Source organism: Mirounga angustirostris, unplaced genomic scaffold (genome assembly GCF_029215605.1).
Source record: "Mirounga angustirostris isolate CCGP_5_RB_7025 unplaced genomic scaffold, mMirAng1.0.hap1 SCAF_14, whole genome shotgun sequence".
Taxonomy (NCBI): Eukaryota; Metazoa; Chordata; class Mammalia; order Carnivora; family Phocidae; genus Mirounga; species Mirounga angustirostris.
The window spans coordinates 12,509,441-12,627,742 of NW_026991722.1; the positions used below are offsets into that span (position 1 = coordinate 12,509,441).

General features: G+C 41.4%; 3 protein-coding genes across 8 annotated transcripts; all 3 read right to left on the reverse strand.

The window, feature by feature from the left end:
* Positions 1-14,049: 14,049 nt before the first annotated feature.
* On the reverse strand, positions 14,050-36,669 carry LOC123852527 (serpin B8-like). Of its 6 annotated transcripts, none has more exons than XM_064578763.1 (7): positions 35,600-35,811; positions 31,040-31,217; positions 29,924-30,061; positions 27,821-27,938; positions 25,940-26,082; positions 24,008-24,160; positions 14,050-17,832 (listed from the first exon to the last, which is right to left on the reverse strand). In XM_064578763.1, exons 1-7 carry the CDS (start codon positions 35,806-35,808, stop codon positions 17,809-17,811), a joined length of 963 nt encoding a protein of 320 aa, XP_064434833.1. In that variant the 5' UTR covers positions 35,809-35,811; the 3' UTR covers positions 14,050-17,808. The 6 variants fall into 6 exon arrangements, with proteins under 6 accessions (XP_064434833.1, XP_045742540.1, XP_064434829.1 ...); XM_045886584.3 differs by lacking the exons at positions 14,050-17,832; positions 35,600-35,811 and adding exons at positions 21,976-22,498; positions 36,536-36,669; XM_064578759.1 differs by lacking the exons at positions 14,050-17,832; positions 35,600-35,811 and adding exons at positions 21,976-22,498; positions 35,821-35,906.
* A 6,665-nt stretch (positions 36,670-43,334) lies between these two features.
* Positions 43,335-64,730, reverse strand: SERPINB10 (serpin family B member 10). Its single transcript, XM_045886585.3, has 8 exons — positions 64,644-64,730; positions 60,847-61,023; positions 58,680-58,745; positions 58,081-58,218; positions 56,074-56,191; positions 48,595-48,737; positions 45,406-45,561; positions 43,335-43,785 (listed from the first exon to the last, which is right to left on the reverse strand). The coding sequence occupies exons 2-8, from the start codon at positions 61,012-61,014 to the stop codon at positions 43,381-43,383; spliced, it is 1,194 nt and encodes a 397-aa protein (XP_045742541.1). The 5' UTR covers positions 61,015-61,023; positions 64,644-64,730; the 3' UTR covers positions 43,335-43,380.
* Positions 64,731-68,990: 4,260 nt separating this feature from the next.
* SERPINB2 (serpin family B member 2) lies at positions 68,991-83,981 on the reverse strand. Its single transcript, XM_045886586.3, has 8 exons — positions 83,850-83,981; positions 79,842-80,018; positions 76,782-76,898; positions 75,319-75,447; positions 74,679-74,796; positions 71,076-71,218; positions 70,304-70,468; positions 68,991-69,965 (listed from the first exon to the last, which is right to left on the reverse strand). Exons 2-8 carry the CDS (start codon positions 80,007-80,009, stop codon positions 69,555-69,557), a joined length of 1,251 nt encoding a protein of 416 aa, XP_045742542.1. The 5' UTR covers positions 80,010-80,018; positions 83,850-83,981; the 3' UTR covers positions 68,991-69,554.
* Between the last annotated feature and the right edge of the window lie 34,321 nt (positions 83,982-118,302).

Below are 118,302 nucleotides of genomic sequence, written 5' to 3' on the forward strand. Positions count from 1 at the left end.
TTGAAATTTATTCAGTGCAACAATAGCAAAGTGATGGCTTCTTCCTTAGGATCTTACCCTTGTTTAATAAAGAAGGGAGAAAAGAACTTAGAAGACTTTTAGTACCAACAATGCTCAGCTAGTTTCCACACGCTTCTCCCTTCAACTAATTTAACTTGCCTCATCAATTATGGTACAAATAGAATCACTATTCTCCTCTTACAGATATGCTAATAGGTATTGTTACAAGAGCCAATTGTCTCAGGTTCAAAAATATAATGATCTGTGTTTGATTTTAGATAGACTTGACTGAAAAATTATCGTAAATTAATCCAAGAATTTAAAAAAATGAATCCATCATTGGCAGAGAAATTGCCTTCCTCTGGGTAGGGACCATGGACTTCAGAAGCAAAGGGGATCTTGGCTCTATTTCCTGGCTCTGCCTCTTCATAGCTAAGTAATCTAGGGCACGTCGTGTCACTTCTCTGGGATACAGTCGCCTCATCTGTGAAATGATGCTAATAATATACACCTGGTAAGGTTGAAGTGAGGGTACAGTGGGATCACGTATAGAAAGGTTGAATACAATGCCCAGGACATAACAATGGTGATAATGATGAGACAACATCAAGATCCAGCTGAAGAACTCATAAGACTTCAGAGCTAGGTAGCACTTTAGCAATCACTTAGTCAAAGTGTATATATACTGAAACTCTGAGGGGACTCGGGTTTCGTGCAGCGTCATCAAGCAAGTCAGCATGCGCTGCCTGTTCCTCAGACCTCTGGTCCTCCCAGCAGTCCACAGAGTCCCCCAGGCTTAACATCTCCTCACATAAGCTAGGACCCAAACCAGCCGGCAAGGCAGCCCCTGGCCCTCAGCTTGTCCTCTTGCCCCTGTAGGGGTGCAAGAGAAAGAGAAAGTATAGCCTCCTTCCTTCCTCAAGCTCTCTCTCTCTGGCGTTCCCTTCATATTTAATCACTAAAGACAGTCACATGAAAAATAAATCTTCATTTCTATGGGGCCCATCTGCTCCCACCACTCACCTGCACATGAAAGACCCCTGCTCATGAATGCATCTCAATTTTAAATGAACGGTCAAATAAAATCCTACCATCCAGGCTGCCCCACAGCGGGGAATAGGAGTCCCGATGACAGGGCTCCTCCTGAGGCAACAGGCTGCTGGCTCCCTCACATTGCAGCCCTGCTCCTGTCAGTCAGGAGGGTAAGAAGAGCCTGTCAAAGCTGCTTCCCCAGGACAGGGGGCCCTCAGGCAGACAGATGTGCTGAGTCTGAAAACTTTGCAAAACAATTCCTCACTCCCAGCCTGGGGCAGAGCAAACAGGGCTGGGACCAACATTGCCAAAGCTACTGGCCTCCAGGGCTGATGCCCCAGTTCCTGGATTTTAACTTCACCTTCTGACTCTCCCCTGCTGCAGTCAGTTTTGTTTTATGTTTTTTTGTTTTTCATTTTAATACATTTGTATACATGTGCTGTGCCACAGAATGAAGAAGGTCCTGCCCTTCACAGAGTGAAGAACACAGAAGATGGGCAGGGAAGGGCTGGAAAGGGCTGAATCCTGTTTCTTCATAGCTCCCACTTTTCATTACATCATCATTCAATTTACCCCATCTAAACAGCAGAGTGATGGGTGAAAATCATCCCTCGAATATTCTGAATTTTCTGTGGGAAACCACATCGCCCCCCTTTCAACCTGTCTTTAATGCTACTGTGGGCATGTGACTCACTGTGGCCCATGGGAGCAGACAATGTCGGCACAGCGATGGATCCAGTCATGGTCGGTTGGCCCCATAAGGCTTGGTCTGAGACTTTTGGAAAAGATTTCTGCTCTCACATCTATGAACTTTAAACTGGACATACATGAGCCAAGAAATGTTGGGAGCCACCACATGAAATGAGAGAATGAAGGCTACTCAAGAGAAGTCAAATCCCAGAAATGGAGAAAAAAAACTGAACTCTGATGAAGTCAATCGAGAGCCTAAATCAAGCTATAGATTTTCTTTTTTGCCAGATTCCTGTATTCTGTCATTAGTGAGTAAAAGAGAACTAACTGATACAACTTCATTTGGTAATCCAGTCATAAAGATTTTGGTAAGGCAAGCTCAGTGTGAAGATACACGAACTTGCTAGCACCAGATGTTGAAACCAAAACTTTATGGCTTCTTTCATAACATAATCTGGTTTCTTTGGCGAGCACAACACAAGAAGAAAAATATCAGGGAAAAAAAAAATTGTTTTAGCGATTTAGGCACTGATACGTCTCGAGCAGTACAATGAATTGCTCACCCATTCACTACTCTGATTAAATGTTTCTGAACTCCGACTCCCACTTTGTAACAATGTCTTTCTTTCTTTCTTAGACAGTTAGCACCTTCCTTGGGTTCTCTCAAATCCAGTGAGCCAATGTGACTGATGGCCCTCCAAGAGAGAAAATGAAAAGCATGCCCAGTGTCAGAGGACCCCATGCTCCCCAATTATAGCTGCTTCTCCGACCCGTGTGACTAGCAGTTTCAGGCACCATAGTGGCTGAAAGACTCCTTGCCACTTCTGGCCTGGAACCAGTTTCTCTAGATGCCAGAAGAAGAGAATGGTCGTTCTGCCTCATGATGATAGGCATGAGCTTCCAGGCCAAAACATTCTAGAATCTTGATCCCCTTGGCTTACACACACAATCATTCCTTGAGACACACTCAAGGGGCCAGGATGACTGGATTAGATAGAATTTGGCCATGAGCCTCATATTCTATTTAGAGATAACCCTTACCCAAGATACACAGAGAAAGCAACAGAGAGACTGAGGGGGGGAGGGGAGAAAAGGACTTTATTGGGTTCAAGAGATCCGTTCTGGTTTCTCTCACTGATCACTGAGAAGACTGGATGGGGTTCTCTAGGTACATGGCAGGTGACTCTGGATGGAGGAAGGCTCAGAGGTGCTGGGAAGTCAAAACACCCCCCTTTCCAATAGTCCCCCAGAGACGACCACCACACACCCTCATACCAGCCTGGCATTTCTATTTTTCCAAGGCAACTGTCTGAAAACTAATTCAAGTTTTTCTTATAAGATCCAGAGCAGGCTATTATTTTCTGTGAAGAGCCCGCTCTCTACCACATTATACCCTGGTCTCCACTAACATTAGCCTCTGCATCTGGTAGTACTTTATGCTTCATCACCAATAGTGCTTCCCTATTTTAGAACAGCATTGACATCCGGTGTGTGCATGACAGTACCTAACCCACTTGCCACCCTGTGGTATCTATGGAAATAACACATCGGCCAACCGCTCTAAGATATTGCTAGCAATCAGAAAAATACCCCTGCATGGCACCCTAGGCATGCTCTTTACCATCACGTAGGTGTTCAGACTTTCACAGACCACACAGCCCTTCCCCACTGGCAGGGAAGGATTGGCCTCCCCATGACTGACTGTGATTTTGTATGAGAAACAAAGACCCAAAGGGCCAAGCCCCACGAATAGTCAACTCGGATCAGAATAGCCAAACCTACATGCCCTAGACTGGGGGCAATGATAGTCACCTCGGCCACACCAAGGTTCACTGAGCTCCCAGATGAAATGCTTCTGATAGGACATGAATGACTGTAAGGTTTCATCCAGGATTCCTCATTCCACATTTGGGAAGCCAGTTGAGAACGTGGGCCTGAGAGCCAGGCAAAAACCAGCCCTCAGCAGCAGTCAGCCCATCGTCACCAAGTGGCCGGCCCTGAGGAATGGCAGCGTGCTCAAAAGCATGAGGAGAAGGGAGAGAAAACACCATAGGGCTCCCAGTGAAATCTGTGAGGAGAACTGGCCATCACTCCCGACTGGGTAGCGTTGGCTTTTCTGCAGAAGTGACAGAAAGGCAAGAGCAGATAGACAGGGGCCACCCAGGGGCACAGAAACACACCCTCAATTCCAACGGCCTCCCTCTGGACACCCCGTGTGCCCTCTGGACTCTGGGACTAAAGGTGTCCTTGGGATTGTGCCGACCTAAAGAATTGGGATTGGAGCAGCGAGTCAGAGGTGATTGTGGGAACGTGGGAACGGGGGAAGGGGGTGTGTTTAAATCCCAGCACAGAGTTGAGTCTTGAGCGACTGTTGAGTGAACGACTGAGATGACAATTGAGGGCCCCACGTTTCATCAGCCCTGGCTGCACTGATCACATGATGTGCGCAGCCTTCGAGAAACACAACAGGTCCAACACGCAGGACGGAGGCTTGGATGTGTCCTGCATAGTGCCCTGTGAGGAAATAACTATTAAGTGTTTTATTTATTTGTTTTGTTTTTAGTTTGGGGCTTTTTTGTTTGTTTTTAGTGAAACTGTCAATTCCGAGAGAAGCTGTGAGGGAAGCAGAATCTGCTCCTCCAGATGGAAAAGGCTGGACCAGGCACCAGGAGCTCTGTGGGCGTGAGGAGGAGGAGAACAAGGTGGGAATTGCAGGGCGGGGGAGGAAGAGGACAGGTGCGTGCTGGAAATCGCCGGTACAAATAGAAATCATGCGGCCCTGGGTGTTCCGGCAAAAGCACTGGGTAAGACCTACATTTGACTTGTAGCCAAAAGGGGCGTGAATGTGGGACCCCAAGAGGGAAGGAATCTTGCGCAGGAAGGCAGAACCATCAGCCTAGGCTTGAAATTGCAGGATGGAGCCTGGCCCCAGCCTCCTCATTCATAGTTGATGAGATGTAAAATTAACATAGGAAAAAAGGTCTCTTGCTTTATCATCCTCCGTTTGTATTCTGTTCTCAAACTTGTGATGTTTCACGTCGTTTTCAGCACTGTTAAAAACCTTATTGATGACACACCAGAGCTTTCCGGAGACACTCATTTGACATGGAAAGTCGGACTTCGGGATTTGGACCCTGCCCCCTGCAACGTACAATCTATAAGAGGAACGTAAAAACGCAATTTGCAGGTATCTATTAAATTCAAAATATTCAATATTTAATTTTTCCATATCAGAACGCATTTTGGATACCAATATTAAAATGGAGACAAAAGTTACAGATGAAAAAACTTGAAATACTAAAAACTTTCCATCGAGATAAAGAAAATTACTTCAGTACTTTTGTTGTTGTCGTTGTTGTGCTTTCTGTTTGCCCAAGTACTTTTTAAAAATTAAAATGTCATGACTTAGGACCACATTTTCTTAGGTGCATGGTAAGAAAATCCTCTAGCAGGGATGCTATAGTAAACCGTCTCGGCTTGATGGGTAGTAAGATATGTTTAAAACAAAAGCTAGGTGAGTTACAAGCTTCAGTAGCTAAAACTGTTTAATGCTTTATTTAACAAGAAGTAGAAGAAATGTTACCTGCATAACTCTTTTAATGAAGGAAAAAACCTTTATTTTCAAAATGCCTTATTTTAGTTATTACGAATTATGCTGAATACACACAAAGGATTTTTTTAGCTGTTCCCAAAACCAAAGGCAAAATATACTGGAATAATTTAAATCCTGCAATAAACAAAGGATATAACATATAAAAACAACTCTAAAATAGCAGGGAAAATGAACTCATTTTAAAATTGGTCTTTAGCAGGTGTAATGAAGAAGATAAATTTGAACAATTAGGAACTAATGAAGACTTTGTAAAAATTGCTGTTTTCAAAGAATAAGTGAAAAAATGCTTGGAAAACATGGACATGTATTAAGCAATAGGTCTGAATGACAAATGCCCTAGGCTATTAAGGAAATTAGTCAAGAAACTTAATTAACTTACAATGATTTTTCAAAACTCTTATAATAGATTGAATACTGGCAACATGGTACCCATCTTCAGAAAAAGATTAGAAAGAATGAGCTCAGAAATTAACAGGTGGTAATTTTTCCACTAATCATATTAATTACTAGTAAAATCATCAGGTTAAAATTCAGCCCATGATAGAAAGATTGTGGCACCAGAATCATAATAATCATAAGCATATTAAAAAAGAAAAGTACACAAAACAAAACCAACTTTATTCCTTTTCCCTCAATATCACAGAAATACAGAGGGGGAAAAATAAAATTGACATTGAGTATTGAATATGTATTTTGTTAATAATTTTGGAATGTGAGAAATCAAGCATTCACTTGCCAAATTACTTTTAATTGACTTATTCAGAAGTTCAGCTATGTAAAATGAAACTTGTCATCAGCAAGGGAAATTGGTCATTAATCTTCACATAAAACAAGTCTCTAGTGAGGGGTCACAATAGTTGACCAGTCTATATCCAATACTAATGATGTCAAGACCGAACATTGTGAAATTTGGTTATGTCTCAACAGTGAGGGCAATTTTAGGATTTAAAAGTTCATTGCATTGGGAATTTGTGGTTAGCATAGGTATGAGAAAAGTGTGAATCTAAAACCTCAAAGCCAGGGGGGAAAAATAGCTTTAAATGGGAAAATTGGAGACAAGTATTTGAGAGGAAACAAAGTCTTTAATGAAGATAAATGGGTGGATAAAAGCAAGTAATCAGTGGAAGAAGGATGTTCCCCAGCCGGTGGCAATCCTAATGAATTATTCACTAGAACCAGGCAAGGGCCTGCTGGGAGCTGTCCTCTTCAGGCTCTGGGTTACTAGCAAGGCAATGACTGTGCCCAGACCTGACTTCCTGCACCCTGGGCCCAGGCTTCAGGGGTATCAGACTGTGGCAGGTTTGGGGGAATTACCTTCATATTGTCAAAATAGACAGAATCCTATGTCCACATATGTAAGCAGAAAATTGGACCCAGATGGCATGGACTGATGAACACAGTGCCACCTTGCATAATAGTAAATCACATTCTTGTGATTTTCAAGACTCATGGTAACTTTCTTCCCACCTCCAAACCATGAAAAGTAGAAGGCTTTCTCTACAAAAAACAAAACAAAACAAAACAAACATGCGTATGTTGTTCACTTATCCTCTAATCTTGGACAAATCTTTTCATTTCAGTGAGTCCTTTCTGTTTTTCAATTGTAAAATAAAGATGATTCTTTGAAAGACCTTCTTAACCAAGGTGAGTGAGAAGATTAATTACATAAGTAATTTACGTAGTAAAGTCATTCATAAATTGTTACATGCAATATGCATTAGTTACTATCCTCACATTCTGGCTAGATCATATTTATACCCCTCCCCAAAGTATTAACATATACATGCACCCATGTAGCAAACATTTTTGTGCCTCCCAATCCGGTGCTCCTGTAATAAACACTTCTTTGCCCTCTAATTGATGTTCCAAGGGAGAGAGTGATATTACAGCACAATATGACAATGCATCTAATTTTTGTCTTCAATGGGTGTACATGGAAGACACACTTATTTCAGTCTTGGGTCAAGGAAGACTTCCTGAAGGGAGTGACATCCGAGATGAGAACTAGAGGATGTATGAAGTTCAGAGAGGTGAGAGAAGGTTTTGATGAAGGAGCACAACCTAGACAGAATAAACAACACATCAAAGATCCAGATCCAAACCTTCACTGAATATTTCTGGAGCTGTGCACAGTCCAGTTGAGATCAATGGAATAGTGTATCCCTATAGGTAAGGCGGGATGACACGGGAAAGGCTTATGGAAACCAAATCTTGAACAGTCTTATACAACATACAACAGATTATACAACATACAACAGAATCTGGACTTTTCCCCACGGCTGACAGCAGCTGTTAAGGGTTTTAAGCTGGTGCTATGGCATGATCAGATTAGCATTACTAAGGACTGGATTAAGGACTTAGATTAGAATGATTCCAGTAATGCAGATGAAATATCGTAGCAAAGTGTTCACAAGGTTTTACTGGAACACAGCCACATCCCTTTACGTATTGTTTATGTCTCCCTCAGCATGGGAGTGGCAGAGCTGAGTGGTCAAGACAGAGACTGTTTATCCCCCAAAGCCAAAAATATTTACCATCAGTCACTGACCAAAAATGTTTGCCAGCCCTTGATCTAAGGCAAAGAATGTTAGGAATGGAAAGAAGAAGAAGGCATTGCAGAAATATCGAGGAGCTAAAATTGAGAGGTTGTGACAGATTAAACATGGAGTAGGCAGACAAGTCAGAGATGTCTCTAAGGTGGGTTGAATGAACAGGTGATAAATAAATAGGTGATATCTGATACCTTATCTTTGTAATGTTCAACTACAATGAAGAACTCACGCTCTCTGATAATTGCACCTCAGGGTAGAATATACATATCACACTACAGTGTCTTCAACCTACAAAAACATTCATTCATATGGTTCAACACATAAGTGAAATAGGCCAGTATTTTATGTTGAACTGAAGCTGGAATGAATACTATTTCCAAATGTTGAATTTGCGCCTTCCAATTTGATTTCATTTTTCTTGAATGACTCTCATAGCAGTTTGTGGTGCTAACCATGCATCCTGGGCAAACCCTTCCAAGTCTCAGTTTTCTCATTTGCAAAATCACTATTTGTATTTATCCCAACATTAAAGGTTCACACATAAATGATTCTGTATCCTGAGGGTTTTCAGTCAATTTGTAACAGAGAAAAAGAGCAAAAATATGCTTGAGGTGGCTGTTTATCTGATTGAGAAATAAAACGTCAAGGGAGGGACCCATATTATAAGGGAGATATTAGTGAGCTGAAAAGGAAAATTCCAGACTAGATGCTTGTGAGGCATGTGTCCAGTCTAGTCTACATCTGGACTAGATACACGCTATGGTTAGTTGGTTTATACTTTTAAAAGGAGGAATGTGGGAGCCTCTTTAATGGCCTATTTCTGGACTTTCTAATATTTCTAATGCCATGATGATTCATCTCTATTGAGAAGCTCAATACAATTACTGATTTGTTTCAGTGTTGTTGTCCTGTCAACTGACCAATAAGTCTATTGGAAAGACTGAGTCAGTCAACTGAGATATAAACCTTGGTAAGCTGCTTTGATTTTTGATGTTCTAGAGACTCTTCCTTCTGAAAGTTTCCTTTGCCTTATTTTTTTTCTTTGCATGTCCGGATAGAAGGAGAAAGAAGGGAAGGATATTTTGTGGAATGATACACTTGGTTGATTCTAAAGGCAATTTTCCTCTTTCAGAAGAGGAGATGGAATAAAAGTTACATATACATAGGATAAGGGTTGTCTGTTGCTTGTCTATTACTTTAGCACTTAGGCATTTGCGTTTAAAACCCAGAGCACAAATATTCTGAGTCAGGATCAATTTTGCTGTAAATCAGTTGGGTAGATCCAGAGCCAAGGCACACTGGCAGCCAAGGTACCTGTTAAGGGAGATGATAAATTGAGTCCTTAAGCCCTTGGCAGAGGAGCTGACTTAGAGATAAGAGATAAGAAAATGAGTTTGCAACAGAATCTCTAATGATTCGTTGGGATAGAAATCAGAAGCTCTTCGGCAGTCTTGATTACATTTTTTTCATTCTCTTGGCAACTTATTTGGTACATCAGCATATTTTGTAACTTCCCCCCCGCCCTCAGTCCCTTCAGTAACGCCTTTTGCTTGAGTGAGCAGTAAATAACAAGGAGAACTAGGGACGATTAACTATTATTGTAGCCCTATGACGAATGAAAATTCATACATTGCACTTTGGGGGAAAATGTACTTATTAACATGCCTGTGGGGGGTAGGTTAATGTTGCTATTTTAACGTTGCTTAGGAGGAACTGAAGTAGAATAACTTACCCAAGGTTAGCCAGCAGTCAGAATTACAGGAGCAGAGTTCCTCCCAGCAACGGCCCCAAGCCGCCTTGGGAAGAAAGTCAAGGGTACCTGCAGCATCCTCTGGCCACACCCCAGACTCTAAACACAGGACTCATCTGCGCAGTGAAGCTACTTAACTGGCTGACCAGAAATTCATGGATAAACTAAAAAATTACATCTTGATACTCCCACATCTTTTCACATGCATTCACGTATTCATTTGATCATTCGTTTGGAGGATTTTTGAACCCAATAAAAACTTCACGACCCCAGAAAGAAAGTTTTAATGGTGATGTGACAATTGGCAGGTTAAGGTGCAAGTCCATTAGCCATCCAATCATGCTGTCAGTTATCTTTTTATTCATTCAACCGAAATTGATTGAACACTTGCTGGGGAGTTCAGTGTTGCTGCGGCTCAAGCCTTAACAAGTGCTGTGTTAGTAGACAGGGAGCAGATCTTACATGACATGAAAAAGAGGATTTCATCCTGTAGTGAAGGGTTAGCTATTCGAAAATTTGGAGCCTGGGGTCGGGGGGTGACTTGATTCGCTTTTCTTGACTGGTTCTGGCAGCAGTGTGGAGGAGAGGGGAGAAGAGAAGCTGGGGAAGTAGCCCTTTTCTGAGAGAGATGATGAGAACTTGAACTAGACCTTCGGCCATGGGTATGGAGAGATGAAGAGATTATGAGACATCATAATTCACGGGACAAATAGACAAGAAGGCGTGAGTGACTGGATGTGGGAGGCAAGAGAAAGAGGGGGTCTAGGGTGACTTCCGGGTTTCTGGCATGGAGAACGGGGTTGGAAGGCGGTGCCACCTGGTGAGACTGGAATCACACGAGGGAAATCAGGAGGCGCTGGGTGGGGTGCAGCAGATGCAGGGATGGAAAATGGCTTTACTTTCAAATCAGGGCAGTTTGGATGTCTGCAGACATGTGAGAAACCATTTCCAATAAGCAGCTTACCATATGGGTCTAGACCTCAAGGTACAATCTGTGTAACAAAGATTTGATGGTCATCAGAATGCAGTGGACACACACAACTTGGCTGGCCTTGATTCTTCTCCCAGCCAGGGGATGACCCTGAATGACGATTAATCCTATGGTCATTCATTTGTTCTTTGACTTTATTTGTTTTTAATGTTCTTTTAAGCCATGAAGAAAGCTAATGACCTCCGCAAGTACTATGGAAAACATGTGGTCCAATATCAAGATGTGTCTAATAAACGCTGATATACTTTTATAGGTAACTCACAGATGCTTCCCCCATCTTTCCTTTATTTCTAATGGTTTCCCTGAGTAATTTTTGACATTTGCCCTCTGCCTCATGGGAGTCGTTAAGATAAAGTGTCTTGCACGCTGCAAAGCGTTACATAAAAGTAAAACATTTAAATGGTCGCAGTGATGAAGATGATTAGACTTTATACACTTTATAGATTTTATAAATCATTTAACACAATGTCTTCACGCCACAAATATTCGATCAATATTATTTGTCTTACCCATTTCAATGGCCCCAAGTGCCTCCAGCATCCCCAGCACAATAAAACCAGAGTGGCACTAATAATCAGATTACTAACTGTAAGAAATCAATTCTAAAAATTCCATTCACTTTGCATTGATTTGCCCTTGACAATATTTTAAGGGCTTCCTTCTGGTTCTGTTATTTCTGTTCAGTGCACCAAGAGGAGGCTTTTTATTTTTAATACGAGATTTGTTTGTTGGAGTATGTCCACTGAAATAAACCCAAAGTTGCATAACATTAAGTTTTGAAAAATAAAATTGAAAATCCAGAATTTTAGTTGAATTCTGATAGGTCTATTCCAGTTTAGCCCGGAAGTTCTTCTTCAAAATAAACAAGTTGTCATTTGTCTACAGTTCATGAAAAGGAAATAGCTTGTCAGTCAACTACATACAGACTCATAGCGACACCAAGTGGTACCATGTTGGAAATGTTTTTAGACTTTTTTAAACATCTGAGAGAAATTACCTGGCAATACGGTTGTCGTGACCAGCATAATCTGTAATCTGGCTCTAAATGGATGGAGTTTTTTCAATTATAATTACCACCAGTGCTTCTATATTGAAAATTTTGTCTCCAGCCCAGACTCAAAGTCAAAAAGAAAATTCCATAGGGGCCACCATGATCAGTATAGAAATGAGCGTAATTAATGTAGCTTGTCTTCTTGGAAATCAGGAGGAGGCGGGTGTTATGCATTCTGCAGGGTTAGCTGCTGCCCCTCATGATGAGTGCTACGATGGGAAGGTTAATTGAGTAACAGCAGATCCTTCTTTACTGCTTATTAGGTATAGGATTTGCAGCCCATTATTTAACATCTCTCATTAGTAAGTTCTCCCATCTCTAAAATGGGGAGACCTAAACTCATTGGTATGAGGGGAGCCTGGTTATAGAAGGACTCGTTATCACGTTCAGAGAGCCGGGCTCCTCTGGTCTCACCTTTACCTGGGGACCCCCTGCCAGGCCCTCCAGGTTGCAAAGTGCTCCAGTGGGCGAGTATATGATGGCCAGAAGCAGAGAGGAAACACCCTGTTTGGCCAACATCCACAGATGCAAGGATATGATGAAGCACAGAATATAAATCAGATCACGGGGTTCACGTACACGTGAGAGAGAATGGGAAGCAATGCGAATAACGAAGTCGTGAGAGGACAGATCATAAAAGGCCATGTCACTTGAACAAGATTGGATTTTATCATGAAGGCCCTGAAAAGTGGGGAATGGTATGGAAGTGTTTACTTTTTTTAAAATTATGACCCTAATAACAGTTTAAGGATTCCATTGGGGAAGGAGGGGATGAGCCTGGAGCAGAGGAACTAAGGAAGGGCTGGGAGGACGGCAGGTGCAGTGCAGGGTATTGGATTGATTGAATGTGGGGGCACCAGAGAGGTGGAAATCAGGGATGCTGGTCAGGTTTCTCCTGTTGTGTCTGTTCTATAAACAGACAAAGAGGTGCAAAAACAGCTCTCTGTTACTATTTCTAAAGGTGAAAGTCTCACGATCTAGAGCAAGGCTCAGAACGAGCCATGGGAAAGGAGGAGTGGTAAACATCAGAGACTCTTCCAGGGCTCTCACACTTCCTGTGCTTCCTCCACACCCCATAATTGAGGGCTGTCATGACCTGGATTTGTATTACCGGACACTTAATCCAAAACTGTTTAATAAACTGCTATAATGTGTAAGGCAGTGTGATGGGCAAGGCATACAAACTTTCTGGGTCTTAGATGCCATAGAACAGAGGTAGCATTTAGATTAGTCCTAAAATCCCTCCCTATTCAAATGCTGAATCTCTGTGACTTGCTTGCTTTCTTTTTTTTAATAAAAATTTTATTTATTTATTTGAGAGAGACAGACTGAGGAAGAGCACATGCAGGGGAAGGAGCAGAGGGAGAGGGAGAAGCAGACTCCTCGCCAAGCAGGGAGCCCGATGCAGGACTCGATCCCAGGACCCTGGGATCATGACCTGAGCCGAAGGCAGATGCTTAACAGACTGAGCCACCCAGGCGACCTCTCTGTGACTTTCTAATAAATCACTTCTTAACCACTTGTCACCCTTACCAATAACAAAATTTGTTTACCCCTTTCTCTCTGCTCTCTACCGAAAGGTAAGAAAATTATCCTTACTTCAATCTCCCCTTGAAAGCAGAAGTATCGGAGGTTCTGGGTGTTCTAGAACAAACTTGATTTCAAACCGAACAAACCTGATTTCAACCAGAACACTCCTGAGTTCAAACCAGGAAAAAAACCTGATTTCAAACCTGTTACTCAGAAAATACAGTTGCCCCAGTTCAGCATCTGGGGAGAGATGACCTAAGTGGAAGCAGCTAGAAAGCTTTCTCTGTGCACCTTCTGGAACACTTTGTGACCCATTGGATCAGCAAGGCGTCCTGATGCTGAAGGACTCTAATGGCCTGCTTCGCTCACCAGCTGTGCTTGTCAGGAAGTGATAACCAGGTCGGCTGTCCCTTCTGCCTCCAGGCCCAGGACCCCCAAGCCTCTCCTGGGGAAGATGCATTTAGGGTCTGTCGAATATAAATAAGCTTACTTCCAAACAGCAACACTAAAGCAACAGGAGACTAAGCCCCAGGCAGTTTTTCTCCTCCAAGCCCTGGTCCTCTAATTGAATGCGTCTCTATTTATCAGAAAGAGTGGGAGACTGCCCAGAGACCTTGATTAGCACATGAGCAGGCTTGCCGGAACCCCTTTCTCTGTTAGGAGCAGCCTTGGAGAACTGTCAGCAAAGGCCTTCATCCTGTTGAGAGAAACTTCAAAGGCCCCAGATGAGGAAAGAAGTGTCACTGGAAAATGTTGAAATGACAAATAGCAATATTTCCGCTGACAAAAGATGAAGATGAAACAAATGTTAGAACAGAAAACATGGTTTTATTTTGCCATGCTCTCTCTAGAAAACTGTCATCAAGGTCTTTAAGTGAAATGAAAAATGTGTCGATATAACAAGCACACTAGAGCCAACTTAGATTTCTAACAAGGAGAGTCATCTTTGAAATAACAAAAGCTTACAAAGTAATGAAAAATCTCAATGAAGAAAGTAAAGCACATGGCCCCGAGTAGTCTTGGGCTGCGCGCTTATTAGACAACATTAGAGGTGGAAGGTACTTAGGGATCGTCTGGGCAAACCCTTTCCCGTTACAAAGGAGGAGACTGAACACAGAGGACTCTAAATAACTTGCTCAAGGTCATATAATTCGTTAGTAACTTCTGAACTGTTGGCAATGTTTCCTCTCCATCCATGGAGCCAATCTCTGGAGTCTTCGCTCTGCAAAGCCATCTTTGCCCAGTTATTGAGGTGGCCCCGATCCGGGCTGAAGGTCAAGGTCACCAGATGCTGGGACCTCGAATGGGCCTCGCTGTCTTTGATCCACTCTGCACTGTGCTCATGAGCCACATACAGACTGGCCCAGACAGGCTCGGTATGTGAGTCAGCGGATAATGAGGGAGAGGCGGCCGAGGGAGACGGAGCTCCAGGGGTTGCAGCTGTCCCCCACTTTCCTGCTACGAAGTGATGGGCATTCTAGAACTGCTCTCTGGGGCATACAGAATAGTGTGAACTTCTTTGTAAAGAAATGTTGAAAATCTGGCCTGAGAGAGATTTTAATATGGACCCTAGAGTCCAAGAGAACTCATCTGATTCTGAACTTTGAGAGTTAAGGTAGGAGGCAGGAGAGTGGAGTTGGTGGGAAACGGGGCAGCCAGGCCAGGCTTCTCTGCCTGTATGTTCTCTGGGACAGATGCAAGTTGGGACACTTTTCCACAAACATGAGGCCTCTCAACTAAGCACACTTTTTAAAGGGAGGGCTACTGAGGAAATAGATTTACCTAGACACATATAACAGTAGAGATGACTGAAATGAGTTGCCAATAATCAAAATTATACATTGCTGGATAGGAATGGACAAACTTTACAACGAGCTTTGAAGAATATCCTTGGTTTAATATAGAAAGAACAGGAGGAAACAATTTAGACAAGAATATTACAAATTCCAATTAGTATTGTTCGCTAATTCAAGAATTCATCACGCAGACTCGCATGCGCGCACACACACACAGACCCATATGAAAAAGAAGTTATCAAAAGGCTAGAACGTTTGTGAAATTTAAAACATAATTACCCAAAAAAAATCAATAGAGGGACTAGGATAAAATATTCAGGAAATCTCTCTGGTTTTAAGAATGGAAAACAGAAAAGTTGAGCTGTCCATGATCAATTCAGAGAGTTCAACACTAGATGTTGATGTCCTCTAGACAGGAAGATAGGAAAGGAAGAAATAATCACATCAATTGTACCACAATTCATCAATTCCAAAATGATCTCAGCTCTAAAATGCATTATTATTTCATGTATTGCTAAGGAAATAAAGGCTGTGCCAATCACATTAGGATACAATAACTTATTTCACTTGAATTTTTATTTTACAACAATGTTGAGAGTTCTTTTAGGTGTATTTAGATGTGTATTTTATTACTTCTTGTTCAAACATAAAATCAGATATTTGCAAAATAAATTACAAAATAACCTTGAAGCCTGTTCAGAATTTGACTCTTTAAATAGTTATGGGGCTTAAAAGCATAGATGTTCGTGGTTTTTTGTCACGGTGTTGTTTATTGCGCCATCAGAAACTTTGGTATGTGGCCATCACCAAACCCCACCAACCATGAGCAGACAGAGCACTAGCTAGTGTCTTTAGGATTCTCTTCTGGGCTGCTGACACCCTTTCTGCAAGCTTCGATGTCAGCAGCTGATGGGTAATCCTATAGCACAGCTTCTTCTACTTGCCCTTCCTTAGGTTTTATAAATCATGGTCACTGCTTTGCAACAGAATAGGGGATTTTTACTCATTCCACCAAACATAAGGAATCACTTCTCTAAAATCAGATTTCACATCACAGTTCCACTTTAATAATTTTTGGCATTCACAGTAATTTTTTCGTGCCAAGTAGTAACATAATCTTCAAAAATTAATGGCAACTATATGCAACACATATAGCACCAATAACTTGACGTGAAAAAAATAAAAACTACGACTAAAAACAGGTACAGAATGACAATGACATCCAGACACATCTTACTTTCGGAAATGTAAAGATGTACAAAACTGGCTCTTCGTGTGAAGTACAGTGTAATATTGAGCTTTTTTGTCTAGTTTTTATTATTTGTTTTTCTGTGTTCATTTGTCCAGTATTGAAAGAGGCACGTTGAAGTTTAAATTTATCTTCACTGTGAATTGTTTCCTTTTCTGTATCAAATGACAGCATTTCTTCCTTTCAATTCATTTCCTTAAAGTCTAGTTTTTCTGAGATAGCTCGACACCTACTGTCCTTTTGTTTAAATTTGCCTGATATATCTTTGCTCATTTTACGTCACTTTATTTGAGATATGATTATTGAAAACCACATTTTGCAAAATACTGTTCTTTATGTTCAATCTGAAAGATTTTTGTCTTTTAATAGGGAAGTTACATTTAGTTTGATTATTAAACTTAACAGTCCTATTTTCTTAGCTAACTGCATTTTTATCACACTATATTATACCATGATTTCTCCATTCTTTGGTTAAATTTCTTTTTACTGTGAAATGTATCATGCATACAACCCAACAGAGATACCAATGGATATATTTAAAGGTTAATAGTAAATTTAACAAACATCTAATATCCACTATTTGGCTTAAGAAACTGAGTATCATGAATAACTTTGAAGCTTCCTGTTGACCTAACTGATCACATTCTTTCCCTGCCCTGAATTTAATAGTATCCTGTATTTTGCATTAAAAATTCCTGTATTTTTTATAGCTTTATATATACATGTAGATGTATATATATCTTAACAGCATCATGATCAGTTTGCTTACTGTTTAACTTTGTGCAAATGCAACTGACACCTTTTATTTTTGCTCTGCATTATATTTTATGCTGATAGCTGTGATTAATTCATTTTTCCCAATATATGGTATTCCATACAAATTTGTACAACCTCCGGAAGACACCAGTACATTACAATCTATATGAAAGGTGCTAACAATGTGAAAAGTGCCCCAGAGCTAAGCAAGGTGATGACCCTGATTCCATTGTATGAATACAACATAATTTATTCATTTTAATAATTCAGCATTTTTCCTAGGGGGTTTTTTCAACGTTTTTTCTTGCCATGAGAAACAATATTGCTATGAGCATTATTTCACATGTCTTTTGAACATTTCGTTTCTCTAGTAGGGAAGCAGGAGTGGGATATCTGGTCATAGTATATACAAATGCATGCATTAGTGAGCTGCTTTTCTCTTGCTAATCTGTCTTTTTGTTAAAGAGTCTCAGTGAAAACCTAAGATGGGTGGAGGTCAAGTTTTCCTACCCTACAAAAGCATAAGATGGACTGGACTTCTATCCCTGGCTTGGAAAATGGAAGAAGGAGAAAGACCCCAGTGACCGCTAAGAAGGAAACAGGAACTTTGTACCTACAACCATGTAGAGCTCAATGCTGCCAGTAACTTGAATGTCCCTGAAATGGAGTCTACCTCAGAGCCGCCTCAAAGGAGGGAGGCAGCCCTGCTGGCGCTCTGACTTTGACCTTGTAAGACTGGGCAGAGTCAAGTCTACTGACCTACTGAACCGTGAATTGGGAGACAACAAATCACGTTGCTCAAGCCTCTGAGTCACGGGTAACCTGTCAAGGCAACAAGAGAAAACCAACAGAGTAGGTGAGCTTTGCTTGTGATAATTTTGTTGGTCCAAATGCTTTTAAATAACCAGATCAATGTTATTTTAAATTAATTTTTTCTAGTTGTGTTTATCTTTGATGGAAGGAAGCCAAGAACTAAGACTTATCACTGCTCAATTAAGGCCAAAGCAGGTTGATAGAAAACAGACACCTGACGCTCTTCCAAGCCTCATATTATAAGTTCCTTTCGTTCATCCATACAGTTTTGCAAGGAGCTAGGATGTCAGTACGTCCTAGCTCCTTTGTCCTTGTTGTTTGTTCTATGATAACTAAATGACAAAAGGGTCAATCCAAGACAATGGTTGATGGGTAGAGGGGTGGAGATCCACCTCAAGTTCTGTGGGGAAAGAGAAGGAAGCTAACACTCAGAGAAACAACAAAGCTGGAAATGGAGAGTGAGCCTAAGACACTTGAGTCTACGGTCCTAGTTATTCCTCAGGTACTTTTTTAAGCTTGAGACGAGATAATAAATTGCTTTTTTCTTAAGTTAGACAGAAATGTGCTTCTATCATTTGCAGAAGAAAAGCATCTGTGCTGAATTACTTTATTAGTTTCTTGTCGATGCTGTAACAAATTATTATAAGCTCTAAGCATGAGTTCATGATGTCAGAGCTCTGCTGGTCAGAAGTCCAAGGCAGGTCTCAGTGGACTAGAATCAGGGTGCCCACGGGGCCATGCTCCTCTCTGGAGACTCTAGGGCAGAATCCATTTCCCTGCCTTCTTCAGCTTCTCCATTCACATTCCTTGGCTCAGGCCCTTTTCCTCCATCTTCCAAAACCAACAACATTGTTCCGCCCTTCATCCATGGTTGCACTTCCCTCTGAGCTCTTATTTCTACTTTAATTTGCTTTCTTTCATTAATGATATTGAACATCTTTTCATATATTTATTGACCTTTTCTGTTTTCTTCTTTGTGAAGTAGCTCTTCAAGTCTTTACCCATTTTTCCATTGGCTTGCCATTTTCTTACAGACTCTTTGATGAAAATACTTTGTTTTAGATATTTATCTTTTAATGGTTAAATGTGTTAAATCCTCATCTCCTGGCTTGAGCTTATATTTTTATAATTTTTATGGTATATTTTAAATGTATTTTAAAGTGCATGTATTTTAATGTAGTTGATTTTGTCAATTGTTTGCCTTATTTTGCTTTTTATATATTAAGATATCTTTCCCTTCCCTAAAGTCACAAAATATTCTGCTATATTTTCTTGTAAAACTTATAAAATTTGGTTTTCATATTTTGGTATTTAATCTCTCAGTAATTAACTCTGTTTCCTTTTCTATAAGGAAGTTGTCTCAGCATACTGTATTAGGTTATCATTTCCCTAATGACCTCTAATGCCAGTTCTGTCCCATTTCCCATTTTAATATATGAATGAGTACGCTTCTGGGCTCTCTTTGGTACCATTAATCTGTTGGTCTATCCCTGTGAAAACACCACACTATATTATTAAAACTTTATAATAAGCTTCAATATCTGGTAGAGCAGAACTCTGCAACATGATCTTTTTCTCTAGAAGTGTGCTGGGTATTTCTGGCCCTTTGCTTATTCCTATAAATTTTTAAATGAATATACTTGTCAAGTTCCACAGAAAACATTGCTGGAATTTGGATTGGAATTACATCTATAGGACAGGTAAGGGAAAACTGATGACTTTTCAACTCCAGGTCTCTCTATTCATGATATGAAATATCTCCCTTTCCTTTGGCCATGTTTAATGACTTTCAATAGCATTTCTTAATTTTCAACACAACAGGCTTGCTTATCTCAAGTTATTGTTACTGAGAACATTATATTTTTTAATTCAAAACTAACTACGTTTTCTAGCTATTGCTTTTTAAATGCATGAAAATGCAATTGAGTCTTGTCTAATAATGATAGTTAACCAATTACATGCTGGGTACTGCTACACCAGGCATTGTTCCAACCTCTTTATGTACCCATTAAGTCCTCTCAACAACTCTATGAAGTGAGTCCTGTTATCATAATCACTTTCGTATTAGTTCCTCGGGTGTTATGGCCTGGGATGCAGAGGGGCCCTCCTAGGACCTTTGCAGTTTTGAGACCCCCATCTGGGCCAGGTTTTAGCTGTATAGAACATTTCTACTTCACTAGAGAACTCCTGAGCTACCCCTGGCCCAGAGATTTTGAGATCACTGAACCCTGACCTTGACATACTGCTTCTGGTCCCCTCCGGGGACAGAGAGATCTCAGCCTGAACCCCAGTCTCCTTTATTTGGAAAGCCAAGAGGTCTGAGTAAAGGTTGACAGGTGTCCTTAGCTCATGGTCAGTGTTCAGACTGCAGAGGGCTGTCTGACCGACCTCCCATGGCCTGGTACCTGCCCACTGGTTCCTTGGTTTGGTTTCATGGGTTTACCATTTAGTACATTTGGTACCATTTACCAAACTGTACATGTTAAATATGTAAAGTTTATTCTGTATAAATTATACCTCAATAAAAGTGTAGACTTTTTTTAAGTAAGAGGTGGATATGAGATTAAAACTAAAAGATACAGGCTTTCTAGCCCTGTGGATTCACTTTTGGCCAAGTCTTCTTCAGAAAGTAGGGTCCCTGAAATGAATATGGCCTAACAGAAAACATATTCTAGCTTGATGAACTTTAAGTAAGAACTTGAATATGAATGGTTCAAGTAACTGTGAACTGTGAATCCAAAACAGAGTCAGGAATAACCACTCATTAAAAAAAAAAAAATGGCCAGCAGCAGTTAGCGGTAATGTAAATAGTCATGTATTTTGGTGGGGGGAGGTTAAAAACCAGGACAACTTTCTAGAGACCAATTTGGAAGAAGTCTCAAAATGTGCCCAACTTTTATCTTGACAGTACAATTATTAGGAGTATTTCTTTTAAAATATGCAGGATGTGAGCAAATATTTAGTACATTCATAAGAGTATAGTATGTAATTTTAATTACCTAAATTGTCTAAAAGTAGATCTAATAGTAGAAAATATAGAGAGCCATACAATTTGACACATCAAATTGATGACATAGATAACTACCTTGAGGAGAGTTTATGGCAAGTAAGGGTAGAAATAGCTACAGAAGTCTATGATTAACTTGTGCTAAAATATGTTTGTATTTGCATACATAGAATTGGGAAGGATATACATCATTGATAGGGATTTCAGGGGCGCCTGGGTGGCTCAGTTGTTAAGCATCTGCCTTAGGCTCAGGTCATGATCTCGGGGTCCTGGGATCGAGTCCTGCATCGGGCTCCCTGCTCAGTGGGGAGCCTGCTTCTCCCCCTGCTTGTGCTCTGTCATATAAATAAAATCTTTAAAAAAAAAAATAGTGATTTCATAGTGGTAAAATTGTGGGTGACTTCAGTGTTCTCTAGTACTTTTCAATAGTTTCCAAGTTGCCACCACAATACAAATCCTTTTGTAAGTCAAAAAAATACTGCAGGGAGGGCCGTGCGTAAGCACAACGTGGGCGTATGTGGTTAAGTAGAGGGACACTGTCCTGACAGCTGCTTCACATGAAGGTCCCAGGGTGGGGGGTGGGGGCAGCTTCCGATGAAAAGGGAATGGAGGGGACTACGTGGCACGTTCAGAGCTCGGCCTCCTAGCGCAGGCCTGAAGGTTTATGGCAAGAGGATGTGAAGGAGTCGTCTTCCTGGGGGCCTGTGTGAGACGTGGGACCCGCAGGGCGGTCTGTGTGATCCTGCCGGGGCAGAGACACTTCATCTCGGCTATGAGCCTGGGTGGCTGCAGGCTTTACCCCGTGGTGTTCGCCTCTGGCTGTGTGTGCAGTGGGGTTGGGCTCTAGCCTCTCCCCGGGAACCCGGGAGGGGAAGTGGGCAGAGCTCTGAGGTCACTGCAGGATGGGAACGCGTAGGGAGGGCTGGTCTGTGAATCCCAGACATGCTCTGCAAGACGCCCGCAAACAGTGAGAACAGACAGTGAGGAGCAGGCCGTCCTCTGATAGGCAGGTGAGAGCAGAGTCGATGAGAAAGAGGAGCTGACCGAAGCCCCCGAACAAGCACAGCCTTCTCGGCCCCAAACTGTGCACGTGTGATGCGTCTCTCAGTGGCCGTGGAATATTCGGTCAGGACATTCACACAGACTTCCCAGGAGCACACGCTTTATTTGGGCATTCAAAGCATCCCACCAGTTTGGTCACAGGAATCTGCATTAAGGCAGGTGGGCAGAAGCGAAAGGAGTGTTTACAGCAAGTGCACCTCCTTATGGGGAGCAGAACCTGCCACAGAACAAAATGCTCTTGGTGCTGTGGTGTGTGATGAAGAAAAGGAAGGGGTGGTCTGCGCAAAACCTTGGTTCGGGTCTGCTGCTTCGAGCGTTCCTGACCACGGCTGTGGCCCCCGCCGCCTCCGTGCCCTCTTCGTTCACTTCTACAAAGCACTTGTGCGCCACCTTGGACATGGGCACGTTCTTCTTCGCCGACATTCCAGAAAAGTCTGCCTTGGCTTCCTCAAACGCATCAGTCATACCTAAACTTCGGAGAAAAGACTCCAAGTCGTAACTCTCCTCCAGCTTCAATCGGGGAAGGAAAACGTGAACTTTATCCTTAGTCATCTTTTCTGGATTTGTCCAGGCTCTGAACTTCTCGTATGTTAGGGCTTTTTCCACCTGAAATAAGGAGGAGTCGAACCTTAAAATGGACAACAGCCTGGTGCTCTCCTGCCCACTCAGCCCCTCTCCCCTCCATGACACTGTCCAAGAAAATCTACAGAGATTTCCTGTACCACACCAACATTTTCCCTCAAATTCTCATCTTTTCCACTGTTTTATGGATATAAGAGGAAAAATAGCTAAAAAACACTTAGAGAGGGGAGATGCTTTTTTTTTTTTTAAACTATCTGTACCAAACTCATTTCAAATGTTTTTTAGTTTGGAAAGTTCTCATAACCAAGTGATTGTATCCATGTGATGCACATTAGTATGAATCACAGACTGTTTGACCAAAAAGAGAGCATGGCTCAGAACTCTGATGGGCGAGAGCAGGAAAATCAGGGATCCTCCAAACAGGAAGGAAGACGTGGCTTCCGGGGAGGGGAGCACAGAAATGGAGAATTCGACAACACTGTGGCTTCTGGCATTCTTGTTCATCTTCCGCCTGCCCTGGCGTTCGCCTCAAAGCCTCCAAGACCCATCACTCGGTCTGTGTGTCCACAGTGAAAAAAGGGAAGAAGCTTCCACTGCTTCTCCCTCTTTTCTTCGCCACCTGGAGCCCAGGCGAATGTTCCTCTCCAGCGACGGCTGTGTGGACATTAGCTCGAATTCCCAGACTCTCCTCATCTTCTTCTTGAGTAGCCATGACAGAGCTCACCTTTGACTTAGGCCAATAGCTTTCCAGCTCCACGGAGAAACCAGGGACACCGGGCAGCCCCACCCTCAGCGTCCTGCACACAGGTGTACTGGAGCTGGACTCTATCTCTGGCAAGAGTCCACTGTTAAACCCTCAGTCGCCTGAACTCAGCCAGACGCCAGAAATGAGTTGTTCCCCACCCCCAGACAGCTGGGTAACAAGCCCACTACTCGTCCTGACCTCCTTACAAATTTACTTTCTCCCACCCTGAACTTTGTTCCTTTTCTGTCATGGGAAGAAGGCCCTCTCCTCCCGTCCAAGAAAAATTCTTCACCTGTCCTTGAGACACCTGCTACCCAAAGTGTGGTCCCTGACCAGCAGCATCTACATCACCTGGAATCTCATCAGAAATGCAAACTCTCAGGCCATCGCCCCCTGAATCAAAAACTGCCTTTTAACAAGCCACCCAGCGGATTCCTACGCATGTTACTGTTTCTCAATATGGCAAGTACTCTCCTTGCCTAGTACTTTTTTGTTCAATAATTCCTGGGACTCGACTAGCCCCTCTTTCAGAGTAAAGCAGAGTGTTCTGATAATTTTGGAAGCCTCACCTCGCTTCCTGAGAATGGGTCCTCACCACCAAATCCACTCCTGGATACATGCTCAGCAGAAAAGCAAACACAAGGTCACTCCAGACAGGAGATGCTGTTCGCCCAGGACTCCTAACAACCCTCAACTGGAAATTCCTCATGTGCTACCTGACAGACGGACACAGAGAAATGCGCTCAGGCCGTCTCCACAGACGCTCAGACGCACTGGCCAAGGCTTACCAAGGCAAGATCGGCGTTGTCATCCGGAAGGACAATGACCATGCTCAGCTCCTGCCCCACGTACGGCAGCTCCAGTACCTGAGCGTGCACCTCATCCACATACCCCAGGTTAAATTTAGCGAGCTTAAACATCATCTGCACGGTCTTTTTCTCCTAATGAAAAATACGGAATTAAAAGCAGATCACTGAAAAATGAGCAGGGCTTAGGAAAAAGGAGATAAATCTCATCTGCAGAACCTCTAGGTCCATGGAAGAGAATTGCTATTTCTGCGCATTATGCTGATAGATGCCAAACCTCATTATTACATATTAGTATTTTTTTTTTAAGATTTTATTATATGACACAAAGGGAGAGAGAGAGAGAGAGAGACAGCGAGCGAGGGAACACAAGCAGGGGGAGTGGGAGAGGGAGAAGCAGGCTTCCCGCGGAGCAGGGAGCCCGATGCAGGGCTCGATCCCAGGACCCTGGGATCATGACCTGAGCCGAAGGCAGACGCTTAACAACTGAGCCACCCAGGCGCCCCTACATATTACTATTGAATACCACATGCTCTTGTCCCAGCAGATCAACTATTACCAGGTGGGAGAGAATAAAACTGACGAACGTAGACATAAAACCCTACATTATTTTTGGAAGAAGTTGTGTTTTTCACTTCTGAGAAGATGCATTAGAGAAGAGCACTCCCAGGGACCTTATAATTAAAGATTATTTATCCAAGTTAAGGGGAGAATTAACTAATATTCAGGTTTGGAGGCTGAAGGATGCGGTTAGAAAAGATGGATAGACCATAGAGACTTATATTTTTATTCTGAAAAGTTGCTCAATTATATAACTGGCTTCATGGCTTTGGTTTTCTTGGAGAGAGGACCTTGACAGGATTTGTAATGTCCACCATTTCTAAAGCTTGCATCAAATGTATTCTAGACTTTTAAATCTGTGTGCGAGGGGCGTCTGGGTGGCTCAGTGGTTAAGCGTCTGCCTTTGGCTCAGGTCATGATCCCAGGATCCTGGGATCGAGCCCCGCATCGGGCTCCCTGCTCTGCGGGAGGCCTGCTTCTCCCTCTCCCACTCCCCCTGCTTGTGTTCCCTCTCTCGCTGTCGCTCTCTCTGTGTCAAATAAATAAAATCTTTTAAATAAATAAATAAATAAATCTGTGTGCGATATGCTATCATCAAGTTGATGGAAGCCAAATTTCAAGCTAATTGCTACTGATGCCAACCATCATCATCCCCAAAAGTGAAGGGACAAAAGTGTTGTTAAAGTTAGGCTTTAAGTCTAGAGGTCTGACACCCAGCATGATGACCACAGTCACGAATACTGTAGTGAATACTGGAAATTTGCTAAGAGAGTAGATTTCAGGTGCTCTCATCACAAAAGTAACATGATAACCACGTGAGGAAAGTGTATGCTAACTGGCTCGACCAAAGGAATTATTTCTCTATGTGAATTATATCCAATCATCATCTCACACACCTTATATACAATTATTTAAAAAGATCCAAAAATAAAGACAAAGTTAGCCTGAACATCTGCTAACCCTTTTTTTTTCTTGTGTTCAGAACTATATAGCTAGGAGTTATAAGGCAATCTACAGGCATAGTTGGCACTGACATTGTAAGAACGTGTCTGGGTAAACACAGAGTGTCAACACAAACATAATACCAAGGGTTAGAAGAAATTTTCTTTCAATCCAAATAATATGGCCAAAGAGAGAAGAATCAGTTTGACATAGGATGCAAACACAAAACTATCAATATAAAAATGATTTTAGCTTCTCTCTTCCCCTCTCCAATAAAAGATATAGAAGGGGTGTGAAATTCATTGAGAAATATAGTATGAAATACATTATTTTTTCCATTCATTCACAATCTTTCCCAGCACATTACTTTCTTAAGAAAGTTAGCAGTACCCCCGAAAAATATTTTCCTACCTGGTTGATTTTGAAGGGCATACCCCTTGTGTGCTTTCTGTCAAACTGCTCATTCCACTTTCCGTTGAAATAGATGGCATTCACGAGAACCAGCTTAGTCAGCGGATCAACTGTCCCAGCACCCAGGATCTCTGAAATCTTACCTGCCAAGCATATCAGAGAAGTTTATAGCCATCTGGGGAAGAGGGGAGAGGAATAAACATTCTTTTACAACAACAACGCTCCTGACATCTGAAGCTCGGCATGGCTGAACCAGGCTGGAATCCTGTCTTCCCGGAGGCCTGAGGAACAGGGTGATGGGATGTAATGCCGAGCACTCACACCCTGTGGCATATCCACCCTGCTCGTCCCTACACAGCAATCTTGAAGCGGGCAGGTCAACTCTCATTTTGCCCTCAATTTATAGATGTAGAAATTTAGGTCAGAGCATTTGGCTGACATTTCGCCAAGGTCACACAGGTTCCAAGTGGCTGAACTGAGACAAGAGTCTTGCTTCTCATTGTAAACTGCCCAACCTTGGTGCCATGATTTTTCAACCACGCTGCTGCTGGCATTTCCCGCCAGATCATTCTTTGCTGTGGGGAACGTCCTGTGCATTGTAGGATGTCCCACCAGTAGCATCTCCCCAGCTGGGACAACCAAAACGTCTTCAGCCATTGGCAAATGTCACCTAGGGGCTGATTCTGGCGGAGAATCATTGCTCCACGCCAACCTTCAGATCTCATTTAGGTGAGGAGAAGCTTCTGAAGGATGAAGGAATACGCACCTGTAAACGGGTAAGGCAGTCCTCCTGAAGGCAGAGAATGGGGGAAGGAATTCAGGGGTACAATAAAGGGACCCAGACTGAGTTCTCCAATGAGACTGGCGACAAGGTGATCCCCAATATTCCCTACGGCTCTGATATTTGGGGGAAACATGCTGGCAGTCAATCTGATGAAGAGGAAGTGAGTGATGTAGGGAGGGTGATGTAGAGAGAAGCTTCTGGCTTCCCTGAGTGACCCAGTACTGCTGGATCGACTGGAGAACAAGAGACCACTGCACATACGACGTAGGAAAACGTGGAAGGCTCTGCCCTGCCAACAGCCATTATTTTATTGGCTTTCAGTACAATCGTGGGCCCTGCCGCTGCCGGACACACAGCAGGTGCACCCTAACGCGCGCTGGGTGGGCACAGAAGAAATAAGTCATTTAACGCCCTCCCTGCCCCCCCCCCCACATACTTCTGGAAGTCTCTCAATTGTGTTAGGTACTCCGAGTGCTTGAAAGCACGCCCTTCTCTGTACTCTAGTCAAGCACTGGCGGAAATATTCCTGGTAAGACAGAGCGTGGTCTGGACAGGGGAGGCCTTAGGCTCCGCGGGAACTGCATTTCCAGACTCTGCGGCAAAGATCACGCTCTGAACGCAAACTCAGCCTCAGCCCCAGGACAAAGGAGGGAGAGGCCTGCAGATAAAACCAGCTGCCCTCATCACCACTTATACAGGGAGATAAGGGGAACTGCTGCCCAGTGTCTCAGTCGCCCGCAGCTAAACTGAATGATGAGGGCTCCCCCACCCCGACCCCTCCCCTCAGATAGAAGACTGATGGGCCCCCAAACAGCACGCCTTTTTCGGGGACTTTCCAGCACAGTCGGGAGGGGAGTGGGTCTGAGATCCTTACGCTAAGTTTATGGGGTTTTTAGAAATCACCACTCGGCGACCTCGTAAGCCCGAGAAAAGGAAGCGAATTGCGCCGCTGGCCTAGAAATCCAGCAAACACACACCAACAGGCCACTGGCTACAGGGCCCGAGGGACACGCGGGAGGCCACGCCCCCGCGGCCTCGGCTGTCCCCCCGCTGTCCCCCCTTCCACGGGCCGAGGCCAGGCAGTGAACACGCCTCACCCTCCGTCCTCTGCGTCACCCAGTCGTTTATGCGTCTCCGGCATCCTTCCGTGTCTGCAGCAAAGGGCAGCTCTTCCAGCTCGGCCTCGTAGAACTTCTGGCAGGATTCCCTAAAGGCCTACGGACACAAGAGACCGAGCGTGCGCTCGAAGTTCGCACCCGTGAGAAACCCCTTCTTTCCCTCTGAACCATTCCCAGCGCGACCTCTGCCCGCACGGGGCCTCCTGCACTTGAAGACGCATCCGCGCAACGGACAAAAACCGCACGGCCCGCAGCCCCGGGGCGACGCCGCGCCGCCGGCCCGAGGCCGCTCACGGTCTGCGTCACGGTCTGCGTCACGGTCTGCGTCACGGTCTGCGGAGAAGCCGCGAGAAGCCGCGCAGGGAGCCGAGAGCTGCCAGCTTCCGGAACGCGGCCCGTGGCTGGCGGGCATGCGCAGAACCGCCCCGGGCCTCCCTGTCGAACACTTCCGCTCTGCGCTGACTTCCTGGTTGATTTTCCGTCTGACGGTCTGTCTGTGTGCCAGGGACTCCGCTTTGACCCGTTTTTGTACCACCACCACCAACCCCAGTGTCTGAGCTTTGTGAATGAGCGAGAGGCTCCCTAGTGGAACCAGATGATCCAGAAATCCTACGCGTCCCCCCAGGAGGGGAATGTGACAGGCCTGGGGGCGCTGTCCTGGGGGGGGGGGGGCGCGGATCAGGGAAAACAGTGGAAGGGGTGAGCCTTGGAATGTCAGCTGGGGTCCAGTCAGGAAGTGCCTGCACCCAATACATGAAAACCCAAAGATAACTCACCTCACAAACACTTGGTGTCAGATATAATGTGCCTGGCAATTGGCTCCCATCCTCCGCCCATCTCCTGTTCTCAAATATTTTAGCTTCTACAGCAGAGAGAAAATGTAGACAGAAAGAGGAGCCAAGCAACTGAGAAAATGGGAAGGTGGCTCCTTGTGTCCCCAGTACCCCCCCAATGGCAAACCTCAAAGATCAGGCTGATGTTCAAAAATGAACATCAGTTAACCGGAAGATTCCTGGGACCACTGGTGCTCATCCTAGAAGACCCAGAATTATCTCCAGTGATACTCAAGCCCAGAGCAGGCGACCTCCAGGGGGTCACACCCAACAGCAGCCAGGGGAGGGATGTATCTGCATCTCACAGAAAAATCCTTGGAACTGCCAGCCAGGAAGATGGCCGGGTTTGCCCAGATCCCTTCATTAATCTGAGCCAGCAACACTCTGCATGGTGTGCGACATACTTTTTCGGCCCTCGCTCGTTGCGTGACGGCAGGCTTTTACTGGACTGGGGACCTTGAGAATTATATGCTTCAGTACATAGGAAGTGCACAGATTTAAAACCTCAGTTTTATGGCCCAAGTTTAATTTTCCAGAGACTATTCTGCCAGTAGTGTGCAAGAACCTGGCTGGACCTGGAGAGATCCATCAGGAAAGAATTAAAAGAATGGTGCAGAAGATCCGGTGAGAGTGTGGACCCAGGCAGTGGTGGTGGTGATTCAGAAGAGGGGACAAATTTAAGAGGCCTTGAGAGACGGGCTCTGCAGGAACCGCCCAACAAACAGAGGTGAGCCTGGGGACAGCCATGTACACACATGGGACGATGTGGTCACTGAGGCACAGCGGATCAAGGGGGAGAGGCAGGTCTGGGTGCAGGAAGAAGGACATACTGAGATTGATATCTGGGAGGGATCTATCAAAAACAACTTTAAGGGCGCCTGGGTGGCTCAGTCAGTTAAGCGTCGGTCTTGGGCTCAGGTCATGATCTCAGGGTCCTGGGATCGAGCCCCACATCGGGCTCCCTGCTTGGCGGGGAATCTGCTTCTCCCTCTCCCTCTGGCCCTCCTCCCCACTTGTGCGCTCTCTCTCTCTGTCTCAAATAAATAAAATCTTAAAAAAAAAACAAAAAGCAAAAACCAGCTTTAAAAAGGACATAATTCAGAGGCAATCATAAAATTCAAAATCATAATTACAGAAGTACAACTCTAAGTACATTTTTAAGGCAACAGAATTATACTTTATCTCTGTTCTTCTGCAGTTTCAACCTTATTTGCCATTTTTTTAACATCCACGCGCGAGTTCCACTTACGGGAAGGAAATCACACGTCTTCTCTCCAAAGAGCCTGTTGGCAGTTCTGAGCAAGTACTGAGTGCCAGATTTGTTAACCTCCGTGAGAAGTGACCGGAAACCTTGGTGAATATCTCCGCCTCTGTTCAAACAAAGCACCTGGTAACAGACAAGGACACGGACTTGTAACACTGCCATCTTGCTCCCACAAAGAGCTATCTCCAACGACCCCTGTGCTGAAAAATCACTAAGGATCCCATCTTGAAAGGCTTTTGGTTTAACCCTCCCACAGCGCCTTTCCACGGGACACAGTTGACATCTGGGGCCACTTGGCGGCTGGGGCTAGTCCGCGCCTTCTAAGACATTTTGCAGCATTTCTGGCCTCTGCCCACTAGATGTCAGTAGCACCTCTCAGACAACCAAGCTGTGGGGACAGTGGCCAATGTCGCCCCCAAGTGTAAACCCACTTAGAAAGGCGGGTGTGAGAACTCAGGAGAGAGACAGAACAGAGCAAAGAGGTAGCTGGAATGAATCTAACACAACCTAGGGAATACGAGACTGAGCAGAAATCAACCGAAAATACTTCAGCAGCAATTTCATAGAAGTTCTGCAGACCAGACTGGGACTTCCATGTCAAGTCGGAGCGGAAATTAAGGTTGTTCCTCTGTCTCCCAATGGCCCCAGTCCAAAGCCTCCCTCCTGCAGCAAGCTGGAAGAAACCACCGCCAGAGGCACTTCCAGAGGGCTCCCACGCACCCCTGCTATCGATGGGGAGGCCATGTGCATTGGCAATGTCCTGGGACACTCACAAGACTGTCAAAGAAACTTAAGATAACAAAGAGGTTAAAGACAACTTCCCTAAAGTATTTGTCACTACTTCGTTTGTAGCTCAGGTCCCACAGAACCCGTTTCAGATCAATCAGATTATACATTCCCTCTCAATAATTCCAGAGACCGAAGTCCACACTTGTGCTGCTTTCTTCTAGTGCATAATCATACACTAGAAAGAACCCATTTAACAGCAAGTCCATTCAAACAGCTGCATTTCAATTTGATATATAACGTTAGCCAAAACTTAAAATGTAACAAAGGTGAAATTTGGGGACTTCTTGTGGGACAGAATGCTAGCATGCATACCTGGGACATCTGGGTGGCGGTGTTTCCTTTGGCCCCCATGAAGACCATGGCCAGGGCAGAAGAGATGCTCAGAGGGGAGAAGAACACATTTCGGGAGCTGTCCTCTTCACCCAACATTTTTAATAAGTTGATGGCAAACCTGCCATTTGCTTCATGGAGATCCTCCATCAGGGAAGGTCTGTATGGAAAGCACAACACGGAGGCACATTAGCCACGCCCACTGTCACGTCATCTGGCCATGAGCACCCGTCGGTGGATGCCGGGGGTGCTCACAAGAATAACTGCTCCCCCCCAGACACCCACGTTGAATCTCCCAAACCTCCGTTATCTTGCTCGGCATCAGGGACCTTGCAGATGTGACTGACTGAATTAAGGATCTTGAGATGGGGAGATTTCCTGCAGTATCCAGGTGGGCTCAGTGTAATCACTGGGTCCTTATAAGAGGAAGGCAGGAGGCTCAGAGTCAGAGAAGGAGATGTGACAAGAGAAGGAAAGGTCAAAATGATGCAAGGCCATGGACCAAGGAATGCAGACAGCCTCTGGGAGCTGCAAAAGGCAAGGAAACAGATTCTGCCCTAAAGCCTCCAGAAAAACATGCAACTGTGCAACACCTACTTTGGACTTCTGACCTCCAGAACCATAAGATAATACATTTTTACTGTGTTCGGGCACTCAATTTGCAGTAAGATGCTACAGCAGCAACAGGGAACTAAGACACTGGTTTCCCTGAGTCTCTGTGCTGCTCCACTCGAAAACATTCTAGAAAATAAAAGGACAAATAGTCACCCATAATCCCATGACCCTGCAAGCTATCCTTTAAAATATATTTTTAACTCAAAAATTTTGAAGCTACACAAGAAAAACAGATTCCAGTTTGGAAAATCAGCAAATAAGCAATACCAAAAGTACTGGAATCTTCGCCTAGAATAAGGGTCATCATGCATTATGTTTATTTTTATCAACCAGTGGATCATCACGTGATACTTCTGTCAGTTTCGCAGAAGACTAGCAGCACCTCCTGCAGCCTTCTTGCAACTGTATCTCATTAGCCTGGTTGGGGGGGGCTCCTGGATTTCTCAGGGGCAGGAGAGGAAAGAGGAGCTCAGTGGGTGGGAAGAGGACAGGGAGACAACTCAACCAGAGCCTCTCCAACGGTTGACTGGTTCCTTGAAAGCTCCTTCCTATTTTTTTCAACAGAAGACATAAGATGTCTCTGATTTAGGAAGAAAAAAAAAGTGTGATGTCAAACAAGTATAAAGGCTGCACTCTAAATACAGATTCTCCAACAGCTACAACCAGTGCAAATTCAGGTTTAAAAGAAATGATTTAAAACATCAACCAAGGGGCGCCTGGGTGGCTCAGTCGTTAAGCGTCTGCCTTCGGCTCAGGTCATGGTCCCAGGGTCCTGGGATCGAGCCCCACATTGGGCTCCGTGCTCTGCGGGAAGCCTGCTTCTCCCTCTCCCACTCCCCCTGCTTGTGATCCTGCTCTCACTGTGTCTCTGTCAAACAAATAAATAAAATCTTTAAAAATAAATAAATAAACAAAAATAAAAATAAAACATCAACCAAGGGGCACGTGAGGGCTCAGTAGGTTAAGCAGCAGACTCTTGGTTTCAGCCCAGGTCATGATCTCGGGGTGCTGGGATTGAGCCCCACGTGGTCGTGTCAGGCTCTGCTCAGAAGTGAGTCTGCTTCTGGATTCTCTCTCTCCCTCTCCTTCTGCCCCTTCCCCTGCTCATGCTCTCTCTCTCTCTCAAATAAATAAATGGATACATCTTTTAAAAATAAATAAACAAACAAACATACATTAAACAAGAGAATACAATGATGACAAAGCTTGCACAGCAGGATGCTGTACTCGACAGGTTATTTCTTAGAGGACAAAAAGGAAAGTTTCTCACTGTCCTCACCCACAGAAGCCTCGCTGCAGAGCCTTCCACTGCAGGGCTTGAACCCAAGAGCTGCAGGTGTGGGGCAGCCGATGCGTCTGCAGTGGACAAGTCCCACGAGAGAGAGCAGCATCCAGCCCGTCTGCAGGCCACCTCCGGCCCCACATTGCCCCCCACACCTCCTTGCCTTGCAGTGGAGGACTGTTCAGAAAACAAACGAGGAGCCAGGGGGAGACGCAATCTGCACGGCACTCGGCCTACCACAAGGTGGCACCAAAGAGACCCAGAGGAGGAGAGAATTCACTAACCTGGAGGTGAGGGACACACACACATCTGGATTTGATCCTACCTGAGCCTACGTGTAGGCTGTGTGTGTGTGTGTGTGTGTGTGTGTTTTGCAAAGGAGTGTACTGGAATATCACATCAATTCCAACTTTACATTTTAACTGCTCTTAATGTCAAATGCCTACTTCTGGTTTCTTCCACCTTTCCTCTTCCTTCAATTCATTTCCACATGGGCAGGTGCTGGTCACGGCATTTCCCACCAGCGTCTGCCCCCTAGCAAGGACACCCTGGCACACACTCACCACTCCGGCACCTCGGGGGTGTGTCCCAAGTCACACCCGTGAACACAAAGGAGCTGAACAGGATAACCGAATGACTCTCTTTCCCCCACTTCTGCTTGGTGCCCCAATCTCACGTGTACATTAAGCTTTTGAGAGGGTTGTACTTGAAACAAAGTGGAACTTGCCCAATAAATCTAAAAAGAAATGAATTTCGGGGCGCCCGGGTGGCTCAGTCAGTTAAGCATCTGCCTTCGGCTCAGATCCCAGGGTCCTGGCCGTGCGTCGGGTTCCCTGCTCAGCAGGGAGTCTGCTTCTCCCTCTCCCTCCGCCTCCCCCCTGCTTGTGCTCTCTCTCGCTTTGTCTGGCTTGCTCCATCTCAAATAAATAAAATCTTTAAAAAATAAAATAAATAAAAATAAAAGGACTGAATTTCAATATAATACAAAACAATACATCTGGGTACCAGGGCACCATTCCACTGTGTCATAAAAACACAACAACGTGGAAAGGTTTGATTTCCAGCCTATAAAATGAATTGGCATTACGCTAGTTTTTCTTTTACTGGTGAATGAGGTCAGGACAATGAAAGCCTGTCCTCGGGTCTCATAGTAAGAGCAGCAGTCTTGAAGCAGAAGCCTTGTGCTTCCAAGGATGAGACACTGCTCCTCCTGGGGCCCCCGAATGCCTGTGGTCTCCCCGCTCCACTCTGCCTTCCCACGGACACCTCCAGAAGTGAACTTATACAAAGAGCATTTATTATAGAACTTTCCTTATATGGGTTAGAGAAGAAATGAACAACAAAGGCCATAATTCCTGACGGGGCACTCCCTCCTCCAGCAAGCTGGAAGAAACCACCGCCAGAGACACTTCCAGAGGGCTCCCGGTTACCCTCTGTAACCGGATAATTTACAAAGTGCTAAGGAAGCCCCCAGAGAAACGGAATAAATTCTCTCTGGAAGCTCAGGAGAAGGTGAGGGGCGAGCTGGCTTTCACGCATTGGGCAGGAGTGTGTGTGAGGCGGTGAAAGGGGAGGTGAGTGCCCTGGGGCAGTGGTGGGATTGGCAGGAGACAGACCTACCGTGGCAGGTGGCGTAGGTCTGTGTGGGGCGGAGGGGCTGGGTCTCTGTGCTTGGGTGACACGGGTGCACTTGGACAAGAAGTCTGAACTTGAGCTATGGTCCGGAAAGGCAGCTATGATTTTTAAACAAAATGTTCTATAGGAGCACACTGGGTTTTAGGAAACTCAGTGGCTCTCCACGGAGCCTGGAAAAAGGCTGGAAAAAGGCCGGGGAGCCTGCTGGCCGCCATAGCTCGGCGGCTGCCAGACAGGGGGGAAGCAGGAACCGAGTGCAAGGTGGCATTGCCCGGCGGCGGGGTGACCCATCACAGGAGGGACAGGGAGCAAGGAGAGTCAGGGAGGACGCGGAGGCTGGTTAAAAACAAGACACCAGGCCCCAGATGGGAGTTGCTTATGCTCAGCCCCAGATGCAGAGCCTTAACTGAATGACAGTTTCGGCTCTCCCCGAAATGGAATCTTAAACCAGTCAATCAGGAACGGCCTGACCAGCCCTAGTGAGGTCAACCGCCTGCCAGACCCCTGCCATCCACCAAAGGGAAGTAACTTTGCAACAACCAACCCTCTGTTTGGCCAGTAGAGCTTCCTTGTTACCACTCCCTTCTGCTTAGAAGTCTTTGCTTCTGTACAGCTCCTCGGAGCTCCTTTCTGCCTGCTAGACTGGATGCTGCCCCATTCGAATTCATCTGTGCTCCGATGAACTGAACTTTTTAATATGCCTCAGTTTACCTCTTAACAGACTCCTAGCTCACTGATGCCTGGGGCAGGTGTGACCCATTGGAAGTTTCTATGAGGAGCCAGATGGAATGAGGAAGTGATACATTCCATTTGAGATGTGCAGACTATGGTATGGTCCCTGGGTCCCTGTAACAAGGCAGCCAAGCGATGTTTGGAAACACAGGCAGGTTACTGAGTCGGGCACAAGTCCCAGAGCAAGAGATTGGGGGCCCTTAGCACCCAGACTGCGGGAGATCCTAGGCAAACGGGATGATTACAAGGTACATAGAGGCGTAAGAAGAGAAACTCACCTAGTTTTTAAGAATTCCCAGTATTTGCAGGTAGGAAGAGGAAGAAGACAAGGGCAGGACCCCAGGGCAGCCCGAGGCTGGAGGAGGAGGACTGGCGGGGAGCACCGGCGGCGGCGGCAAGCAGCAACCCCCCTCCCCCGCGCCCCGAAAAAGCCTGGCCAAGGGGCGGGAGCAGGAGCTGAAGAGAATCTGGGAAGTGGGGAGTCCATTAAATTAATTACTGTGGCCGCGGACGAGGTGGAAACAGGCCAGGAAGCATTTTCTCAAGCTCAGGAAAAGCAGCCAATGAAGGGCAGGTGAAAGATGCGAAAGAAAGAATAAAGAAAGAAAGGCAAAGACTATGGAAGAAAAACAGGATACGGGAAGGAAGGGGAAGCCTGGGAGGGAGGGAGGAGGCAGAGGGAGGGGCCTCGGAGCGTACCGGCCTCCCCCCGGGAGGGGGCGCTGACCCAGCACCTCCCCGGAACTTGCCCAAGGCGCCGGGGACCTTGCAGGCGCGGCTGCTCGGGGCGCGCCGGCCTCCCTGCTGCACCCGCGGCTGCTCCCACGCGCCCTCCCCAGAGCTGCCGCCCGGCAGTCTCCGGCAACAGCAGCCCGGGCTTGGGTGACCGGCCTGTCCCTCCGGCTCGCAGATCGCGGCGCGGTGGCGTCGGCGGGCCGCCGCGTCCCTCCCCCGCGGCCCCAGGGCGAGTCTGCGCCCCGCGCTCCGGCGCTGGCTGCCTCGGCTGACCCCGCCAGCCCCCGCCTTAGAGCCCCCCGCCGCTGCCCGGTCCGATCACCCCCCAGCCAACAGCCCCCCCGCCGTCCTCTCTTCCTCCCTGTCGGCCGCCTCCTGCCGGCCTCCCTCCCCGCCCGGGTCCCGCGCGCCGCCGCGCTCCCGGCGGGGGGCGCCCGCCCCGAGTAGCTGGCGACCCGCGCGCTTCCCAGCCCCGGTACCCGGGAGATTCCTGCTCCTGCGGCGGCGGCTGGTCCTCCAGCTCGCTGCCTGCTTGCCCGCAGCTGCGATCCCGGGCGAGGCCTCCGGCGGCTGACTCAGAGCCGTCGGGGATCGCTCGGCACCCGTGTGTGCCCGCGGGAGGAGCCCGAGCCTCCCCCGCAGCCCTCCTGCCCCGGCCTGCGTGCGCGTGGCTCGTGGGGGAGGCTGGGGCCGCGGACCTCTGAGGGTGTCGGCGGAATGCCTCCCGCCGGCGACTGGTTTGTTTCCTGGTTAGTGCGCGCAGTATTCGCGTTTGGGGGGTGTGCGTGTGCAAGGAGGTTTCAAAATTGGGACTTCACTTTGGAAATTAAGTAAAAGCAAGAGCAGAGGTTCCAGGTCCTTAAAGCTAGTGGCTTCCCAGCTGTTTTGGTAGGACACCCATCCAAACGATTGTTGAGCACGATCTCTGGTATCAGTATTCATATTTAGAGGTGCTAATATGCTAAATACTAACATACGATAAACGCTATAAAAACATAAAAATTTCCAAGAATGAGAAAAAAATTGATTCGAAATACACATTTTTTGCACTCAATTATTTCGAAACTTAATGAGATCAACGTGATGGAATATGTTTGCTTTAACCTTAATTTAATGCTTTGAAATACAGTAATTTAAAGACCTGTTTTTAAGCTCGGTTTATTTCTAAACTTGGATTGATAGCTGTCACAAGGAAATGCTTCCCAGGAAATGGGTTGATTAAAATAGAATAAAGTGGTGCCCCTGGGTGGCTCAGTCGTTAAGCCTCTGCCTTCGGCTCAGGTCATGATCCCAGGGTCCTGGCATCGGGCTCCCTGCTCAGAGGGAAGCCTGCTTCTCCCTCTCCCCCTCCCCCTGCTTGTGTTCCCTCTCTCGCTGTGTCTCTGTCAAATAAATAAATCTTTAAAAAAATAAATAAAATAGAATAAAGTCATCATCATTGGTTCTACTGACTAAACCCTGACACTTGATTTTCATTCACATACTAAGTGTACAAAGATTTCTGGTTGAAATCTAAATATTCAAAATCTATTTATCCTCTTGAAAATCATTGGCTTTTGCAAACCCAGATTTTTCAATGTGTACTTTCAGCTTGAACAGTTAGAAACCCACCAAATCTTTTCTTTTTGGAAGATTTTTGTGAAGTTTAGGAAAATTATATTTGCAAGTTTTTTAAGTGCCCAAATGTGAGAGTTTTAACATCTTTTTCTAGCAATGAAATCATATGAAGATGGAAAAACATGCCAGTGGGTGTTCTCAAATGATCACTTTACAATCCTTCAAAATCAGTTGATTGCACATTCATAGATAAAAAACGCACCTTTACCTGAAGGCAATCAGTCAACTGGGCATTTAAAAAAAAAAAATACTTGCTAGGGGTGCTACCAATATCAGCCACTTAGCATCACAGAAAAGGTCAGCACATTTGGAACATGGATCTTTTTTAAAAGAAAATAATTAAGAATAATAATTAACTAATATTAATTAATTAATATTAATTAACTGATCATTAACCTCACACAGGTCCCCTGTGTTGTCACCGCTGCTCAAAAGCCCTTACTTTCTAGGAAGAAGTTGCTGCAGCTGAGGTCAGAGGTTGCTGCCTGTGTTCTCCTCTAGGATGTTGATGGACTCCTGTCTCACGTTTAGTTCTTTCATCCATTTGGAGTCTATTTTTGTGTGTGGTGTAAGGAAATGGTCCAGTTTCATTCAGCCGCAGCAACTTCTTCCTAGAAACATCGCCAAAGGCAAGGGAAGCAAGGGCAAAAATGAACTCTTGGGACGTCATCAAGATAAAAAGCTTTTGCACAGCAAAGGAAACAGTCGATAAAACCAAAAGGCAACCGACAGAATGGGAGAAGATACTTGCAAATGACATATGAGATAAAGGGCTAGTATCCAAAATCTATAAAAAACTTCTCAAACTCAACACCCAAAGAATAAATAATCCAATCAAGAAATGGGCAGAAGACATGAACAGACATTTTTCCAAAGAAGGCATCCAAATGGCCAACAGACACATGAAAAAGTGCTCAACACCGCTCGGCATCAGGGAAATCCAAATCAAAACTTCAATGAGTTAACCACCTCACACCAGTCAGAATGGCTAAAATTAACAAGTCAGGAAACGACAGATGTTGGCGAGGATGCAGAGAAAGGGGAACCCTCCTACACTGTTGGTGGGAATGCAAGCTGGTGCAGCCACTCTGGAAAACAGTATGGAGGTTCCTCAAAAAGCTGAAAATAGAGCTACCGTACGACCCAGCAATTGTACTACTGGGTGTTTACCCCAAAGATGCAAATGTAGGGATCCAAAGGGGTACATGTACCCCAATGTTTATAGCTGCAATGTCCACAATAGCCAAACTATGGAAAGAGCCAAGATGTCCATCAACAGATGAATAGATAAAGAAGATGTGGTGTATATATCCAATGGAATATTATGCAGCCATCAAAACAAAAACAAAAACGAAATCTTGCCATTTGCAACCACGTGGATGGAACTAGAGGGTATTATGCTAAGCAAAATAAGTCAATCAGAGAAAGACATGTATCATATGATCTCACTGATATGAGGAATTCTTAATCTCAGGAAACAAAAGGAGGGTTGCTGGAATGGTGGGGGGTGGGAGGGGTGGGGTGGCTGGGTGATAGACATTGGGGAGGGTTTGTGCTATGGTAAGCGCTGTGAATTGTGCAAGACTTGAATCACAGATCTGTACCTCTGAAACAAATAATACATTATATGTTAAAAAAAAAAAAAGATAGCAGGAGGGGAAAAATGAAGTGGGGGAAATCAGAGGGGGAGACGAATCATGAGAGACTATGGACTCTGAGAAACAAACTGAGGGTTCTAGAGAGGAGGGGGGGATGGGTTAGCCTGGTGATGGGTGTTAAAGAGGGCACGTACTGAATGGAGCACTGGGTGTTATGCACAAACAATGAACACGGAACACTACATCAAAAACTAATGATGTAATGTATGGTGATTAACATAACATAATAAAATAAAAATTTAAAGAAAAAAAGAAAAGAAAAGCCCTTACTTTAGGAAGAGCCGAGTAGGTACGGAGGAATCTGAATGAGAACAAGAGGTAAGTTAAAAGGCCCAATTAGTCTGAAAGTCTGTAAATGCAATAGAGGAATCCTGGGAGGGAAATAGGTGAGCTCTGTGGGGAGCAGTACTCCTCTGCTCGGACATCTTTTCTAACTATTCACAAAATTAACATTTTACCAGTAAGACATCCTAACATACTCACAATGAGTCATCTGAAAACAATCACAAAAGTTCAGTACATTTGAGTAAACATATTTGATTCCATATGTCAAAAAGTTACCATAAAATTAAAAGATGAATGACAAGAAAATATTTGAAAAAAATCTTTAAATGTCACTTAAATAGCTCGAGAAAAGTGGATTTAAAAAACCGACCGCAGTAGAAACATGTGCAAAGGGCATTAGCAAATTTGCAACAAAGAAAAGCAATGGCTATTGTACACCTGAAACTAATGTAATAGAGTGTGTCAACTATACTCACATTTTAAAATTAACAGTTTAAAAAATGAAATTAAAAGAAAAGCAATAGCTAATCATTATATGAAAAAGTGTTAACCTCAAAGAAAAATAATAAATATTTTTTGAGTATATACTATGTGCTAGATCCCATACCAGAGCTTCTCTTGCAAGACTTCCTTTAATCTGGACAACTGTGTGAAGTGGGTGCTGCAAATATCTAGGAAAAGCATTGAACCTTAGTTCTTTAAGTTTCTGGTCCCCAACGTTGCACTGCTATAAGGAACAGAGGATTGGAAACCAGGTCTGTGTGACCCTGAAGTTCGCTGTTTTAATCCCTATGCCACACCATGTCCTCCCCAAAAGAAAGAAGTGGTGGAGACCACATTAAAGTTATCATTTTAAAACATAAAATTTGCAAGTATAAAGACTATGGGTCCCCGATGCTGGTAAGGTAAGATGGGCATGACTTCTTATTCTCCATAAGCAGTGCTGTAAATTGGGTGCCACTTACTTCCAGAACTGTGTTGAAAAGAAAAGAAAGGGGAGGGGAGGGGAGGGGAGGGGAGGGGAGGGGAGGAGAGGAGAGGAGAGGAGGGGAGAGGAGAGGAGAGGAGAGAAGAGAAAGAAGAGAAGAGAAGAGAAGAGAAGAAAAGAAAGATGGGTGGAATAAGAAATAAGAAAAGAAATTGCCATGAAATCAAAAATTACATTTCAAGGAATTTCACTGAGAGTAAAACACAAACATGGATTAAATATTATGTGGAATGATGACCACCTCATCTTTTATTTCGTGTGCCCAGAGAAAATCAACAAATGCCCAACAACAGAGAACAGGTCAGATTCTATCACACCCATGATAGGAAACTAATGTAAATATTAGTAGAACAAGACAATATTGCCACGGGAGCATGGGCTATTAAGTGTAAATTAGGAATAAAGTTGCATGTGAGCATAATCTATAGATAGAGTCGAAGGAAATAAATTCTGTACATCACGAGTTTCTGAACGACAGGTAATGTTTATGTTATTTATGTTTTTTTCTGAGGGTTTTTAAAATTTTTCCTTTTATGAAATTAATGTGCACACACTTAGCTGAAAAATCAGATAATGCTCGAGGAGATACTTGAAAAGGACGGGTTCCTATCCACTCCTTCCACCTCCCCAGAAGCAGTCACTCTTTCTTCTCGTATCTGCCTCCAGATTTCCAAATAACATAGCTATATTAACATTTTTGACCTAACAATTTTAGACATTATCTATTGCCTTCCTAATTTAGGGGCTGAGGATTCGGTCTTCTCACACCACTCACACTATCGCACTTGCCCTAGGTGTTAACTTGATTACAACTAAATAATATTCGTAACTGAGTTAACAAGTGTACTATGGGAATGCGTTCGTTTTTTCTTCTACTACTGTTTTTCCTTATGTTCCTACTGCCTTCTTCCCCATTTCTTCAGTTTCCTGTGTGCTGATGGCAAATGTGCCCCCAAGTGTTCTACAGACCAGGCAAACCTTTCAATATTCTTTCGCATGAGCTCTCCCATATGAGAAACCCATCAATCCCATTTTTCCTCTCCTAGTCTGCCACCCTGCTGGTAAAGGCAAGGTTCTTTAAAGTTTGTGGGGTTTTCCTTCCCACAGTGTAATTTCACAAGCAGGGAACAACTACTGTTACACCTACTGGTATACCTTAGTTAACAGGCAGTTTACTATTTGTCAGTCGAGTAAAAATAATTTTTTTCTAGAACGTTAAAGCACACTGCTTAAACAGCAAATAAGTTATTTTTTTCCTTAAATGTTTAGGCATTGATTACACAACCTGTCAGATTTTTTAAAAGCTTTGAACACCTTTAAGGGCAAACTTACAAAGTTCACAAACACACCTTTGCAAACATTTGAATTTCCGTAAGTCCAATAAATCCAGACTTACCAGTCTAGTGAATTAGACTCTCCTAAGACTCAAGCCTCTTAAAAAAAATACACAAAATAGAACAGTGATTGTAAGACTTCTCTTACTAATCTCATTCTTACTCATCTGAAGTTTCTAGTATCATCCTTTTTCCTTTCTTGTTTGTTTGAAAAGTATTGTGTTTAACGCTTCTGTTTGTCAGTCTCTAAGAGTATTACAGTGGTCTTCTTTTATAATATTTAAGAACTTATAATTTACTAGAACACAGACACAAAGGATTTGTTTCACTGCTAGCTAGTGTGAGATATTAGGAATGGAGGCAAAATGTTTCATAGAGATGTGATAAAATGTTACATATATTACAATTTCTATCTTTGGAGCTAAGACATAGATATGATAAAATGTCATATATATTACAATTTCCTATCTTTGGAGCTAAGGCATTTTTTTTCTCCTACAATACTGAGCCAAGATTCAGTACAGAAAACACATTTTCTTATACTCATTTATACACTGTTCATGTCAGATCTAGTCTTTCCTTTTATTAGATGAATATCAAAAAATAACCTAGAGTATATAATCAATCTCTGAAATTAGAATAACAGGGGCACTTGGGTCACTCAAGCAATTAAGCATCTGCCTTTGGCTCAGGTCATAATCTCAGGGTCTTGTGATGGAGCCCAGTGTCCATAGTCTTGGTGCTCCCTGCTCAGTGGGGAGTCTGCTTCTCCCTCTCCCTTTTCCCCTCCCCCGCTCATGCTTGCTCGTGCTCTCTCTCAAATAAATAAATAAAATCTTTTTAAAAAAAGAAATTTGTTCTTCTACTTGATAAGATTTTTAAAAGCAGGGGTGTTAGTATGACTACACTTTTACACAATAATTATTTTTAATAAAATGTTTATTTTTGAAAAGTTTTAGATTCACAGAAAAGTTACAAAGATAATCCAGGGAATTCTGTATACTCCTAACACCTTTTCCCCAGCGCTAACATCTAACATTACCTTTATACATTTGTTCAAACTAAGAATCCATACATCACCTTTGTAAAGATTTTTCTTCACTCAGTGCGGCATGTGAAATATAAGTGACAATGATAATACAGTGACCGAGTAGTTCAACAATTGTAAGGCATTCAGTTGAATAACATAATACTTCTGAAATGTAAATAAAAGTCACATTAAGACAAAATGTTAAGTGATAAAAATAAAATTTGCCATTCTCTCTAGCTAGGTAGATACGATAAAGTCACTAGAATGCATTATTTCAAGGTTTATTTGCTAACATTCAAATGTGAAAAACATACAAGCTGCAAACTGGTTTTTATTATAATTGTGTTTTTCCATCTTTTGGTGCACTTTTCACACCGGAAGATGGTCTTGTTTGATGAGAAAGATACATGGTCTAGGGGGAGCAGAATCTCCCGTAAAAGAGAATGCTCCCAGTTTTGTTGTGCCTGATGAAGAAGAGGAATGGGTGGTTTGCATTAAATTCAATGGAGGGGAGTTGAGTTCGAACGCTCACCTCACTCCCAGTACCAGCTGCAGCCTCTGTACCTTGTTCATTTATTTCTACAAAAGACTTGTGGAAAACATTGGACAGAAATAACTTTCTGTCCATAGACATTCCTGAGAAATCAGCTCTGCTCTGGTTAAAGGCATCGCTCATCCCCATATTGCTCAGGGTTGACTTGAGATCGTAAGTCTCTTCCAGCCTGAACTTGGGGAGCTGCACCTGCACCTGATACAATTCCATCATGTCTGCGCTGGTCCACTCACTCAGCTTCTCATAGGTGATGGCCTTTTCCAGCTGCAGGTGTGGAATGAGGAGGAGAGAGTCAGTAATTCCAGAGTGGAGTGAGAAATAGTGGTGGGATGAGACCTCAAGATATTACATACATGAATTACCATCACTCCCATTACCCAGGGTAACAAAGCACACACATTTGGAAATTCTTTGTGTAATGAGATTCCTCACACTGTTACCCTACAGAATCTTTGTTTTGGACCTGAGTAGTTGCCAGGATACAGGAGAATTAGACCTTGATTCAAAATGGCATAGTTCTATGCCAACATGCAAAACATCAACTACACACGGAAATGAGTCAACATAAATATGCATTTAGGTGCTGTCTACACAAAAGCATAAACTTTAGAATAAATTATGTGCCAGGGTCCAAAAAGTATCTGTTATATTCACATGGGACACAGCTCTTTGAAAACAAAATCTGAGATAAAATAAAAATGTCTATTTAATCACAACAATATGAAATTAGTAACTATAAGCTATGCCAAGAAAAAAGCGAAGGAAAACTAAAGAAAGGAAAATCTCCAAATCTTAAGGGTAATGCCTATTTTTTAGTATAGTTTTTGAGAATATTTTTCTCCTGTTTATATTTTAAATTATCTAAATAATAAATATATGTGGATGTATACACCCATATGCATAAGTATATATGAGAAAAAATGTGCTTGATTTTTTTTTAAATAAATGTTTGTTTCAAGACGCATGCTTTTGCTACTTTGAGAGTTTTCTAGACCCAAGTATTGCTGTCAATGACATACTTGTAGATGGTGTACATTAGTAATCTGACAACATATTCAGCTCAGGAAACTGCACTTTTAGGAAGAAAGGCTTATCTTATAAGGGTGTGATGCTAATAGTTTAGTGTCCACCATTTGTCTTACTTTTACCATTCTTTCCAGTTTCACAAATTTTATGATACCATTTGGAAATCTCTTCTACATTCTAGCAGGGCTGTGGAAACTTAGAAGTATAAAGAATCTAGAACACATGAAAAATTATACACAGTGCAAAGAAAGCCAGGCCACCCATTGCATGAGAAACTAATGTTCAATTTAAATATACAAATTGCTCAAAAACATGGTGTGACCAAAGTTATATCAGGCTTCATAGAAATTTAGCTGATAAGGAAATAATTGAAGGTAGTACTGATACTTAGTACTGATATAGCCTTTTTCTCCTGAAGACTTTATTTAATTAAAATGGATTTTTTTTTCAAGTTTTGGAAGTCAGAGTCTTGTTTAAAAATGTATATCTCAAGCTAGATTAATGCAAATGATTAAAAAATTAACCTCCAATTAGGTAAGCCCTACCAGAAGGAGAAGAAAGACCTAGACTGAGGTCAGCTCTGGCAAAGAATATATGTATCCGATGCTCCTGTGGCTGTTTGTTTAGCTACCCCATGCTAGAGCCTCTAGATTACTTAAACTTTCTGAGGAATAGTGATACCCAACTTACAGAGTTTTATAAAATTTAAATGATACTGTGAAGGTAAAGTCCTGAGGGCTCAAGGTATGTTGGTTGTCTTCCTCTATAGGAATCAAAGAACAAACAGGGAGACCACGTCTTATGTTTCTCCCCAGAGGAGTAAACACCAGAACCACCTTCGCAGCCGACAGACAGTACCTGATCCAGCCCATCGATATCTTCTGGCAGCAGTATGAGCAGGCTGAGATCACGGCTCTCATAGTAGAGTTGAAGGCCCATGGCTTGTGGCTTTTCAATGTGAAAAACTTGAAGTTTTTCTTTCATGGACATCATTAGCACTGGCTTGCTTGTACTCTATGGGAAGGAAGTAGCAAAATCACTGAGGAAATGCTCCACCAAATCCTTAATTTTATTTTACCATAATTGGTTCCCAGTAGTCTGGGACACTGGCAAAATTGGTGATTCTCTGCAAAATGCTGACTAAGTTATTCAGATCTTGCTTTCTGAAATAGGTGTTCTACTGGATAACATTAACAATAAGTGATATGAAGGTTTTTTTTTATAATGCTATCGTGGCAACCTCTATAAATCATAGCAAGCTGGATCCCACTGAACACTTTAAAAAATATCTAATCTTAGGCAAACTATGCCAATGTCAATGATTCAGAAACTGAATAAGGTGTATTTCACATGCAAACATTTGAGAAAGTATTTTAGTATCATAAACATTGACATTTACTACGAGAATAAAAAGACAATAGGCTAGGAGGAAATACTTGCAAAACACATATCTGATAAAGGACCGGTATCAAAATATATAAAGAACTTTTAAAAACTCAATGATAATAAAAGAACCCAATTTTAAAAATGGGTAAAAGCTATGATACCTCGCCAAAGGAACACATGCAGCATATGAAGAGATGCTCAATCATATGTCATTAGGGAATTGCAAATTAGAACAATGAGATAGCACTACAGACCTTTTAGCGTGGCTGAAAGTCCAAAACACTGACAATATCAACTGCTGACAAAGGTGTGGAGAAACAGGAACTATTGTTCCCTGACCATGGGAATGCAAAGTGGAAGCCACTTCCAGAGACAGTTTGGCAGGTTCTTACAAAGCTAAACATAGTATTACCATATGATCCAGCAAGTGTGCTTCTGAGTATTTACCAGAATGAGTTAAAAACTTATGTCCACACAAAATCTTGCACATAGATATTTATAGCACCTTTATTCCTAATTGCCAAAAATTGGAAGCAGCCAAGATGTCCTTCAATAGGTGAATGGCTAAACAAACTGCAATACGTCCAGATAATGGAATATTATTCAACAGTAAAGTAAAATGATCTATCAAGCCAGGGAAAGACAGGGAGAAAGCTTAAATCTATTGCCTATTGCTTAGTGGAAGAAGCCCATCTGAAAAGTCTACATACTATATAATTTCAACTCCATGATGCTCCAGAAAAAGCAAAACAATAGAGACAGTAAAAAGATCAGTGGTTGCCAGGTATTTAGGAGGAGGGATGAATGGGTGGAGTACAGGGCATTTTTTTAGGGCAGTTAAACTATTCCGTATGATACCAGAATGGCGGATACATAACTATGCGTTAGTCAAAGCCCGTAGAACTATACAAGACCAAAAGTGAACCCTAGTGAACTATAGACTTCAGCTAATAAAAATGTATCAGTATTGGCTCATTAACTGTAACAAAGGCACCACATTACTGCAAAATGTTAATAATAAGGGAAACTATGTGGGGGGTGATATATGGGAACTCTACTTTCCTCTCATTTTTGCTGCAAACCTAAAAATGCTCTTTAAAAAAGTTTATTTATAGTAAAGCCAATGGTAATACAAAAACAAAACCCTGCAATTCAGATGTTGTAGACATATGTTACTTATCCATTCTATAGGGAGCTGTTAATCACAAAGTCCCACCCATCTGCTAATGTAGTGGTCATATGACTAGGGCTGTTCATTCAGGATACTTCATGATACAGTGATTTTTCAGGGATGAGCACACGAATGGCACAACACAGAGTCCTCCTTTGGGAGCATTCTGTTAGAGCTAGCAGCAAAGACTATCTACCAGGGTTGTGAACCTCGAAGGCTGACAAGGGGGCAAACATATTCCCTGGTCATATAGAGAAATTGTATCTTCAGTATTAGAGAATGAAGGCAACAACCAGAGGGAGTGGAGGTGGTGGGAGTGGGGGTAGAGAGAGACAGAGAAGTGAGATTATGTCTTGAGACTCCCTGGACATCTCAGTTCCTCTTAGTTACGTAATGAATGCTAATATAATTCCCATTTTACTGGCCCATTTTGGAATGCTATTTTATCACTTGCAACTGAAAATTCCTTGTGGATATACTAGGCCAGGTAACTCTCCAGCTCATTTCTGGTTAGCCTATTCGATTATATGTTTGGTCCTTTCCCCATTTTTATCCCACTGATTGAGAACTGCCTATTGCACACATCCACACGATTACTGTGGGTGGTAATCATCCTACTGTACCACCCACCTACTGTGGTAGGTCCTTGGCAGCACTATTTATGTGAGAAGACCCACCGCAGGACTAAACAGCTTTAACAAATGTTGGCTAATCAATTCCTTTCCTAGGAATTTAAAATGAGATCTATTACACTGGTCTCTAAAACAGAGGCAGTGTTGTGAGTAGCCATGTTCTGCCAGTGTGAACTGGGAAGAAGAGGAAGTTAGACTTCAGCCTGAGGGAAGAACGGTGGGAGAAACAGAGTTGAAAAGATAAAGACTGAATCTTGACTACATTTGAATCCTTGTTTCCACTCAAGTTCCAAGACCCAGCCACATTCCAGCCCTTAGATTCTAGGGGATCTGTCACCTTATATTAGTCTCCCTTCTTGCTGTAGAGGGTTCCTATCACAAAAACAAGTGTGTTGTGTCCTAACACAAAGAGAAAACAATGGACGAGATGAGATTTTAAAGGTGTATTTCTTTCACTTATGGAAAGATAAGAATTTGGTAGAAGAATATTGATCTAGTAGAACAAGAACAGAACTAATAGTGAAGAGTTGGGGGTTACAGTTCTGGTAGATTTCTAACTTAGTCATGGCTCCAGTCACTTTGACAGCTGGAAAATAAATATAATAACTACCTTACCTATTCTACCATAGTCGTAGGGGGGACTAAGTGATAAAATATGTGAATAGTCTATTTTCAGAGAAGAAACAATGAAAGAGGAATTCCCAGGTGGGATGGACCTGGCTTTTAGCTCAGCCATCCCTGCCCTGGTAATAGCCAGACTTTCCAGGAACATATATTCAGAAAGAAGAATGAATTTCAAATAGAACCTCCTTTACAATGCCATGTAAAAACCCATGCTGATTATTAAAAGGTTTTTACCTTGTTTATTCTGAAAGGCTTTTCTGTGGTGTTTTGGACTAAAAACTGATGTTCCCAGATTCCTTTAAAGTAAAGGGCGTTCACCAGAACCATTCTCGTTGCAAAATCCACAGCATCATCAGGTAGGAGATTTTGGATTTTTCCTACAAGAACAAAAGGACAGATTACAAATGGTAGAGTTACATCCTGGAATACGCCACACTTATAAAAATGATAATTATGAAATACTGCTAAGTGATAATATCTTATATCCACCAATGATAGTTAGCATTAATAGAATATTACTAACAGGTCCTATTTAAATTTCATCTACTGTTCCAATAAAGTCCTTCTTCTGGACCAGAAATCAATCCAAGATCTCAAAATCTCAAGTTGTGTTTAAGTGTCAATTCATCTTAGTGCCTTTGAATCTGGGATAGTTCCTCATTCCCTCTTTGGCTTTCATGACTTTGACACTTTGCTCCCTCAATTCTCAGTTCAGATTTGTCTATTTCCTCAATTGTATCCCCCCAGAAAGGTATGTTAGGCCCTCACTACCAGTTCCTGTGAATGTGCTCTTATTTGGAAATAGGGTCTCTGCAGATCTAATCAAGTTAAGATGAGGTCATCCTGGATTAGGGTAGCTCTAATCTAATAACTGATGTCCTTACAAGAGGAGGAAAATTTGAACATAGACACACAGAGAGGACAGGACTATGTGAAAACACAGACATAGGACAGTTGTAAAGAAGATTATGGGCCATCAGAGGCAGAGACTGAAGTGTCCATAAGCCAAGGAATGTCAAGGATTGCCAACAACACCAGAAGCAAGGAGGGAGGCATGGAACAGTGCCTTCCCTAGAGCATTTAGAGGAAGCGTGGCCCTGCTCATATCTTGATTTCAGACTCGAAGCCTCTGGAACTGTGGGAGAATACATTTCTATTGTTTGAACCCACCCACTTTGTGGTAATTTGTCATGGCAGCCCTAGGCCACCAATGCAACCACAGAAGCATTGTTACGTGCCTCTCAATGAATCATACTAGGAAATAAATTATGTTCCTATTTCCCACCATGGGTGATGTTAACTTTGATGATTTGGTTCCCACAGGCTTCTCACTGTAAAATGATGACTTTTCCCTTTGTAATTCATAAGTATCATGTGGGGAGCTACTTGGTGACCACATAAAGTTCCTGTTTCTCATCAAATTTTTGCCCACCAATTTTAGCATTCATTGATGATCTTGCTTGAAGCGATGTTGACTGTAGTGTTTGCCAAATGGTGATTTTCAATTTCCACTATTCCTTCTACATTTATGAACTTGAATTCTACTATGAGGAAGAACTTTCCCATCTCTTCCTTTCATTTAAGTATTCAATAATTTATATCAGTATAGACTCATGGATATTTGTTTACCCTATGGGTTATAATTTATTACTATCATTATCTATTTTGCTGCTCAAATTGTCCCAAATTTGGTTATTGGAAATCTCCTCAAGTTGGCCCCTATGTCCTTCTGACATGTTCTCAAATATTTTGAGCATTTCTCTACTTTCTGGTACCAAAATGTATCCTAAGGTTTATCTGGTGCTTTCCATGTCCCAGCCCTAGAATTGGCATTTCTTCTTCTAGGAACCCTGTTTATTTTTATTTTTATTTTTTTTGAAGGATGGCTTTTAGAAATCAAGATGTGGATGTTAGATATGCACATTATTACTGGTGTGTCATTGCTCAGCAGAGAAAGCTAGAAAATACATGTATTATACACACATCTGTAAATATTTCCGATATCTATCTAATTCTCTGTCTGCTTATATATTAAAGATGAGGAAGTCATATTGGTATCTCCTATTCCAATCCAGCACCATGGGGTTCATGTTCACCTCTGCTTTTGCTTATTGTCAATTCCTTTCTCTGTCAGTGAAAAACCTGGCCCTTATTATTTCCAATGTATTTACTTATTTGCTCAGTCCTAGAATATACATAAAATAGTTTCAGAAGGGCTAACCCATTCTCCTATGAAAAGCAAATTTGATAACTTTGTGTACAGTTTTCTTTTTAAAGTCTTAGAGTATATAATTAAAATATTGTTTTTCTAGAACAAATATTTGTTGAAAAGAATAATTCTGAAACAGGAACGTAAACCAAGAAAAGTTGCTATTGAAAGACATTTTGAAGAGAAAATACAGATGGATTAGACTGATAGGTGAAACCATAGCGTGAACACACACACACACCAGAGGACTGTTGAGCAAGTCCAAGTGTTACCAGGGAGTTGGAACCTCAAAGGCCATGACAATGGAGCTCGTTTGGAAATGGGGCGTGTCAATGGGATTGAGGGAATTATTCCATTTACAGCAATTATTCTTAGCCCTGACTATCAATTAGAATCACCTGAGGATTTAGAAATACTGATGCCTGAGCCTCACTCTGAGAGATATGAATTAATTCATCTGGGGTTGGACTTGGGAATTAGTAAACTTCGCTTCATGTGTAGCAAGGACTGAGAGCCACTGGTTTGGAGTCATTTGGTCTAATGGTCTTTTTTTTTTTTTTAAGGCTTTACTTATTTAGGGAGCCTGGGTGGCTCAGTCGGTTAAGCAACTGCCTTCGGCTCAGGTCATGATCCTGGAATCCCGGGATCGAGTCCCACATCGGGCTCCCTGCTCGGCAGGGGGTCTGCTTCTCCCTCTGACCCTCTTCCCTCTCGTGCTCTCTGTCTCTCATTCTCTCTCTCTCAAATAAATAAATAAAATCTTTAAAAAAAAAAAGACTTTATTTATTTATTTGACAGAGACAGAGATAGTGAGAGCAGGAGCACAAGCAGCCGGAGTGGGAGAGGGAGAGCAGGCCTCCTGCCAAGCAGGGAGCCCGATGCGGGGCTCGATCCCAGAACCCTGGGATCATGACCTGAGCCGAAGGCAGCCACTCAACCGCCTGAGCCACCCAGGCGTCCCTCTAATGGTCTTTATACCCCTCTGTGGGCCAACAATGGGTAGCAAATATGTCCGCTTGCAGGTTATTGCATTGAGCAAGGACACTCATGCCACAATGGGGTCAGGACACAGTGGGGTAATAAACACACGTAATAAAACTTTTTAAAAATAATTAAGAACAACTACAGTTAGGTCTATTTAACTTCTCGATTTCCCTTTATTGTTACAAACAAAAAGTAGGTTTGGAAAACAATAGTAGGTAAGTGAACTATAATAAAACAACAATTAAATGAAATCCAGAGCCCTGGCTTTCCATTTCTAGGGGTTTGCTGGTAAACTGGCTCCAGGTAGGGGTGGGGGAGAAGGGAGACTCCTGATTTGTAGCCTATTTCTGAGGTGTAAATATTTTCGCCATATTGATTTCAAGCTACCAACATGGAAGTCTCTGAAAGGGGGGTTGGGAAGACACGCGCACGCACAGCCAACGGGCTCCCTGAGCCTGACTGCACGAGGGCACAGCCCGCCTGCAGTTGTCCTCACCCCATCGGAAGCAGCTGGGCAGCTTTTTAAAAAGTTCTGGGGGCAGCACTTCTAGAGATTCCAGTGGATCTGAGGTATGACTTGGACGTGTCTATTCAAAACAACCCTCCCTCACCTATGAAACAAACATTTTGGTTTTAACAATTAAATTTGAATTTGATTTTAAATGCTGACATCAGAACTTTCTAAATCATTTTAGTATGCATTTTTGTATCTTATTAAAGACAGTGTGTTCAACTTAATTTACAATTTCTTTGGTGATTCACCATGGCGAGGCCGTCTACATCATTTTTTTAATCTTTATTTTTGCACAGAAGTTTTATTCTTTAAAAGCTCTGTGTCATTTTTAATCAAGTATTCTATCATTTGATAGAGTTGTATATGCACATAGAGAACATATCGAGGATTGAGTTCTGCACAGACTTATCTCAAGTTGGTTGAGATCCAGATGATTGAAGTTGTGTCGCATTATTCTCTGGGTTCATATGTTTTCAGAGAAACCAGCCTCTTGAACCCACAGCTGTGTTAAGATATGTAAAATATAATTATTTTATAAAGGATGTACAAAGTGTAGTCAAATACAACTTCAAATTAACAGAGCCAAATTCGACCATGATTTTGCTATACTCTTTAGAGCTAAAGTGCCACCTACTGGCTGGTTCATTGCATACATCCTTGGTAGTTTGAGGTCATGGGAAGGACAATCTTCGAAGATATTCAGGGTAAGTCCTGCTGAGCACAGAGTTATTAATGTGACACTAGAGTGCCCAGTGTGCCAAGCACATGATAGATTTTGAGATTACAAACATGTAGACAATAACCTTCCCCAACACCCACTTTTAAGTAGCTTATAGACTATAAAGAAGACAAACCAGAAAAAAATTTGGAACATGTAACTGCCACTATCATTGAGACTTTGACTCTGAATGCTGTATGTCCAAGTAGTCCACATGGCTACTTGAAAGAAGGTCTATTTGAAACCTGAAGGAAAGAAGCTTCTTTTAGGTGGTTCAGATGGAACGTAGTCATGCTGAAGAGTTTCTAGCAACTTCCCTTAAGGATGTGCAGAACTCTGCCTTGACAAAGTCAAAGTTCCTAAATAGCTGATTCATTCTTTACCTTATTTGGTGTTGAATAGCCCTCAAATAGCCAATATTTGTGTTCAGTACGTGAAGAGAAAATACAGAAACGACAGCTTTCTTCCTCTTTAGAAGATTCCACTTCTAAGAAATAGAGCCAGCCTTGCCAGCTGGAGCAATGAAGTCATGGGATGCAGGCAATAGGGGCTTAATAAAAGATTCTGACCGTGCCCTGGGTTAGTTTATTTTGGAGGAACTCTCATTTCACGAGTAGTGTGACAATGGAGGATTTATCCAAGTGTGTCTATCCTTTATTTTGACCCTATAGTAACTATAATCTGAAGTCTACTCTTTCTTCCCTATCTGTAGGGCTCCCCCTTTTCTTCTAGAAAACACAGCAGACACTGGGTCAGGAATTTGAGACCTCAGATTTAGTTCAGCCCCAGACTATTCTTACAGCTACATCTGCCATGTTGAATTTGTGTTGGATATTACAACACACTTTTGCCTTTACAATCCCATTTGGTCCTCCTGCTAACTGAAACCATACAAGTGCTCAGTAAATGCTAGCTAATCTATGGTTCTAAAAACAGGCTTGCTTTTGAATGAATCCAAATCAGGTGTAAGTTAAGTAAAATGGTCACTCTTGCCTCACCATGGCTGCTGAGTCACTAGTTCAATGAAAAAGGAACTGAGAATTCAGGGCTGCCAACTTCCTTGGGGCACTTCAGTAAACGTTAATGTTCTGAACAACGACAATTAGCAGGCCTGCTGTGTGTTAGTGATTCAAAGCTGAAACTCACATCAGGCAGCATCATTGCCCTTGGGCTCTTGAGTCTAGTAGGGGAGGCTTCAGCAGTTAACTTCAATAACAGTGCGGTGCAAGTCAAAGTGAACTTTCACACTGAGTGCTGTGTGAGCAAAGAGAGAGGCAGAAATAAACTATTGGGACTTCATCAAGATAAAAAGCTTCTGCACTGCAAAGGAAACAATCAACAGAACTAAAAGGCAGCCTATGGAATGGGAGAAGATATTTGCAAATGACATATCTGATAAAGGGTTAGTATCCAAAATAAATAAAAAACTTACAAAACTCAACATCCCCAAAATGAATAATCCACTTAAGAAATGGGCAGAAGCCATGAATAGACATTTTTCCAAAGAAGACATCCACATGGCCAACAGACACATGAGAAGATGCTCAACATCACTGATCATCAGGGAAATGCAAATCAAAACTACAATGAGATATGACCTCACAACTGTTAGAATGGCTAAAATCAACAACACAAGAAGCAACAGGTGCTGGCAAGGATGCGGAGAAAGGGGAACCCTCTTGCACTCTTGGTGGGAACGCAAACTGGTGCAGCCACTCTGGAAAACAGTATGGAGGTTCCTCGAAAAGTTAAAAATAGAAGTACCCTACCACCCAGCAATTGTACTAGTAGATATTTACCCAAAGGTACAAAAATACGAATTCGAAGGGATACATGTACCCTGAAGTTTATAGCAGCATTACCAACAATAGCCAAGTTATGGAAACAGCCCAAGTGTCCATCGACTGATAAAGGGATAAAAAAGATGTGGTGTATATATACAGTGGAATATTACTCAGTCATAAAAAAGAATGAAATCTTGCCATTTGCAATGATGTGGACGGAACTAGAGGGTATTATGTTAAGTGAAATAAGTCAGTCAGAGAAAGACAAATAGCATATGATTTCACTCATGTGGAATTTAAGAACAAAACAAATGATCATAGGGAAAAAAAGAGAGAGGAAAACCAAGAAACAGACTCTACTACAGAGAACACACTGAGGGTCACCAGAGGGGAGGTGAGCAGGGGGATGGGCTAAACAAGTGATGAGGATTGAGGGGACTTGTGATGAGCACCGGGTTGAATCAGTAAATTTTAGTGTTGAATCACTAAATTTTAACCTGAAACTAATATTACACTATATGTTAATTGGAATTTAAATAAAAAATAAAAAAATTAAAATAAAAAAATTTTAAAAGAAATAGAACACTCAACTTTTAGGTGAGTGTGTGGCTACGTAACTACAAACTGCATCTTATAGATCATTATTACAGCAAGTCCAGGTGACCAACTATCCTGGTTTGCCTGGGACTGAGAGGCCTTCAGGTGGAAAATCCAGGCAAGTCCCAAGTAAATCACGACAGGTGTGTCCCTGGAGCCTAAAGCACACCATGTAGCTGAGTTTGGGATATGGGTGCAATTGATGTGTGAAACTTTCAGGTCATCTCTTTAAATGCAAAGAGGCTTTCTCTTCCCCATTTTCTGGTGACTTTAAAAATGACACATGCAAGAATCATCTTAGACTTAAATATGAAAACCATGTTTTGAGGGTGGCGGAGCTGGCCTACCAGTCTGGGTCTCTGGATTGCCTCAGCAAACAGAATGCTTATCTGCCTTTTGACTATTATGTGAAAAAAATAAACTTCTACCCTATCGTCAAGCCACTGTATTCCAGGTCTCTCTGCTACGGCAGCTTAGCCCCCTACTCTCATACCTGACCTGATTTTGAAAATTACTTAAGATTATATAACACGTTTAATGCCACAATTTTGTTATTAATTACTAGCTATTTTTCTTTGGAAATCACAAATGTAGCAGTATTTCAACTTTTCCTTTTGCACTTTCCTGCTTTTTTCCCCTGGGCTCCTCTTTAGAATTATTGGGATATAAGAATTTTCTTGTCCACTTAGTAAAGTGGGTATCTTGACTTGTATGTTTTAGATAAGACTTATTGGGAAAGCTGTGGATCTGAAAATCATCAGCATGAACAGAAAGAAATGTTCTGAATATTTAGAAGGTGTCCATAGTTCTAGTTAAGAAATACACATACTTACATACAACGCAAATTCAAAAAAATACAGCAATGCTTGGAGAAGACACTCTGCCGAGAACCTTGGTGAAAGCTTACCCTCAGTCTGACTTTCAACCCAAGAGTTGATCTCCTTTCGGATTTGTCCAGAAGCTCCCACAAAGTTAACAGACTGTGGTTCTGCACCAAAGTATGTTTTCGTGTCTTCTAAATATTTCTGGAAGATATAGGTAAAAAAATCCTTTTGTAGAGTGTCCAAAACTGAGAAATCAAGTCTATCGATGGACAGTTGCAAACCCCCACCCCGTTGCCCCCTTCTGTCTTTTTCATACTCCCATTTTGGTCGAAAATGAAACACTCCCCTCTTTAAAGTTAACTGGGCACAGACTAGCCGTGCAGAAGTCCAAGTGTGGAGGAAGGCCTGTCTCCCACAGTTCTGGGGCTCCCACACCCTCCCCTATTTTTTTTAAGTAGGCTCTACACCCAGCGGGGCTTGAACTCACAACCCCGAGACCAAGACTCAGACACTGAATGGACTGAGCCACCCAAACACCCCTACTCTCTCCTATGTTTATTCATGCCTGTGAAATGGGGCTGGAATGAAAAGGGAGAGAACTCTAGGAGTCCCAGGACTGTCTCCAGTGACTAAGATGTGTTGGCAGTTGCACTTGGCTTTCTCCAGCAGAGCTGGAACCAAAGTGAAGCCTATGGGTCCAGGAGACACCTGCTGTGGACTCTAAGCACCCAAGAACCTGTGGAGGGCCCCTGAGGAGAGCTATACGCTGCCCTGAAAACTGATTGCTAAGCATGGCTGTCGGAGGGAAGAAAGCTGGCCTCGTCCTCCAGCCCTTTGATGTCCCTCCTGGTGGCAGTCATCAGAAGTGGGCTTGTGAGGGCACCTGCCGCCCTCAGGACAGCTGTCGTACTCCTTCGGTTTATTACTTGCTGGAGGAATTGTGTGCAGTAAAACGTGGTGAGTTAATTCAGCCTCCAGGCTGTGGTTTGAAGACTAGGAAGTCTAAGCTCTGTAGAGATTATAATCCAGTGAAAAAGGAAGGCTTAAAGATTCATCAGGCACCATTCCCTGGGTTGACTCATGGGTTCTGATCAACCTCTCCGAGCACAGCCAGGGCTTCTCAGGGCTTGTGGACATTTTAAAAGATGTCTCATTTTGTACCTCTGTGTCCTTCTCATCTCTAAGTGCCCGCCCCACTCAAATACCTCCTACTTCCGGACCAAACCCAAATGCACAAGACTACCAGTAATAGAAATGTCTTTAAGGCCTCATTTGGATGCTTTTCTGCCTTTAGTCATAGCCAAGCCCAAGTCCTGAACTCCCCAAATTCACTGGCTATGGGCAGGGACAGCACTGCTTGATATCATAAGATAGCGTTATCTTTTCTATGGCTGTCCCTCTACCCTATCCAATTTCCTTGCTCTTTGCCCACTGGGCACTTGGGTCCTCCTGCTCTCTTATGACATGAGATGTGATGGACTAACGGGAAAGTCAATGCTTGGCTTGGTTCAGGGTGGACCACTCTGAGGAGCCCTTGAATCTGAACTGAGGATGAAAGCATGGTCTGCATTGTGGGGTCTTAGCCATCCGAGAAGGGGAGAAGGTGATATTATTCCATGTTAAGGGTCTTTCCTAAAGTCTCTAAAGTCATGCTGTGAGATGACTCGTCTGATCCCAAAGTCAGGTTTGCTCTTGAGTACAAGTCTCCAGCTGCACTCACAGGACCAGCTCTGCCCCCTGCTCCTGCACGTTGACCCTACTGAGTTACTCTGCATCTTCTGCTCCATTCCCCGTGAAACAAATGCTAACCCAGAGACTACGCAAACCACATTTCTGTACCTGTTTACCGGCTGAGGTGGACCCCTTTATTCTGAGCATAAAGATCTGATCACTAGGTCTGGCTTGAGACCCATTGTTGGTTTCCTTTACTAGACACCTATTGGTGGTCTAAATGATTGTTTACCAGAAATGCTGACCCCATACATGAACATTGTCCCTGGGATCTCTAGAGAAATGTACAAAGAGTTTACTGATTGGTCTCACATGCCTCTTTCTTTCCCATCAGCTTAACACGACATGTTTGCACTTACAGTGTGAAATGGGTAGGTTTTCTCTCCATATATCCTGTTGGCTGTTTTAAGTATGTAAGCCTTGCCGGGATTGTTGATTTCTGAGATAAGTGTCTGGAAGTGAGAGTGTATTTCTTCAACCTTGCCCAAACTGAATTCCTTTGAAAGAAAAGGGATTAGTCAAACAGTCAAATAAAAACACTGAACAAGAACTAGCTATAAATGAACAACCTGTATCTCAGTGAAATGATTTGGTGTACTGTAAACAAGAGCTGAAATCCATTGCATGGTAGACAAAAAATGTTTTCTTTAATGTTAGCAGCGCAAGAATCTACAAGTTGTTAGGGCATCGTTTTCTTCACATTTAGTTTGTAAAGGCAAGAACAAGTTTGAAGGTGGGGCAGTTTTGAAGGGGAAGGAAAAGATGGAGAGAGATAAAGGGAAAGAATACGACCCTTCCAAAAAGCATACACATTTTTGTATTTTGAAAAATTTTCTATAGTTTGATGATATTTTTTCTCAGAGACGTTCCCTATCAAAGTTTGCTTAAATCAGCCACTAAAATACATATACTGCAAGTGTTTTCTCCTTATCAAATGTGTATTCAAAATTAGACATACCGTCTTTCTTTTCTTCTCACTTTCAGGACAAGATTTGATGTGCTGGTCTCTGCTAAACTGAAGCACCTGTCATTTCAATAAAAGGCAATATGTGAACATACTTTGTGAAGACGTAACCATCTGAAATACTCATCAGCAAATACAAGTCAGTTGTTCACTTCACTACAGAGCATATAATTAATTACCAGAGGGGTTCTGATTTCACTTAAATGATGTGTTAACTGGATGGATTGAGTAAGTTGACAGCAACCTTTAAATAAATTTTTTAAGTTCCTGTTTAAGTAGCTGGTCTCTTTATTCTTATACTCTTTATAGGACATTTGAGATGATGTTGGGAAGATCCTTAGAGGTAAAAATCTCTTGTATTCCATGTATTTTTTTTTTTTTATCTACGGTTGTTTTGAAAACTAGGTGTTCAATTGAGAGCATCATTTAGACGATTTAAGCATAAGCCACTATTGCTCCAATTATCTAGAAAATTCAGGGATTTTAGTTGTTTATTCTAGTTAAGTGTTTCACGTCTCATTGTCTACCCCACTTGACAGTTAAAGACACATTCTTTGTGTTCACCCCAGCATTTCATTTGGAAGTTAACAAGAAGGATGTGGACATGCTTGCTTCCCCTGAATTGTGCAACAGTAGAAAATGAGGTGATAATCCCATCTCCCACAGCCTGGACCCACCTCACAATGAGGAATAAAGTCTGGTTTACCAAAGCTTGTCCTGACTGACACCCAGTGACTGACAGGGGTACATGAGCAACTCAGTCTCCACTGCACAGTGTTGCTATTGATATGTAAATAGCATTTAAATAAAGCAAGGGCAAGGAACACACAGCAATATATTTATATGAAATGGACCCAAGTTGGAATCCATCTAAGATTATCTATCACATTAACAGTTAAGCCTTTTATAATTAACCAGTTATTAACTAGGGGTGAACCAGGATTTTGTTGTTGTTTGAAACTATACAATATCTTGTGAACTAAAAGAATAAGGGTGACATCCTAGGCCCAAGCTGACAGAAGATAAATTCTGCCTATTTCATTCAGAACTACTGGCTGTGCTGTTTTCTGTATTTTGCCCAAAGGGCACCACCTTGAGTGGAAATTCTATCACTTGGCCTTTTGATTATTGCATGATTTAGGGCTGGATTTACTCTTTTCTATTTCTATTTTAAAACAGACACACATACATTTATATGTGTGCACACATGCACACATACACACATGGCTTTTTAGACTATAATTTTGCTATCTATGGTTCTACTTTCACGTGCACGTGGGCGTGTGCACGCACACGCACAATGCTTTGAAGATGCTTACAGCAAATCAATAATTGCTTATACAGTACTATTGTTTTGTTATTTTAATGCTTTCAATGGGTTCTTTACATTCATCCAGACAGCCAGAGATTGAACACAGAAACAACACAGAAAGCACAAAGAACAGGATTCACTTGATTTTTCTATTTGTGTCTTCAAGAAAATCCTTCTGAGATTGGAAAGACGATGACTAATTATTATTCAAAGTATGAGCCATTCAAAAACGATATGATATCACTCATACATGGAATTTAAGAAGCAAAACAAATGAACAAAGAAAAACGAGGCAAGGGAAAAAGCGGACTATTGACTAGAGAGAACAAAGAGAGGGAAGCCAGAAGGGTGGTGGGTGGAGGGATGGGGGAAATAGATGAAGGGGATTAAGAGCTCACTTATCGTGGTGAGCTCTGAGTAAACCACAGAAGTGTTGAATCATTGTATTGTACACCTGAAACTAATATAACACTGTATGTTAACTTCACTGGAATTAAAATTTAAAAATAAAATGAAGTATGAGCCATTACTTCTTGAGATGTATTAATAATCAAACTAAATTTTTTTTTTTTGGTGCTGAACCAAACTTGATAACCTTATCTTCTCTCCATTTGATCTTGCTAGGGAACATGGGCTCTTAGGTGGTTTTTTAAGCAGCGATTTTTCCAGTTGATTCTCTTTCCCAGACGTCTTTTTATGGCCTAAAAAAATGTTTAAGTGTATTTTTTGTTTTGAAGGATATGGCTGTAAAATGTAAGCTATGCAGACTTCAGGAAGCAAATGATACTAACAGTTAAAGAGAGCCCTCTGTTTAAAGGCCACAGAAGACGCTTGACCTCTCCCGCTCACCTGGGCCATCTGGGAGGCCGTGGTACCTCCGGTGCCCAAATACACCATAGCCAACGAGGTCGAGATGCCCCAGGGAGAAAAGAAAATATTTTTGCCCTCAGCCGATTCAGCCAGCTTTTTGCTGAAGTCCAAGGCAAATTGGTTGATTGATTTGGCTAGAGGGTCCATTGGGAAAACCTAAGAAAAATAAAGCAGAGATGGAAACTTGTTAATAATCCTTTCCACTTATTTTACTTTTGGCTGAATCACCCCTTCTTGAAATGACCAAAATTTATATCATCTAATCCGATTTTATAGCATATATGTAATGTATATATTTCCATTCATCCTTATATGTGTACCTATTCATAACAGCCAAATAGACTGTGGGAAAATTCCACACCAACATTATTAGTTTACATATTAGAAAACTGAAGTCCAGAGAGTTTAAGGAAATTGCTCAAATTTTAGTGATAAGGCACAGCAGAGAACAATTGGGTGATAGTCAGTTGGCAGCTCCTTGTTGAGAAAATCACAATAAACATGGCAGTGGAACCAGGTCTCATCAAGGTCAGCCCTGTGCTTCTCAATGCACTGCTGAGTTTATACAGTAGATGAGAAATCACTAGACATTTTTTCAAGAAACGTTGTGCTTTTTCTCACTTATCTATCACCCATATTTTTGTACTTTTTAACCTTATTTATTCATTCATGCCTTTAGTTATGATATTCTTTGTTCCTGGAATGCTTTGATCCTCCTTTACTCTATTGAAATCCAATTCTGTGCAAGTTTCTGTTTTTCTCTAGGAGCTTTTCCTGATCTCTTATGTGCAGAGGAGTAAGTCCCACAATATCATTTTTGCCCCCTATTTACATTTATCCCACTGCTAGTTCTGTCTTCATATGCTTATATCTTTCCAACTCCAGGGTAAGTTTCTTGAGAGTAAAATTTTCTGTATCTCCAACAACACCTCGTTCAGGACTTTACACAAAATGTATGCTTATAAATACTTGTTTATTGCTTTTTTACAATGTTCATTGTTTGGGCTCCAGCTGCCATTTTTTATTTACTTAAACTTAAAACCATACACAATTTAGTGGGAAATGCTCATAGAGAAGTAGGGAAGTCAAGGCTCTTTGCCCTTATTCTGGCTCACTTGGGACCCTCTGAAACTGGTCTTCTTGAACAAAAAACCTCAGTTTTACTCATTTAAAAAAAATTATATTCAACCTCTAAATTTCACCTCTAATTACCCAACATTTTCAGTCTTTTAAGAAATAACTACTTCAATAGAAGAAAGAAAGAACCACTATCAAAGAAATCAAAGAAGTAACTACTATCAAATAAATAACTACTTTAATCTGATGTCCTTTTATCACCAAATAAACTCTCAGACTGGTTAAATGATTAAAAATAAATCAACTTCCTAGACCTAGAATTTCCCCTTAGTGCCAATGTTCTATAGAACTTCATCTTATACTGATATCACCTGGCCCTCAGAGCTTTAGAAAGGTCAGGAGTTCTCTCTAGTCAAATAGTTGAATCAAGGGAGAGGCATGTGTAGGCCAAGTTTTGGTTTCTTTCTTTTTTAAGATTTTATTTATTTATTCATGAGATACAGAAAGAGAGAGGCAGAGGCAGAGGGAGAAGCAGGCTCCCTGCTGAGCAGGAAGCCTGATGCCAGACTCCATCCCAGGGTCCCGGGATCATGACCTGAGCCGAAGGCAGACGCTTAACCATCTGAGCCACCCAGGCACCCCCAAGTTTTGGTTTCATTATGAATTGGATTAACAGTGATCCTGCTGAAATCCCTCCTAACCATAGGCTTGCCCTTAGTCAAAGACCTTGCCCTTTAAGTCCTGCTTCAGTTGTAGTTACTGCCTATTGCTGAAGATGATGATAATCCTAGGCTAATATTATTTGACTAAAGAAAAAACAACTCTAGTTTTGTAGTCAGTCTACACCCTCACAAAATGTTCGAAACTTGCCAGTATGTATTTTTTCTTGATAGATCCAGTGCCATCTTGGAAATAACCTCCTTAATCTCTTTACAGCTATATTCATTCAAATGATGCTTGTTTACTGCCTATATATTAAACTTTATCTCTTTAGAATTCATGAATTGCATTCATATGGAAAATGCCTGGCTCCTCAAAACCATACTAACCATGAAGGGAGGAGAAAGTAATATCTTAGGGCCTGAGATTTTTATCTTCTACCTATGGTTTATGGTTATTCTAGATTTTAATTACTTATAACAAATTCCTGAAAACAAGAGTTTTATCTAATGGAAGAGCTAATTACTTGTGGAAAGTTAATATCCAGTTATCTTCAGCTTCATTGTCTTGTTAATATCATCATTAATATATGAGGTATTGCCCAGAACATAAAAGAACAATTCCTGCCATTTTTTTTTTTTTTACAAAAAAATGTATAGAAGTGCTAACCCATTGGTAAAATTTAATCCAAGAGTGAAAAGTGCTTTCTGAAGGATGCAGAATTTTAGGATGATGTTTTACAGGAAATAATTTATCCATACAAGAGTTAGACAATGCTTTTTTTCAGAGAAGATTATAAATGTCTAGATCAGAAACCTACTATGCCATTTTCAGAATAAATTGTACTTTGCAGTTCTCAGGAGTTACAGATGTGTCAGTTTATATATATATACGTAATACTACAAATATATATATATATGTAAAATATGTAAAATTTCAATCTCTCAAGGGCTTAGGGGAAAAACTGGAGAACTATGAAAGTAATAAAAGGATACTGTCATTCATCAAAATGTCACATCATAGACACACATAGTCCCAAAGAAGCTTGGAGTCCCCTCTAGTCCAATTGCCTTGTTTTATCTACTAGGAAACTAAGGCCCAGAGAGTTTAAATGTGCTGCCCAATGTGCACAGCTAGCTAAGAGCGAAGTTATCACTGCAATCATATTCTCCGGACTCTGAATACAATCGCCTTTGTCATTGCATCTCATTATCTTCAAGATTTTAATGGTAAAATGGAGGGATTGGGTGAGGAAAGAAGGTGAACAGGAGGAGGAAGAAAGGAGGGAGGATGGTATGGAGGAGGAGGAAGTGGGAAGGAACCTCACCCTGTTTTCCATAAAAAGATACCCAAGGCTCCATGACTATCATACTAATGATAGTGCCTACTTCTTGGAGCTGCGTCTACCAGAGGATGACATCTCCCCTCAGCACTTCTATACTTACCCAAAGCCATTTTCTGAGGTAAGCAATAGTTTGGGGTGTTTTACAATGAGCACATAGTGGAAGGCTGGGGCTTAGGCTACTCGATGGAAGAGAAGAAACCTAACAGCCCATGGAGTGGTGGCCACGTTGGGTGGGGACAGCAAAAGAGAGCCGAACCATTAATTCCACACATTAATGATGGGGATCAAATTCATATTCCCAAGCCCGCTCTTCTGAAGGGTCAGAAGGGGGTGGCCTCAGTTATTCAGAGAATATTCTATTTCTCTTTGCCTATGTTGACAGATACAGAGGTGGCCAATCTAGAAATGTGGCTGGAGGAGATGCCATTCACAACTTCACAATTCCTGGTAAAACCATTTCTCTAGCTCCCTTTAAATGAATGCTCTCTCTCCCCCTTTGCCCTCTTTCCCATACGAACTTTGAACCAGCTTGGGGTTAAATCTGTCTGACTTGTACAGAATTCTTGGGGAGATGAAGCTCTACCTATTATTTCTGTCTTTGGGAGCTCTTGATCATTTGTTATTCAGCTAGACACTTCAATAAAGAAGGAAAGCATAAATAAACATTTTTAAACAAAAAAAATGTTTACGATACCTTATTTTCTTCTGCTGGAGCAGAATTGGCAACCGGTTCCTTTAATAAGAGATTGTGGTTGAGTTAAGTAACTTTTAACTGTAGGAATCATCTTTAAAAATTCTAGCACCTCCCTTTTCTCGGCCCCACCCTCTGATTCACTTTTACAAGCCCATGCACTCTTCCTTTCATGTTTCTCTTGGCCAGGAGTTCAAATCAAAAGACAGAGATCAACAATTTTTTTTGCCTGAATGACTTAATTACCCACACTTTCCATGTCTGTCTACAGGTAGAAACCTGAGCTCTGACACATTCTAACAACTCACACTTTCCTTGCTTACTCTTCTGTAGTCTGCCAATCGGAAGCAATTCTAGTAGTTTTCCCCAGTAGTATTTCTTAAAAAAAAAAAAAAAAATAGAAAGCTCTAAATTAGTGGAATAATAATGGGCAGTAAAATAGAAAATATTATGGGTGAAATATTTGCTGTTAAATTGTTAAAGCCGCTCTTAAGGTGCCGTGTGCTAGAGGCATCCAACAAATGTTGGTGCTCTTCTCCCTTGATGGGTTGGTATGGAACCCAGGAAACCACTCCATCCAGTCCCATGTCCATTCTCCCACCCCAGGAACAAGGGGTCTGGACCAATGTTTTAGACACAGTTGCTGAGTCAGATGCCAGTTCATCATTTTTAAATTTTCCTTTTATTTCTTCCTATGAATGTTCCCTCACTCCCCCAGACTTCTTCAACAGGAAAAACCACAGTTATTGTTTTATTTTCTACAGCTGAGTGCCTGTGCGTGGTGGGGTGGTGAGGGGCGTGGGGGGAGAGGGATGGAATTGAGAACATTCCAGAGAGATTGAGGGAGAGAAGGAGCCTCTCTACTTATAGCAGATTTGGAATGTTCTTCATGCACTTTGCATTTTTCTCTTTCATGGGGCATACTTGTCTTCTGGTAAACTGGCTCAGAGTTTAACATTTGAAGGTTAGTGCGGAACCCAGAGCAGAGTGTTTCTCTGGATTTCACTAGGGAATGTGACTTGTGTAAGAAATTCTATTGCTCCTGCCTGCCGTGTGCTGAGCAGATAGTAGTATCTACTGGTGCCTCCAGACTGTTATTAGCTGAAAGTATCACATGGAGGATGTAGATAGAGGGACCGTTCATCTTGACTGGCAGTAGTTCACCAGAAAGTGACTTGGGCTACATCAATACACAGCATGGTGACGCTCCAGTTATTTATATTGCATTAAATGCATCAATGCAGAAACTGCCAAACTGGCCAAGAAATGGTTTCATCTTCTCTAAAGTCACAAACTAAGTTTTACCCATTGGTTTCCCCTGAACCTCCTCCAGATTCCTTTCCCACTTACCTCTTGATTAAAATTCTTATAGATACACTACCTATGTTGATAAAATCATGGTTGTGCATTATTTTGATGCCTGTTTGAGGGTGGGCAGGGAAAGAAAAAGAGGTATTAGTATCCTAAGTTAACAACATAATTTTATCAACACAGTTTTGTTTGTTGTCATCATTTATGGCCTGCCCTATGTGTATGTGGCAATATGTACAGACATTACTAATAGGGCTATAGGGATAGGAACTATATGAATGGGGAACAGGGGTGGGAGGGATAGTTTTTGCTCTGGCCTTTTTTATGATATTGATGTTTAGACCACATGAATTTATTAGGTATTCCAAAAATTTCCAAGACAGAGAGAACTCTAGATGCATCAATAATATTCTCATAGGAATTCAGAAGAAGAGTATAAATTGAGTGGGAAGAGACAACGAGCAGATAATGGTTGCCCTATTCCTATGGGTTGCTATAAGAGAATACCAGAGACTGGGTGGTTTAAACAACAAACATTTTTTTCACAGTTCTAGAGGCTGGAAATCTGAGATCAGGGTGCCAGGCTGGTTGGGTTTTGGGTGAGGGCTTTCTTCGTGGTTCACAGTAGGCTGCCTACTCTCTGTGTCCTCATATGGTGGAGAGAGGAAGCTCTGATTCCTTATCTCCTCCTCAGGGCACCAATTACATCATGAAGACCCCACCCTCATGACTTAATCTAACCCTAACCACTGCCCAAAGGCCCCATTTCCAAATACCATCACATTAGAAATGAGGGCTTTCCATAGCACATACCCAGCCACCCCGTCCCTCCCACCCCCCACCACTCCAGCAACCCTTAGTTTGTTTCCTGAGATTAAGAATTCCTCATATCAGTGAGGTCATATGATACCTGTCTTTCTCTGATTGACTTATTTTGCTCAGCATGACACCCTCCAGTTTCATCCACGTCATTGCAAATGGCAAGATCTCATTCCTTTTGATGGCTGCATAATATTCCATTGTGTGTGTGTGTGTGTGTGTGTGTATCCACATCTTTATCCATTCATCTGTCGATGGACATCTTGACTCTTTCCACAGTTTGGCTATTGTGGACATTGCTGCTATAAATATTGGGGTGCATGTACCCCTTTGGATCCCTACTTTTGTATCTTTGGGGTAAATACCCAGTAGTGCTATGGTGAGCGCTGTGAATTGTGCAAGACTGTTGAATCACAGATCTGTACCTCTGAAACAAATACATTATATGTTAAAAAAAAAAAAAAGAAGATAGCAGGAGGGGAAGAATGAAGGGGGAGAAATTGGAGGGGGAGATGAACCATGAGAGACAATGGACTCTGAAAAACTGAGGGTTCTAGAGGGGAGGGGGTGGGAGGATGGGTTAGCCTGGTGATGGGTATTAAAGAGGGCACGTTCTGCATGGAGCACTGGGTGTTATACACAAACAACGAATCATGGAACACTACATCAAAAACTAATGATGTGTGGTGATTAACATAATAATAAAAAAACAACTAAATAAATAAATAAAATGTTAAAAAAAAAAAAAAAGAAATGAGGGCTTTCACATACGTATGGGGCAGAAGGACACAAACATTCAGTCCACAGCAATGGCTGAGAGTTTCCCAGAACTGAAGCAAGATACAAGTTTCCAGATGGAAAAAATCTGCTGATGAGCAAGACAAATTTTTCAGAACACTTCTAAAAAATAGTCTTAATGCAAGGAAATACCAAAAACATCATTAGGAACACAAAGAAAATTATGAAAACTACAAGGAGAAAGAATTATCCTGACATCAACTTTCCCATCAGCAATTTTTGGTGCTAGAAGACCATAAAATCCTACCACTGAAATCTTGAAGAGTGCTTTGAGCCTCGAATTCCATGCCCATCCCCTAACTCAATAATGAGAGTGAGAAATATGGATATCTAAAGACTCAATTGTTCCCAACACTGCTACTTATCAAATTGCTAAATTATTGAAGTTCATAGAAAAATGAATCTAAACATAAGAGAATGCAAGAAGAACACTTAATTTTCAAGAATGTCTGATGTAGAGGAAACAAACCACAATTCAAGCTTTACACACCTATTTTTTTGGTAATTTTCCAGGATTCTACATTTGACCAACTGACAGTGAGACAGTTTTATTTCTGACAAAGGTAATAAACACCAGCACTAGTACTTATTAAACTCTGTACATGCTCAGCATTCTTTGAATTGTTTATGATGTATGAATTCATTTAACCATCATGGCAACCTTATGAGTAAAGCATTACTTTTTCTAGACTGAAAACCAAAGCATAAAGAAGCACCCTTCCTGGCCCATGGTTAGACGACTCATAAGGACTAAAACTGAGCTGTAGGGGCTGACAATCAAGGGCCTGATATTACCTGCTCAGCCACCGTATTCCAGTGGGTCATCTGTCCCTGCCTTCCGTCAAGGGGAGGCTGCTGCCTGGGAGACATTCTCAGAGTCCAGCCACACCCCTACAGCCAGACTCTGCAGCCAGCTCGGACTCCCCAAACAAGACCAGCCTCAGTTCTCAGGACTTAAGTCATGTTCTGCTCTGTCTCTGACCCACTCAAAGCTTTCAGCACTATCTGAAGCAAACACCCCTGAAAGAAGACATTTGTGTTTCCCCTCTTACTCTTACACCCAGCCCACCTTCCCCTTTCTGAACCCTCAGCTCAATGACCTTGACCATGATTCTATGTCTGAACCACTGGACCTGGTGTTTATTCCTGATATCCTTGAGGTTTAGCCATGAGGATCCCCAAAGGACTTTGACTCAAGCTTTTCCGAATTGCTATGCCTTTTCCTGCTATGAGAAGGCAACTCTAAACCATTTTACACACAACCCCCTCCCACTCCCAACACTGGGGATCCCTGCAGGGGCAGATATCTTCTAATGTCCTTTATTCTGTTTTTTCTTGGTCCCCACAAAATGAGGCATGATGCCTGATCCCTGGGAATCAAGGTATGACAAGGCATATGAGCTAATGACCCAATGGAATGACAACAAACAAATGGTTGTGTGGAAACACGTTTATTTTTTTTATGTAGTTGTAATTTTATAAGTTATAGACACATCTATGTGATACATAATGCTAGAAATGCACAGAACATTTTCCTGTTGTTCAATGCTTTCTTCTAGGTATTTATTATAAAAGGGCATGGAAAGGACAACCACTCATCCCTCATTATACAAACAAGTAAATGCCCTTTTTTAGATAGAAAAATAACTGATCATCTGCTTCTGTAACTACCAGCTATATAAAACTGACAGTGAACAATAATTAAGGCCATTCTATAAAATAATAAATAATACAGTAAAAGTAAATGCTATACAATAAACGGATAGTAAGGAAGACCTAACTGGAGCATCATTCCGCTTAGGAGACCAAATGATTAATAGGCTTGCAACGTTATGGTGGACAGCTGTCTAGTGACTTCTGTACTTATCATTAGTATGTAGTAGGAGTTGTTCAGAAAAAAAGCAGAAATGTGTAGGAAAAGCCTCTAAATTTTTGGCACTTATTGCAATTCACGGAGGCTTACAGCTCATACTATGAAATCCTGTGTCAATTTTCGGGTGAGATAAACCGGCCAAAAAAGAGGATGTTCTTGGTGATTTTGTGCACGATAAAGAAGAGGAAAGGATGGTCTGCCACAAACTGTGGACCTCCGTGGCCAGTCCTCCCCGACAGAACTGCCCCGGTGCCGGCAGCTGCTTCCGTGCCCTCCTCGTTCACGTCCACGGTGGCTTGATGGAACACTTGGGACAGAAACAGGTCATTGGTGTCAGACATTCCTGAGAAGTTAGCCTGGCTCTGGCTGAAGGCTTCCTCCATGCCCATGCTCCTGAGGATGGATCTGAGTTCATAGCGCTCTTCTAATTTGAACTGGGGGAGGTACACCTCCACATCATCTTCAGCTAGCATGTCTTCACTGGTCCACTTAATGAACTTGTCATAGGTTATTTCACTTTCCAACTACAAATCCAAAATTAAAAAAAAAAAAAAAAAAGCCCGTAAGTACTCAGAAAAGAAGGCAAATAACATATAAGTCTCATGTTAACAACCAATGACTGTAACTTTGCCATATTGTGGGTGATATAAAAATGTAATACACTGGTAAAATATTTCCAAGAACGTAGCATGTGTGACATATTTTCACGCTCTGCAAGTGTGAGACATGAACGTTTATTATCAACCAATTCACATGTTTCTGTGAGGAGCTACATGCCATTTTCTAGACCTGTAGACATGTTTATCATGAAAGGTGAGTTTAGCTCCAGAGGTTTCAAACAATCCAAGCTGGAATGGCTTACCAACTCCAAGCCAGTGGACACATCACCAATTTCATCCGGAAGCAACAGGAACATGCTGACGCCTCCAGCATATGGGAGTTCCAGAATCTGAGTCTTTAGGTCGCCTATGTACCCAATGTTCAGCTCTTTACGCAAGTACATCATCTGTACAGGTTTGCGCTGAGTCTAAAATTATTAAGAAGTAAAATATGAAAGTTGATACTAAGATGTCAGGAGATTTACAATTAGACATAAAAGAGAAATAGATTCTGCTCTAGTGTTGAAGAAATACGTCCTTAAAAATCAACAAAATAAATTATTTATACCTTACAGTTGCTCTTATTAGCTTTATCATGACTCCATCTATTAAGATGGACAACAATTATAATTTTAATAATACGAGAATATTTGTTCAGCACCTGCCATGGGCCAAGAACTCTGTGAAATCTCACTGAATCCTTACAATAGCCAAGTTTTACTGATTAAAAAATGAAATTCCCAGAAGATAAATAAGGTCATAGATGGTTACTAGTAGAACCTTAGTGGTAGAACCTACAACTGCATCCAGAATTATGTAATTACAAAGGCCATGGTCTTCACCATCACCCATATGGCCTCTCAGAAAATTACTGAGCAATACTCAGTAGCTTGAAGGAGTCAACCAACTGTCCAATGTGCATAATTTATGACTAACAAGTCATGCAGGAACATGAGTGGTCTCTAACTTTTCTTCTTCTGTCTTGGCCAAGGTCCTAAAATACATGCTAGGAAAATTCATCTTGTTGTCTCATACCGCGTTCACACGGAAAGGATAAAGCCTATTTAATTTCTTCTCAAATGGAGTTTTCCACTTTCCTTTGAAGTAGACAGCATTCACCAGGACCATCTTGGTGTCCCCATCTACAGAACCTTCAGGTAACAAGTCTGGGATTTTGCCTACAGAAAACATGACATATGTTTAGGGTTTGTGACCAAGAACTGTGATGTTATTATGATTTGAATCTCGAGTCACCATCAAACTCAGCATCTACATTTGTCAGATTCTGCAGAGGTGATGATCTCAAGCTCGAGTTCTTCTCACAATTTATTTAAAGCATAAATAAAGCAGACCACCTTTCTCAGAAGGTTTGCAAAGTCCAAGAGAAAATGAAGAAGTAATGCATTTAAAATTTAGAATGACTATCAAACATGGAAAGATTTTCACCTCCTTTTGTGTTGTTTTCTCAAAGTTTTGCGCTCCTTCTAGATCTGATCCAGACAATATATGGGTCTGACCCACTGATTCATTCAAAAACTTTTTTTTTTAAGTCGTGCTAGACCTACAGTAGGAGAAAGGAAGAACTGCCCTGGACGGGCTGAGAATATTGGAAGAGGTATTCAAAATCAGCAGTGAAACAATGTGTCAGAAATCCTGTAGCAGAATGCAAAGTACTGTGGCAGTGCAGAGAAAGAAGGGTCTCAGGAGGGCACCTGGGTGGCTCAGATGGTTAAGCGTCTGCCTTCGGCTCAGGTCATGATCCCAGGGTCCTGGGATCGGGTCCCACATCGGGCTCCCTGCTCCTTGGGAGCCTGCTTCTCCCTCTGCCTCTCTCTCTCTCTCTCTGTCTCTCATGAATAAATAAATAAAATCTTAAAAAAAAAAAAAGGGTCTCAGGAATTATAACATCCAAATGTGGTAGTTAACAAAAAAAATGGCTTAAGAAATAGCCCATTTACAGTTCATACCTGCTCTATAATTTTTCAACTGCTCAAATACATTATTTTTCTTAATCCTGACAACTATTCTATTGGGGTATCCCTAGTGTCATTTTACACCAAAAGATCCCCCACTGAGAAAGGTTAGCAGTCTCCTCAAGGTCACAAAGTGGTAAAATGGTCAGGATTCTGTGTCAACCTCCACCCACTCCGTATCCTACTGACAGACACAGGACTAATATAAAGGTCACTGTAATCTGACCAGCTTCCATATATCCATTCAATATATCCCCCAGGCAATTAAAACTCTTGGTTACTATTGAAAATTGCTACGGCTTTACTTAACTTTGTGATGTAAATGACAGAATTCATGTGATCATAATAAATAAAACAGACAATTCCCTCAAATTATTACAAAATTTGGTAAAGCAGTCAGCCCAAAGGACGACAAGGCATTTTGGCAACACAACTGCTTGATTCACGGCCACTGAAGACAATGCTTAGAAAACGAATTTGTGCTGTTCTCAGAAAAGCAGAACTTCTACATGTCTCTTGAATTCTGCAGTCAGTTTTTACTTTCACTTCTGTTAAACTTCACTTTCCCTGATTCCTCTGTGTCAGCGGCTTGTCAGTATTTTAGAACAGTAATTTCGAAATCGGTTATAGAAATGAAGAACAAAAGTAGAACAACTATTTTCAGAGAAACAAAAATATTTTATAAGTTCTACAGAACTTGGTTTGTGTGCTTTTTCCCAGTATGGGAGCTAAGAAAATAAGACACCAAACTATTCCTTGAAACAAGGTTCTAAACATTGGAGTTACATGAGCATTTACTTTTTGCCTACATTATCAAACAAACTCTTTAAACACCCAAATAAAGAATTCAGAATTCAGACTAAGGATCAAAGAAGAGGAACCCCCAGTTTCACCACTAACTGGTAGTGGAATCTTGAATAAGTCGTTAACCCCTCAGGGACCACGAGTCCACAACCATAAAGGGGCAAATTTGGATAAATTATCTCCAAGGAACTTTCTGGTCCTAACAGCTCATAAATCTATGAAATACCAGGACAATTCACCTTCGTAATAATCTCTGTGTTTTTCTTCCTAGAAATCCATCTATATGTTGCTAGCCAGCAATTTACGACCTATAATTCTACCTGGAGATTTGGGAGAATGAAGGATTTTCATTATCAGCCAAAGACTGTGCTAATTTTTGTGGGGACCCAGGAGAAGGGTGACATATTGGCCCTATCCTCAAATAATTTTAGTCTATATGGGATGGCAAAGCAAACAAAATAAAATCAGTTCAGTCACAGTTGAAGGCTGTATAAGGTGAACGTTAACAGGAGTCATGAAGCTAACAAAGCACCAAAGGGGTGGAGAAGAGACGAGTGGCTGGGAGATACCTCTAGGAAAGGCTAGGACTTCAGTTTGCCCCTTAAATTAAACTCTGACATTAAGGAATGCATAAGAAGCAATTATGGAGGTAGCAACCGAGAGCTCAGGGGCCAGCAGTCGTCCAGCACGGTCTGTTGGATTATTAAGAATTCAAAAGTCAAAGCGAAGAGTAAGATCTTCTGCAGAGGCCAGCTGGAGGGCAGTGACACTCTTTCTGTGTGGGGACGTGGGGACATGGGGACAGCAGGACAAGTGTGTGAGTTCAGTCACCTCTGCAGTCTCATCCCCTCTCCTGTGCTCTACACTCAAGTCCAGCCAATCGGCACTCCTTGCCCCAGGGGGCCAAGCTCTCTCACCTCTGCATCTTGGCACATCTGTGCACTGTGTCTAGAACTCTCTCCCCAGGCACCATGCCCTTAGCCTGCCCAGCTGCAGCCCATCCTCCTAATGATGATGTAAACACTTCTTATTTCAGGGAGACTCCTCCCATCCTGACACCAGAGGCAAGCGCCTTCCTCACGTGCTCCCACGCAGTGTCCTGTATGTCCCCATAAAAGCACCTGTGACCACCTGACAGCCATCGCCAACTGAACTGAACGCCTCCCCTATACTGTAAGTTCTAGGGTGGCAGGGTCCGGTTCTGTTCCATTTACAGAACGTGTACAGTGCCTGGCACAAAATATACGGTGGATTAACCACTATTCACTGAAGGACTGAATTCAATAACAGTGAATGGATGATTTAGTTAAGTATGAGTCCTGGTAAAAAACAAAAGCGAGGCAGGAGCCCATGAAAGATTTAGGGACATGAGCTGCAATAGTAGAAAGTGGTTTAGCAGGGACCAAAACACCCTCACAGCAGATAGGCTCGGAATGGTGAAAAACAGGTAAAATAAGTTTCTGATCCCTCCTTCTCTGTTGCCAGGGGTCTCACTCCAGTTACTCAGTGGAGGGTCATGACTTTTTTCTTTGTTTTTGTCCACAGCGGATACAGAGCACAATTATTTCAATACTGGTATTTCCTACATTGGAAGACAGGTCTGCCTGCTTTCATATTTCCATCCTAAGGTAATATCCAAAATCAGATTATTTAAGTACTGAACACATGTCTTCCTATAGTAGACCTATTTTTTCTCACTTAAAACACCACTCAGCTAAACGAGAATCAGGTTACATTAACCAAAATAATTAAGGTGAGGTGAATTTTAAGGGAGTTAGGGCCAAGTGCAGGAATGATTTTTTGAAAAAATAGATCAAATGTTCCTAACTGAGAAGAACAGGAAATATTGCTTTGGTTTTACCTTTGGTTTGAGTCTTGACCCAGGAATTAATCTTTTTTCTGGTTTCTTCAGCACATTCTAGGAAGTCGACGGCCTGGGGTTCAGTAGAGTAGTATTTCTTGGAGAGTTGCATATATTCCTTTAAAGCAAGAAACGGGCCAAAGGTGACACAGAATATATACTGAAAAAGACTTGGTGTAATTGTAAATCATGGGCTTCTTGTCAAGACTTGGGGTGGGGGTGTTAAGGGGCTGAGGTAGGGGAAGGGGTGGAGGGTGGCTATGGGGGGCTGGGAGGCTGAAAGAGGAAATAGTGTGGATTAAAAGTGCTCCGTTGATCCCCTTGCCCACACTCATTTGCCCTCCTGCACTGTGCATTATAGACACTGCGTAGGGGGTGAAAGCTGGCTCGTGGGTAGCGTTTCTGGAAATCACTGATCCCCCAGCTTTAGCAGTCACTCTGCACACGGGGCCTTTGCAGCCGTGAGAGCGAGCTCCCAGCCACAGGACCACGGGCAACAGCAGCGGTGACCCAGGGCGTTTGGAGCCTTAGGGAGCTGGTGTGGAATTCCGACTCTCCTTGCGAGTCACAGACAGAAGCTTTGAAGGCGACCTCGTTGCGCACTGGGGGCCCTGCCATTTCAACTGCAGGTTTCACTTACTTCCTTGAATCTCGAAGACTTCTCCCCAAACAGCTTATTGACGCTCTCCAATAAATACTCCCCTGTGGATGCATTGATCGCAGAGCTGAGAGAGCGGAAGGATGAATGGATTGCAGCTCCAGCTTGTGCCTTAAACAGAAAGGAGGGATCTCTTTATGTAACACAGGACGGCTAAACAACATACTTCGCAAGTAAATGTATTTTTTTCAATGCAACAATAAAATGCTGTATTAATGCACACGTAGAATTTTCGGACACTTTAGAGGAATCTCTGAGGAAATACTTTTGATCTAGTGCATTAAACTCATAAGGTAATGTTTTACTTGTTTCAAATTTTGCTGTACCTACAGATTGTATTTAACCTTGAAGTAACCAATGTCCTAGAAGAAAGTGAGGCTTCTTTTGGAATGTATTTATACATAATTATGTATTTATACATAATTTCCTAAACTTCAAGGTCTCTAAGGGATTTTATTATATTAAAACGTTACCAAAGAAATATTCTAGAAAAAGTTAACATATGTCTGAAAGTGCCCATTAAAGGGTAGTCTGTATGGTGGGGAATCTGGGTTTTAGAAAGCCATGAAAAATGTAGGTGAATTCCAATCCTCAGCCCGGAGTTTGTAAGCATGATGACAGACACAGGGCTCGGTCATGCAACAGCCAGCAGCGGGTGAAGCTGAGGACAGAGCCCTGCAGATGGACTTCCAGGTGTGACAGGAGACCTGGCTGGATCACCACCTTGATGGGGCCCTCTGTACCTCCTCCAGCCCATAATTCCCTGGGCAACGGGCAGATGGAGCTGCATTCTAAGAAGGAAGCTATGGGAGATCTCCCCCTACCTAACCCACGAGCGTATTATGGAAGTTGCTCATCAATAGGATTACATCTATGTCCAGATCCGATAAGTTAGCTGGAGAGCTGATGTTTAAGGAAATACTGAGAAAAGATAGTAATTAGTACCTGAGATAGATAGATGATGAATAGATATGTACATACATACATACATACATACATGGACAGGTGATAAATAGATAAATAGAGGGGTTGAGAGGGATATCTAAGGGTCAGTGGTCTCTCATGAAGTCATTGGGCCTGACCTACCCCATTCCTCAATTGCTTGTCACTCTTTACCTTCTTCCACCTAGAAATCTACATCCATGCATGTGTATTCTAGGAGTTGCTACCACGATTTCAGAATAAATTATACATGCCCAACTAATGACAGAGTGGTATGATTAAATCTAGAAACAGTTTTTGACCTAAAAGTCCTGAAGTCTAGATTCTATTCTGGCCCTGCCCATATTTATCTGTGTGCCCATAGGATATTTATTTAAGGGCTCTGAGTCTTAGTTTCCCTTCTATGAATGAGGGAAGTTGTACTAGGTTCCTTCCCTGTCTACTAGACAAGAAGATTCTAGAAATAAAATGCAAAAGAAATGATGAACCAGTGAGTCAGATACCTGCAAAATAGCCTCAGGATAAGTGCCCTTCTGGATCTGCTGCATGAGTTCATAACCTGTGAGGTTCTCCAGGGTCACTGGGATCTTCTGGGCTCCAACTTTGTCAAACTGAAACACCTACATTTGGAATTAGAGAGAACATATTTATGAGTATGTTTTCCTGCTGGATTACTTCACCTTTAAACCAACGGCACTCAGGTACCTCTTAGCGGTCCTATCTACTTCCCTGCCTTTGTGTCTTGGAATCAAGCACAGATATTCTTTATACATAATATGTAAGTGTCTGCAACTGAAATTTCCCTCACAAGAAACAGCTTGAGTTATTTTATACTAATCCATATCCTGGCCATTTTGACAATAATTGGTTATTATGAGATGATTTATAACCTTTTCACTAAAGTATCTAAATTATCATCCAACCCATAAATGGCCTTGATAAAAAAAAAAATGCCAGTATTTTGAAGAAAGTAATAAGGTTAATTCACGACCTTGTATGTCTCTGTCTTTTCAATGGCCTTATCTATTATCCACTTTTAATCTGTCAAAAACTACAAGCCCAAGTTAGTTTAAGCATAAACACGGTTACTCACTATTAACAGGGATCCCATAAAATATTGGCATACGCTGCATTACACATAGAAACCAACATCCATGTGGGAGACAGGGGACCGGGTTCAGATGATGTAAGTGGCAGATCCAGAAAACACAGTGAACCTGGCAGGTGAAGGCTGGTCCTGTGAAGCTGCCTCAGGATCCTTCCCAGCATGACAGCTTTCTAGCCTGGCCTCTCCGGTCTCAGCACCCCCAGGCTGGCCCTGCACCCAGGCCTCCCCCCAACCTCCCACATCCTTTGGGTCCCATTGGGCCCGCATCACATCCCTTGTGAGGCCCGTGGTGAGGAGGAACTTATCTGGTCAATGGATTGATAGTGGGGACTCTGCTGACAAAGGAAACGCAAGCTTGTCCAGCCAGGTCGTGAGCTTCTGGGTTGGCAGGACAGGTGTTAGGGCCTACGGGATCTTTCTCTGCTCTTCCGATTATATGTCATAAGTCCCATCTGACACTCTGAAAAGAAGTGGCCCTACTCTGCCCTCACAGAAGGGAGGAATATTTCTTTAAACAGCTTTACTGGCTTTTGTCCCTTCTAAGGAAGTTGATCCTTAAAAATCAAGAGTCTCCTGGCTAGCCCTAAAGACTTGCTGAATCGCTGCAAAAGCCCCCACAGAAATGGGGGATGGGAGGGGACCCTGGGCCATGCGGAGGCCACAGGGTAAATAGAGGCAGGCACACTGCCCAGCCAGGCAGCGGAGCCCCGGCAGGCCTGGGGCTTCATCCTGAACATAAGAGCCTTCCATGTCTTCCTTCCTTCCCACTACAACACCGTGAATTTACCAGTCACACCAAGTCCCAGCCATGGGGCCTCTTCCCAGCCCCACTTCCTCATCTGTAAAATGAGTATGGGAATCATAGCCTCCAGCTCATAGCGTCGTGCAGCATGTGGGCAAATTCATAGAACGCTCTAGGGCACCTGGCTAAGGTGCCGAGGAGCGCCAGCTGCTGGAACAGATATAGCTCCCAGACGCTCTGCGGGTTAACTCCAATCTTCACACGGGTCCTCCAGGCTGGGCAGTTTTCATTCCCATTGTAGAGATGAGAAAGCTGAGGCTCCAAGAGTTCTGGCGCCTTCCCTCACAGAGCTAGTAAAGAGTGGCGAAGCCACCACTCCACCAGCCTGGCCTGTCCCCAAAGTCTGCCCTTCTTCCTCCAAGCCAAAGAGCCCCTCTCCTTCTTTTTAGTAGGTAATTAAGCACCTTTTCCTTCGAACTGTAAAATCAGTACAGGCAGCAGAGTTACAGGAAAACAATATAACATCTTTGCATAGACCCACATGCTTGAAGCGCTTTCTAGATACAGAAAAGCTGTCCGTGCCCAGAGTGACCAACCAGCACGTTCATTCGCCTCTGGTGTCGAAAATCTATTTTTTTTTAATTTTAACAACCTAGAGTACTTCATTTCTCCTTCTCCCTCACAATATGTTGCTTCTGCTCCCTTTACAGTTAAAAAGTTAAGACCCTGATGTTTTCTGAAGTTTGCCATGCAGTTCAAGTTTCCCCCTGCCCAAGGGGAAGAGAGGGAAGGGGAAGGAGAATTGCCAAACAGTGCTGGTATCGGGGTTGCGCAACTGAGTTTTGTTGTAAGCCTGGATGTTTAAACTGCCACACACACAGGTACGGATGCCTTTTACCTCCTGACCTCGTGCACTGAGATTGGCTAATCCTCCCTGTGAACCACCTCAAACCCGGCCCACGGTAAACGGGTCACCATGGACCATCAAAGGACATCTGTAGGCTCAGGCGCGGCTCTCCTGGGAAACCCCAAAGCGGCCGGAGGCATTTTGGTGTGACTGAGAGCACAGTGCGTGCTTGTGAGAAAGCAGGGCCTGTAGCTCAAGCATACAATGTCAACATTTGTGGCTCTGTGAATCTGAAAGAATCTTAATTATATGATGACCCCATCCAGCTCACTGACCTAGGACAAAACAGGAGCAGGTGCTTTTTAAATGCGTTGAATTCATCCCACTGGAGCCCTGTGGTATATGGTGGATTGCCAAGGCCCCAGGCTCAGTGAGAGAGTCCCCTGACGGACCTTGTGTCCCTTCACCAAGGACTGAAGCCAGGGGCCCTGACAGAAAGACCTCACAATGCTCCCGCACACCCTGTCCACCCTGATTTTGAAAACTGGCCATCAGGCCAGACGCCATTTTGTTGACGTGAACTCACGGGGGTGATAATACGGCCGAGGCCCTCCGAAGTCACACCACTCTCCTCACATCACCAGCAGTGTGGTGACCTCAGCTGTTCATGACACTCTCCGCTGTCTACAGTTGAGTTTTCATGGTTTAGTTGTTCTATAGATTTGAATCTGGGGAACTTGTGTGGTAATGGCATGTGACAACTATTGACCTTGGTAAAGTCAAGCTACCTGAAGCATAAAATTGTGATTCTATAAATCCATTCAGGAGGGACCCAGTCCTAGTTTGGAGTTTTAACAGACACTCACCTTGGCCATTTGATGTGCAGTGTGGCCCCCAGCACCCAGGTAGACCATGGCCATGGTGGACGAGATGCTCCATGGAGAGAAGAAGAGATTTGGGGTGGCACTAGTATTTGCCAGATGCTTGAAAAAATTGAGGGCGAAGATTGTGTTGGCCACATAAAGGTCGTCCATTGTTTCAGTCTGGAAGGAAAGTGAGGAAGAAAGAAAAACAGCTCTGAAAGATGACTCAACATTTTGGGTGATGTCGGCTGAGTAGTACGTGGTATACTCTGCACAGGGATTCCCTCTCTGTTCTTCCTTCATGGAACAACATGAACTAGAGCCCAGACGGCATCATGGTCATGTGACCTGTGCAGCCTCACAGGGCTCCAGGTTTCGAGTGATGCTCTGCTGTCACCAACTTAAAATTCTTAATAATTTTGAACAAGGGGCCCTGCATTTTCCTTTTGTACTAGATCCTGTAGCTGATCTTGAGATGCAACAAACAGTTAAATGATGAGTAGGGATGCTCCATATAATAATCATAATAACAGCAATGACAATGAATAGCATTTATTAGATTCTTACTGTATAATGGATGCTGTTCTAAACATCCTACCAGCCATTTAATTCTTACCAAAACCCTATGAGAAAGGCATTGTTATTCATGTTTTATGAAGGAAGAAACTACAGCACAGAGGATCAAGAAAGTGACCAGTGTCACCCAACTATAAGGCATGGAAGCCAGGTGGGTGGCCTCCAGGGTCATGTTTTCAACCTCTGGGCTGCATCTGCAAATATCCAGCACATACATGGGCAAATACAAGCATATTCAAACACATTCTTTTTGACCCCAGTTGAGATTGTCCATCTTCTTTCAGATTCCCTATTTCTAGAAGTGGCTTAGATTCATCATTTGAGGGTTAGTATTTTTACCCAGCTCCTACCTCCTTTACCCCCCTCCCCCTACACACACACCTACATCCACAGCCTGCAATAAAACAGCTTTCCACGCTAAGGAGTTCAGTACGGGGGCGGGGGGAGGGGCGCGTGGCGGGTGCTGGAATGGCCACCTGCTTCTCCTGCCCCGCCACCCCCCAGCAGGGAAACCCATTTCAGGTAGCACTGTGTACAAGGAACACAAAACAGACACACACACACACCCTATTACCACCTGAAGATAAAGGACAGACACACCTTCCATGACCCAAGTCTCCGTGTGAAGTGGAAAGCATGGACACACCCGAGGTATGTGCGGGTATCTGTTGGTACTGGCCAGTGATCATTTTTCTGGCTGTGTGTTATGCTTTCAGGGTGGCTTAAAACACACCCTATAATTACCGAAATACATAAATATACCAAATGACACTGATGCTCATCCCACAGGAACCTTCGTGACAGTGGCTTCCCAGAGCTGAGGAGGGGCGCAGGGAGGCCCCGAGGTGAGGGACGTCCTCATCGGTAGGCTTGGCTCGCTCAGCAGGCTTCCAGCAAGGGCCAGCACTCCCTTCCCTCCCCAGTCTAGGGCAGTCTTAGGGGAACACTTGGTTCATGAACACTTCTTTTAAGAAAATCATTGCAATTTGTATCAAAATGTCGCATTTGAAATACCACCCAATTGTATTTTATTGATGCAAAACTGTAAATTAAGCAAAATTTGTCCCTGAAATCACCTCTTCTCATTCAATCCTCACAGGATCTAAAGCAGTAGATACTGTTGTCTTCATTTTATAGGTTACCTCCTGACACTCAGAGAGGTTAAGTAACTTGCAGAAGGTCACAGAGCTTCTATGCAGTGGTGCAGGGATTCGAGCCTAGGTCTGCTTCAGGAACCCACTCAATCCACACTGCCTCACACTCCCTCTCCTGCTGGTGGTGAACTTCACTATTATGGGTAAGAGTTTAGGCAGTTTACTAGCTTGAGAAATGCTAGATAGAGGAAATAAAAATAGGAAGGTAGCAAGTCTGTAATGTTCCTAGAAGGTGTATTAAGTAGGAAAACAAACAAACAAATAAACCCCGCTAGTGTTTTTTTTTTTTTTTCTCGCTTCATCACTGAGAATAGGTTAACTTGGGTGGCTCACACATTTGGTTTTTTTGTTTTGTTTTGTTTTGTTTTGTTTTTAATGGTTCACACATTTGTTTCCCCTTCCTTCTCCCGATTTAAAATGGTCTTGAAACTAATTAGTCTTACTGGGCAGATCATTTTTGTAAATTACCTCAGTAACATTTTGGAAACAAACTGAGAATCAATATCATAAATAAAACATATCTCTATCCTCATGTGAAGAAAATAAGGGCTCAGAACCAGAAAAGTAACTGCAGGCTTCTCCTAGACCGAATCCTTTAGTAGTATCCTGCATATCAGTCACCCTGACTCTAACAAAATGTAAGTGTTAAAACAAACTATCAGAGAGGCTTTTGATAGATTTCTGGTGACTTTATAAAGGAAAAAAGTACATAAGGACAGAATTAAATTGTCCCAGATGTGTTTACTTCTTTTAAAAATAGTCTACTTTTTATTCTTTAAATACAGTGAAATAACTGTATTCAACATAAAAAAATAATATCTCATGTCTATATTGCAGTTACCAAATTCCTTCAGCAGCACTGTTTTTGTTTAATTTGTGTTATCACCTGCCCAGGAAAACCTAGTAATTTCCTGTTACAAAAAATATGGAGATGTAGATTGCACAGCTAGTTAGCTTCAGAGCTTAGACTGAATCTCAGCTTTCTGATTCCAAGTCTGGTGAGTTTCACATGAGGTCTGAGAAGTTTGCAGTCTTAGAAATCTATGAAGGCACATATATGGCAAGTTTCCTCTCAGACAACTCCACGCCTTACCTTTAGGTGGGAATCTGCCTGAGACAATGTACAACTGAAGTCACAGAATGATGTCAAATAGCATCATCGCCCAAAACAGGTGATACCTGTTGTGAGTTTCTCACCACTAAAATTTTAAAAAATTGCTTCATTAACTTCCGAATATCATGCTACTAATTAAGGCTTAATATTATCACGAGGAAGAATAAATGGAGACCATACGTGGGGCTGGGCTCCAAGATATCTGTCACTTCCTGCCCCACAAGTTAACAAACGTGCCCCAAAACTCAGCACATGTCATCAGGAAGCTGGAAGGTGCCCCCAGGGGCCACTACGGCCCTCTTCTTGTTGGCACTAGATGCTAGATTTGAGTCTGTTGTGGCATTTAAAACAATTTTTTTTTTGCGACAACATAGTGCAAATATTTAGAAATTGACCACAAAAATCAATGAAAACAAAGAGAAAATAGTACCTTCAAGGAAACGTCCCATCCAAACTTAGCACATTCTCCCCCAACAAAATTAAAAGCAGTTCCTGTTATTTGATGATTTTCATAATGAATGAGTGTCTGTTTATGGGTATTAAATGATTTATTAAACCTGAAGTAAATCTGAAGTAATTTCAGTCAATCCAACAACTAGTTTGGCAAATTTTTCTCTTCCACTAAATTGACCAATTATTGAACTAAATTCAATAAACATAAGGTGGGGTTGAACAGACCCAACTCAGATTGCTGCTGAATTTCTGTAATCTCTGATAGCTTTAGATACTTTCATCTTTCTTATTTTTATTATATTTATATACAACCTATAGATTACTTTCATTGCTTAAATTACTGTCTGTTAATTGATCTAGCCATTTCCATCCAATTCAGTGTCAAAACCCTAGTTAGTAAAGAATATACATATTCTAACCTGTTCGATAAAATCAACATCTCAACTTGATTGGCCGCTTTAGTTTAGCTAATGTTACATGGGCATCTGCTGGCTTCTGAGATTCAAGATTAAGCCTTACTACAAATTTAATTCAAATCTTGACCTAAAGTATTTTCACTTAAAAGAAATCTAAACAAGAAAACACCTTGACATTTTTACTCATCTTCTAAAGACATCCCACACCTTAATTTTCATTATCAATAATCCCGGTACAAAGGAAGAGGAGGAAAAAAATGAAAGCCTGTTTCCATGGCCACAGAAATCTCTGAAATACCTGGTTATTCCTGGAGGCGCTGCTGACAAGAAACCTTCCTCAGAGAACTATCGTAGTGCATGCAGGAAGAAGACTGGTTTTATAAAGCTCTGCCCCTCCCACAGAGCATTTTTTTTCTCGCTCTCTTTCTAATCTGTATCCTTTGAGTGATTCAACATTTTACTCAGAAAGACATCACTATTATAAAAATGCTTGTTTGCTAAGGCACCATTTAAGAAATTTGTTCAGAGGATGACGTCATTCAGAAACTTAAGAGTTTGGCAATACCTACACATGCCTGTTAAAATTAGCTGAAGTTTATCAGCCCGTTTCAAGTGTCCCCCTCTATACCTATGTCCAAGGACAGTGCCGAATTCTACAATAACCTTTCTATCATTGCACGGGGATGGCTCGTGGGTTGCAATATTTAAAGACAACAGAGAGGAAGAGAACCACTATTTTTCTTTCTTGGAGATTCTCTATTTTAAACTGTTTTAGATTTCTCAAAGTAGAATTTCCTAAATAATTCTGGGTTCCACCCAAATCTCCTGCCACCAGCCACACCCAAATAACTTTCTATTTGCCAGTTTCCAACACAGATCTTATCTTTTATTATACAGAGAAAATCCACTGTGTACTTGAAATTGACTTTTAACTCTAGGATCATGATGTTGAAAACTTGATTGAAAAAAATCACTAGGTGGGGGCACCTGGGTGGCTCAGTCGGTTAAGCATCCCACTTTTGATTTCCGCTCAGGTGGTGATCTCAGGGTCATGAGATTGAGCCCTGAGGTGTCAGGCTCCATGCTGAGCAGAGTCTGCTTAAGATTCTCTCTCTCTCCCTCTCCATCTGCCCCTCCCCACCCCTGTCACGAATGCCCATGCTCAATCTCTTAAAAAAAAATAAAAAAAAAAAAAAGCAAAGTTTAGGGGAAAAAAAGCCACTAGGTGTTTCAACACAGCCAAAGGAATTAGAGGACAAAAACAGATAAAAAATAGGCATGATGAAAGATAATTTGAGTCTAAACATGGTTGTATTGTTAGAGCTAATTGAAAAATGCAGCACATTGTAAAGGTGGCTTCTCTTCTATTTGCTTTACTTTTATGTGTAGGAAATCCTCAAAGGCAAGGGATGGTTAGAAGTACAATCACCATATTTATTCTTGGCTGCTGGGGTGAGCTCCGTGTCTGTGCTTAGAGAGCTGGGTTAACAACCTGAGTGTCAGTGAGACAAAGTCTGTGGGTTTGAGCCCTCTGTAAGCTTCTTAGTTTGCCCGTGGATCACAGACCTAGATCTACCCTTACCTCATCTTACTTATGTGAGTCTCCCATCCAAAGGAGTGGGGGTGACTTAGCCCAAACCCCTCGTTATTATCAGAGGGACAATGGGATCCGTGTGTTCTTCAGAATCTGTGTCAGGCAGCCAAAACCCAAGTTATTTGATTTTTTTAATTGCTGGAAGATCTCAGGTCACATCAAGAAAAAGCTGGAATCCCACCCTCAACAATAATCTTTCAACTCCTAAGCTCCTCCATGACACCAAAGGAAACTCATAGGCAGCCATTGACGCTTTTACAAGTTTTAACATCCCCTGGTGCTCAGCCAGATCTCTGCCTCAGTGAGTGATCAGTAGATGCCATTGCTGGTCCAGGTGTCCCTCCCCTTCTTCTCAACAGGAATGCCATCCTCCCTTCTCCCCACTGACCCACATCTCTGAGGTTCTGCTGATACCCCACAGCTTCCCTGACATCCAGTCTGACTTCCACAATCCTCAGAGAACTCATGCTACACAGAACTGCACCTCTTAGAGCTACAATACAAAAATGTGTTCTTAATTCACTAATCATGTGTATTCTAGATATTTCATTTGAGTGGGCTTCCATTCTTAAATAGATTCTACACTCGATGCCCCTTCAGCAGCAAAAACAGTGCTGAGCATCAAGTTGGTACTTACAAACGATCTTTTGACTGAGCAAAATGCTAAAATTTTCTCAAAAGGCTCTTTAGTATGGTGAGCACAGATATGGATTCTGAGAGACTCAGAAAGTTCTAACTGGGTGCCTGGGTGGCTCAGTTGGTTAAGCGACTGCCTTCGGCTCAGGTCATGATCCTGGAGTCCCAGGATCAAGTCCCGCATCAGGCTCCTTGCTCAGCAGGGAACCTGCTTCTCCCTCTGACCCTCCCCCCTCTCATGTGCTCTCTGTCTCTCTCATTCTCTCTGTCTCAAATAAATAAATAAAATCTTTTAAAAAAAAAAAGTTCTAACTTGAATTTTCTTTCTACCACTTACTAGTTGTATAATCTTGCACAAATTTCTTCCTCAACCCCTCTGAGCTTAAGTTTCTTAATGATGCCAGCACTGTTCCCTGCCTTTGCAAAAGCAATCCAGTTTTTGCTATACTTCTCCCTGATTTTGTTCAGGTATCAAGAGATTCCTTGTCTTGTGGAAGGAGGGCCTCATTGTTGGTCCAGGGCGTAGCTATATAACCCCATCCGGGTCAGTGAGGTTTGGGAGAATTCTGTTGGGGAATGTCTGGAGAAATTTTTTCTTCCTGATAAGAGGGAGACATAAAACAAGAACCTCCCTGTCCTATACCATCCCCTTCTACCCAATTTTGAGCCTGGCTGTTTGAGGATGTGATGTCAAGAGATGCTTTCATACATCAACCATAGAGGAAGGCCAAGAGCTTTGCCGAGATGCAAACCAGAGCCCTGACTTCAGAGCACTCCCAAGTCAATGCTGGAAACTACCTACCTCTAGTTTTTGTTCTTATTGTTATTGTTACCTGAGATGATACATAATAAGTCTATATTATTTAAGCATTCCTGAATAATACAGGCTTTTGTGAAGAGCAGATGAGATCATGTCAGCCAAGTGCTTAGCATATCATCTTTTATATAGTAAGTGTTCCACAGGGTTAGCGAGCATAACGGAGTGATTGTGGGTGGCCAGATTTGGAACTTGCCTTAGGGCCTAGAGAAATTTTATGAGCTCAGTATAAAAAGAGAAGATGGTCATGCATCAAACTATTGGAGGAAGTGTAAAAGACAATACATGATGAGAAGCCCCTATGAATGGCACCAATGGAAGGCGGTGTCACAGAAAAGAGGGGAAGGATTGATACATGTGTGTTAGGGGCCTCCAGGAGAGAATAAAGACAAATGAAAAATTTGAAGATTGAAAGGGGAAAGCACTAAAATTACAGACGTGGGAAGCCAAGACTGTTGAGTGGCTGCCTGAGATCCTTCAGATCCTATGTAAACTCCAGAGAAGGGAAGCTGCTTGTAAAAACTGTAAAGGGGAAGAAAAATCTGAAAAATGTAGAGGAAGAAGGCAGCTGGTGGCAGTTATGTGCCAGACCACTGCAAGAGCCCAATCAGTATGTCAATCAGAAGAGCAGAACTACCACGTAGTGAGCCTTACCATTGTAAGATAAATAACATTAAGTCTAGAACTAAAAAGTATAATAACTGAAATAAAAAACTGATGGATGAAACTGTACTTGCAACAGCTGTAGGTCAGATCACTTCGGCAGAAGCTGAGAATAAAGAACTGGCAAGTCTCTCACCAGCTCATTTTCTTATCTTTCAGGAAAATGGGGTGAGACAATCATAAGTGGTAAAGAGTGGTAAAAAAATAAATAAATAAACCAATCATAAGTGATAAGAAAAATTATAGTACCACTTACCATAAGTGGTAAGAAATATTATATATGTATAATGTTGTATATGCAATATGACCTCAAACATAGAAGTAAAATATGTGCAGAAATATGACTTGGAGGAAATGTGTCAAAATGTGAACAGTGATTGTAGTAACTTCATAGATGTTTGTCAACTTTTTTTTATTTAAAAAAAATTCCCCACATTTTCCACAATAGGCATGCAGTACTTTTAAAGAACCAGCAATACATGATCGAAGTATCTATATTGAGGTGTTTATTTTCTTTCCAGTAGCCCTACAATGAAACATGTCTAAAGGAGAAAGAAAGACAAAAATAAGAAACCTTTATGAATAAAGTTCTAATATTCTGATTGAGAGATTATATGCACTGTGTTTTTTCTCTGAAGCACCTGTCCAACTGTGAATGAGCAGCCTGTGCATTAACCGCTGAGTGTTTGTCTCCCATGAGCTCCCATGAGCTTCCCCAGAGACAGAGATAGGCACTTGGCTCAAATTAAGGTACTCACTAAGTATTTGCTGAATGACTTGTTCATGCTCAGCACATTGCAATGTTATTCTTTTCTCTTCTCCACTTTGAATGAACAACCACTGGTACTTCCATAATCATCCTCCCTGTAGGATTTGCTGGGTAGATGGGAAATACACACATGTATCACCCCTCACCACAATAACGTCACCACTGAAATTATCCAAAGTGCGATACAATTGTAGGTCAAAAAGGAAGTCCCATTTTGATGTAAAATGCCATCTCATAATCTTATTTTACTAATGACTTTCCATTAAATATATTGAAACATTGTTCTTATAACAAAGATCATTCATATTAGTTAGATTTAGTATTATGGTAGTGTGGTTCTCCCTAGAAATTTAAGTAGCTGTCGCTGTGAGCAGGAGTCAATGGATATGAAAGTGGCCACCTCTGTGGTGTGAATTTGGGGTCCCCTTGGCTAAGACGTCATGTGGTAACTTCTTGAAATATCTTTATCAGAGAATAAACATCTCCTTCTATAATTAGCAATAAAAATCATCATGTTAATGGCTCTAGGAGAAATAATACATGTTTCTAATTCCTACGGAAAGGGTTTTGACAGAGTGGAGAGAGGTGGTCAGGGAAAGAGTTTTGGAGTGTGTGAAGAGGATAAGCAAAAGAACGAAAAGGCTTTGGATGACAGTGAGCCCAGGCCACAGAAAGAGACAATACCAGATTCCAGGGCAAAAGAAAGCAAACCTTGCTTATTTTTAAGATATTGCCCTGGGACAGCCAGGAGTATGAGAAAGTTTGCACCTGAAACAAGCTCTGTTAGGGAGTGTAACATTTCAGTCAGAGTATTTATCTTGTTGCCAAGTGATAACTCCAACATAGATGCCATGGTTGGCAGGCTGTGGGAACAAGTATCCAGTGTTCTGTGATTCAGCTACATGAGAAAACCAATAACCTTCCTAAAACCTGTCATGCCAAAAGCATGCAAAGAGAGATCACATTTGCCGAGCAGCCTCAGAATGCATCATGAATCATGAATTCACTCATCCTATACACCCAATGAAACTCTGCTTAGAGTGATGCCTTTCCTTCAAGGGTCTAATGATACAACACTGGATTCACATAACCACAATTGCATGCACCGTTTGGCTCTCTGTTATCTTTGTGGATTATTTTTGGAAGTGGATTATTTATATTACTTAACAAACAAGTGTAAATTTAGTCTCTCTTTTATCTAGCATGTTCCTAGTACATCTAGGCCAATCCCTAATAAAAGTAACACATTTCGATAACTTTCATCAAACATACTTAAAAGGTAAAAAAAAAAAAAATAAGACATAATCATAGAATGTATTCCAATCCAGATGTCAATTACTTTTGTTTTATCCTCTTTATGAATTCCTGCATCTTTTTTTCATTAAGAGTAGATAAAAGACCAGAGACCAGTTGACACTTACTACTAAAATACATTAATGATTCACATGCAGATTTCAGATTTGGTCCCATCCAAAATGACTAGGGGAATCCCCGATTTCTAGGAAGTAACTATCAAAAGAAAAGAGGATGAACTGGGGGACAGTGATGCATCTTATCACAGGGTGGGACCAGAGCACCTACATCAACTCCAAGTTAAGACAGCCTTATTTAGACTTGTGTCAAAGTGAGAAGGATGGGGAAATGATTGCTCAGTTCTCCCTCTGTTATTCAGTCATCATTCACGGACTGCGTGGGCAGGAATATGGGAATGCAAATGGGATGAGTGGGTGACAGAAAGCAGACAACAAAGACAAGGCTCCTGCAACTCTGTCTCCAAACTTGACCTCTCCCTGGATCCTGAGATGGCCAAATGCAGCCTCTTAGCAGACACCCACCCTCGACCGCCTGTGGCCCGTCATTTTCCACCTGTTTCTCTTTATCTGCTTCCCATTTGTCTACCAGTCATCCAAACCAAAACTGAAGCAACATCCTCGATTCTTTTCTTTATATCCACTTTCACATCTATCATTTCACAAGTCTCACTAGTTTTAGTTTTGAAATACTTTTTGAGTTGATGCACTCCTCTTTTTTTCTCTAAAACTATTGTTCTTTGGTCTCCATCATCTCTGGACTGATCTCCCTGTCTCTAGTGTCTTGTCCCTTCAGCCATAAGCCTGATGTATTTACAATGTGGTCTGACCTAGCTATGTCTCTTCTCAAAATTTTTCAATGAGCCCCCTGTAAATATGAAAGTCTGAATTGGATTCACATGGGTCCAAGACCATCTGTGATCTGGCCCCTGCCTTCTCCAATAACACTAATTTAAATATTGTAAAATAAGTCTTTAATATCTGGCACATAACAGGTGCTCAAATTTGTTAGCATTAGTGATCAGCTCTATTACTGTACTTGGAAAACTGTACTAAGTTCTATTTTTACACATTTGTTTCCTGGTAAAGCTCTTGAGAACAGAAGCTGTATATCTCAGTTTTTATACCCACAACTTTTGGTATAATGTGTGCTCCCTGGGGATGCCTCCTTAATGTTTTGGAACTAAACTGGAAAAAAACTTTAGTATCCTAATTTTGATACTCCCAGAACTACTGAGATAAACTCAAAGTGTGGCCTTCCTCCTCTTCCTCCTTTGCTATGAAGATAGGAACCTTCGTCTTCAGGACAGGGAGCAGTTAAGGGTGAGTCCCATGAACTAAAGTGAGATCAATGTCAGGATCCTGGGTAGAAGAGTTCAGAGAACTTCAGAGGCAAGTGCTGAGATAAGACTCCATAAGCAAAGGAACAGACACCTTGATCTTGGCTAGCTAGCTACATAGGCACAGATGGGTCAGGCCTATAGCAGGGAAAATACCTCCTCTACTCCAGGGTTAGGGTGAAGTCATCATAGGAATTGGGGTCCCAGGAGCTGTAAGCAGTGAGCAAGTGCCAGGCACTAAGAAAGGAAACTAAGAGCTAAGAGAAGATAGAGGTGGGGGGAGTTAAGACCACAACGGAAGAAGTCTACTTCATTTGTCTCAATGTTCTAAGTTTTGCATTGGACACTTGTCTACAAACAGAAATACGTAAATTTCAATGGAAAAGAAAAATTGAAGACGCTGCTAAACACCATGCTGCTAGTAGGGTTGCAAGAATATTGGCTCTAGGGAAAGAAATAATTTTAATGATTTATGTATTTGGCACTGAAGTGAATAGGTTAATGAGATCCTACAAAGATCAGAACATCTTGGATTTCCATCAGGTCAGGACTTGTGATGGTTTTGTGTGTGTGTGTTTATCCCTTTGGAGTGCTTGTTTGAAGTCTGAGTTAAAGGAATTAATATCTCCCAAAGTATATTATTTTTCAGTGGTTTCTGCTCTTACCACATTTCTAACACCATTTCAATCTTATTTCTTGGTCATTTCAGTTCTTGTACCCATATGCTTGTTGCCTTAATATGAAAGTGCTCCTATCTCATTTCATACCCAGGCAGGGTGTAGTACAGAGTACAATAATTTAACTTTTCTACAGTAGTGACTTCTTAGAGTTCGGTGGCTCTTTGATTCATCAGTCCTGGTTACATACTGTATTAGTCTCACGTTTCATCGGGTGATGCTAAGAAACCCAAATATGTGGAGAGATAAAGAATAAAGCCATACCATTTACTCAAGGAAAGTTCTAGACTTTTCCATAGCACTCAGGTATGTATATCTTTGTGACCCACTCCTAGGGTTACAAATGTTTAACAACTCTTACTCCGTAACAAGTTCCTGTATGCCTGAACATGAGCACATAAAGTTCATTTCAAAATTTTTTTTTAGAAAATTTTACCATCAAGGAGGAACCTTTGGTCATCACACTTTTTAAATGAAGAATCATGACTCCTTAGCCTGACTCATATTGAAATTATGTTGCATGATTTTCTAATACAGCATCATAATCTTGAAGTGTTAAGATCCTCTTTCTTCTTTTTTTTTTAAAGAAGATTTTATTTATTTATTTATTTGAGAGAGAGAGAGAGAAACAGCATGAGAGGGGATAGGGTCAGAGGGAGAAGCAGGCTCCCCGCCGAGCCGGGAGCCCGATGTGGGATTCAATCCCAGGACTCCTGAGCCGAAGGCAGTCGCTTAACCAACTGAGCCACCCAGGCGCCCAAGATCCTCTTTCTTCTTAATGTAGAAAGTTAAGCACATATTCTGCCTAAATTTCTGACATAGTCATATAAAATACAAGAATGCTCATGAATTCCATCAGCTCTGCAAAAAATTATAAAGAGATATATAGAAAGAGCCACACATTCTATATGCAAGACTAAAGTATTGTTATAAATGAAATAATGTAGGTAAAGTGTAAGGCAGAATGTCTAATAATAATAAGTGATTATTATTATTACTATTATTATTTTTACTACTGAAGTCTTGTTGGTAATTATCTCCCCTCCAGTGTTATACTGACATCTCATAATAGCTGTGTGACCTTGGGTAGGTGACTTTACTCCTTTGGGCCTCCTTTCCTTTACATTATAGCAGTCTCATACAACTTATAAAATATTTAAATGCACATTATCTTATTTAATATTCTCACTGATTGTTTAAGTAGGATAAATCATTGTTTTACAGCTGAGAAAACAGAACAGTACAGTAGTCAAGTGATTTGTCTCATTGTTAATAAACGGTAAGGATTAATTTAAACCCAAATGTTTTAGGTCAATGCTCTTTCCATCGACAATAACTTCCATGTTCTTTCTAGTTTCGAAATGTATAATTCTAGTTTTCTGGGATTGTTTAAGGAGCTGTTAGGAACTCAAGGACAGAGACAATGTCATATTCACTCTTGACTTGCCCAGTGCCTAGCGATGTAATTAGCAAAAGGTAAGTCCTCAATCAATGTGCTAAACTGGATCCTCCCTTGTCCACACTGCCTATGACAAGGCATCAGCCAACATCCCACCTTATTAATGGTTGGGGTTTGCTCTGTATTGGATGCTGTCAGAAAAGAGAGGAAGTGTAACTCCTTGATTTTTTTTTTTATAAAGATTTTATTTATGTATTTGAGAGAGAGAATGCACATGAGAGGGGGGAGAGTCAGAGGGAGAAGCAGACTCCCTGACAAGCAGGGAGCCCGATGCAGGACTCGATCCCGGGACTCTAGGATCATGACCTGAGCCGAAGGCAGTCGCTTAACCAACTGAGCCACCCAGGTGCCCCGTAACTCCTTGATTTTTATCTCAATAAATCTTATTTAAAGGGAAGATAAAACTGTAAACGATGAAGTCGCAATCAATCATTCTTGGGTGAGAGACAGGGGTGTTTGGTATTTTATGGGTGGCAGTGACCTTGCTTTTGTCCATACTTGAACAAAATTATGAAATGTGCTATTTTGTCTCATTTTTCATGGTCTCAGAGTAACTTGTCTGAGGTTGGTATTCCATGACAAGGTTTATGTCTAACAGGAGAACAACATGACCTGGCTATGTCGGACTAGTTTCTGAGTGTCAGAGGCTGCTTTTTTTTTTTTTTTCTTTCCTTTCTTACTGCCAAACAACACTCATTTCTGGAGGAACAGCTTCACGTGAATGGAAAGATTGTGTAATGTGATGAAGGAAGACATTACAAAAAAAAAAAAAATTGCATCTCATCCTCATGGGTTCATCCTGACTTGTTTAATTCATTTCTTTAAGGGAAAGGTCAATTCCAGATATTGCCATATTTTCTAGGTTAGTTGAACTGGGAAAGGATGATTGTGTTTAATACATCAGGTTTTGGTCTGTGGTATCATTTTTATAATTTATTTTTAAAACTTTAACTAAAACTGTGCAGGCACATAATTTTTCTTCTCAGATTTCTCACTCCTTAAAGGAATTAGTTTTAACTCTTTTAGCTAATCCTTTTGGTATTTTCCTCCATGTCTCTCCTAAAACTGAGAAGTAGCAATGTAAGCATGGCCTTTAGAGCTACACATGTGCACATTTCCCATCCTGCCATATTCTAATAGAGTAATATCAAAATTTTAGTTAGATCAATATTCTCTGTTTTCATTATTATGACTATGTGCATGGAATTCATCATAGCTGGGTCATATTCTATAATTATACTTTTTGCAAATTTTGTTTTCCTAGCATTCTGAATTATCTTGTCTTTTTAAAATATATTTAGTTTGGGGCGCCTGGGTGGCTCAGTTGTTAAAATATATTTAGTTTTATATATACTTATGACTAACTCAACCACAAACCTCTCCTCACTAGATAAATCTTATTTTAATACATTTAATGAGAGAAAAAAAAAAATAGGCGGTATCACACTCCCAATTTCAGGCTATACTATAAAGCTGTAGTCATCAAAACTAATATAAAAACAGATGAATAGATCAATGAACAGAATCAAGAGCCCAGAAATAAACCCAATAATATATGGTCAACTGATATTTGACAAGGGAGCCAAGAATTCTCAATGGAGAAAAGACGGCCCTTCAATAAATGGCACTGGAATAATGGGATATTCACATGAAAAAGAATGAAATGACCCATAGCTTACACCACTCACAAAAATTAACTGGAAATGGATTAAAGCCTTGAATGGAAGGCCCAAAACCATGGAACTCCTAGAAAAAAAACATAGGAACAAAAGTCCTTGACAAGGGTCGGGGTAATGATTTTTTGGATAGGACACCTATGAGCACAAGCAACAAAATAAATAAATAAATTGGACTTCATCAATCTAAAAAGCTTCTGTACAGCAAAAGAAACCATCAACAAAGTGGAAAGACAACCTACAGAAATGGGAATAAGTACTTGTAAACCATATATCTGATAAGGGTTGATATCCAAAATATAGAGAGAACTAATGAAACTCAGTAGCAAAAAAACAAATAACCCAACTTAAAAATGGGCAAAGGACCTGAATAGACATTTCTCCAAAGAAAGACATATGAAAGATGTATGAAAGGCAGGTATGAAATATGCTCAACATCACTTGTCCTTAGGGATTTGCAAATTAAAACTTCAGTGTGATTCCACCTCAGGCCTGTTACATGGCCATCAAAAGACAAGAGATAACAAATGTTGGTGTGGATGTGGAGAAAAGGGAATCCTTGTACACTGTTGGCGGGATTGTAAATTGGTGTTGCCACTGTGGATAACAGTATAGAGTTCCTCAAAAAATGAAAAATAAAATTACCATATGATCCAGGAATTCCACTTCTGGGAATATATCCAAAGGTAATGAAAACACTAACTAGAAAAGACATCTTCACCCCCATGTTCATAGCAGCATAATTTATAATAGCTAAGACATGGAAACAATCTAAGTGCCCATTGATGGATGAATGGATAAAGTTGAGGTGTATATATACAATGGAATATTTAGTTAACCATAGAAAGTGAGGAATGGTAGGACCATTGCAACATGGATGGACCACAGGGCATTACGCTAAGTATAAGTCAGATAGAAAAAGAGAAATACTGTATCATCTCACTTATTCATGGAATCTTAAAAAAAGAAACTCATAGGAAAGGATATCAGACTTGTGTTTACCAGAGATGAGAGGTGGGGAGAAGAGCAATTGGAAGAAGGTGGTCAAAAGGCACAAACTTCCAGTTACAATAAATGAGTACTAAATGTAACGTACACATGATGACCAGAGCTAATACTGCCATCTGATATATTAAAAAGTTGGTTAGAGAGTAAATCCTAAGAGTTCTATCACCTTAAGGAGAAATTTTTTTTTTTTACTTTGTTCTTTTTTTCTTTCTTTTCTTTTTATTATATCTGTATGAGAAGATGGATGTTAGCTGAACTTGTAATCATTTCACAATACATATAAATTAAACAATCATACCATACACCTTAAACTTACAGAGATGTATGTCAATTATTTCCTCAATAAAACTGGAAAAAATTACATTCAAATGCTTGAAATATCTAATCAACTTCATTTTCTTAAAATAGTGACGCTCAGAGCCTCTGATCTGGTGCAGACCAAACAGTTGTTCCCAAGGCTCCTGAAAGTCTGTCATCCTCTTGCAATGACCTAGAATCTGAGGATTTTTTTTTTTCATGTCTCTCTTGGATTGGATTCTCTTTTCCTACATCCTTCATCATCCTGTTCTTGGTTCACTGGCTCAGTTTTGTGGAGCAAATGCTCCATGAGCAACTTGAGAAAGGAGACATGGGGAGTAAGGCTTTTTAGATCTTGAACATCTGAAAATGCCTTTTCTCTCCCTCTACTAAATTACTAGTTTGGTGATGTATAGAATTCTAGGCTAAAAAACATTTTCTCCAAAAATGTTCTAGTATCCAGCCTTGCTATTAAAAACTCAAAGGTTTTTCTAATTTCTGATCTTGTGTGTATGACCTTGACTTTGATCTCTGGAAGCGTACAGAATTTTTCTGTCTCTAATATCCTGAAATTTCATAATGATGTGCTTTGGGGTGGGCTTACTTTTATCCAATTTTATTGGTACTCAGGCTCTTTTAATCTGGAAGATTATGTTGTTCAGTCCTAATAAATTTTCTGGAATTGTTTATTTTTGTTTTTTAAATTTATTTTTTTTTTATTTCTAATATAATATTTAAAGCATAGAAGGGAATAGTGCCAGTAACTTCTGTTTACTATGGATTTCTCCCCAATGCCATCCTCTACCTTCTGATCCCTACCTGAAGTAAACACTATTCTGAATTTTTATTCATCATTCCCTAGTTTTATTTGTATATCCTTATTGTGAAATCTGAGAAAATAATAGGTTGTTTATTTTTGCTTGCATATGAGCTTTATTAAAATTTGGCATTATCTTGCACATACTCTAGAGTGGGGTGTGGGGGGAAACAAACATGTTTGGTAAAGGACCAGATAGTAAATATTTCAGTCTTTGTGGGCCATATGGTCTCTATTACCATTACTCTGTCGTTATGGTGGGAAAACAGACATGAACAAATGGGTGTGGCTGCATTCAAATACAATTTTACTTGCAAAAGTATATGGTGGGCCATATGCCGTCGTATGCTGACTCCTGCCCTAGGGAAATTCTGCACATGTACACAAGATAGCACAAGAGTTTCTCTAGGGTGTATACAAAAGAGTGTCAATTTGTTTACAAAAACCCTACATATTCTACAGTCTTGTGCATCTTGGTTGTTCCATTCTACATTATGTTTCTCAAAGTCGGTTTCTAGGTATAGTTCATTTTTTCATTGCTAGCCCATTGAATAGCAATGAATTGAATGAATTAGAGTACCACAATTTATCCATTCTCCTGTCAGTACATATTTAACTTGGTTCTAGTTTTTGTCTCCTGATGTGGTTTTCTAATACATATTCTCATCAGTACTATACAAAGACATCCCCAATACACACCTCTCCAGCACTCGATACTGTCAAATTTCTTGACTCTTGACTCTTTAGCATGGATAAAATGGTATGTCATAATTTGCATTTCCCTGATTGCCAAAGAGATTGAACCTCCTTTCATAACACTATGATGATGTGGATTTCCTCTTCTGTGAAATCCTTATTTGAAGTTTATTTTGGTCAGGGGAAGTTTGAGGAAGCTTTTTTCCTTTTTCCTACTAACTTATTGGAGTTCTTTCTATATACTCTTGGTTATATATGATGCAAAAAATATTCTAATTTGGCGTTTTACAAATTTTAAGATGGCTCTTGGTGCTGTTAAATATATTTTCTTACATGCTTAGCATTTTGTGTCTTTTTAAGGAATTTTTTTTTCTATCTCAGAGTCAGAAAAATATTCTCCTATAATAACTTCTGGGGAATACTAGGGAATATCGTGCTAGGGAAGACTAGGGCTACTTGAAAGAATAATTGATTCTAGGTCTGGGGGAAGAAATATACAAGATGAGTCTGAACATCTTATGCCAGAAAGCTAAGAGGCCATTAAAGACTACTAGGGTTGTTTCAAAAGGAAGAGGCCAACATGAAAAAGCTCCCACTGACCAAAAATAAGGCAATTTGAGCATGAAAAAAAAAATGATAATGGCAATGAATTTAAACATTTCAAATATATCAAAATTTATGAGTTAAAATGCTACTTAAAGGGGAAAACACGAAAGAATACACCAACAAAACTACAGAATTTCATAGGGATATATTTAGGATAAATTACAAATTTTCTTCAAAAATTGTAATTCAAGGATAAAAAGAGAAATCTATAAATATGACATATATATCAGAAATTGAGATTTGTAGACTTATTTGAATTCTGACTTGAATTACCCAACCATAAAAGGAGAAAATTAGGAATCAAGTAGAGAAATTTAAAGAATGATGGGCTTTTTGATGATATGAAGAAATTATTAAATGTTTTAGTTATGATAAAAGATCTTGTGTTACGATTTTAAAGAGTGTTGACCTTTAGCGAGATGTACTGAAATGTTTGTGGATAACAGGGGATGATGCCTAGAATTTGGCTTCAAAGCCATCAAAGTTGTGGGAGAAAGAGAGTAGAGGAATAGGAGCACCAAGAGACCTTAGGTGATCATAACTAAAGCTAGCTGGTGAGTCTATGGAGGCTCATGAATCTGGTATCTCTACTTTTGTATATATTTGAAATTTTCTATAATAAAAGCAAAATAAAAATCAATACCTTAATGCAATACAAGACTACTTCCAATCCCTCCATAGTCCCATGTGAGTCAGCAGGTAGAGGGTGAATGGTCCGCTCTTTGTGGTCATTCTCAGACCCGGGCATAGTATCTTGTATTATCTAGCAAAAAAACCTAGGGCAAAGCTTGCATGCTAATGGTTATGATCAGGTGCCATTCCAGGGTATCAAGAGGAAGAGAGAAGGAAAGTGATGCACAGAAAGAAGGAAAGCTACTACCTAGTTGACCAGAGCTTGAAAACCCAGCCAGGGGCTCATTCACACAGCTCATCCATCTCAGAGAAGCTGATGGAAATAGAACACGTTGGAACAGTCCTTTGAAGTGAAACAGAAAGGGATTCCTCTGCGGGCTTATTCTATTCTCCTGTCTTTCTGGTCCAAGTTTTTCTGCGGAACATTAACTCTTTTAACTTCTGGGCTGTTCCCCAGCCCTTTTGGACAGCTGCTGGGGGAGAAAGCATCTCTAACATGGAAAATGCTCTGAGGTTGTTCTTTCATTTAGATGCCTTTCTTAAATGTTTGTGGATACTTCTCAGTCTACTCCTATTTTAGAATGAGGCATCTAAAACCTAACTGGAAACTCTGCTTAGAAAGGAACCAGGGAGGAAGGGAGAAAAGTGTAGAAAGTAGGATGATCTAGCTGGGCTGTTGCTTTAAGAGATCCCCAGTATTATTATCTTTGGATGCCCAGAGAAGACTGTTTTGATCTCCTAACTGCAAGATAATGGCTACCAGACTTCTGGGTCCCGGGGGGCGGGGGGGGGGGGGGGGGCTGTACAATTCAGAATTTAAACTTACACTTACTCCTCTTTTTTTCATTATTGCAACCCTAATCTTAGCTGTGTCTGGTATACTGCTATCTGAAGGCTACCATCTGTTTACTGTCTCTGGACAATCAACCGCCAGTCACCTGCCTCCTTTCCTGGAGGGGGAGGGGCAGCACGCTGGATCTGAATGTCAAACTTCGTCTTCAACATTCCACCAGTCGCTCCATTGGTCTTTTTCTGGCTCAAGCTTCTATCCCAGTGCTGCTCATTCTTCAGCCTTTAGAGACATCTGCGGGTACATGAAATGGATTATCAGCCTTCCCTATTGCTCACTTCCTAGGATTCAATTTTCTTGGGTTCTACCAAGCCAATTACCACCCATAATAACCAACCTACTTTTTTAGCCTCCAAAAAGTTATTGTGTTATATTCTCTTCAATTCCCTTTATCTTCCTAGCTTTTAATGCTTGAAAACACAGCAGCCAAAATAAGAAAACCATTATTTTCTCATGTGATTTTAGGAATGTCCTGAGGCTAAATGAATGTGTGCAATCTGCGTCTTTAGCCAGATGTCCCCCAAGCTTGGCCGCAAGCAGCCCTCCAGAGATGGCATCCCTCCACAGATGGTGTGAGTGGACTGACTACATCATGACTCTGATGGCAGGGATTTTCAGCATTGCGGAAGAGACATTTTTGTACTATTGGGGGCCTTCTGGTGACCAATACATTTTACCCCAGAGGTTTCTCCTCATGCATGAGTTGTGTCATGACTCCTCAGTGATGCATATCTGAGTCAAGTGGTTTACTTGCTGCGACTTTTCAATATGCTTTTCAAGCTTAGATTGTGGGGTCAGCTCTAAATCTTGCCTTATTTTGTATTTTGCTTTCCTATGTCAGCACCAAACCCTTCCTCCTCATCCTCTCCCCACTTCTCTGCAAGGCTGGCATGATAGGGCTCAGGGTAGCAAAGTTGGGACTGCCCTGCTCTCAGCTGGGAATGCATTCTCTTGCCCCTGGTTTCAGCTGCTGGGCCAGAGGACCTTCAGACTAAGAATTTTCCACACCCACCATATTGCAGTGCTGATTGCTATGCTTATTTCTGCCAGTTTAGGAGGTCAGTAAATCATTTTTTCTGGAGTCAAGTTTCTTGGAAGTTAATGTGCATACCTACCTCCTGGAGATCTTCTTAATATTCAGATTCTGATTAATTAGGTCTTCACTGAGGCCTGAGATTCCACCATTCTAACAAGCTCCTTGCTGATGGATCCCCATTAGACCAGATGTTGCTCCTCTGAGGCTACACTTGGAGTGGCAAAGCTCTGGGGCCTCTTTTCTTCTTTATGCCCTATATACATCCTCCCCCACTGGTGGGTATAGTGGACAATGTTGGTGGCTTTCCTACATGCTCATCCCCAGCTTCTGTCCACTTGCTGCTAATGGCTTGCATCTGGAACATTCAGAAAATTTCCAGTGGATGCCAAAGCCATGTCTCCAGTAATGAGAGCTGGAAGTACCTGTGAGTTCTCCATCTCCCATGAAAGGCCCATAGCCAGTCACTAACAGATGTGAGAATAGAAAAGCCCAACGCTTGTGTTCTGAGTGTTATGTTCTAGAGCTCCCCATCAGGGATCAGGCCAAGTCTAGGACTTCCCCTGAAATGCCACCCTTGTTTGGCTTCTTCTCCTTCCTCATCCTGCCTCCCCTGAACCGTTCCTGGTTTCCCCTGGAGTGAAATCACTTCTCCAGGCACCCTAGGCTTACGGTCTGCTTCTGAGAGAAAGCAACCCAAAACAGGTGGCCTCCTCCAAGAGAGAGATTAATCACAGAAGAACTCCACGTGAAGAGATTGGGTGCTGCTATGTCCCAGCACCCAGCATAGCACCTGGCATGTAGGAAGTGCTTCATCAGTTTTAGTTTGATGAAGTTAATTTATGTATCTGGACCCACAAAATGGAGGCCCTACCTACTGGCCTGGCCCACACCACAAATCTAAACCAAAGTCAGCCTTCACTTACAGGAAATGCCTATCAAGGAAACTGAACACAGACCAATCACAATGCTGTCACTCAGCTTTAGCTAACTCACCTTACCCTAGAAAACAGGACCCACTGGCCTTATAAGGAAATCCCCAGCCTCCTAGCCAACCCTGCCCTGTTTCTGCATCTCTTCTAATGCTCCATAAAACTCACCCTTGCCCCTCCCTCCAGAATGGTGCTCCATAGCTTCCAAACCATGCATTGCTTCCCTTGAATAAAGGACATCAAAGTCTTTACTCAATTGTTCTAGTTTCGCCTTGGGCAAACTGAATGACTTGTACGATTGAGTCAAATTCCTCAATAAAGTTGATTTAAAACCTTATCTGATTTTAGATCATGTGGTCATGGCAGCACCTGAGCCCCTCCTCCTACACGAATATCTGCCCAGACAGAGAAGGCCCATTTACCCCCGCACCCCTAAGCCTTCCAAATACTACTGGGATCTCCAGAGGTACAGAAGGTTCAGCAACAAATGCCCCCGGATCCCACTCTTTTCACATAGATCTGTACTGAAGACCTTGGTTGTTGGCACGGATGCCTGTGTCCATTTTGCCCCACCCTCTGCCCTGGAAAGAACAGTCGAATATCTAGTAAATTGCCACATCAACACAGAGCTGCTGACCCAGCACTCCTCCCTGATAATGTAGCTTTCTAATCACGAGGAAAGACAGGAAGGGCACTCCACACGCAAACCCGTTTCCTGGGTATTTGTAACGGTGGCACATCACACAGCTGCATGCCATGGGGCAACCCCTCCGTGCACGTATTCTTGCAACATGTTTGGAATGCAGGCCCAGCACATACGCATGTGGAATCAAGCACCGTCATTCGGGATTTACGCGGAGCATTCTGAAGAAAATGTTCACAGAATCTTATTTTTCATGATCCCTTCAAATTATGGCACAGCATTACAAGTAATGAAACAGAAAGTCAAAGTGTATCACGGCCCATATGGACACACTGAAATAAGGGAATTAGAGATGCGGTTGACCATAGAAACACACAAACATAAAAAGGTAAAACAAATGGTTTGCTCAAATAACAATTTCCATCTCTGAGGGGAAGTTTGAAGCATTTTGTTTTGGCTTACAAAGGAGTGAAATCAGTGACAGAGGATGTTTGCCTCAAACACTCTCCCATCTACTAGGGTGGCAAGTGAGTCTCTCTGCCTTGCGTTTTGCATTGCTATTTTCATCTGCTGGTTCTTCACACAGTTTTCTCTTGTTTAATGCTTTTCCATAGCCTTGGCCCACTTCAGTTCATTTCTAATTACTCCTTCAGGCTTTTATAAGAGACTATGAAACCTCATTAGTGTGGAAACAAAAACTGACACTTTTCCTTGCTTCCGGTGGGATCATGCACCTCACATACAAGGAGAAACAGATTGCATCCTGAGATCATTAATAACACGGTCAGATCTGGTGATGGTCTCTCACAGAATAAAACCCTGAGTAAACCTGGACCCCTTAAGAGAAACTAGTGTCCTTCTGGATTTGCTATATTGACATCTGAAGCCATGCCACGACCCTTGTGAACACAACAGGGGTGTAGGAAGGTTGTTTCCTCACCGTGAATGGATGAAGGAATATACATGGTACTTTTTGCCCATTATTTCCTTAGGCAGCCTAAAGTTAACTTTTTCTCTCCCTTTCTGAATGTTTGTGTCCCTGGGTCTTCCTTTGGTCTGGATGTTTGTGTCTCTGGGTCTTCCTCTGATGCCCATTCCCCAAGGTTCCACCCAGATAAAGCTCATCTGAGTTCAACACTTATCACCACCAGAAGCTTGGGGCCCACAGTGCACACTGTCCTGACAGTGTAGCGACCAGAAATCATCAAGCTATTGCATCCTTTGCTTTCATCTCCTGGGAGACCATTAAAGGGTTTCCAGCTGGGAACGCAGAGCCCCTCCTACTAAGTCCCCTTGCCATTCTCTTCCCACCCCCGCCTTCGTATGGTCCAAGCTCTCCCTCCGCCATCAATCATTCTTCCAGAAACCCTCGCTGGACGACAAGTCATTGGCCTCTCTCCTCACGTCCTTTTTATCAGCCTGAAGGACTGTATTAGTTCATTTACCCTTTGGCCTCTTTTCACTTCCTCTTTGTTATATGCATTACTCAGCCTCTCCTGCCTGGAAGTGAATCCATGAAGCAAGAAGGCTCTCCACCTAATAGAAGCAGAGAGAACAGAGGGAAGCAGGGGTAGAAGGAGTTGTGAAGACTCATTCATTAACAATTTATTATTTTAATTATTTATTATTAACTTATTCTATTTATTATTTAATGTATGCATTTAAGTCAATAAATCATTAAACATTTTTAATTCAATTTAAAATGAGGATTTATATTATCTTAATTGGAGAGTGTTTTATTACTGTCATAAAACTCACCCATGGGCACAAACAACTGTGCAAATGCTCCTCCCTCGTCCCCACCCCACCCCACCCAGCTGCTCCCAACTTGTTTAAACATGTATATTCCTTCCTCACTCCCAGTTTCTGGTTCCATACTCCAGTTTTCATAATTGCTTTTGGCCTCCGTTGGCTTTGGCAATTCTTCAATTTCCCTGTTTGCTTTTTTTGGGGGGGTAAAAAGTTCTACAGCTGACTTTTAGTCCTTCTTGCTCCTTGTTATTGATATAGCCATTTCCTGGGTTGTGAACTTCCCCTAACCTCTCACTGCACACCTGCTTCCTTCCCCCCAAATTCAAACAGGTAGTGGTGTACTTGTCTGTCTTGTCCTCTCGGCTATGGTTTTACAGAATATCGTATTTATCTTTGCTTCGAGTAAAGCAAGCATTCAGTGAATGTTGTGTGAATTTAATTCCACTGAGCTATTTCTCAAGCTCCCCAACTACCCAAAGCCATCTTCTGCATCCTTCGCACTTCCATTCCAACACCTTCTCTGTGAGCGCTCCAGGAAGCACTCCCCTTCCTCCTTCCCGCCTCAGCCCACAGCCCTCTTCCATCGATGCCGGGCTGTAGTAACCACCTTCCTTGTGCTTCCCCCATTTTCATACTTATATACAGACAATATGTTTTTCCAGTGAGGAGAGCACAAGCTTTGATTTAATTCATAACAATAACAACACTATCATGGCGATAAATAACTGTTGTGTAATAGCGGTTAAGTAGCGACCATGGGCATCCACAGCACTAAGCGATTTACATGTAATCTGATTTAATTTATACAATAACCCGTGCATTAGGACTACTGTTACTCTATTTCAGAGGAGAAAACTGAAGTTTAGAAGCCATTAAGGCTACGCAGGGTCAATGCTGGAACTCTAATTCTCTCTGGGCACAGAGTCAAAGACGTTCAGATGCCTGGATGTGGGCTTTGGGGTGGTAGGCTTTAGGGGACACCCCCTCTGGGGGTGGGGCGGAGCCCGAGATCAGCAGGGGATGCTCTTCCAAGCCCTAGAGAGCAAGTACACTGAATGACACCCCATCTGGCTTCCCAGGGCTCTACTCCCTGGACTCGACCACCTTTAGTTAAGTCTCATTACATGGTTTCAGCCTTGTCCTCACTGAGTTTCAGCGCATTCAAAGGTAGATGATGTTTGGCAACCAGAAATTATATCACCACACATGGGGAAGCCCACTTTCATTTTTATTAAGAACGAAGGGTATTTCCATACTTAATCCTCTCAGAGCTCCTCTTGGTTTTCTTGACTGGATTATCTGGTTATATTCCCTTAAAGCCTTAAAATATTCTATTATTTTCTCTTGTGACATTCATTATATTGTTCTTAACATGAGACTTGGGTTTTTCCCCCTCATTGGATTACTCGATTTGCGAACAGGGACCACGTCTTCCTCTTCTTTAATTTCCTGCAGCCACTCAAGATTCTTAACTGATGTCAATAAAACAATGTTTGTATAAGGCGGGCTCTCCCGAACCTGGCACTACTGACATTTGGGGCTGGATAATTCTTTGTTGTGGGGGCTGTCCTACACTGTTGGGTGTTCAGCAGCATTTCTGGCTTCCGCTCACTAGAAACCCTCCCCGCAAGCCCCCAAATTGACAAAAATGTCTCCAGAGGTCGCCAGATATTACCTGAGAGATAAAACCACTCCTGGCTGAGAACCACTGATAAAGAAGATCACAGAATTCAAGTGCATTCACATAAAAGACAGCTGTAAAAAGCTGAAAGAAAAGAGTGATAAGTGCTTAAATTAGTGGAATCACGTAATTTTCAAATAGATTTCTGGCAATTTATTTCTCATGGCTGTTTAGAGCCTCTAGGACCTCACCCTCCCTATTTTGGCAACTTAAAGAAAGGTCTCAAAATAGATGGAAGAAAAAGAACTAGCATTTATGTAGTATACCTACTGAATATTAGGCATTTAACTTACAGTGACTCATTTAATGTCCCACAAAATGGAATGGAATACGTTAATATCAGGACTTAGGGAAGGTCCTGTTTTCTTATGTTTGCCATTGAAAATCCACCATCAGTGTAGTAATAAAAGAATAGCATAATACTTAAACCTGTGAGCCAAAGAGGTAGATAGTGGATTCCAAGCCTGGTTTTGCCACTGACTAGCTGTGTGACTTGGGACAAGTTACTTAAATTCACTGACCTTCAATCTCCTCACCCGTGAAGATGAGTTTAATTATAGCGCCTCCTCACAGGGTTTTGTGAAGATTAAATGCAACAATGTGTGCGAAGTGCTTAGAACGTTACCAAACGTTAGTGCTGAACAGATACAGTATCTAAAAATAAAATATAATAGAAGTACCTCAATTACAAGCTCATTAATTGTAAGACATAACCCAATTTCAGAGGCATTAAAACATGCATTTATCATTTCTCTGAGAACTATTGATGTTCGGTATCTTTTCATGTGTTTATTGGCCACTTGCATACTTTCTTTTGTGATATATCTGCTATTTTAATAAAAATTGAGTGTCTTTGAGCTCATTATTATTTTCATATTATTTTATTATTTTATTGTCATATTATCTATCTGATATATGTGTACAAATATTTTCTCACCATCTGTGACTTGCCTTTTTGTTTTCTTAACGGCTTCTTTCAAAGAGCGAATGTTTTTAACTCTGATAAAGTCCAGTTATCTTTATTTATTATCTGTTCATTTGGTATTCTAAGCAAATGTTGTCTACCCTAAGGTCACAACATTTTTCTCTCATCTTTTCCTCTAGAAGTTTTAACATTCACATTAAGGATCCGCCTCAAGTTCAACAAGATGTATTCTCTCCATACAATGGAATGTTACTAAGCAATAGAATGGAATGAATGAATGATCCTCACAACTTTAGATGAATCTGGAAATCATTAGGTTGAGTAAAAGAAGCCAGACACAAGAGAGTGGATGCTCATTCCATTTATAGAAAATGCAGACTCATCTACAGCAATAGAAAGTACATTAGTGGTTGTCTAAGGATGGGGATGGAGACAGGGTGGATTGCAAAAAGACATGAGGAAATATTAGGGACTGATGGAAATGTTTGGTATCTTGATTATGCTGACGTGTACATAGTACATAAACTAATCAAATGGTTCCTTTTAAATATGTGCAGCTTATTTTTTTTTTGAAGGCAGACTTAAAGTAATTTTGTTTTCCTTTTTAAAAGTTTTTAATTAAATTCCAGTTAGCTAACATACAGTGTAATATTGGTTTCAGGTATATGATATAGTGATTCAACACTTCCATATAACACCAGATATTTATCACAACAAGTGTTTCTTAACTGGATTATTCATTTTAGGGATGTTGAGTTTTATATGTTCTTTATAGATTTTGGATACTAACCCTTTATCAGGTATGTCACTTGCAAATATCTTCTCCCATTCTGTAGGCTGCCTTTTAGTTTTGTTGATCGTTTCCTTCTCTGTGCAGCTTTTTATCTTGATGATATCCCAATAGTTTATTTTGGCTTTTGTTTCCCTTGCTTCAGGAGACATACCTAGAAAGTTTCTATGAAAAACATCAAAGAGGTCACTGCCTGTGTTCTCCTCTAGGATTTTTATGGTTTCATGTCTCCCATTTAGATCTGTAATCCATTTTGAATTTACTTTTGTGTATAGTGTAAGAATGTGGTCCAGTTTCATTCTTCTGCATGTGGCTGCCCAGTTTTCCCAACACCGTTTGTTGAAGAAACTGTCTTTTTCCCATTCGATAGTCTTTCTGGCTTTTTTGTAGATTAATTGACTATATACTTGTGGGTTCATTTCTGGGTTTTCTATTCTGTTCCATTGATCTGTGAATACACATTCTTTTCAAGGGCACAAGGGACATTCTCCAGAATAGATCACATAGTAGGTCATAAATCAGGCCTCAACAAATATAAAAAGACTGAAGTCATACCATGCATCTTTTCTGACCACAACATTATAAAACTTAAAGTCAAGAAAAAATTTGGAAAGAGCACAAATACATGGAGTTTAAACAACATGCTACTGAACAATGAATGGGTCAACCAGTAAATCAAAGAAGAAATTTAAAAAATACATGGAAACAAATGAAAATGAAAACACAACAGTCCAAAGCCTTTGGGATGCAGTGAAAGCAGAACTAACAGGGAAGTATGTAGCAATGCAAGGCCTACCTTAAGAAGCAAGAAAAATCTTAAATAAAAAACCTAACCTCACACCTGAAGGAGCTAGAAAAGAAACAACAAATAAAACCTAAAATCAGCAGAAGGAAGGAAATAATAAAGATTACAGCAGAATTAAATGATATGGAATCTAAAAAAACAGTAGAACAGATCAATGAAAGCAGAAGCTGGTTCTTTGAAAAAAAATCATAAAATTGATAAACCCCTAGTTAGACTTATTAAAAAGAAAAGAGAAAGGACTTTAAAAAATACAATCACAAATGAGAGAGGAGAAACAACAACCAACACCACAGAAATACCAAAAATTAATAGAACAATATGAAAAACTATATGCCAACAAATTGGACAACCTGCAAGAAATGGATAAATTCCTAGAAATATAAAAACTATCAAAACTGAAATAGGAAGAAATAGAAAACTTGAACACACCAATAACCATCAAAGACATTAAATCAGTAACCAAAACACTCCTAACAAACAAAAGTCCAGGGCCAGCTGGCTTCATGGGCAAATTCTACCAAACACATAAAGAAAAGTTAACACCTATTCTTCTCAAACCATTCCAAAAAATAGAAAAGGAAGGAAAACTTCCAAACTCATTCTACGAAGCCAGCATTACCCTGATATCAAAACCAGATAAAGACTCCATGAAAAAAGAGAACTACAGGCCAATATCCCTGATGAACAAGGATGCAAAAATTCTCAGTAAAATACTAGCAAACCAAGTCCAACAATACATTAAAAAAAAAAAAAATCACTCACCACCATCAAGTGAGATTTATTCCTGTGTTGGAAGTGTGGTTCAATATTTGTAAATCAGCAACATGATTCACCACATTAATTAAAGAGAGGATAAGAACCATATGATCATTTCAATAGATGCAGAAAAAGCATCTGACAAAGGACAACAGCCATTCATGATAAAACCCTCAACAAAGTAGGTTTAGAGGGAACATACCTCCACATAATAAAGGCCATATATGAAAAACCCACAGCTAATATCATCCTCAATGGGGAAAAACAGAGTTTTTCCTCCACAGTCAGGAATAAGAGAGTCTTCTCTCACCACTGTTATTCAACATATTACTGGAAGTCCTAGTCACAGTAATCAGATAACAAAAAGAAATAAAAGGCATCCAAATTGGCAAGGAAGAAGTCCAACTTTCACTATTTGCAGATGACATGATACTGTCATGTCAGAAAACCTGAGAGACTCCACCAAAAAATTTCTAGAACTGATACACAATTTCAGTAAATTTGCAGGATACAAATTCAACATACAGAAATCTGTTGCATTTCTATACACCAATAATGAAGCAGCAGAAAGAGAAATTAAGGAATCGATCCCATTTACAATTACACCAAAACCCATAAGATACCTATAAATAAACCTAACCAAAGAAGTGAAAGACCTGTACTCTGAAAACTATAAAACACTGATGAACGAAATTGAAGATGACACAAAGAAATGGAAAGACATTCCATGCTCATGGATTAGAAGAACAAATATTGTTAAAATGCAGCTTATTATATATAACATGTCAATAAAGTTGTAAACAATACACATTTGAGATAAAGGAGATATGAAATTCTTTTCATTAGTTAATACAGAATTAAGATCTTTCACTCACCCTATGCCAACTCCAGCATCTGTCTGACTCCTGAAACAATCTTAATACTCCATAACTTAGTAGCTGACATTGGCTCTTGGTGGTTTAGGTTCATCACCTGTTCTCTAGAGGTCAGACTTGTTCCAGAAAAACAATTTAAACTAGTAACTACACCAGCTCACCTTGACTGTGGAAAGTAGCCTTAAGATGGAGGAAGTGTGTGTGTGTGTGTGTGTGTGTGTGTGTGTGTGTGTATTTAATTTCTCATCAAATCAAAAACTGGTGTGTTTTAGTATGACAGCCTCCTGCCCTACCAGTCTCAAAAAAAAGCATTCCCCTAGAGTGAGTACGGTGACAGTTAAAAGTCAATGGGAGGAGAACTCTTTAAAGAAGCCTGAAGGGGGCGCCTGGGTGGCTCAGTCGTTAAGCGGCTGCCTTCGGCTCAGGTCATGATCCCAGGGTCCTGGGATCGAGCCCCAAATCGGGCTCCCTGCTCCGCGGGAAGCCTGCTTCTCCCTCTCCCACTCCCCCTGCTTGTGTTCCCTCTCTCGCTGTGTCTCTCTCTGTCAAATAAACAAATAAAATTTTTTAAAAAAATAATAAAATAAAGAAACCTGAAGGATCTTAAATTAAGAACTCCTGGCTCCATGCAAATGTTAAGCCAGAGTACTTGGGAGAAAACAGGCACACCTAGCTATTCAGGTTATTTTCTGTCAGAAGGGATGTTGGAACAAGGTCTACTGTGGAACCCAGGACCGTGGTAGGTACATTTATTTGTGCCACCACATTAATCCTTACAACAACACTCCAAAGCTGGCTCTAGTCTTCCTATTTTCACTGAGGAAGCAGGGGGCCAGAGAAGGCAAAGTAAGTCTCCAAATTCCCATGCAGTGGAACCTGGCTTCAATCCCCGATCTTGCTACCTTCAAAACTTAATTGATTGCCACTGCAAGATACTACGTTTTTATTTTAACAAGTCTTCTCGGGCCTTAACCCAAAGGTATAGTTCATCAATATAAGCAATTTCAGGCCATGGCTGATGTTTCAGTATATCCCACTGAAGGGCAAAGAGGGTCATTGGATATGTTATTGAATGACTTTATCAAATGCAGTGACGACAAGTTGTTTGAATTTGTAGATGACAAGAATCTAAGAGGAAAAGTTTGGAAAATACATTCAGTATATATCAAATCCACAAATATAAAATTTAATAGGGATAGATTTTTAAAACCTTGCAGAGATTTGCAAGAGTGATATAGAGGGAGGATGTAAGCATTTGAAAATGCGGCAATATTTTTGAGGGTATGGGTCCATGATTCCCACATTCTATAGGAGATTGATGGCCCAGACTAGAAAGGGAGTTACCCATGACTCCCAATCAGGCTATCTGGAGGCAGCAGGAAAAGGGATTCCTAAAGTGAAGGCTTTGCCCTGAATGATCTTAATCGCTTTATTCTTCTTCTTTTTTTTTAATCCCCAAACTTGGCAGTACTTCCATTCCTTCTCTGAGGCAAAGATGGTATTGTGGTTCACTAGAAAGTTAGGAACAGTAAGGAGTGTTAACAATGTCTGAAGACATTTGTGACATTTGTGACTGTCACAACTTGGGAGGAAGTGGTACTATTCCTATCAAGTTGGTAGAGACAATGGATGCTACTAAATCTGTATATCTCTCAATATGCAGGACAGTCCTGCACATACCACAACAAAGAATCATCTGGCAGAAAATACCATTAATGTTGAGGGTGAGAAAGCCTGAGGCAGAACAGGTGACCCCTTCATGGAGAACTATTTGAAAAACTACAGAAGCAGCAAAGAAAACACTAGGGGTCAGTAAGAACTCATGGAATGTTGGTTCCTAGTCATCTTCACCCTGTTAAAGAGTTCTAAACTGTTTCTAAAACAATTTTTGTATGTATTATAGGAAGTAAATATATTGATGTTTCTGAGAAGCAGGTCCTTCACTGTGGGAGAATGATTCACAAATAGGAAATGGAGTAAGGTGAGGACAAATCCCGCAGGGCTGGATTTGATGCATGGCCACCAGCGTAAACACAAGAACATTTATATTATATTATATTATATTATATTATATTATATTATATTATATTATATTATATTATATTATATCATATCATATATCATATTATATTATACTATATTATACTATACTATATTATACATTATATCATAGCATATATCATGTTAATTTTCTATCTCTGGCTACTGAAATGGCTTAGAAATGGAGATACCCATAAAGAACAGGGTACCCCTAGCACCCAAATCGTTTTCTAAATACCATTCTTTACTAAAGGGAATTAGAGCTTCTCAAAGAACTGGCTGAGAAAATTCTCAGGAATGGGACAGGGAACGTACAGGATAATCCTAGGATATCTTGTTGGACTAAAGAGTAAGGAAGTGCTCAAAGCAGGATGAGGACATGTCAAAATAACCTGGTGTCTGCCTTGAGGGGGCTTCCAGTGGCCAGATTCAGGGAAATTTGTGCATGATAAAGAATAACAAGCTAATGGATATAATATCTTAAGCTAATTTAAACAAGGTACAAATTAATGAGAGAGAGAAGATATTATTTATGGAGGTATGCTAGCTAAATTCCAGCAAGAATCATAAAAGTACATGACATGAAATGTTGTGGAGAAGAGCGTATTCACTATCTCAAAGATCACAGGATCACCCCAGACACATAAATAATTTTTTCTAGATTGTATGGTGAATTAAAAACAGGTGATGTTTCACAAAGATGATCATCATGTTCAGTTGCTTTGCCACCTGGATGGGTTCAAGAAGCACTAATACAAAGATAGAGCTACGTACACCAGCACTTCTTAGCCTGGGATCCATGCACAACTTAAAGAGGTCTGGGAAATTGTGTGAAGCATTTTGTGTGAATGTGTGTGGGTCATTTTATGAGGAAAGATCAATAGCTTTTATCAAATTCTAAAAGGAGTCCATGACTTTAAAAAGTCCAGTAAAATAGAGAGCATCCCACTCAGAGCTACATGTATTTATTGTGTTTATGCTATGTGTGGGTTTGCCAGTTAAGCACTTTGCTTCCTGAAGGCATGGCATGCAATATTTAATTCATGGAAACTCTTAAAAGAAGACATCTTGCTTTCCATTAAAATTAAATCATTGTGTCTGTTGCCACCACTAGAAAAGAAAAATTGGGGGAATTTTATTCTATATTCATATTTCCATCCACCACCTTACAGATGGGAGTTTTGTAATGATTTGGTCATTTTGAAGAATCCTCAGGTTAAAATTCATTGACGAATTCCCTCAGGAGGGCAGTTTTAGAGTTCAAGAGCTCTGCCAGTTTGTTCTTAGAGCCTAAGACCATTAAAAACAACAACAATAACAACTACATGTCTTGATCTATCATATTCCAGCTATGAAATAGAGAAAACTCAGTTTTTATTCAAAGAATTACTGTGATAAACAGAAGGAAAGTAATTTAACAGTATGAAGAATTTTTGTTTTGTTTCTACACATGAAAATGAAAGTAATGTGTACATTCTGATTTAAATCAACAAGATTCTTTTTGCTACACTCTCCTCTCTGCATGTGGGGGTGGGGCAACGGAGGGAGGAGGCGGGTAGGTTCCTGACAAGATACTTTACACAGAAGCAGTTTTCTCATATTTACCTGGAGGTTACGATGATACTAGGCTAAAGTGAAATCCAGTCTTTATTCAGTGTTCTCAATCATTTTTCCTAATCCTCCCAAACCTTGTCTGATTCCAGATTGTGTTGATGGGTGGTTGTACCCACTTCATACTACTGGATGATAGATATTTGATTATTACGTGATAGATAGGATTAAAACAGGACAACATTTAGGGCCTGAATAATTTGTATATGTGAAAATTCTCTCTTTTTTTTTAATTTAAATTCTCTTTCTCATCCCAATCCCCATGTTTCTAAAAATAGCATATAAACTGTAACTGAAATGAATTTTTACCCTGAAAAAGAATATGGCCTCAGCTAAAGTGAAAGGTGCTCATCAGTATTGCAAGGATATAAACAGCCTTGGTATAGTCTGGACGGAAAATGCTTTGAGAAAAAAATTTTACTGAGTTTCCCCCACTGCTTCTTCTTGTTTATGCACCTAAGTTGTCCCACCCGATTCCCTAACTAGCCTGGCAAAATATTTGACAATAAAAATACAATGTAATACATATAATATATGTATTAAATAAGTTTGTAATATATTATAACAATAATAATATAACAAGACTAAGTATACAGATTCTTATTTACAGATTCTACTAGAGCCTGCTGCAAAAAAGGAGCTATACACAAAATAAATTGAGTTATCTTTAAAATCTGTGTGCTAAGGAAGGTATTAATATGCAGTAGTTTCAAACATCTTTCCTCACTTTATTAACTAGCACCTTATTAAATTCAAGGCATTTGTCTCATGTCAGCCTTACTTTGTGTCTTCTCTGTGTCTTCATAGATCAAAAGTCCTACCCAAGTTTAGAAATACTACTGTCAGCCTCTGACCTAAGCAAATCATGACCCAGATAAAATTATTAATTAAAACTGGAAGCAAATAAATGCTTTTCTTCTTATGTTTGTTTAGATCATCATCATCATCATTATTATTATTATTACTTACTCTTACATTTTATTGCTTATATTAAAATTGCTTATCAGTATTACTATAGAGTATGTGACATGGGTTGTTAAAATTTTGTAGAATAGCCACAGGGGTAGAGGGAGGGTTCTTTTCTAGAAAATTATCTATGTTTCAATAGGGAAAAATAAGATACTGTATAAGTTATAGTCCATAGCTTTTATGGTTTTCTGGTTTAGAAACAATTCCTAAATAGAATACTTGCTTCCAAACAGCAGATTTAGAAAAACATTTAAACTTCATTTCCCAAACAGTATTATTCTCCATATGGAAATATATGGTTTTCTGCTCTGAAATTTTAATTACGCTCATAAAATTATTTACAAGTGTTGACTCCTGATCCTTTGGCCTAGATGTCTTGGTCTAAGAGAGAGTCAGGTGAAGCTATTAATGATTTATTCATTATTTTGACAGATTTGCTCCCTTTATTCCTTGCTGTCAATTTCTGAATGCCAAGATTAAAGAGATTAATTCATAAGATACTTCGTTTCAAATTTTATCTTTAATCTCATGCCAAATTTTTCTTAAAACAGGAGCACATACCTGCTGGAACAGAGTTGCACAGAGAACAGCCCTCAGGCATTCCGCCCTAGAAAGACAGCTGCGTGAGGGAGCTGAGGTTTTTCTTGTGCAATGGAGTCTCCTTGTTGCTATGTTGGAGGTGGAGAGAGAAATCTTTGGGTGGCGCCATGTTCCGTATGGATGTTCAAGCAATGGGCGGAGGCTGGCTCATTGACTAACTTCATTAGTACTTCCAATTCATGTAGAAATCCAAGTATAGCTGTACACTGAGGGACTGGGTAAGCTATATACAAGGTGAGGCATATAAAGATGTAAATGTGATGAAAAGAAATGAAATATATTTATCAAGTATGAAGTAAGGAATTTCTTTGAACCTATGGTTCATGCTATTATGCAACTCCATGGTCCCTTTTGCCTGTCTGTGTATATTCCACACGTATTCCAGACTCTTTTAAAACAAATCTTCTTTATTTGAAGTAAAGGCATTTTTCTTCAATCTATCTTATCTACTAGAAACCATTGTTAGCTTTTTTAAAGCATTTATTTTCAAAAATAAATATTTGTTAAGAGTAGTACTAAACAATATTAGATTTGTAATTTTTTTTTAAATATTTTATTTATTTATTTGAGAAAGCGAGAATGAGACAGAGAGAGCATGAGAGAGGGGAGGGTCAGAGGGAGAAGCAGACTCCCCCCCGAGTGGGGAGTCCAATGCGGGACTCGATCCTAGGACTCCAGGATCATGACCTGAGCCGAAGGCAGTTGCTTAACCAACTGAGCCACCCAGGTGCCCTAGATTTGTAATTTTTTTAAAAGATTTATTCATTTATTTTAGAGAGAATGCATGCATACATGTGTGCATGAGCGGGTGGTTTAGCTCAGCCTCTATACATTCTGTTTGAACTAAAGATTAGACTCTTCAGATGTCAACTGCTGTTTTTGTAGAAAATAGTTCACAAAACTGTGTGAGTCCCACTTTTCTCAATTACACTTTTTTCCCTTTTCTTTTCTTCTCTTTTCCTTTCCTCTTTTTTTTTTCCCCCCTGTATAACTGATTAGGGGCATGGACATACAATTTTAAAAAAGAAGAAAAATCCCCAGCATTACAATGAAAAAAACCCATAGTTAGAATATTTCTGTATGTTACTGTATACTTGGCCTTGCTCTCCACCTTTTATGTTTCACTTCCTCAACTTGTCCAGCATTAATTGTTTTCTCATACCTTTTTGGCTGCTTCTGACAGTACTTCATTTGGAAACTATGATGACTCAAATGTCAGCTTAGACAATGGAAGGTATTTAAACAAATTCTGGGAATGTGTTACTAGGGTGTACAAAGTGACTCGATGAAAAACACTCTAAGCAACTAGTAAATTTTTAATAGTACATCACCACCAATATTTCCCCAGTGGTTATACATTACAGAATTTTTATTCAGTCCTGTCAAAATATAATTGCTATATCCAACCTAAAGCAATTAAAATCTAAATTGTGAGGTAGCAGAGATTGAGAAACAATCTCGGTACAATGCATTAGCATCACTGGAATGATTCACCTGATACAAGTTACCAATCAAATGATTTAAGGGAAGTGGTTAATATTAGATTTATTATATCAATAAATTTAAATTTAAATGGTAAAACTTTTTAAAAAGCAATGTTCTGACATGAGTGAAGGGATTGAACTAGTTGTGAGTTTGGGATGTGGCCCCAACTCACTTAAAAGTAGACATACAATTCAAATTCTAAAAATCTGAGAAAAATGATCAAAACCATTTCTCTAAATCATTCCCACCAGATAAAACTAGAAATGCAGAATGACTGCAAAATGACACCACCAGGGTAAGTAAGGAATTGGCATTAGATAATCAAGCCTGTAGACATGAAGAAGGAGCAAAATTCTCCCATAAGAGGGAGAAAGCAGAGAGTGGGTAAGGGAGAGACACATCAAAGGAAGGGATGGCCCAAAGAGCATTCTTTGAGGCCTTTGTGCAGGGCTCCAGACAGCTGTGCATTTCGGCAACATGTAATTTTATTTTATTTATTTATTTATTTTTTAAGATTTTATTTATTTATTCATGAGAGACAGAGCGAGAGAGGCAGAGGGAGAAGCAGGCTCCCAAGGAGCAGAGAGCCTGATGCGGGACTCGATCCCAGGACCCCGGGATCATGACCTGAGCCGAAGGCAGACGCCCAACCATCTGAGCCACCCAGGCACCCTTATTTTATTTTTTAAGATTTATGTATTTATTTGCAAGAGAGAGACAGCGTGCACATGTGTGGAGAGGGGCTGAGAGAGAGAGAGAATCCTCAAGCAGACTCTCTACTCAGCATGGAGCCCGAGGTGGGGCCCCATCCCAGGACCCAGAGATCATGACTTGAGCCAAAATCAAGAGTCGACATGTAATCGATTGAGCCATGCAGGTGCCTCTGTAATTTTAGAGTTAACAACTTACCATGCCCTTCCCTGTGTGTGGATTTTGAATCTGCCAGCAGCCTAGTGAAGCAGGCTGACCTGGAAAATCCATTCTGCACAGGAATGAGACTGAGCTCTGAGGGGGGGATGCCTCCCCAAGCCTGTTGGCTTCTCAGTGCCCAACTGAGATAGCCTGACACCAAATCCAGGGCTCTTTCCATTCCATTCTCAGGGTTCCCTGGAGAAGGACTTGAGACGATGAACACCTAAAGGCCGGAAGAACGAAGAGTGTGATGAAGTGGAGATAAATACAGAAAAGAGAACTAGCATCAAATAAAGCACACTTGCCTATGAAATGATTTCAAGTGTGAAACCTTTTTGTCCACTTGAAAATCTTCTATAAGTTTTATTCTAACCTGTACCCATTCCCACAGGAGGGAAAGGAGGGAAATGACTCCCTTCTGTTCCTGTCTGCTTCATTTTCTACCATCGAGGCCCTGGCTCTGAGTCTCACAACACAAACCAGGAAATAGGGCAGGGCCGATCATGGTCAAGGTCTAGGGTCTTATATCAGACTTTCTGGGTTTTAAAATCCAGTCTGTCACTTTTCATTTGTGTGTTGAATGACTAAGCCTAAGCCTCAGGTTCTCATCTTTAAAATGGAGGAAACTAATCCTGCCACTGAGGGCTTTGATGAGAACTACATGAAGTTGTGCATGTGAGTGCCTAGCGAAGGTTAGCTCCTCTCACTAATACCACAGTTCAGCTGCAGGTGAGGTAAATGAGTTCTGAAGAACTCGCTTGGTGACCTAATCGCACTGAATAACATTGTTTCTTTGGAAAAAGGCAGTATTCTGAGTTTTAGCAACCTATGAATGAGGTTTCCGAGTAAGTTGAAGGCTACCAAAGAAAGAAGCAGCATTGATCCTAATTTTTTAATAAGTACAATTAATGTCATGCTATAACTTCTTTAACCAATGTAAACCAACCCAAGGAAGAATGAGTTGGATATTCTACATGAGATAGTTGAAAGAAAAATATTGCTATGAAGCATATCATATCTCTTTTAGTTGCAACTCTACTGAAAGTTTTCTTCAAGCTCATAAAATCCAGCTGATTTGAAGAATTAGAGTGGTT

Excerpts from the sequence above, each read along its gene's own strand:
- LOC123852527 (XM_045886583.3), bottom strand. The coding sequence starts at position 35,808 with ATGGACTCCCCACTTCCCAGATTCTCTTCAGCTCCTGCTCCCGCCCCT. Across the intron at positions 30,062-31,039 it reads CCGCCACCCAGATGTCCCAG|GTGCTTTGTTTGAACAGAGG; the intron begins GTATGCATGCTA and ends GTCTGTTACCAG. Across the intron at positions 22,499-24,007 it reads ACAACGCCGATCTTGCCTTG|GTGGAAAAAGCCCTAACATA; the intron begins GTAAGCCTTGGC and ends TCCTTATTTCAG.
- SERPINB10 (XM_045886585.3), bottom strand. The coding sequence starts at position 61,014 with ATGGACCCTCTAGCCAAATCAATCAACCAATTTGCCTTGGACTTCAGC. Across the intron at positions 58,219-58,679 it reads GTGAGAAGAAAAGAAAGACG|GAATTCAGTTTGGGCAAGGT; the intron begins GTATGTCTAATT and ends TTTCTTTCAAAG. Across the intron at positions 56,192-58,080 it reads AAACCTACCCATTTCACACT|AAATATTTAGAAGACACGAA; the intron begins GTAAGTGCAAAC and ends TATATCTTCCAG.
- SERPINB2 (XM_045886586.3), bottom strand. The coding sequence starts at position 80,009 with ATGGACGACCTTTATGTGGCCAACACAATCTTCGCCCTCAATTTTTTC. Across the intron at positions 71,219-74,678 it reads GGTCAAGACTCAAACCAAAG|GCAAAATCCCAGACTTGTTA; the intron begins GTAAAACCAAAG and ends TGTTTTCTGTAG. Across the intron at positions 69,966-70,303 it reads TGTCCACTGGCTTGGAGTTG|TTGGAAAGTGAAATAACCTA; the intron begins GTAAGCCATTCC and ends TTGGATTTGTAG.